Raw genomic sequence first — 144,179 nt, 5'->3', positions numbered from 1 at the left:
TTGCAACCTGATAGCAGACTGATTCTGTTTTATCTGCATTTTATCGTGATTTTTTTGCAGCAAAGTCACTTTCATTATGGCAACTGACTACAAGATCTTGTTCTCATGGAAGCAACCATTTAAAAAGCAATAAAATACTAATTCCTTGCACATGATTATTATAATTTTGATCTCGAACTGTTTCCCCTAGTATGACTGTAGCAAAACAGACACTGACTGTGATTATAACACTGACTGTTTTTACATTCATTGGGTTACAAGTGCACATCTTTTTCATTCGATTTAAAATCTTCTAATCGAAGTGAGAGGATTTGATACAATCTGGTGTTTGCATCCACATCCTTTGTGCTGCGTTTTCAAGTTCACTAAGTTAAATGACACAGTTAGGTAGTTCTTGTGTGTGTGCAGGCTCAGCAGGCATGTGTGGAGGAGTGGAGGGGTAAAGGTCAAGGTTGACCATTTCAGGTCAGGTGATCCAAGACAGATGGTGATTTCCTAGGGTTAGGTGGCACGTTCCTTCTGGGACATCACAGATGCCCTGGGGGGAAAAAAGTCTATATGTGTAAAGACAGAATGCTGAATGGCTGTATGAATGAGTTATTGTTAGATGGGTGACGGTTAACACAAACTTTAGATATTTATGCATTATTGTAAACAGCATAGAGTATAATGTCAAAGTAGACCTGGTTCATAAACTGGAAGATTTAATGTGTCCCAGAAAATGTGTTTTCTAACACAGATACACTACATATAAAGGGATACTGACTACACTCCAGCTCACTGGGATCAGCCTGAGTCATCTCTACCTAAAGGGTCTTAAGGTGACTGCTCGAGTCCACACCAAACTTCTAAAATGAGTCACACAGAAGAACAATACAAACTAATGCAGGTTTGAATGTGGCCTAAACCTATTAATGATTACCTTACATGTCACTGTTAAAATGAATGTTTGGTGTAATAGGGAGTTATAAGGTAATGGAAATGTTTTATTTAAAAGCTTTTCCTTCCTGGTGTTATGAAGAACAGGTGGGCACACAACCACAACTTGCTGTTTTTTTATGCCTCAGCTTCAGAGCGGATCACACAAACACGAAGTAATCTTTCAAACCGCTGGTTGGATGATTTCTCTTTTCCTGTGCTTGGTTATGCATTTCTCCATTTCCACTGTTTGGTTCAAGATCATTTAACCAGTGGCTGCTCCTCAGCTAGTTAAAAAACAAACAAACAAAAAAAAACATCACGACTATTCCTGTAAGTAAGAGACAATCAGACCTTTGATGATTCCTAAAGATTATTCCTGTTTTCGACTATTAAAAACAGCATTTCACATTTGAAGCGAACGGTAGTAAATCTATAACTAATTTGCTATAGGGGCTGCTGAAGTGAAGGATATCTGACAACAATGCAAATCTGTGCCAAAGGTTACTGAAAACTCATAAATAAGATCAATTTTCTTATTATTCTTTGCTCCCCTCCCTCTCCCATATATCTATCCCTTGACCAGCTCCACTTAACTCTTCTTTGCAGACAAACAGCTGCTGCTCGACACCTCCATCAGAGCGAAGAATCATCCCCAGAGAGGAAAAGAGGAGAGGGTGGAAGGATGAGCAGGATAGAGGGAGGGAATGGATGGGCGAGACTAGACGCTCTGGGTTATAGGTCAGGCCTGCATGTGTTTGTGTGCTGACACATGTCCTGATGACCCCCACACATCTCTGGAGGTCTGACAGACACACACACACACACACACACACACACACACACACACACACACACACACACACACACACACACACACACACACACACACACACACACACATTGGCTTCTAACGGCTTTAAGGGGATCCACATTCAACAGACCTCGCCACTTGCACACTTGGGGATTTTTAACCCTGGATGCAGGATATGGGGTTTAGCTTAACAGCAGATTGAGGGTCAAAGCCCAGGGGAGCCGGGGGAGAGTTCCTAACCCCATCCACCACCTTTAAGACAAATACACACACCCTGAAGAGATAAGTCATAATCACTCCAATCTCTCATCTCCCTCTTTCTCCAGTCATCTTCCACCTGGAATAGTGCTCATTCTCTGCCTTCACCATTACCTCTTTAAAAGTTTTGAAGAAAAGTGCTGCCTCAAACACCTTTTTCTTAATTAAAGAAAATCAGGTCACACAACTTCACTTGGTTTCTACTCGACAGCCAGGCGGCTGCCATTAGCAAACACTAAAAATGCAAAATGCTTGACACACTTTCTACAAATTTCCATAACACTGCAATAAACTTGTACTTATGGGAGAAGGGTAATGGAGCAAGATTGCTGTTTGGTGGGACAAAAAGAGGACTTAGGGTAGAAGTGTGAACGCTCTTTGAGGTTTGTGATTGCCTTTAAAAGAGGCCAAGTTTTTATTCTCAAGTGAACTTTGACTGGATGACAAATGTCTGATGATGGACCCATTGCAGGCAAACGAGAACAGGAAACCTCAGCCATCACCAGTGTGCCAGTCATGCTCCATCTGTTACTCCATCATTCCCATCCAAGATTAATACCTCATCATGTTTGTTTGCTAGATATGAAGCAAGCAGTGTATTTCTCAACAGTCGGACCTTTTCAAACAGGCTTGAGTACAAAAAAAAAAGAGTAAGCAGCACTGAGCATGGAAGTGCAGGTTACTCATTGTAATCTCTGGTGGCCAAAAATTAATCAGGAACACATGTACACCTGCATATTCATGAACTTATCCAATCATGCTGCAGCAGCACAGAAGAAGAAATACTGTGGCTACAGGTCAGCAGCATCGACGTTCCCATCAAGCATCGGAAACCAAACAAAATCCTGTTTACACCTGACATTAAGATGCTTCTGGGTGATCTCACCATAAGTGTGAATGAGTCCAAGTGTGTAGAAGATTTTCTGGCCTGACTGATCAGATGTCAGATGTCTGTTAGCAGTGTGTATGCAGATGTGTGTTTGGCCACACTGTAGCCAAACAGAAGCACACTCTTATTCTAACACATTTGGAAAACACAAATTTGGAAACACAGATAATGTGAGTTGTTTTGTTTTTTTTGTTCAAATCCAAATGAGCATTCGTTGTATTCATTGCGCCAGAGGCCGCACCTGCATCCCAAAGACCCAAAAGTATGTGCAGCCAATGTTCTGGAGTCAATAAACCATAGGACACCTGATGAAGACCTCTATTTGGGGGGCACAATGAAGACTTAAACAAATACTTTGGCTGACTGATATGGACACAGGATGTGAGAGCTAATGACAGATGTGAACTGATCTACTATGAATTGCTCATTTATGATCGGATTCCTCGAGAGACATGTAATGCTAGTCGTTAACAAGGCCTCTGGGATTTTGCCATGTTTGTCGGTTGGCAGACAGTTTGGCTTATTTCTGGAACTTATGATCTGCTGGATACGTCTTCACAACTCTTAAAAGCAGAAAAGTATGTCAGGATCGAGTAGAAATAGGCTTAAAGAGCAGAAAACCATGTACTCTCCTTCCTTGCTAACCGAGAACAGAAAACAGAGGCACTGACTTGCAGATTCACCAAAACTGGACAAATGTAGCCTTGTTTGATAAATCCCGACACAATATTAATATTGTGTTCCCATTGAGCTACTCTGGGCTTGTTTCTTCAGGCTCTCTTCTGCTAGTCTCTACCTTCCCCCATATCATCATCCATTCCACAGCCATAACCCTATCATAGTGCATTTTCTTCAATTGTAGACCCTCCACTCTGCCTCCCTGTTAATCTAGGACATACGATGTGGAGTGTGTGGCACGTGCTACACTGCAGCAGAAGCATGGAACCCCCCCTGCAGACTCTCAGCTGCGTGCATATAGAGCCACTTCAACAAGACATGAATTATGGATCATATGAAAATGAATAATGAAAAGAAAATGATATGCATAGCTGGTTGGAGAAGTTGTGCAACTATGAATAAAAAGCTTGCAAGGTCCCAGGGTTTGTGGTTCATATGGCAACATATTATTTTTCATTTACCACAGAGATTCAGCAGCTACTCAGAAGGGGGAAAAAACAATTAAAAAAAATTAAATGCTGCTCAAACGAAGGGAAAACTCCTCCAGTTTTCTGTATTTTGGATTTGTATTTTACCTTGCTACAGTGACTGCAGAGCAAACAAGCCACCATCGAAAATAACTGGGCAAGTGCAAAAAAAGGTAAAAAGAATGAGGGGAAAAAATGACAGAAAGCAGGAATGAATTTTTTTTAAAAAAGCACCAGGTCAGTGAAAGTTGAAACAGTGGGAAAAGCTGTACAGAAAAACTATTTTGGTTAACAGGGAGACAACAAATTATTTTTATAATCAAAAGTCCAGTTACATTCTCTGTTATACCTACTCTCATTTCCTTTAGTCTTAAAAGAAATTTTATAACACACAATGTTACAACACACTTCAGAGCTACACGGTATCTGGCACGCTATCTGTATGTATCCATAATGTATGATATATGTATCGTATATGAGTCAAAAACCCTGCAACGTGCTTGCTCAAACAACCTCAAGCCCAGTTCACATTAGCATCTCTCCAGGTCACCTGCTTGGCAGGTGATACAAAAGCATTTCTTTTTAGAGACTAACCCAGCCACGGGGGCTGCAAGCCAGTGTACTATTAGTGCCGGTCCTAAGCCCAAATAATGGGGAGTGTTGTTTCAGGAAGGGCATTCAGCATAAAATTTCTGCCAAATCAAACATTCAGCTCATTGAGAATGAGATTTTCATACTGGATTGGATGGACCAATGTTAATAAAACCACTTCCAGTGCTGTTGACCAACAGGGTGCAGCCAGCTACTGCTGGCTAAAGACAAAGGCAGAGGAAAGAGGGAGGAAGTGTTAGGAGGTGAGAACAGGGACTTTAAATGTAAGAACTATCACTGGTAAAGGGAGTGAGCTGGCTAATATGATGGAGAAAAGGAAGGTAGATATATTGTGTGTGAAGGAGACCAGAAGGAAGGGAAGCAAGGTCAGATGCACTGGAGATGGAAGGTGCAATATGAAAAAGACAGAGAGTGCGAAGTGGTGGCAGGGGAGAATGCACCTTGGCATAATCTGTAATGTGTCTGTGGAAATCAAGAAGAGGAATCAAGTGAAGGCAGAGGCAAGTATTAAATGGTGGAAATTAGAGAAGGACGAATGCTGCACAGAGGTCAGGGAGGAGTTGAGACAGGAAAAAGTTTCCAGATCAGTGGGAAAGTACAGCTGAAGTGGTAAGGGAAGGTGCTTGGTGTATATTCTGGACAGAAGAATTAGGAAGCACATAAAAGTATTCATAAAAGCAAAGAAAACGTTGGCTAGGCAGAGAAATTAAGAGAGTAAGCAGGAGTACTGGGAGGGTAGGTGTACAGCAAAGAGAGAGGTGGCAAAGGAAAGGAATCTGGACATTAAGGAAGGAGAAAAGGACTTCCTAGGATACTGTGGTTAAGGACTGAGATGGAAATGTGCTAATGAGTGAAGCGAGTGTGTTGAGAAGGTGGGCTGAGTTCATTGAGAAGCTGATGAATGAAGGAGAAGAGAGAGAGAGAGAGAGAGAGAGAGAGAGAGAGAGAGAGAGAGAATGACAGATGGAGGATAGTTAATGAGGATTAATAAGGAGGAAGTGAGAGCAGGTACGATGGAGAGTGGAAATCCAGTTGGTCCAGTTGGTTTTGAGAAACTGTGTTTATTCATGGGGATAAATGTGGAGTGCTACACATGACTGGCTGTGCTAAAAAAAAACTTGAACAGGAACTTTATCTTATTGAGTGTTCGTGGCATATTCAAATGATTGGACAGTGACTTGTAAACATGCAAAAACATGAAAGATGAAGTGATTGCATGCCATGCTGCTGTGATTGTGCTAGCTAATTGAAAGTGTATTCATGATGGAATGATTCAAACTGTGTTAACAAACAAATTCTTTAATGTTATTTGTTCCACAATCACGTCCCTGGAAGCATGTCAAGGTAGTCTTATAAAGTTACCATACAAGTCCTAAGAATAAGTCAACCACATTGTTCAGGCTGTAGCTTGTTGGTTGATAGTGATCACTGCACGCCTGAAATTCACTTTCGCTTTCACATAAATTAAATTCAGGTAAAAATATCTCCTCCCCAATGGAAAATTCAAAAACTGTTACACAACGCAAAGTTATGTAACACAATTCATGTAAAAGAAAAGTTGTTTAAGAGTCACTAAATAGTTTTCTTATTCCAATCATTCTTGCTGGCTGATAAAGCAGAAACTGTGTTTAACACCCCACAGATAAAATGTGAAACCTAACAAAATATTAGCAAAACAGTTCAGAGTAGAGGGTTCTTAACTTGCCATTCGTCACACTATGAAGCTGTTGAACACTGTGGGGTGGAAGCCAGTGTGGGTCTGGCAGTTTACAGTTGGACCTAATTAATGGAGCACTGTCCCCTACAAGAAACTCTGAGTGATGTGAACACCACCCTTAAAAAAGGAGTTAGTGCCCCACGTCCAAGAGAGAAACAGCAGGAGGATTTCTTACACATGGGACAACTCTTTCAATTCATTTCAATTTTATTTATATAGCACCAACAACAGTCGCCACAAGGCGCTTTATATTGTACAGTAGATCGCACAATAATAAATACAGAGAAAAACCCAACAATCATATGACCCCCTATGAGCAAGCACTTTGACGACAGTGGGAAGGAAAAACTCCCTTTTAACAGGAAGAACCCTCCAGCAGAACCAGGCTCAGGGAGGGGCGGGGCCATCTGCTGCAACCGGTTGGGGTGAGAGAAGGAAAACAGGATAAAGACATGCTGTGGAAGAGAGACAGAGATTAATAACATGTATGATTCAATGCAGGGAGGTCTATTAACACATAGTGATTGAAGAAGGTGACTGAAGAAGAAATACTCAATGCATCATGGGAATCCCCCAGCAGTCTACACCTATTGCAGCATAACTAAGGGAAGATTCAGGGTCACATGATCCAGCCTTAATTATACGCTTTAGCAAAAAGAAAACTTTTAAGCCTAATCTTAAAAGTAGAGATAATGCCTGTGTCCTGAATCCACACTGGAAGCTGGTCCAGAGGGGCCCGAAAGCTGAAGGCTCTCCCTCCCATTCTACTTTTAAATACTCTAGGAACAAAGTATTTAAAAGTAACTAACAGCAAACTAGTGAGTGTGATTATTTATTTATTTTTTTTTAATGAAATTCTTTACAGTTGTACCAACTCTTATGGCTAATGGCCTGCCTTTCCTCCTCTCCGAGCTCACTCCACACGACACACACACACACACACACACACACACACACGTTTTACTGACAAACACACACAAGGAAACCAGGAGCTGAGGGGATAAACTACGTTTTTTGTGATGATGATGGAGCAGTGAAGCTAAGGAGTCAAAAGTTACAGAGTGCACAGTTGTGAGCAGTGGCAGTGCATATGTGCATGAGCGTGCACGCCCACATCCCACTATTCTAAGTTCAAGTGAAACCATAAACGAGGAATCTTAAATTTTAATAAGTGATGATCACGCTATCCCCAAGATCATCATCCATCAGCACAACCCTAATAAAGTGTCAACAGTGGACTTGTTTCACTGCTGAAACTGTGATTTAACATCTGAGGTTGAAGACAAACGACATATTATGAAGCCAGTTCATTTAGTCTGGTTCTCATTTTGTTACTTGGCGACAGTGAGCGCGGCACATTACCGTAAATGCCACCCTCTCTTTCATTTGAGCAATATTTCATCACAAAAACAGCAGCAGGACAGATGAATAATTATCTTTTAAATAAACAGATGATCAGATAATTTTATTATTTATGTTAAATATCATCTCATATTCTTCCTTTATACTTTAACCTCATCTAGTAGCTCTGTATCAGTGAAACTAACAGGGGAAAGGGTGGCACAGTTTAGTCCCAAGCTCTTTTTCTGTCCGTCTGTAAAAGAAAATCCATTAGCACTAATTACATCAGCTAGGAGCCGTTTTATTCCTGTCACATTTACCTGAGATCCTGCGCATCCAGACCCTTTTACAAAATAGCCAGAGGTGACAGAAGACAGCAGAGTCTGTAGATTAATTGGTATTAAGTTACTTACTGCGTAGATAGGAACCCCATTGGGTCAGGACCCTGGTATTGTGTCCACAGGTGATCAATCATGGGAACTAAAGGTTTCCTGACACACAGAGGCTTTCAGCTTTCAGGACATAGACAAAAACCAGCCCACTACTGCCACGGTAACCGAGCCACACAACAACCCCACAAGCATATTAACAGAGTAAAGAGAAAACCAACTAGTTCAGAGTCTTAACAACATCTAACCAGACTCTGAATCTTCACAAGCTCCACTAGTCATTATTTTGTTTGTGTGACCCACTTACATCAAAAGGTTATGCACAAGTTTTACTTCTCCTTTACTTCTCCTTCATAGCCCATTAGTCAGCAGTAAATAAGAGTGATGCTGTTTAGATGTATTAATTGCGACAGGATTCAGATTTCTAAGGAGACATTATAGATACATTTCTATTTGATTACAATTCCTGATGTCATAATGGGAATTAGGTCAAATTTTCCAGTCATTCCATCAGCAAAGACTCCAACACAAAAAAGTAAATGACAAACTTATTTATAGCAAAGCTGTGAGCAAGGCCGGAGGCTGCAGTTTGGGGAAAGTCTCACTGAGGACCAGCAGCAGCTCCCAGGCCTGGCAGATCCAACGTTTTCGCCTCTCGTTGACATACATGTGTTGACAAACTGAATTATAGGTCAGTTGATGCACTGGTGTTGCTGCGGTAAAGAGTTAAGGGAAGTTCACATCATGGGTTTTTACCTCTCAGCCGTAAAAGGCTGATGAGGTATTGTTGTCACCCTACGAAACGGGTTACTTGAACATCCGAGTTTGTGAATGCGATAACTTGAGAATGAAGCGATGTAGGATTTTGACATTTATACCACAGGTGCATCTACTAGGAGGCTGAGGGGTACTCCTAGCCACCGCCAGTATTTTTAAAAACTGCTCAACACAGCGATAAACTATCAGATAGTAATATAGTAATATAAGTTAAAATAACACCAATTTGGATTACCCAATCACGTAAGGAAACAATTCAGCAACTTCAAGCAGCGACAGGAGAAAGAACAAGTGGCAACAAAGTTGTCAGGTCCCGAGTTAAACTTAATCAACTTTGAGCAAAGAAATTAAAGCAACTACTAATTTGAGACCAAAGGATAACAGTCACTGACTTATAGGATGGTGATAAATGTCTTGATGCATGCTCAGTCATCCAGGTAAGTAAATTAGCACCACTGACTGAACAATGGGCTGTGAGCTCAGTTCCTTGATCATTAATATGCAAATTCTCATGACCATTGATCAACAACTACCGATCATAGCCCAGTGCTGCTAGTTTCAGTCATTGCATAATGTACTGTTTATAAGGTTAGGGAAAACTGCAGTCAGCTGAGACTGAAGACGTCACTTGGATGAGTTATGAAACGTTTCTCCCACTGAAGACGCTACGTCCAGGTGAACAGAATCAGCCTTTTGGCATGGTGATAAATACTACATTGTAGGCAACTTCATCCCAAAATGTCTGCTAACGACCAACCATCAGAGATGCATGATGAATGAGTGTCTTGGAGTGTAGACAACCCTTTATGTATCACACACAAAGAAAGTCAAGCGAGCAAGGTTGCTTGTTTGGCCAGACTTAAACACCTGAATTCGGACAGGCAGTTCATACGATCATCCTTGCGCATACATGCTAACATGAGGTCATGACTGCTGAGCGAGGGAGACTGCTGCCTCAGTTGGTTTTGCAAAAAAATGTGAAAAACCTCAGCAATTGCTTTGTTTCCTGTTTTGGTTTGTATTCATGTTCCAAATGTGATTTTTTTTCTGAGCTGGAACTACCATAATTTAGAAAAGGACTACAGCATGTTGAGTGTGCCTCAGTACAAGTATAAATAGTTATGGGAAGATTTAACATTCTTCCATACCTGTACTTCTTATAAAAGTCTTCTAAGAAACTTTCTATAAAGAAGAATGAATCTGTGCTTATGAGTGTAAAGCATTGTACTGAATATTAGCATTAAATTAACCCTGTTGCTTTGGTTGCATTTGAACTAATCGCAATGAGCGTGTTTAATTAATTTAATTATCATCAGGCAGTAATGTATTTAGGGGGTTTTTCTTCTTCTCTGAACACCTCAGTTTGATCAGTTTTGTAGTAACTTAAATACATTTCAAGGCGGTCTTGAATGTCCTCCTGTAACTTGAATTCTCTCAGTGTGATTTCCTTTTGGACAAACAAACATAGCAACTCTGGATCAGCTTTCCTGGATGAGAGAAAATAGCCAAACCACAAAATGTGGTTGAGACATCTTGCCCAATGAAATCAAGACAGCACAAAGCCTGCAGAAACAATGTTATCACACTACACCAGAACTAACTTTAAAAATTTGGGAGCGAACTGAGAGGAGCACATTACTGAACAAGCTACTGATGAGTCTTATTTCTAAGTTAAAATGAATCAGATAATCTTTTTATTCCAAAATAAAACATGCTAGATGTTAAAATGAAACTCCTCGCTAGAACTGAGAGGGACAAGAAACTCTCTCAGAGGGTCAAATGTAGAATCTGTCCTGTATCATTGTGCTGTACGGGCTGGAAGACGACTCATGATCATGTCGCCAATGTATTTTAGGAGATAAAGTGTAAGCAGGGAATGTGGTGACATTGAGCTGGAAGTCAAGTCTGTTCTTCATGGACTGAAGAACACAGCAAAAGTATGAAATGTATATGTGAAGAGCAAAGTGACCTCAGGATTATTTTATTTTCAGATGTTGCTGCTGTTTCCAATGTGAAGCTTTGCAGTTCATTGGGAAGCAGAAGAAATGAGGTCAAGGGCCTCCGAATCTGTGACCCTGAAGAGGAATCTGACCCTGAAGCAAAGATATTTGTCAGTGTACATGTTCATCTATAATCAAACATTATGACAAGGCCGAGAGGATACAATACACACAGGAGTCTAGTTTCCCTGAGAGGATTTACAAAGTTTCAGGCAACAAAAGACCAAACTTTATAGGAGGCCCAGTTGTGTACAAGGTCAGTGAAAAGGCAGGTTTTATGTGAATCTGCCTTATAAAAGCACAGAGAGAGGTGTAGCAACTGAAAGACTAGAATTCTTATTGAGTTCTGAGCTCAGTGAGGCTAAACTAAATATATGAACTTTCCCTATAGCCAAAGTCTGTATCCATTGCTAGCTAATTAATGCATATATAGCTGACACATGACTGATGGGGACAAATAATCAATCAAGCAGTCAAATGTATTTTACAGAATTTTGCCTGCAATTATTCATACTGCTGCTAGAGCTGATTTAACTCCAAAATATAAATATAGGTCATAATAAGAGATTTCCATGATGCTGCATCCTATTTACCAGGAGAGATGTGAGTGTGAGGAGCTCATGTCATAAGGTAACCCAGAATAGGTCTGTTTCTTTGTGTTGAAAGGGGGTCAGCTGAGGTGGTTCGGGCATGCTGTCTGGGTGCCTAATGTTGATATATTCTAAGCATGTCCAACACCCAGAATGTGGAGGGATTATATATCCCATTTAGTCTGGAAACATCTGCATTCCCGCAGGGCTGAGCTGAGAGATCCGGCGAGAGAGAAGGAGGACTAAAGGGCCATTTTGCGTACTCCAACCCAATTAAAGAGTAGCAAATGAAGAGATGCAATATATAGAATTAAGCTCAGCACGTAGTGCAGTAAATGATCCAAAAATCAAATGTAGGTCGTATGTTTGGCTACTAATGTGGATTATGCATGCAGAACGAGCACTTGATCCCAGTCCCTTTCATCCTTAGTCATGCTTTGGTGTTCTCTTTGAGGGGATGCCAACGAGGGGGCGATGGCACACTGCTCACCGATACAACCCAAAGCAGCGAGGCTCAATATTACAGGAGGGACTGGGAAGAGGAAGCGAGCACGAGCAATATTGCTACTGTGGGGGCAATTGGGAGTATGCCCCAGTTATGTACAATGTTGCAAGGGCAGAAGTGGAGGGGACAGTCGTGTAGACTCACGTGCCAACACACGCTGTCATATTCTGCCAAGGTCCAGACAAGTTATACAGGAAGAACAAGGCCAAATAAAACACGTCGAGACACGCTGAGGATAAGCTGTGACAGACGGAGCCAGGCACGAGTCTGAGGCTCTCACACACACACAGAGCACGAGGGCAGGCAGCGGCAGAAAGATCTGAGGCCACACGGAATCAGAATGAGTTCTTGCTTTCTGTGACCTACATACACCGTGTTAAAGGAATTAAGAGTTTGTTGTAGACGCATTTGTGGCTCGTGACTGACGAGCAGACGCTCAGTCCTCGATCCTTCTGGGTCTCTGCCTGCGGCTCCCCTACAGCTGAGTAAGCTATACCACGATAACATATGATCAATAGCACATGAGGAAATGAAAGAAAAAAGTCAAAATAACAAAATAACTTACAGAGTGCAGGAATCACAGGGTGCGAGTGACTCTCAGAATCACTTTCCTGCAGGGCAAATTCAGTTGATTAAAAAGATGTGATGAAGCCCTCATCTTGACAAACAGAGATGATAACTGATGACAAAGCACTTGCCATCAATTCCACAGAGCATCCGTGCTACCGTCTGAGTGCAGTGTGCTGAATGTGGCTTTTGTCAGGACGTCAGATGGGAAACATGTTTGAGTAGGCAGCTGAGAGATCTGCCGTTAGGCCCGTTTTTAAGGAGGCGTGTTGATGTCTGTGTGTGTTAATGTGCCAGATTGACTCCAAGCTGATTCCCTCCCTTCAGCCCTCATTTCTGCTGCTTTATTGTTCTAAAAAGGCACGATGGCTTAGTAGTGGACAAAGGGGAGAGAATAAATGACGGATGGGAAATGCTTCTCATGAGAGATGGAGCGACATCTCCAATTCTAATGGGACAGCAGAGGGTGGCTGGGTGGGGTTGGGGGGGTCAAAACAGGGTGAAACCCCACAGGAAATAAAGCACAAGTGTTTGAGTAGGAACGAAGGGGTAGGCTTGGGGATATGTGACCCGTCACGGTCCTCATCTCATTTCCATAACTAAATCAGGGACGCGTGCCCTACTGTGTTTGTGTTGTACTGGCAGCTGCTGCCTTCGTTTGACAGACACAGCACCCTCGCTAAATGTCACTGAGAGAGCTGTTTTGTGTCTGCTGAGATAAATGCATCTCACAAGCTTGATTTTCAAGAGTTTTATCATCCGTGAGGTTGCTCTGGCTGAAAAATGGAAAATCTGCAGCACATCACTTATGTGTTTCTTTGATTCAAATACTTCTCGAGAACTGAAAGCTGAAACCTACTGGTCGGGCAGCATGTGGCTGCTTAATGACACTGACAGACAACATGAGAAGCTTGAATGCTCACAGGCGCATCTGTGTTAGCAATTACATTGATGTAGAAAAACAGGACAGGCAATGAGCTTCAGGGAAATAAGCAGTATTTTTAAGCTGCGTTGGAGTTCATGAATTATGAAACCATAAAATAAAGGTTTTGTCATGCATTCAAAACTTACTTTAAGAGAGCTTAACTGGTTACATATGTGGTGTTCTGAACGACTGTGCAGATGGTTTTTCTTGTAGTTATGCTACAGGCATAAATGTTTCAGTCAACATCTTTATCTCTGTCACCTCCAGGTCTAAAAATATTATTCCTGTTTTTATTCGGCTAAATCAGAAACTCTAAACGCTGTGACTGAATTCTCAAATGCTGAATGCTTTAAATGTTAGAGGTTGAAAAGGAGCTCAGATATTATACACCAGTGAAATACAGCCTGGATCAGTTCCAGCAAGATAAATACTTGGCTTTGTTTCAACTCTAACTGACAAACGTGCCTTTTTTAATGCTTTCATTTTCTAATTATGATGCAACCAGGGGCGACTGTGGGATCAACCATAATGTTGCACATACAGTGCTTTGAACTTAATATTAACAGACTATGTTTGCAAATCTCTTCAGATCTCAATTCAGTTGCATACAGATTACATTGTTGGCTTCAACTCCATCCAATTTTATTTATATAGATTCATATCACAACAACAGTTGCACTTTATATTTTAAGGTGAAGGCCCAAAATACAAAATTTAGAAGCAACCCAATTAGCTGGATGGTCTACTGTAGTGTCTTAGAATAATTCATAGTAAGTAATCAATATTATTCACTAGATTTAGGATAGGCCTTTTAGAATTTTCCTAAGTAAGTTAAAGAACAAGTTGTGGCAAAGCAGAAAAGAGGACAAACATACACAGCATTGTTTCAGTCTCTTAACCACATACAGCAGAGGCAGTCCAACAAATCATTAAGCACTTACAGCATCATCATTCAGTAAAGACAGTGGGAAATCACCCTGCCTCTCCACACAGCTGGACAAGGCGCAAACTGGTAACAGAGTTGGTTTTACACAAAAGTTTTGTAATTCATATAAACCTGTATTGTGCAGACTCAACACAGAGCATTGTGTATCAAAATTCCAAGAGTGGAGAATAGATTGTAGTCTGTCACATGAATGTGGACAAACATAATTTCTTGACTGTGACGACATGTCCATTCGTTTCTTTTTGCTCTCTCTCTATCCTCCTCTCAGTCTTGTGTTGCCACCCAAAAGTTAAATGTAACAGTGAAACAGAATGTGCTACTAATGTCTAGTAATCTAGCTTATATTGGCTAAAGTCTTTGACACTATTTACAGAACAAATATACATAAGTAGACACTTTATAAGTCACAGCAATACCTCCACGTTGTCAGAACAGTTTGGACTTTTGCTGTGTTTCAGTTGATGAAACAAAGCAAACAACAACAGCAACAAAATTCTTATTCAATAATGAATCCATCCTTCGGATGCACACAGCACCTAATGTGTGACTGCACGGTAACATCGTGACACTGGGGGGTCAAACCTGCTTTCATTCTATCCTCTACCATCTCCAGTAGACGTATTGTTAAAATATAACATTAAAAAACAATGGCAGAAAAGAACACTAAAGTGCATTATTATGAGAACCCATACTTGTTTTTAGTGGTGCTATGATGAAATTTAGGCGTGTTTGAGCACCCCTAAAAAGAGTCTAAACTCACCTATGGTTGCTTATAAAGAGATCTGTTTGCTAGTCCAAGGATGTTTGTGTGGTGCTGCTATCTAGTGGATGCATCTGGTATTACCCCTAATACGACTCTCTGCCGCTTATCCTTTTTCAGGGTCACGGGTGGGAGCCTATCCCAACTGTCTTGGGGCGAGAGGCAGGGTACACCCTGGACAGTATGTCTGTGAAGGTTCTCAGTCATCCAGGTCATTGTAGTCTAAGGAGTCTAAGTCTGAGGGGGTCCATTGTCCCTCTTGGGGGGACACTCCCACAGGGCTTAAATCTGGGACTCTCCACCATTTGACCTTAGAACTGAAGAAGCTTCTCGGATGAGAGGTGAAATGTCTTCAAGCAACTTAAAGAAGTCCAGACGCTTTTCTTTCCAAGCTCCTTAGACTACCTACATCCTGGACAGGTCGCCAGTCTGTCGCAGGGCTAACACATAGACAACCATTCACACCTAAGCGCAATTTAGATTTCCAGTAAACCTAACCCCACTAACTGCATATCTTTGAACTGTGGGAGGAAGCCAGAATACCCAACAGAACCCACACAAACATGGGGAGAACATGCAAACTCCACACAGAAAGCCCCCAGCCTGATGGTGGAACTGAACTCAGGACTTTCTTGCTGTGAGGGAACAGTGCTAACCACCATGCCACCCACTTTAATAATATATGATTTTTCTATTCATGTTTTAAGTTGTTTTGTTGATGAATGTTAGGAACCATACTGTATGGTGAAATTTGCTTGTGAAGGCAACTACTACTACTGAAAAGGTAGCAGCAGCACAGTTGACAGTAGCGGTGATTGAATGTCCAAAATAAATTCTTTTTTTTTTTTAATCATTAAAGATGTGCACTGTACAATCATTTACCATCGACAAAGTAAAGCTCAAAGAAATCACTAAAAGTCCCAGAGTACCGTGACATTCGTGCCAATGATGAAGCCTCTGACCACAGCTGCAGGTGATTTTGTGTACTCTGGTAGGGATTTATATATTTGTGTCCATCAACTTTGGTAAAGTATTGCCAGCAAAACAGTTTGGGAAGAGTCGCAAGGAGGAAGCTTCTTCTCTCTGAAAAAACATAAGGACAGGACTTAGGTTTGCAAAACTCCATCTGAACAAAATGTAAGACTCATCTAATCTGTTTAAGTGAAGATGTTCGGAGAAAACCAATCAATCATAACTATGAATTACTTAAGTATTCAAAGTATTCAAGAGTACTGTAGAGTCAAAAGTGAAGCCATCTGTCCAACAGTCCAACAAGTCTGGCCTAAATTGGGCCATGCAACATCTAAAGCACAGCAGAAAATCTACAGGTTCTTGCAGTGGCCAAGTGAAAGTCTAGACCGCAATTGATTGTGGCAAGGCTTTAAGAAAGCAGAGCATAACTTAGTTAACTCAACTGAGTGACTGATAGTGTCATACAAAAGACAATTACATCAAATTATTGTTGCTAAATAATGTTCTAAAAGTTATTGTACTAGGTGTGCTCAGTTTTTCCACAAACTGCTTCGTTATTTTGGCCCAGTTATTGTTAAGTAATCACACAGTGTAATGTGTCATGTGCTGTTGTTCATCTCATGTTGTATTTATCTAATTTTAAGACTAGCTAAAGACTAGATGTTTTTTATTGTGTCCAGATATCCAAAACTCTAGAACTGACAGTGAGTGTACTTTGATTATGACTACAGATGGCAGGGAAGGAAGCAGCATGGGCAGAAGTTCCCCCAACTCTGCGTTCCTGCCTCACACTACCACCTGGCTGAATTCCAAAACTAAGGAGAAAGATGCCACTTTTTTACTTTGTCTTTTTGATTTCTCTCTGGAAAATGCATTTAAAATTCTTTATCTGCTTAGATGGCACATAAAACATAGATGGGATAATAATTTATGACAAGTTTTCCTTTCTTACCAAATAACTCTAATTGTACTTTGACCCATGCTGGCTGGCTTACATTATCAGCCAGCTTTTCCTGCATTTCCCAGACTATAAACTCAGATAGTGTCAGTGAACCAAAGCGCATAATCTTAGGGTTATATAAAACAACATGACTAAAAGAAACATTCCCGACTAGCTCCCTTGCTTTGAAATAACAACATGTCTGCTTTATTTTCCCTTTTTAAGTCTGCGCAAGTTTAACTGAAAAGTGCTTTTTATGTCCCCACCTCCTCATGAAGAAATGTTTAAAAGGTTAATACCACCTTAACTGCATTTTGGGTTCTAGGTATTTTGGCAGACTCACACAACTGAGCAGTGTGAGGTTACTATGAAAAAGTCTGTCCTTATTTGACCCCTATCCTCCTGCCTGCACATAGGAGACTCTTGACCAGCTTGTGCACCACATATAACCCAGTAGCAGTTGGTCACTGGGTTCACTGCCAAACAGCTATGAGATTAATGAGGACCTGGTGCCAGCGTGCACTTGTGCATGCATTAGGGGTTAATCGTGGGAACTTTACCCTCTATTTCCCGAAATCTCTGTCTGACTCTGTTCATATACAAGCACTCATCTCTCATTTTGCACTGTAAAAGATAGCCCACTGTGTGTCCTAATGTAACCTCAACAAATGTGAGCCCAAAGTCTCCACTCTGGCTGAATGTAAGCAGTGAAGAAAGCACATAGAGATGGGTCAGTAACAGAGAAGCAATGTGCCCTTGTATTGCTTTTGTTCTGCAGACTAAACTCTGCCTCGCTCCCTTCTTTGCTAGTCCTATCACATGATTGCTCGATTGTTTACTTGCACTAGTTTGGTCACTCTCAGTCTAAGCTCCCTCCCTCTCTTTCTCTCTCCACTCTTCTTTCCATCCAGCCTCTCTCACCCGCCCACCAGTTGATTCCTGCTTAGTGTTATGTGGCGATAAGGGCAGAGACGAAACGGGAAAGAAAGCTCTAAAGAGACCTTTTCTCTCAAGATTTGGTTTTTTGCTGCTGCAGCTTTTAATTCCGCTACTGTGAGTATCTTTCTTTGCCCGATCCAATAAAAAGGCTGTAGTGTTGTTTGGCAAGGAAAACTTTAGGAAATAGATGAAATAATAGACCAGTCTCCCTCCTCACACAACCCCAAACAGCAAGGGAGAGGAGGCGGACGTGCAGAAAAGCAAGATAGATTGAGCTGAGAGATTTCTAGAAGTGTGTCAAAATGAGCAGCCTAAAAAAACACACTTTTAATGCAAATTAAAGTAAATCAGAGCTACTGGTTATTTTTGCAAAATAAAAACTGAACGTCAAGATTTCTTGATGCATTTCTGAATAATGTTTTGTCTGCCAGTGGGTCTTTGAGTCAGTTTTATTCTGCAGAAAGAAAAGGTGTTGTAAAGACACAAGTCAAGTCTCTCATTTCTTATCAAATGTGTGTTTGTAACACAGTTTAAATGTTTCCATTTACCTCTGCCCTTGCAGAAGGTCAGCTCAGACACTTCAATTGACTCATGGCCAATTTCCACCATTTTCACTTGCTGTATATGGGGGTGGGTGTTGAGTAGTGATTTGCCAATATTAGTGAGGACCAGTTTAAATTATATTCTATTAGAGTGAGGGCGTTTTTAGGAAAGTGAGGCACGACCTCACTTTGGCACAGACTTTCAATCCATTATTTGAGTGTTACAATTTGGTTTAGAGTTCAGTTTAGATATGAGAAAAGGCCGGGGGTAAGGGGTAGGGATGTAATTGTGATGGTTATGATAAGGAACTGAACTTCCTCTGTGAAAATCCTCACAAAGATAAATGTGCAAATTGAGGGTGTATGCTGTGCAGACACACTTGGTACATACTTTGCAGGGACTTTGCCACCTAACAGGGATTTTAGAAACATGTAATTCATTGGACAGGTACTTCTAAAAGGTAGTTATTATCTGAAATGAACTAGGCCACTGGTATGGACCCCTGCAAATAATACCAGGTAACTGTTTGTTTAGGTAAACTTTAACTATCAAGGATCAGACTTAATTTCTGTCTTAGTGCCTTTCTGTTAAAGCACTGTGCAGAAGTCTTGAGCCACCACTCATTTCTTTATATTTTGTTAGCAAAACAGGAAATAGATGTAACGATTTTTTGAAACATCCAAACACACTTGGAAACACAGTAAATAATATTTTTTAAAACTGCATTGGAAGTGTGTTTTTGATTTGTGCTGAAAAAATGAAACCGTTGCCAATCAGAAAGTTCCCAAATTACACTGAAAGTGGATCAAAGTCTGATGTTATATTTCTGTGTTCATAATTTCATCACTTTGACAGAATCCCCAACACCCCAAACTATAACAGAGCCTCCACTGTGTTTCTCAGATGGATGCAGACACTTACTGTTGCACCTCTGTACTGACTTTACCGGCATGATTTAAGCCAAAAATGTCAAATTTAGATTTATCACTCCATACCTCAGCCTCTTCTCCCCATTCCCCTTCCTTAACAATGGTTTCTTATCAAATACCCTTCTACTGTGACCATTTCTGGCGAGGCTTCAGTAAAAAGTCAGTGGTTCAGCTTAAGGGTAAAAGCTATATGTCGGGTCCTCTTTTCAGGGTTTTTTTTTTTTTTAATCTTTTTCATCTTTATTGTTTTTTTTTAAATTTTATCCTTTTTATCATTCCCATTTCTTAAGTAGGGGACTTCAGATACTGTTTATCAGATATTGTTTAACTGGGCTTAGGGCTGCTAATTCTACTTCTGTCCTCAACTTATCCAGTTTCCTCAAATCTTTTTAAGGACATGCTGCACACCATGCTGAGCTTCCAGCTAATAACTCTGGGAATCACTTCCCTGAGAATCCCTGTTTGGATTCAGCAGACAGGGATAAAATCCTATTTATCTATACCTAGGCCTGTCAGACTGTTAAAGGGTTAAGAAACATATATATTTTTGACATACTGCTAGTACCAAAATGCCTAAAGATACAATTTAAGTTGGCTCTTTGCCAAGTTATTTATGTGTAAAAGGAACACAGGTAGCTCTACTGAGCTACGTACTAGGGGCAATTCTAGGATCAAACCTTCAATGAGGCCTCAATCATAATGTCATGTGTACAGTGCCTTCTAATTAATATTCATTATCATTAATAATATTAATATGTGCAATGTTACCATCAAATCTAATTAGTTGGATGACCTATTGTAGTGTCTAAGAATAATTCAAAATAAATAATCACAGATTACAATATAATACAATGCTCTTATGGTGGACAACACAATAATATTGACCACAATTTTCCAAAGTAAGTTGAACTATTTAGCAGATGGAAAGCAGATAAATGGACAAACATGAACATGACTTCATTCTCTTAACCACATGCAGTAGATCAAGTCCACATAATCATCAAGCACCTAAAATAAGACACCTATATGTACTTGTTAAACTTATATCCATCCATTCATTTTTTCCTGCTTATCCAATTCATGGTAATGGGGGTAGAGAGGTGGGGTGCACCCTGGACAGGTTGCCAGTATTTCACAGGACTTGACCTTATAACATCTTAGTTTAATAAACAACCCAGATTTTCATGAACGCATACAGTTAACTTCTTTCAGATAATCTATTATAGCAGATCTACTGACAAATAATTTAGGATTACAACCTGTTCATGGGGGCATGAACAGCCCAATTTTAACCTATTTTATGCACACACTTTCATTACATTTAAGGAATCTCAAATATCTATCGATCAGACTACTGCCACATAATGTTTTATGTACAGATTGTTATTTAAAAGCTAGCTAGAAATACCGTCTCTGCTTTGTTATGCGCAACAGGGAATCAGACAAATAAGGTGAATCTCATTAAGTGCTTTATAAAGGTGGCTTGGAAGAGTGCCAAATCCTCTCTTTGGTAGTCTGGCCACCTCATTATCTTTTGCTTCAGAGCAGCCAGGTAATAAACCATAATAAAAGCACCTTCAATCATCCAGTTAAGTGAATCCCAAAAGGTTGATTCTGTTCATCTGGACGGAGCGTTTTCAGTGGGAGAAATGTTTCATCACTCATCCAAGTGACTTCTTCAGTCTCAGCTGACTGCAGGTTTCCCCAACCTGCAGGTGGACGAGTGATGAAACGTTTCTCCCACTGAAAACACTACATCTAGTTGAACAGAATCAATCTTTTGGGATATAGTAAATGTACTAACAAAAAGTGTTATTTTGATATTTTATGACATTTTGCATTCCTCTACAGGAGATGGTACAGGATAGAATGAAAACAGGTTTAACCCTCCTTTGTTCTTGTTGTCATGATATGACAGTACAGTCACACAGGCGTTGCTGCTTCAAAAGTGTGGCTTGTCGTTAATAAATAAGACTTTTGTTGCAGCAGCAAAAAGAAGATGGAGAGGTAATTTCATGACGCAAGTCACTGGTGCAGATTTAAAACACACTTTACATGAAATACAGCAAACATTTCAAAGTGTTCTAATAATGTGGGGACATTGCTGTGACTTCTAAAGTGTCTGCGTATTTTTGCTTTCTAAACAGTGTCAGAAACATTAGCTAATGTAGGCTAGATCACTAGAGATTATTAGCTAATTTTAACATCCTGAGCTACTAGTCTGCTGGTATATCACTTGTAGCCAGCCAAGAAGCTGGATGTACTTTATTATTTTAGTTAGTTAAAAGTTCTGTCCCTGTTCTGGAAAATTGGGCTTCATTATTTGTTTATGGTACAGCTCTAGTGCCAGGTGACAGCAAGTGAAAATAATGTTACCTATCAATGGGCAGCAGCAGTCTGTATTCAATTTAGATACTGATATAAATTCATATATCCAGGTGTATGGACTGTCAGGGTGTTTTTCACTGTCTTTACTGAATAATGGTCATGCAGAATCATGCATAAATACTTACAGAACAATAAAACTGATGTAAAATTGTTTGAAGCAGACAAGATAAAGGAATAAAACTGCATCTAATAATCTACAATACCACTGTTCATCAGGCATGTACAAAGATTTTACATGCTCTTGAAAAACTTAAACTCTCCTATCATACCTGCACATACAATGCACATAGGTCCAAGGGATCGTCCATGGATAGAGAAGTGATTAGTCAGAAGACAGTGATTTCTTACCTGCCAATCTCTGATCTAGAACTTAACATGCTCTGGAGCAGGTTAGGTTTGCACCCTAAAGTTACCATGGTGATGTTCCCAAGTGAACCACTCTGGTAGTACTGAAAATCCAGTTACCACAGTGATGTTCCCAGGTAAGAAGTGAGCCACCCTGGTAGTAGTGAAAACCCAAAGTTAACCCTGAAGTTACCTGAATTTAATGTGCAATATTCAATACCTGCTGCCACTGACATCCAACCACGGCACTGTGAAACATTCTGTTCTGCTCCTATTAGTATACTGTACTATTGTATCATATAAAAAAAACATTTATTTATATCTAAATTATCTAAATTATTTCTTCTGCCTTATATAGTGTATAATTTCTTCTGTTTTTGCATAGTATTGTTTTTCTTAGGTAAACGGCATCTATTTATTTATCCCTGCCCCGTCCACTACTGCTGCTGTAACAATGTAAATTTCCCATCTCTGGGACTAATAAAGGCTATCTTATCTTATCTTATAGGACCATTAATACTGCTTCTTACTAGTACCCTAGTACCAGTGGCCGATCTAGAAAATTTTACATGGGGCGGGGCTGCAAGTCAGTCAACTCAGTGAAGTATGTGAAAATTCCCTGTATGTAAATGGACTCAACAAAATATCAACAAAAGCTCTTCAAAATATTTAGTGTCATTATGTCTTCTAAGAAAAAAGTTTTTATGTGGGTAGATAGGTAAGTTTAGACAAGGTGGGCAGGGCTGACTAGTACCCTCGAATGTTAAAAATATTATGTCGGAAAGAGAGATGAAACTCTTTCTTTTCCAGGTTTCATAGCAGTGATGTTAATGCGACATTGCAGATTAAACATAATTAAGAACACTAATTATGGCCTTATTGTATTAGTGCTGTGCATCCTGGTTCACTGCAGTGACGGTGACGCTACACAGAGCAGCGCCTAATTGTGTTTATCAATTACACCTGTGTTCACCCTGCGAGCAGCGTTTGTACGGCTCCTGCTGCTGTTGAGTGTTTTCTTGCCTCAAAAGACTCCAGTGTTTAACCGTCACTGACCTGTAGCTCAAGTTATACCGCTGAGGTTTGTCTCTAAGGTGTCTATGACTATAGTCCAGTGAAGTCATAATGGTGATGATGATGATGATGATGATAATGTACATTTATCTGTTTCCAGATGCTGCGTTTGACTACTGGGCGCGTGGGAAGCCTCCTGACCAGGCGCGTGACAGCTGCCGTGACTACCAGCAGCACGAGGATGGCGAGCAAAGGTGAAAGATCGTGAGCTTTTTCAGAGGTTTTCAAAGGGGATTTATCCAGTGCCTGACATGGGATTTATAGGTCCACTATTTAGTCTTACTTAATAGCATGTGTAAAATGGCTTCTGTATAGTTTTTACTGTCTCACAAAAGGGTAAATAATGATAGGACCTTAAATTTTCAGAGCATAAACTTAAAAAGGACAATTTCAGACATATTTTAAGCTAACATGGGGATATGAAGTTTGTATGACAGCAGAGATGTGGTATTTGAAAATTAGGCAGACAAAGGTGTAAATTAAGGCTTAAAGTTATTAATAAAAACTGAAGTGTTTACCAACAATTTCATGCTAAAATGGCTGCAGGTTATAATGTTAATGTTAGTAATGGCCGAAACTGACGAAGATCGCCACCATAGAAAACACGCGATCAAAAGGAATTATGGATTTAAGTCAAGTAATGTGATTTGTGTGGGGGGGTTTCCCATCATGCAGTACACTGAGTCAAACAGCAGATGGCGCTTATGTGCTTTCATAACTACACACTCATAGAGACAAGATGGTTACCTGGGCTTATGAATGATGGAGTGGGTTGTGAGGGGGGGGGACATATGTACACTGCTGAATATCTTTGTATCTGTGCCTCCAGAGGTGTCCGAGTCAGTGGACATGTCTCAGCCAATGTACTGGGACCGTGTGGACATCCCACTGCCTGACAGACCCTACAAAGATGTCCTGACTGATGCTGACAAGAGCCTGAAGCAGAAGGAGAAAGGACCCTGGGGTCAGCTGACTAAAGAAGAAAAGATTGCGTGTAGGTTTTTTAGTTAGTTTAGCTCATTGTGCTCAATAGAAGAGGGGGAGGAGAGAGTTGGATACTGTGTTATTGATGCACTCATCTTACCCCCCTCCTCCCCTCCTGCAGTGTATCGGCTGACGTTCTGCAAGACCTACCCAGAGATGAAGCAGCAGACAGCAGAGTGGAAGACGGTCATGGGGGGCATTTTCTTCTTCCTGGGCTTCACAGGCCTAGTGATCTGGTGGCAGAGTGTCTATGGTAAAATCTGGCTTTTATGGTCTGAAAAAGTTAAACCAGTCTCTCTCACAACTTAACGCAGGCAATGACTGTGGCTGAGAACAGGAAACCTTTCTTGTCAGCAACACATACTTCAGTGCCCTTTTTTTTTTTTTTTCTCAGCAGACTTTCATTAAGGAAATAAGTAATAGCATTAAAGATGGCTCTGGCTCTTCTTTTTTTTTTTTTTTTTTTTTTAAATCTCCCAGTGAGTCAAACCAGCTGGGCCAGAAAGGACCTGAACAGAGCCTGGCACAGCTAGATGAACATCAGGCTTTAATAATGCAACTGTTTATTAGTGTTTGGAAAGTTAATTACAGGTGGTACTGGAGTGTGGAGCATCATGTGTGTTGCGTTCTTTTGTCCTTGTAGTCTACCCTCCACGTCCCAGGACCTTTGATGATGAATGGAAGTCCCAGCAGCTGAAGAGGATGTTGGACATGAGGATCAACCCCATCCAGGGCTTCTCTGCCAAGTGGGACTATGAAAAAGGCCAGTGGAAATAAAGAGGGCTGGGCAGGGGCTGAGGTAGCACAGTCTGGACCTTTTACCTAAGAGTGTGGCTCAGTTCGACTATAGGAAGCTGCTATTGTTTTTGAATGCTGTTATAACTGTCAAAACCACTAGAAAGATGGAGCCTCTCTAGGGAATTGTACTCTGTTACCTCTAGCTTTCCAAACAGTATCTTCCTGTAAAGCCACTTTAGCCTTCAGTCACAGGGATAACTCTGTCTGTCCTAATGTAACTATAAAATAAAATTTGGCTTTTGTCTGTCATGTGTCAGGTGTGTTTATTGTGGAGTCCTGTGTATAGTTAGTACTTAACTGTGCCATTAACGTTTATCAGAACTTTGAGAATATTTACTTCCACCATGGAGGTTACGGGATCGTTTCTTGAATAGTTTCTTAGAGGTACGGACTGATTTCCATTTTTGCCAGCAGTGGAAATCATTTCAAAAGGAAATGACTTTAAGTTAATCTGGGTCCAGTAATTGTTTTAAAGGATTTATTGTTGTAAGGTAAGACTACTGGCAGTCTCACTTATTTTCACAATTATGAAAACAAAAAGTAGGAGGTGGTTAATCCAGCTGTGCATTTCCCTCTGGATTTGGGGGATTTGATTCATGTAGAAAGGAGGGAATTTTCAGCCCTTGTGGGGACAATAATTCACAGCCTGCTCTTGTTTCATCTCTTTTGAGTGCGTGATGATGTAAATGTATTATTTTGAGTCTAAATTCTTAGGATTTGAGAGCATTCTGTCTAACTTGTAAAGATACAGGCAATCAGGCTTGCTAAGAAAATGCTCTAGAAGGCTGCGTTTGCAAATGTACTGCACATCAATATAAAATATAGGAAAAGTACTTGTAAGTTCTACTATGGAGATTCTGCATAACAAAAACAATACTTGAATCATGCATGAATATAGGGCATGATGCTACAGTTTAAGGAAATAACAATGTGCTTTTCTTGACAGCAGACTTGTCAGTCCTGGTTTTGTGTGGTTCATGTTTGAATTATTGGATAGTTGACTGTGTGTGTGTGCGTGCGCGCTCATTGCTGTTCTGCTGTTTGAAACTTGGTTTCTCGTGTTTGACTTTCAGATCATTTCCCTATGGTGAGTTTTAGTTCATGAATGAGACATGATGCCTGATATTGCTGTACGGTTATTCTAGTGATGAGTTCAGTTTTGCAATTCTATGTTTTGATTTTTAGTACTTTTAGTTCCTTCAGTTTATTCTGTCTCTTCCTCCCTCTGTCTGCTCTTTGTGATCGTGCCTGTTATGAAAGGTTACATTTTTTTTCTCGTCCGGTATTAGTTTTACTTCCTGTCTGTCTTCCCCTGATTCCCTGCTTGTTCTGACCTGTGTTAATCACGCTCTCTGTTCGTGTTTGTCCTTGTTCAAGTAGGCTCACTAAACTTTTATATTTTTCCCTTTTAACATTTGTAGTTTGTGATTTTGCTGAGCTATTTTGTTTTGTAATTTCTACTACAGATTGTCTTTATCCCGTTAGACCCAACCCATAAAAAAAATAGCCAGAAAATTCAAATTTTTTTGGAACTGAGATGTTTATTCACCCTTATAACAAAATCCTCTTTTTTTGCTATATCATGTTATGTACGATATATTTTTTTGTATCGCATTTGATACATTGTTTTTTGGCAACTTTTTGTTAACAACGGTGTTAATTTTAGACAAAAAGGTTTTTGAGGTTTTTAAGGCGAGTATTGATCATGTTGATAAGAAAGAGGTCTCAGAAACTCATGTAGCTAATATGATACACATGGCATTACAGGGTTAATGTTTTGGCACCTGTAACACAGGAGTTTCACAACTTTGGGGTTAACCGTATCTGAACTAACACACAGTAATATTCGTTTTATTAAAATAACCAACACCCTCCCCTGATTTGGCTGTCTATTTATGCAGCAGAATTTTGCATCTCTTATCTGAGATATTATCGCTGCCTGCTGTGTCAGCCCCTTCACCACCCCAGCATCCACCTGCAGGCTCTGAGAGAACAACGTGACTCATGTCAGTGTCCACAGACAAAATACCAAGTTTGACTATTTAACTCAACTGATGACTACACATATATATTATTATACTCTTCTACTGCAATGACTCATTTGAAACCATAGCTTTCTATTTAGCTAATGAATAAAGTTAATATTAGAAGTTTAGTACTGTTGATCTAAAAGCTTGACTGAAATCTCCATTTCCTCATTACATCATGGTTGACCTTTATTTTCGCGACTCCCATTTCCTCTCATCCACTAAGCAGTCTTTTGTGGCATAAAATTAACTTTCTTCTGGCTGATTTCAGCTTCTGTCAAATACCCTGAATATTTAACAGCATATGTTCATGGGCCAACTCTTCGTACATCTCTGCTCCAACACTCCCATCCACTATCCAAGACATCAGAAAAAGAGACTCGGCATATCTTCCAACAACGGGCTTTAATAGGTTCAGTGTCATTTCAAATTTTACATTGGCATTCTAAAGACATACAAAGTGACCATTGGACATGACAGCAAACTTTAATTTAGACCCAACAGGAACACACCAGAGAACTTTTTTTGAAAATATTTTCTTGATTTGTTTGCATTTCTTTTCATCTACTAGCAGCCCAACAGTCCTAAAGAAAAAAAAACACGACTGACAGTGCACATGGATGCAACGATGGAATTTAAGGCCATTTGAAGGGGCACAGTTATGCTTTTTTTTTCTTTTTCTATTTTTTTTTTTTTTGACACCAAATATAAATAAAGTTGAAAGCCATCAGGTCTGTTTTAAATATTTCGCTAAGCTAATACTATTCTAATCAGCTTAAATAACTAGCATATATATGTGGGGGGGTCGTGCCAATGCTGTCACACTTCCTTCATTTGTGCCTCCCTTCTGCCAGACAGAAATTCACACACATGCTCTCTCAAACACACACACACACACACACACACACACACACACACACACACACACACACACACACACACACACACACACACACACACACACACACACACACACACACACACGTGTCTATAAATGGGTAAGAAAAGAGCTCGTTAGAGTCAGGGGCCCGGACAGCAGGGACAAGCCTGTGAGGAGCTTCTTGATGGGGCTAAAAAAATAGATATATACTGTACTGGAATGTTTGAGAACATACCCTGGCTAACAAGACGGTGAGGAGAACACGAGCAAACCAAATGATACTGATTATTCAGGTTATGCAATTTATGTGATTTTGGTGAAATATTCATTACCAGGTCAAAAATCAGGCCATTAACAGGAAAAATATGTGGACGGTAACATAAGGGAGCCAATATCTGACATGAGTGATGAGTCCTTGTTTTGAACATGGAGGCACAGCTGGTAGCTGGACACCATGATGGATGTCTCAACCAGAAATGCTTTTTTTCTTTGTTTGCATTACACTGTGTTCCTTTAATGTTTACTAGGTGTGGCTGAGTGTAGTGCCTCGATGAGAAAACAGCACTTGCCTGTAAAGCTCCACATTGCTTTATTGTGCTGTAGGACATACTGTTCAGCAGAAAGAGAGAGACGCTGTTTGGAATGAGATCAAATTTGGAAGCAGTGGGAAGATTCTGGGAACGGGAATGAGTGTACTCCCTTCTCCACCCCACCCCCACCCCATCCTTCCTAGTAAATTAATCGAGCTGCCAGTTGTTGGTGCACAACACGCCAGGCGACAAACACTCTTCTAACTTCAGCTTCAGATTAAAGATGGATAGGTGTCTCCTTCCCTTCCTCCATCTCCCGTGGACCCGCTCTGATTGGCACGTGTGTGCATGAGTCTGCGAAGCAGCAGGTGGGCCAGCTGTGACTGACACACGTGACTAAGTGCAGTGACAGCTGGGGGACCGCGGGAGGAAGAGGTGGAGCTGGATGGCGAGGGGAAGAGAGGGAGAGACGGATGGAGGTTTGACAGCTTTGAAGCGTCTGGGGAGGACGAAGGAGGTGGAAAAAGAGGGGTGGGAGGGGTTTGTGGATAACTGGAATTGAGTGAGATAAGATATGAATGTTTAGATTTTGAGTTTCACGCTCCTACAGCCGCTGACAGCTGCCGATTTGCTCAAGATGGTACACAGACACGAGGTGACACATTTCTTTAGCTCGCAGACGACGCGAAGCAGAACCGCATCGTCTCCTGAAGGACAGCTGCTTCATCAGTTTGCTACATAAATCTGCTCGCTCCGGTGACAATAACACGAAGCATGAAGTGTGTCACTGATCAGTGTCAGATGTGACTAAAGGCTCAAAAATAAAAATTGATTAGGACACAGTGGGGAAAATAAACTATAGGGAGGAAAAAACAAACAGCTGTGTGTTTGAACAGTGCAGCTCATGATTAGGATTTTATTGCAAAATAATCTGTGAAAATGACTCAAATACTTTCATCCACACCCCCCCCCCCAAAAAAAAACTTAAACGAATGGTGTATTTAAGCAGTTATGGCTGCATCTAGGGGCTGTTTTCATTGTCAGTTAATTAAAAGCAGCATTATAGAAGTTGGACCCAATGACTTTTAGATCAGTAACAATCATCAAACCAGTTGCACCTTAATTGATTCATAATTGCAGCTTTATAGTAATATAAAGTAGCTGTAAATCCTGTGAAGCATCTGCACCTGGAGTATGAACAGGCAATAGACGACTGCTATTACAGCCAAGCTGATAACCGTGTCAACAATTCTGGTAGACCTCCAGCTGTGTTGTGCCGGTGTCATAAAGCCAAATACAGAGCGTTCGGTCTTTTATATCACCACTTTTGTTATTTAAGCTTTTACCACATGATTATTTTTGAACTGCCAAATCCATCTTTGCTCTATGTGATGAAGGCCATGAAGTGTAGTTGAAACCTTGTAAGTGGATCTTGAGCATGTATGAATGAGGCCAATCGCACTCATTCATACATGATTTGTTCATGTGAGCTGTTACATTGTCAGTTACTGATTAACTGTTCATACACCTGTTACTGATGCCTCATAGGAATTACACTGCAGCAGTGTTAGAATATATGACATTTTTTATACTGTTTATAGAGGAGGGGGTGTTCAAACAAAGTAGTACCAAACGTATCACCCAATGACAATCTTGAAGTGGACCTATTAAGGGCATGACTCACACTCCAAAATAATCCTTAGATTGTATACTGGGCTTTGATGCCGTTTTAGCCCCCTTACACTTCCTTTCAGGGAAGTTTTACGATTGGCTGCCTCTTGTAAACACAAGGTTTAAACAGCGAATGTGAGTGGCTGCTGTGCTAATAGCAGCAACATTATATGGAGGAGGAGATATGGCGCTCAAAGATTCCCAGATAAAAATCTGTGGGAGAATTCTGAGACGCCAATGTTGTTTCCCTGGCTCTCTCGCCAAAAAGCCAATCAGCAGATGAAATTGGAGAATTATTAGCCAATCATGTGGTTACATGCGTCAGAGAGAAAGAGTTTCGAAACATTTTCACTGTGCGGTGTCGGGCACTTCACTATCATAGCAAAGATGTTGGTGTTTTGATTTTTCTTGGTGGGAGGAGCACAGATGTTGATCGCGTCAGCTGATGACGAAATGTTCTGAAACTCTGCACACTTAAATTTGAAGCCCCATTTAATATGAGCACCACCACAGGAAATATGCATGATAGAAAGCATGATAGGTCCCCTTTAAGATTAAAGACACTTCTTTCAGTGTAGCCAAAGCATGCCTGGAAACAATGAAGCTCTAGCTATTGCATGAATTGCTACAGTAATGGCTGCATTCTTCAGCTACTGTATGGTGAACATCGAGCGTCTGAGCCATGGCACCCTGCTCCTATGAACTGTGGTTGAACTGATTCTGACAACCTGCCACACGTGATGGTCTGGCAATCGAACTGAGGCCAACTATGACCATAAAGCACAGACCAGTCGGGGTGGGATTTTAATAGTTGAGAAATAAAGAAAAAACAAAACAAACAAACAAACAAACAAAAACACGCATCAACAAACAAACTAGTGGACGCTAATCTGCATGAGTCAGTTTAATCTAGTGCTCATACACAAGCCAACCGGCATGAAAGACAGGGTGAGGGGGAAAAAACCAAAAAAAACCCCAATGTGTGAAGTGATGGGTTATTGTTGCTGTATGTGACGGTGATCGGGATGGCTGGCAGGAAACTACGAAAGACTTACAGTAAACTTTCCCCTGACTTTGCTCTCCATATGGCACACACAGAGCTTTACAGAGCTGTGATTGTGGCGTCTGTTGAAACGCATTAGAGGAAAAACAAGCTTCAACAACAACACATCTAGAGCCATTAGATAAGTCTGGATTAAACTGTAAGATTAGAATCGGTTTCAGCTTGTTCTGTTGATGAAAATGGGGAAACAAATTTGTTAAAACTATTACATATAAACAAGGTGTAGGAACGAGTGGAGAATGGAATGAAAGGAACAACTGGTTTTGGAGAATGTAAAACGAAACGTCTTTCAATATCTGTCTTCTTTCTTCTTCTCAACAGTTCAACATTTGAGGATTCTTAGTCCACTGTGGGAGTGGATGGGGGGGAGGGATGCAGGACAGTAGGGGTTAGGGGAGTAAACATCGTCAGCAGCTATGATGAGACGAACTGGACCTTCATCTAAATGTTGAGGGTTGTGAAGGAGGCGAGTGGAGAGCGAGAGGGCTCACAGGCGTTTCTGCGCGATAAGAGCACCAGCCACAACGCCCGTCACCACCGTCATCCCCACCAGCAGCCACTTCTTGAAACTCTCCTGAGACCTCCGGCTTTCGGCCGCCGCATCCTGCCCGAAGATTTCAGCGAAGCGCTCCTGGAAAGAGAGACAAAGACGGAGTGTAAAGGGTTAATGGCAGGGCATCTGATGCACTCTGTGACATGCATTCAAATGTGGAAAAACCCACAAGTATGCACACTTCCTAAAAATGCCCCATTTAAAAAAAAAAAAAAACCCTACAGTATCAGGTGAATTCCCTTTGATAAAAGGTCCCTCAGCCTCAAAAAAGCAAAAAGCTGCAGAGACATCCAATGCTGGCTATGACTATCACCACCCACACGCTCATATGTGGAAATTTCCATACAGGTAGGTAAACAGAAAAAAAACCCCTAAAAGACACCTGTAATGCCACACTCTCATTAAAAAAAGGGAAATAAACCACCCCCCCTCCCCCCAAAGACATCCACTCGTTTCTGGCATCCCCTCAGTGCTGCAGAACCACTGTTGTTGTTACTGACATTCTTTCCCACCGTTGTCCTCAGACTGCCATGCCTACATTGCCGCCCACTGAAATCATTTCCTGGAATTGAGCTGCTCTGGAGCATACAATTTCTGGTTTCTTGCCACAGGGAGGCGCCAGTCAGGCTCTAATCCAAACCATAACAGCCATCAGTATCCCTTGTCCCTCTCAGCTGACTCACTGGTGATGATGCTACATGTTGTTCACAGTTCAGAAGCATCAGTGTTTCACCTCAATAAGCGCGATATGAGAGGCCAAAGGCCAAAGACCAAATTGCGAGCACTCAATGAGAAACAAAGTGAACATGACTCATTCAGATGTCTGATTCTTAGTCAGAGGTAAATACGAAAGGCAGCACACGGGGTCTCTATTCAGCGAGTGGTTGGTTGGGTGGGTGGCGTGTGGGGTGCTGTTACTGGAAACTCTGTATGTTGTCAGTGACACAGAAAGACTGTTAAGGTGAAATAACAGAGGTTGTGTTGTTGCTGGGAATGGAGGGTGTTTTTGTACCATACTGAAGGAGCAACTCTCTGAATTTCTAAAAACGCCAGGCACACGGTGGCACGTGGAAAAATAATTTATAAATCTTTAAAACAAACTGAATCCTCAGAGGGAGTGACGAGATGAGTTTACACCTAAGAGGACCGGAATGCAGGATTTAAGAGGCTATGAAATATAGAGAGTTTCTCTCTTATTTATCAGTGCCTGACTTGATGTAACCTGCCACTGCTTCCAGGAGGGGGCAGTACTGCACCTATAAGGTATTTACATACTAGAACAAACAAATCCAAGAAGGATAAAAAGTGAAGCTTGCAGAGCCAGACTGCTCTAAAGCCAGTTTCCAGGCTGGTCGATGAGATGCCTGCCGTTGTCTGAACTGTACCAGAAGGCCACTCTGTGGTGGCCTCAGCCATCTTTTATGGTGTGGTCTGCTGGGGCGGCAACATCTCTGCTGGGGACAGGAAGAGACTGAACAGGCTGATCCGAAGGGCCAGCTCTGTTCTAGGATGCCCTCTGGACCCAGTGGAGGTGGTGAGTGACAGGAGAATGGCGGCTAAGCTGTCATCCCTGTTGGACAACATCTCCCACCCCATGCATGAGACTGTGACAGCACTGAGCAGCTCCTTCAGTGGGAGACTGCGGCACCCACGGTGTGGGACGGAGAGATTTCGCAGGTCTTTCCTCCCCACTGCTGTCAGACTCCACAACAAAGACTTTTGCAGCTGATCAAACCCTCACACATCCACACATGTGCAATAACACTAATGTGCAATAATCTTTTCTGGCATCGTTGTATTTTTACTCAGTTGTATATAGCATTTGTATTCTATTTTTATCTTATTGTATATTTTATTCTATTTTATTCTACTGTATATAGTAGGGCTGCCACGATTAGTCGACTAGTCACGATTACGTCGACTATCAAAATCGTCGACGACTGATTTAATAGTCGACGCGTCGTTTGAAGCTTTGTAAGATCACAAAAGACGCAGGAATAAGTAGTAGGATTTAAGAGTGTAATAACGGACTGAAACAGAAGATGGCAGCACTGCATGTACAAGGATGCCAGCTGCCGTTACACTCCGAAGAAGAAGAAGCAGCAGTGTCCCAGAATTCATAGCGCGGCCCTGCTCAGTTTTCAACAATGGCGGCAGCTAGTTAGTTTTAATATTACTCTTATTAATCTTTCTGGGTCACAAAATAAACGTTTAACATATTTTCAGGCGAGAATGTAGCTGTGTAAACCTCAAATATCTGCTCAGTTTATCAAGACACTGCATATTTTCAAAAGTGCTCCGGCGTTTTGGAGACGTCTGTTACCCACTAGCTCGATAGCGAGCCGGGGGCAAGGCTCACTAGAGCCCGTGAGAACACCGGACTCCCGGCAAATCGTTTTCAAACCCACCACTGTCTTTCGCTACTCAGGTTAAACATATATAAGTCAGTTAGATAACTTAAAAATGTTATTGTTTGGCCTTTTTTTTTTTTTTTTTTTTTTAGTATTTTATTTGTTCCTGAGTAAATCGGTTTGGCTGAGATTAAAGTTATAGTTTATACACGACTGAATAAACGTCAAGCAGACAACTGATTATCAGAAGTGTGAGATGTTCGAGAATATACTCCGGTGTCCCGTTATATTTTAGATAGCGAGGAGTTTATTAAACTTTACCGAAACAATCTGTAAATCTCATTAAATTGAATAAACTATCATCTTGTCTTTATTTTTAGTTAGCACATACCCTAAACACTTAAAACTGTAAGCTAATGTTATATAAGAGCAGATGCTGCTGGTGCAATAAGCTGTACGTTTTACGTCCAATGGATGCATGATCCGACTAGTCACCGATTATTTTTGCGATTAGTCGACTAATCGCAAAAATAATCGGTGACTAGTCGACTATCAAAATAATCGTTTGTGGCAGCCCTAGTATATAGTATTTTATTTTATTCTATTCTGTACAGTTGTGTACTGTATTTATTCTTATTTTATTCTAATTTTTGCTTCATAACTTTTGCACTGTCCACTTCCTGCTGTGACAAAACAAATTTCCCACGTGTGGGACTAATAAAGGTTATCTTATCTTATCTTATCTTATCTTAAGCCTGATTTGTTCCACACATACTTGGAAAGGACTTCTTCCTGTTCCTTTGTTTCATAATAAAAGTCACTGACTTATACACACATACTTGGAAAGGACTTCTTCCTATTCCTTCCTTTCATAATAAAAGTCCTTGACTTATAAATGGCCTAATTTATGTGCATAAAATGCACATATGCATGGAGAAATGCATCAAAGTAATTTAAAACTTACAAAAACAAAATTGTATCTTTGATTATATATGTATATGTTATTTATTCATTTATTTATTATCAGTACTGTACATGTCACCCTAAAAATATTTAGTGGAACTGATACAACAAAAAACTGCCAACACAAAAGTTCCCCTTTGTTGAACACACAGAGCAAAATACGCTGAACGGTGTTTCTCTAATTTTCAATTAAAACAACCATTTTTACATTGTATGTGCGCACGCACACGCACGCACATGCACACACACACACACACACACACACACACATACACACACACGCAATGTAAAGTGTGACTTTGAGATAAAAAAAAAAAAACCCTGCATAATTCACCAGATTTGATTCACTCTGTTTATATAAGAACTTTTAGCTGGACAGCATTTAATGGTCATATCTGATCATGCAGAAGTTCCAGAATGAGTGGCCCATTAAGCAGTTGGTAGACAGAAAAGAAAAAAATAATAGTAATTTTAGTTATTGCTGATAAATATCAAAGAAAAGCAGCAATCAAAGTAGTAGTAAACTGGATATTCATAGAGTCAGGCTGCTTGTTGGACAATTGTTTCTTTGCTATTTAGTGACATTTTGTCTGTAATTTAGACTAAGACTAATACTGTAAAAAGACTGCTCAATGCTCAAGCCAATATTAAAACCACCTGCTTTACATTTACTACAGCTTTTGTTTGTGCCTTCTGTTTTTAAGAGGCAACATAGTCACACTGGGTGTGCTCAAAGCAAAGGTATTTTCATTTAATCTCCACTATAATGCATCTATGACAGGACCATTATATCAGTGCACCGATTACACTATATGAGATCACTACACATTGATTAACAGTGCGGTTATGTGTATAAAGCTGAGGAATGAGCCATTTATTATTTATCTTCAGTAAACCTTTCAGTAAAATGGCATGTTCCGGTGTAGCACTGCTAAACCACCACAAAAAAACAAAAAATCAAAACAAAACAAAACAAAACAAAACAAACAAACAAAAAACAGAAACAACAAATCTACACAAGAACAGAAGAAGGTTATATGTTATGTTATATTTCAAAAGTTGTATTTTAATCTCAATTCGTGACGTTTGAATGTGAACAAACAGATCATTATTTGAAGAGGCGATTCACTGAACAGATAGTAGTAAAGACAATTCTCGGGCAGTGAGTTGATATCAGCTGGGATTTAAAGCTCTCTCTACCAAAGTTAATTCATTAAATCTGATATCAACTGGATCAATAAAGGTAATGAAGATGCATGTCTGAAAGCTCCTTAAGCCCTGAAGTCCTTTCACTTTCTGGATCAGAGATCATATGGATCAGAGTGAAACCAGGAAGGGATGGGCTGATGTAGAGAGGGATGCAGAGCAGTGGATCCTGAGTCATTCATTGAGTTTCTATTCTGTTTGATCGCGAGCCCCATGGACTGCTGACTGATGTATGACGCATCACCGATGAACCATTACAAACAAACAATTAAAAAAAGGAACTCAGAGGTCCAAAAGTTTTAAGGAACATTAACAAGGAAATCACAATATTGAAATAGCTCAAATGTTTCTACGATGAAGTCATTCACTGGGGCGGGGACTTTGTCCTGTCTGCTATAATATGTAAGGGAAGGGAAGGTTTCTAGGAGAAAAAAAATCTTTGGTTTGCAACCATTTCCAACAGTATGCAGTGTGACAATAGATAATCTTTATACTTTTTACTATCGATATGTATTAAGTGCTTTCTCCATTTTGGCTCCAAACCTTATGTAAACTTCATAATTGAGAAACTTCATTTTAACTACCCTACCTTAAAACATTCATTGAAAGGGATAGCATCACTTTCAATCAGCCAGTGATATAAATTCTATGAACAGTGGTCAAGTGTGTTGAAGTGGCAGTTGACCATAACTGAGTATCCTGAGGGTGGATGCTACAAAGTTAATGTTTTATTTGAGATGTTTGGTCTCACAGCCAAGATCTTTGGAAAGCTATTGTCCTGATATTGTTGGATTTGATGAAATCAAATCTGTTTAAAAATGTAAACGTTTGGCATCATCAGCATAGCAATCAAAGTGTATTCTCAAAAAAGATGGAGAATATGTCCAAGAGACAGGAGATGTAAAATAAACTAGTGGACCTGACACTGATCCCTTAGGAAAAGTGTGCTTAGCTGGTACATTTCTACAGGTTGTATATAACATCAAAAGCACATGTAAACAAGTGTGCAACAAATAACAATTTAAAAAAGCGAGTCCAATACAAAAAGATATGTTTCCCAATATTTGCTAAAAAAAAAAAAGAAAAAAACCCTGCAGGGCACAGTTTTCACGATAAATTACTCATCATTGTATATCTGGGTGTGAAGTACTTAAAGCCTATTCATTAAACAGGCTTGAAGGAGAACTCCGAAAGCATGACAAAGACTCAAAGCATTACCTACTAACACATTGTTTGTTTTGCTCTTTTAGATAGGATTTGTTAACAATAACTAAATGTGAAGTAAAGCCAGCCAGGTACCATAAAAAAGCTTTTCAGAGAGCAAGTCGAACTAGATTAAACTCCCAAAGTAGTCAGTGTACAACACTGTGCAGGCTAACTGCTTAAAGTGTTGTTGGCTTTAAATCTGACCAGGTAAACAACAAAATTATTCCACAAATTTAAACATTCTAAACAAACTTTTTTTTTTTGTTACAAATCTGAACAGTACAGAAAGTAACCAGTACTAACTCTATTTATTTACATGGGACCACTGCGGTTTGTGGTCTATGAGAGTGTCGATTCCCAGCTCACATTAGCTATTTTCATTGATACTTTTTGCTCTAAATAAACACACAGCATAGAACCACAGTTATGATGATCTATGATGTGTGGAATTTGAAAAATAAAATGTAACTATTTGTAATAGAAGCAGGTTTAAAAGGCTCACTGGAATCATACCTGCCTCATTCGTCACGTGTTACCAACTGAAACAGCAAGGCTCTGCATACCAACTGTATCACCCTCTCTACCAGTTTGTTTTACCTTCTTTAGGGACAGAAACATGCAAAGAAGAATGAAATACTTGTTTTTGACCTCACCCAGGACTTCCTACAGGCCTTGATATGACGCATTTTTAGGAAAGATAAAAAAAACAACAACAAAAAAACTGACATTCTGTTAGCAAGAACGCAAACCACAGATAACAGCATGGACAGATACAAGGGGCTGGGCTAAAATGTGCACTGGAGCAAAGTTGATCTTCAGCACTCTGCTTTACTTTTAATGTAGCTCAAAGTGGGCACGAGGGAGTGATATATGCTACTTGAGTCAATAATGACGTAGTGTAATTACAGTGGGATACATCATGTAATATGTGCAAGAGTTTTATTGGAGCCTTTTCATTCTTTCTTAAGAATGGGTCAGTCTGACCATTTCACATCCCTTACTGTCAAGCCTCCCAGAACAATGAGAAGAATGTGGGTGTAGAGAACAATGCTGCACCTTTTGATGACAGCTGACACCTGCGACACAGACTTGTCAAGACATGCCAGTCACGGTGCAGGGAGTGCCTGATGAAATAACCAGGACTGATTGTGTAGTTTCTCTCAACATTACTCAGCATTAGTTACATTTACAGTTATTTCTTCAGTTATGGTTGATTGTTCTACTGCTGCTGTTTCACTCCAGTCTGATATTGATATTCAGATATTTTAAAAAAAACTGTTTCACTGATCAATAATGGGTAGAACAAGTTGTAGATGGGCTAAATTCGACTTTTTTTTCCCATTGACAAAGGCTATGTAAAACATCTAAGTGGAAGATGGTAAATGGATAGATTCTTGTATAGTGCTTTTCTACTCTACTTGAGCACTTAAACATGTCTCATTGACACAATTATACAAACATTTTTTTCTACATGCAAGTGCTTTTTTATACAGCCAGCCAGGGATCAAACCAACAACCTTTCAGTACCAGACGGCATCCTGTATCCCCTGAACCACAGCCACCCCATGACAGACAACCGCATGGCCAACCCCAATCATATGTGCTGTGCCTCGGGGATCAGTCTTTGGACCACTTTTTAATAATACATCTCATATCACATTCGTCCCAATCATGAAGTACATTTTCTTTTCTATGCTGATGAAACCCATCTTCACATCTCTAGAAATTTAAACTCCTCCTTTTGTCTCTTTGTCTTCACTAACATAAGTTGCCAATATCTAGATGTCATACAAAACTCTTGGGTTAAAGACTAGACAATGCAATGAATTTAAAAATCCAAAATTCATGGGCATTGTTACTGCAAACATACAAACAGTACTAAAAGTAATTGGCTATTTTTAAAATAAAATAGCACAATTGTTGGGGACTATTTTCAGTTGAGAAGTTATGTGCTGCACATGTGAAACTCACCCAAAATAAAACACAATGTGTGTGTTCATAGTAATGAAGGAACATGTCAGCCAGTACAACCGTGTGTCATTGACTGATATGATTTTTATAGTTTTTGTACAACAATGGGCCCCTGTGGGACAGAGGAGCAAGATCATTTCATTGTCAGTTGTTCGCTTTTTATGGAAGTTGTTGACAATAAAAGAAATGTAGATTATAACCAGACGTAGCACAATAGCAGAGGAAAACAAGTGCGGGGGTGGCTCTAATTGAATCTACCATGTTCAGCATGCAGGGAGATGTGCTTACAGGCTTGGGAAAAAGAGTCAGATCAAATGGTACAGATGATCTTTAGCTGTAATTTGCATTTCCAGAAAAAACCTTTACATGTTCACTAAGTGTTGGTGACAGGTTGGTCGTCAGTGATTCAGAGGCGATAAACAATTACACGGACAGACACGCAAAAACTGAAAAAGACACAAACACCGAACCTTTTTATTTTTCTACTGTAGCAGTGTCAATTCAGAATTTGTGATCCTTGCTGTACCTGTAAAAACTGTTAAAAGCTGGCCCAAACATGCCTTTTTTATACATTGACACTGACCCAAAAAACAAGCTACTAGTGGTCTGACACTGGACCACTGGGTACGGGCCAACCACTGTAGACAGTGACTGTGATGATATAAATCACATGCAACAACACAGCCTTACTACGGGTGGCAGTGGTGTCAGAGGGACCTGGATGCTGCGGTCACACAATTCAAATATAAATCACCTGCAGCTGTAGCTGCTGCTCTACACCTTTGCATTCAAACACATAATTCAAAGCATGACTTTTCCGTTAGCTCCATCTACGAGCAGATCCTCATTTTACTTTTAAAACGCCATCAACTGAATGCCCGAGGGGGTCCAGATTTATTTCTATACCAGAATTATCATGCAATTTACTGTGCACATGTCAAGACAGGACTGCTGGTTTGATACGCTCAATCTCCCAAAGTCCCACCTGGCAGGTAAACCCTGTCTTTATCTGCTCTCCCCTTTTTCCTTTTCACACGGTCACGCCTTTATTTCTTTATCTCTGCGCGACTCCCGAAGGAAATCAGGTGCTAGGCAGCGGCCTGCAGAGTACTTTCAGGCCTCGTCTTGGTTTACCCCCCTTTCTTTTTCCTGTGCCTTTAACTTTGCCTTTCTTCGTTAGCTGGGAAGAAAGGATGGGGGGGGGTATTAGCTCATGAAAGCAAAAAAAGGTTGGATATAAGAGAGAGAAAGGGAGGGCAAAGTGAAGAATCACAGGGAGAGAGAGATTCTGCAGTTGGTTACCAAGGCTACTGGGAAGCAGCTGATTAGTGTGTGTGATATGTGAGTGTGTCTGGGCCTGCAGGTCCACTTCTGTGGTTGATAAATGGTCCAATACTGCATGTGGAGAAAGGAGCATTTTACCGATCATTAGCAGTAGCTTCCCATTCATCAGCTCTGACTTGTCGGTTGCTCTGATGTTGCACCATAACAAGTTGCAACGCTCAAATCCCCTGATGGCGAAACTCCCTGACCATGACACACATGCATAAACATACACACACCAGATGCACATTAACACCTCACACTCGCTTCCTTTTTATACAAAATAGGGCGGAAGACAGATGGAAATACAATAACTTGGGGGGACTGGGGAAAAAATTCAGTTTTAATATCAGCAGTCCTGTGTTTAATCATTCTGTCACACTGAATGCTGATAGCGTCACTGTGTGATACGTTCATATCCATATCCAAGTTATATTATCAGAAAGTGTTAAAACCTCAACTATTTACAGTAATAGATGGTATTTATAAATGCTTAAACAACAGGAAAGGATATCTTAATGATGTCATAAGAAGCAGATTCTCTTACATGTTAACTCAAGCACAGGGAAGAACTTGTTGCCTTCTGTTTGCAAGGGGTGACCAGTCATAAGAAAGCTGCCTGAAAGCAGCGGTTCTCAAACTTTTTCTGATATTTCCCAATACAGAGTGCAGTCCAATCACTGAAAGAAAATCTTGTGCTATTTAAAATATAATAAGAGATCTTCATTTATAGGTACAGTAAGTATTTTTTTAGATTATTTAATAGCAAAAAAGATTTTGTACTAATGAATATATACATCGATCAGTATGTAATTATGTCTTATGACAAACTAATTTGCTTAAACGTAGGATTAATGCATTCAAAATACACAGGAGTGGGCGCTGGTTTGTGGAAGCCCCCATGTCGCAGCAGCATCTTGATGCAGTGGCCAAGATGAACATTGCTGTTTTGCCCATCAGCGTTTTATATTTGTGGCTAGAAACCGACCACGTGCATAGTATGTCTGAGAAGTTACTTTTAACTTAAAGATCAGAAATAGCTCTTTCAAGCCATGTATGACCATCTAACATTAGCACATGTATATTTTTATCATCTCATTCTCATTTTATCTCCTCTCCTCCACCACTCTCTCTCCTCAGTGTCGCTATCATCAAATAGAAGTGAGCTTCACTGACTCAGTGATTCATATCGGACTCCTTTTGCAAAGTTTTACAGCCTCCTTCAGCCTAAATAGATGTGGACACATATTGACAGCTGGGGTAAAGAATGGACTGACAGCCTACACTCACTACAGATCAATGGCACCCAAAGTTGTTTGTTTTACAGGGGCCATGGTAGCTAGGATTACGCACTTTAATCAGGAGGAGTAAGAAAACAGAATTCGGTTAACTGCAATTTGCTTTTAAAGAACAGGGCTGTTAATGAATAGCGATACAGCCAAAAAGATTGGTTATTTCTGAGGGCTGTTACTTTATCAGGTTCAGGAAGTAAAAGAAGAGGAATCCCAGTGGAAAGTGTTGGGATATATGGAGCTTTAATGGTTTGGAAGTGGAAATGCAGAGAACCCATTGTGCAATGTTGCTATGTCATGGAAATGACTGCTGTGATGCTATTCTGAACCTTCTTTGACACTTTATAAATCACTATCCTAATTACTATATACTACTATTGGGATTACACTTTTATAAATATGAACCTGCAACTCCATGTGTTCAAGTCTCAATACAACAAGCAGGTCATCTGTGAGTGTGGATAAAACATCTGATCTCGACAGCTCACTCATTTGGCAAGGTCCACTTTCTAGTAACCTACAGAGCACATGATATCCACGCCACACTGACCACAAACTGGCTGACGCACGCACAGAAGGCCACTGTGACGAAAGTGTGCTGACGCTAGAAAAGACTGAAGGTGCAATTCACATGCATAGAGGAATCCACGGAGTGCACTTTGCCAAGCTGGAAAATTCTGTATTATGACAGAAAGCTGACAAAGACACAAACACAAATACGTGCTGTTGCAGTGTTTGTGAAAGCAATGAGTGGACAAAAACAGTTCAGATTAGCCAGCTTTGCAGCACCCAGAGAGAGGGAACAAACAAGCACATAAGCCAAAGTGGAAAGTTACAGGATGTGAAGAAGGTCACACTCTGTAGGGAACCAGGCATCATAGCAAAAGAGACAACGAAAAACCTGTCGTGGCAACATTTTTGAGACCTGAACATGTGGGTAGATTGTTAAGCTTTATAACCAAGTCTGCTTTTTGACTTTAGCTCTTAGAAGCAAAGTGTTAAACAATCAATAATCCAGTAGGGTTTTTTTATTTTTGTTTTTTAAGAATCCTGAAGTAAAATATTTGGATTCAAGTCTCATCTTCAAAACAAAACCCTGAGAAACATATCTGATATACATACACACATAACTATGCACTGCTCTGAGCATGTTTAGAATTCTTCAAGCATGTGTTATGAAGGGCTTGTCAGTGTGAGAATAAAAGTGAGGAGTGCTTCCTGGGCACATCAACAAAAGTCTTTACATGAATAGGCAGAATGAAAGTTAAGGAAACAGAGAGACCAGTTTTTTTTTTAAAGGCTGCATTAAATCAAAGACTGACACATCTTTAAGAGGCGTGTTTCCACGTGAAACATGGATCAGTGAATCACGTGATTCATAAAACAGAAAAGCTAAGAAATGTAAAAGTGACAAGTGACTGGCTCTGAATATGCTGGAAAAGGAAAAACAAAAGCTGGATTAGTGTTTAGAGTTTACAAGAGCAACAGACTGGTGATCTCTCTGAGTCACAGACAGGCAAAGCTGCCTCTTAATGCTCTTTAAGAAGTCATCTGGTCTTGGCTGTAGCTGAGCAACACATCCTGTAAGTTGCAAAAGTTGGAGTGTGGACACGCGAATGTGCGGCCTTGAGCGCACATGCGCACACACACAGTCTGGAAAGTCTCTGGGCTCAGAGTACAGCAACACATCGTTTCATGTGTTTTTGTTTATTGAGTAAAGTCACTGTTGGACAGATCTGACTGATGAAATGCTGTTTACAGGGCAACTAAAATGTGACATGCTGTTCCTACTGATGAAACAGAATGATGTCATTAACATTGTTTACATCAGATCCACATACAGGAAGTGAATGTGGACCTCTGCCTTAGTAACAAACAATCCCAGAGCAGATCAGAGAATCAATGTGACTCGGCAAGATCAAAAAGTGCACCAGATTAACTAAGAGCCAGATAAACCTCCTGAGCTCCACAGACAATGTGAAAACTGAAAATGTTATGCTGATACTTCCAATCTTAAAATAGAAACATTCTACAGAATATACTGATGTGTAAGAGTATTTAAAACCCTTGATATGCATATATCCTACAAATATCCACATTGAGTTAGTTTGGAGTCCACTTGTGGTAAATACTTTTTAGAAAAAAACATCTACCCCCTATTCTCTGTAGACCTCTCCATCAAAATGTACTTGAATAAATGTACTTCTAAGCTGTGAATATTTGCCAGAGCACAGTCCATTATTCTGGCAACCAAAGCCTTTAAAACATCTGTTTCATCACAGGGCAAAGGCTCAGAGAGCAGCTAGGAGGGGGCCTTTGCCAGGACATTCTCCTAGAAAAACCTATTTGCAAAAAGAGTTTTAACAGTCCTCTGCAGAGATGGAAGAACCTGACACAAGCAGTGCCCATTCCCAATATTCCTGATTAAAAGGTGTAAAGTAAGAGAAACCTACAGCTACTGCTCATCATCTACGTAGCACGGGCGAAAAACGCATGCTGAAGCATACAGGTAAGATAACACTGGAGTGACTTTGCTCTGAATGACTCTATTAAGGAAAGCCTAAAAAACATTTTGGAAGTGAGCTAACTTAAGAGAAAAAGTGCTGGACTACAGTGTGACACGCTGGCTATTTTAACCACTGAAAAGATGAACAATACAAATCCTCAGAAATGAAGTGTTCAAAGCTGCTCACCACAGCTTTTGCAGCAGTGACCAGACCAGGGGTTAAAGATATGGTATGAGGCTCGACCTCTGCCAGGTCCTCATTTCAAATGATTTTTTTTTAAAAAAGGGATGCACCAATCGGGTATATGGATTTAGCTAACTCAACTACAGGGACAACTAGCTTAACAATTCAATTCTCAGCTCTGTGCTGTGCTCGCTTTGCCGGGTGTCAGCACCAGTCCGTGGACTCTTACAACCACAGCTTACATGCAAAAGGCTAACAGGAAAGGGTCAGCAGTTTGGAGGGATTTCACAGCTGTGATGCTAACAGCTTTTCTTTGTATGTTTGCAAAAGTTAAGCATAATGATGCCAAGTGTGACATGACTGAAACGCTCCACTGCAGAAAGAGAGAATGGATTTGGCCCATATTGGCCTCTTTTCATTTGCTGCCTGTTGAACTCAGAATGAAACTTAAAATCCTTCTCCTCACATACAAGGTCTTGAATAACCAGGCCCCATCCTATCCTAAAGACCTTGTAGTACCATATAACGCCAATAGAGCCCTTGGCTCTCAGAATCTTACTTGCTGTTCTTGGAGTTTCTAAAAGTAGAATGGGAGGCAGAGTCTTCAGATTTCAGGATGCTGTTCTGTGGAACCCAGTTTGGATTCAGTAGAAAGACAATCTCTCTATTTTTAAGATTAGGTTTCAAACTTTCCTTTTTGATAAAGCATCTACTCAGAGCTGGATCAGGTGACCTGAACCTCCTCTTAGTTATGCTTCCTCACTCACCTCTGTTCACTCTCTGTGTGTATACACTCTAAGCATTTAATCAGTAGTTATTGATCATCTCTAGCTCTCTTCCACAGTGTGTCTTTTGTCCCATCTCCCTCCCCTCACCCCGTAATTAATCATGACAGATTGCTGCCCCTCCCTGAACCTGGTTCTGATGGAGGTTTCTTCCTGTTAAAAGGGAGGTTTTCCTTCCCACTGTCGCCAAGTGCCTGCTCATAGGGGGTCATCTGATTATTGGGGTTTTTCTCCCCATTATTGTAGGGTCTTTGCCTTACAATATAAAGCACCTTGAGGCAAATGTTGTGATTTGGAGTCATATGAACAAAACTGAACAGATTTGACTTTTTATTCCTCTGAGTTAAAAATACAAAATAACCCTGGTTATTGGATCAGTACTCTGTATTGGCAAATCTCTAAAGTTCAAGGCATGTGCACTTTGTGTGCTGACAATTTGAGCCTATCAGGAAGCGGACCCATAACACCGTGTCTTGCAAATGATTTCACCAGTGAAAGACTGAAGCACCGATATCCACGGCATGTTGGCTACAGTTTTGTACTGCGAAAGGAAGCGTAGTGCTCAAACAGAAAATCTCCCTCTTTCTGAAGTCCGTAGGCTGCTGCCTTTATGACCCCTCTTCATCAGCACAGTGGCTCATTGAAAAGAGTGAGGGTGCTGTCCTTTTTCACACAGTGCTTACGTCACTTTCAACAAATCTACAATTTGATTCAGTATCAGTATTATTAAAATAAAAAATTATCTCATAGTTAAAACTCAGCATAACCTCCCAACTTTGGTCCTAATCTGTCGTCATCATCATCATATGATTAGACTGTTCATTTATTATTGCAAATACTACTTTTATCCCGTCAGTTTGAATCTTTATACTCAGCAATGAGTGTCCAGTTAAGGAAAAAAAAAGTCAACAATGTGACTGCTTGTTTCTATCTCCTTATCAATGTCTTCATCATCTCACCATGCGTTCCTGCTCCTCCTCAAGGCCTTCCGTTCCCGTTTTCATCCTTATCACAATTGCTAAGGCATTTCAAGGAATAAGAGAGTCAGGTCAGCTGCCAAAAATTCCACATGACCAGGAAGCTTTATTGTAGAGCCAAACACATTTAGATCTTAGGAATTTAGTTCACGGATGGTGCCAGAAGCTCACAGTTTCTACTGAAGCTGGATAATACTAAAAAGTACAGGCATAATTCAAGGAAATAGGGAATCAATTTAAATCCAAAAAGACAGACCTCTCGCGCTAACAGTCAAGACCGTGAAAATTTACCCACTGTGAGAGGAAAATATGAAAAATATATGCTGCACTTGCTGATTCCTGAGGAATAGCGCATCCATTCGAATCGTGATGTTTCATATGGCTGGAGCTGTTCTTGATTTCTTAAGCAGCTCTGGATGTGGTTTCCCCTCTACTCTGTTTTCTGAGGCAATGAAACATTTTTAACAATGGGCTGACAGGAACTGACTGTCGAGGCTCTGAAGCAAGTCAGGTTTAACAGAGAAACTCTTTCTTCACTGCCTTACGGAAAAAAGATGCTCAGCTTACACAAAGCAGTCCCAGAGTGAGAGTAACCTGCACGGATGTTTAGCTTCCTGAAGTGATTCAGCGACTGAACTTCATGTTCTTGGCTGCACTGTGACATCAGTGGCAGTGTTTAAATTGGGGGGGGGTTAATGTACTGGATTATTTCCAAGCAGAAAAGGGAAGCAAGCAAGAAAAATGAGGAAATTAAATCATTAAAGCACCCTTTAGCCGTGACACTCGCTGGTGTTTGTGCCAGCTCTCTTGTATGTACTTTTCCTTCTCCTTTTGGTCCTTGGAGCTGACACTGTGTGTGCGTGTCTGTAAATGTGTGCACACGTGTTGAGCCGGCGGTGAGGCCATGAATTAAAGAAGAGATTAATGAGTCAGGACATGGAGGCTCAGACTCCAATCTGTTCCCTGCCCCACTCTGGGGGCCGTCTCTCTCCACAAAACCTCATTCTGTCAGCAGACGCATACACATACTGTACGTATACACTGCTGAGACCCAACAGGAAGGCCAAGGACTCAAGAACGTTTGAGTGTACGTCTGACAGAGAGAACGCAAGGTTGGCAGAGTGTAAAGGCAGAGAAGGAGGATGTAAGGGAAGCAAAGACGGCGTGGCAGGATGTCTTCGCTGATATAACCCACTGCCCTGTAGGCCATCACCCCACCCAGACAACACACCGTAACCCCGAGACCTGCCATCTGTCCGGAAGAGCTGGAAGAGACAGAAATCGAGGGAGGTAACAGACTGAGACGGAACGAAAAGACAAAAAAGGGAGTCAGGGGGTGGGAGAGAACTAAATAAGAGAAAAGGAAAGTAGAACACAAGAATAAGGGTGAAGCAGGCTGCAGGGGGGAAAAAAAGCTGATGAAAATGACTGGAAACAGAAAAATGGGAAACCCATGATGAGAAAATGTGGAGAGAGGAGAAAGTGGTGGCAGAGGCAGCTTTCCTTCAAACCGCACTTCCCATCACTTACTGTTCACTTTCAGAAAGTTTGCCTACATGAAAGAAACCTGGAGATGAATATCTCCAAGCCTCCAAGTTTTTGTTCCCTCTTATTTTTTTCCTCCTTTTTCTTTAATATTTCAGAGCCGATGCAGATATGGTTTTGTCTTTATTGCTTTAAGCCCCTGAGGCCATTCAAACAAACCTGTGATGAATACAATGACGATGGCCTTGATGCTCTTTATCATCATTTAGCCTTATATGAGATTGGGTGCCACATTACCATGAAATAGTCATCAACCCTCTCTATCTGTCCCTCAGCTCTCCCACTTTAATACATGCCACGAGTCTTGCTAATCCCATGATATGCCTCATAATCTCATCACAGATATGAGCGGAGAGAGGGAGAAATGGGAAAAAGGCAGTAAGAGAGGAGAGTGGTGAGGGTTGAAATGCAATCAGAGAAGAGAGGGATGCAGGCAGATACTAGATCTATGTAAAGACATAAGATACATCCATGCATCTCTCTCTGTCTCTCTCTCTCATATACATATGTTTGACATAAGATGAAGAGTGGCCTACAAATTGAGGGGGCAAGCAGACAGCAGGAGAGGGGAGACTGGAGAGAAAGATGTAGGGAGAAGGGGGGTTTGCTTGTGACCTGATTTCCCCACTAAGCCACTCAGAAGTGGAGCAGCACGTAGAGCAACTGAATGTAGCATTTCCACCGAGCGCTGCAAACATCCAGCTGTTCTGCTCGTATGCACTCAAAGTGCAAGTGTAGAAACATTACGGTGCACACAGACTGCACCACATAGCCTGTTTAACCTATTGACCTACATGCATCTCATGCGCATCCTTGTCTTGCTGAGTCACAAGCCTCATATTCCTCTCTCTGTCTGCATTTGCCTCTCTACAAGTCCATGCTTCTTCATTCTGCCACCGTTTCGGGTGGGTGGGGGATGCGTGGGTAGTTGGAGACACACTACAGTGGCAGTCTGATGTCTACCAGTCTGGCAAAACTGCTCTAACAGCGAGGCGCGCCGCAGAGTGCTGGCAGTATAGACACACGCACACACACATCTATTACACAGCTGGATATCCGTCCTGTGTACATAAACAGCGTCTGGATATGGAACGCACAGATGCCTCGCTGCTGTGACACCAGTCTGGGTTTTGAAATCAGAGAGAGAAGACGTTGATGAAGAGAATCAGATGCAGTCTAGATGCAGCACGTGTATTCATTAGGAGCCTGTATTGATATCTCACTGCTGTGTTTTCCTGTGTGTGTGATGCTTCAGGGCCACAGGTCTCATCTTTCACATGACCAACTGATGTTCACACACACACACACACACACACACACACACACAGCTGCTTAAAGACTAGCTCTTTCAGCTATTATAAAGCCATTTCATTAGGTATATCTGTTCAACTGCTTGTTAAGGCAAATACTTAAACCACCAATCACATAGCTTTTAAGAATCTAAACCAGAGTCCTTGATTGGTGGCTGTCGACTAGGTTTTCTGTTCTATTTTGATTTTTTCCCCAGCAAAATAAATGAATAAATCAATAAACAACCACTGCAGTGGTAGCAGATTGCTAATGTGACTCTGGAAATTTGAGGGCTGTGATGTAGATATGGTCCAGATGATCTACTGAAGTTCAAAGCAGGTTGCTCTGAGCTTTTTAGAAACTCCCGATCTACCAGGATTTTTCCACTCAACCATCTCTAGGCTTTACTGAGCACCTCTGGGATGTGATGGAATTGAAGACGTGCAGCTCACCTATCTGCAGGAACTCTGTGGCACTAGCATGTCAGCATTGAGCAAAATATCTGAGCAATGTTTTCAGCACCTTGTTGAATCTCTGCATGAAGAATTAAGACAGTTCTGAAGGCTTAGTACTAGCAAGGAGTAGCTAATGAAATAGCCACTGTGTGTGTATATAAAACTAATCAAAGAAGAATTTTCAAATACTTTCTTTTTCCTTAGTTAGACGATGACACAGTAGAAAGCCTGAAATTATCACTCTTCCACAAACTCGGGTAACTATCCATCAATACTCAGACACAATAGTTAACACAATAAGCCTTAGCAATGGTACAGCCCAGGTTTGGATTTAAACAATAACAAAGCAAGAAAACGTCCATAAAAGATGACTTTTTGAATGATTTGTTTCTCGTATGAAGTTCTTTTTGTGAATCTCACATTTTAAGCTGATGAAAAAGAGTCTTTGGTCAACAAGAAACTTCTAGAGGAAGTAAAAGTCTTTCCATAGTTGAACCCGGGGAGTGTTTATTACCAGCTGCCCGCCTGACTGGGGTGTTGGCTGATTGTTGGCTTTGGCTCCCCCATTGTGCTCTAAAATGTAAGATTAGATATAAAATCATCCAGATTTCAATTACTGACCAAAATCATTTTGCTTTTCGCCCCCCCTCCCAAACATGGCTACCACAACAACACAAGAATAGCTCCTCCATGTCCTTTTTCTTCAAGTAGAACCACCCCCCCCACCCCCCCACCCCCCACTTCACACACACACACAAACAAAAGCGCCAGACAACTTTAAAAAACACACAACTGGTCCCTGTCTGATGTTCCTGTCATGGAGCTGGTGGCGCCTGAATCATACAATCTGTTTGCTGCCATCCTCAAGCTGTGATTCTGACACCCACCATTGACTACGAGCACGCGGGCTAACACACACGTCCAGTGTCACAGATCATGAAAAACTAATGCGCGAGCTTTAACGTATGCACACAGAAACAATAGAGACATGTCCACGGGTGAGCAGCTACATTCAGAGATCAATCTGCATAGAGCCGCCCACTGCAAAAAGCCAGTTATTGATGCCGGTCGAACAAAAGTGCCCGCTATTGATCCAGGGCAAAAAAAAAAAACAAGGGGGTGGGGTGGGTGTCTGTGTGTGTCACAAGTCAAAGAATGTGACAATGACAAAGTTGCTTTCATATCAGCGCAGGCTTTGTCTGCGATGCCACGCCGCACCTGTGGGTGCAACTAAAAAGCCAGTAAAGCCCATTTTCCTCTGTGTTTGTGTCTATGTGGCCACAGGTCCTTTGTCTGAGGTAGTCACATGACCAGTCTGACTTGGCGCCGTCCCCTCCCCTCTGCAGTGCGCCACCATACAATAAAAACGATACGATATATGAGGCAACAACCACCCACGCTACACGTGTGCTTACAAACAAACACCCTATCAGTCCCTGGAAACTTTGCTTCGTGAGCAGAACGTCGTCCTTAATGCAAAAAACAAAGAAAGCGTCACAAAAATATTAAAACGTGTCTCTTAATTGGCCGCATGTGAGCCATAGTGATAAAGCGGAGAGGAGGAGGAGGATGATGTGGAGGGAGATGTTAAAGAAGAAGGAAGATGAAGGGATGGTGGCAGCTGCGTGGGAGGGGGTGGGAGTGAGTCGGGATCAAGTGGGAGGGAATCGATAGTGTTGATGATGATGTTACGGGTGATGTGGAGGAAGAGCACCGGAACACGGGTGCGCAGGGTTAATGGCGAGATTGACAAGGTTTGCGGCAACGTGCGAGCTGTAACATGTTTAGCTGCTGTGGTCTTTGGACTGGACGTAGCTGGGTGACGAGGAGGAGAGAAAGGAGTGAAAAGGAGGACAAAAAGGGGAGGAAGGGCACAGATTGAAAAATATGGCACAAAAAAAAAAATAAAATCAATTGTCGTAAGGAGCTGTGCATTTAAAGGAGAACGAAGGACACAGGAGGGAAACAGAGGGAGAGTATAGGTACTCAAGGTTGGAAGGGGGGGTGGTGGTGGGGGTGGATGAGAGGTTGGGGTGTTTTGAAGCAGCCAGCTTAGGTCCCAAGGGTGCGATTTCCTGCTCCACTACATTAGGACAGTCTGACAGACGACTCTGTGGATCTAACTGCATATCCTATGTGCATGTTAATTACAGAGAGAGAGACCGAGGGTTAAGTAAGTCTGCAGAGGAGAGAGCAGCACAAAGGCAACTCAGGTGTTTCCCTAGTCAAAACAAGTCAATGCGCTTACCTTCTGTGGACACTTAATTACAGCCTCGGTATCTAACCACTCTACAACAGCCTACATTCATAATCACATACATCAACACAGTGTGTGTGTGATTAACAATCTCTCATGAAGAGGTCGAAAAAAGAAAAAAAACACAACAACGTCTTGACTGTCTGTAGGTTTCGGGACAATCCCACCACGTACAGAGGAACTTCTGCACAGGAATATCCTTCTTGTAACTCCCAGCTATTTCTGCTTTTGTATTCAGAAGGCCACTTTTATAATAACAAACAAACTGTAAGAAAGTCAGTTTGTTTGTTTTAGTGCCAAAAATCTAATAGCATTGTTTAAAAAATTAAAAGAAAAAGAATTCTAACCCTACAACTAGAAATAATTACATAAACACTTCAGGACAAAGAAAAGCTGACTGAAATTACTTGAGGACCTTTTCTGAATATTTCGGGCAGCTCTGACAGAAAATTGAGAAAAGAGATAGTTCAGAATAGTTTTTTGTCATAAAGCATGCAGTTTATTATCTGTCGTTTGCTTCCAAAGGTCGACATTTTATTACATTTTCTTTTATGTTCTGTTTGTTTTTGTTTTTTCTGCTTTCTTTGTGCTGCTTAAAATAAGTGAATACGTAGCTGCCAGAAAATTTTTTAAAACAAATGGGTGCTGACGTTTCAAAAGTCACCTACCATCAGCTCATTGTGGAGGGAGTAATATACTGAATGTAATACTACACATTTGTGGCAAAAAACTTCTACAGTAACTGTAAGAATTGTAACAGTGTATAACTGTTTTTATCCAATTACAGAGGTTTACAACACTGAGGTTACACGTTACATCAGGCTGGAGATACAAACTAGGTTCTTGTTAGCAGGATCTGATGAGGTTTGTTCACAATAAGAAAAGCCACACTTTCATTTAAGTGCGAGTGAAAAACGTGGCATATAGTGTACACAGCCATACGTGGCTGATGTGATTAAAAAAAGCAAAAGCAAAGCTGAAGTAAGGATTTCACTGCTCATTTTTCTTATAGTTAACTTTTCCTTGACCTTAGCAAAAACGTCAAAAGTACAAAGCACAACAACTGGACTAATGGGCTCCTTTTTTTTTCTGTTTCCTTAGTTTCTCTGCATACACCCCCACCCGACCCATCCAGCTCCAGCCAAGCATCCCCAGACTGTGGCAGCATGGTTCTTCTAAATGAGTTTAGGCTTTATTAGTCTGTCAGAGAGGGAAAAAAAAGAAAGAAAAAAAAAAAAAAACATTGTTTCCCCCAGTAGCAGGTTGAGATATTATTCATCTATAATTGGTAATAACCCTGTACCCCCACCCTGAGGCGGCTCAATCTCCACTGAGTAATCACTGCCACTGCCTGCTCTGCTGGAAACAGCATTATTAGGTCGATAGCACTGTCTCTACTGCTGCTGTCTGCCAAGGAGGTTTATTATCAGACAATATATGGCTCTGCTCCTGTTGTTCTTTAAAAACCACAAGCTGTGGCTGAACGGATTTATCTCGCACGCCGAGCTACCATTAAATATCGCGGCGTCCTGGACAGAGGAGGCTCCAAAATAAGCTCCAGCGGGATCATTTAGGCTGAGGCTTTATCAGCTTTTATGACAGCGACACTTGATCAAAACACCATTCACTTTACAATATTTAAACTGGCACCTCGGCTGATTCCACCAGGTCAAAACAATGTCGCACGTTTTCTTTGCAATCAATGTTTTAAAAAGCAGCGATTCAGATTCTCACACTTCAGTCTATAAAATTACTACTTCTTATTTCTCAGAACCAAAGCTGAAGATATCATTATTTTATTTATTCACTTTTTTAAGCAAAAAGAACAATTCTTGCCAAGATTTCTCTCTAATGATGGTGGAGTGTTTAATTTTCACATGTGTGACATCTCATTTATTTCAAAATGTGTCAGGTTTATATATTAACTTGTGGTTTTACAATTTTCTGAGAGCTACCCTCCTTTGCACACCAACTTGGTTTGTCCTGCTCAAAATGGGCTTGACACGGTGTCTGTGGTCATAGCCATGATTAGTCTGCACATAACTTGTGTTACCTAACGTAGCACAAAACTGGACATTACATAGATGGATTGAAAAAAAGCATTAAAGCTTGAGTGACTAAAATCCAACTTGAAATTGACAATACTTTACTTTAAAACACTCCTGGGTTTGTTGTCACAAAATTTTTATATGCAGTAAAAACCCTGCTTAACAGCTCTCTGTCACCCGTCTGAATTAGCTGGCGTTTAATGTATTTTATGCAGAAGAGTCCAACGACTGATCAGAAATCCCCTTTCATGGGAGTGCATACGTAGCCTGATAAAGAAATCTTGGGTGATAAAAAAAAAACCCTTATCACTGATAAGAGACAGGCTATACTGAACTTTCTTTGTAGTAGCACTACTGATATTTAAGTCATGAGTATTTTTCTTGGAAAAAAACTGAAACAATCTAACTGTGTAAATCATAGACCATCCATAAAACTGTGCTGCATTTCTGCACAGTACTACTGGAAAACAAGCTGCTTTGATAATAAGTGTTTAGTCTTATGAATACGAGACTGTTTCTGAAGCTTTAAAACCTGCTGTAAATTCCCAACTTTTGGGAAACTACCCTGAGCCGTTCGGTTCTTCCCAAACAGTAAAAACTTGCAATAATAAGATGATGAGACAGACTGATTGCTGAGTGAAACAGAGACAGTGACCTTGCTGCTGCTTAGGGCGGACTAATATTTCATCAGCTAACACTAAAGGCACACCTGCCTCACAGCTATGCCCACATCTGCCAACGGTTTTGTGCTTCATCCCTGTGAGGAGGCGTCAGGGGAGGAAAGGAAGAAAAGAGGGAAATGAAAGACCGAAAAAAAAAAAGAACAACAACAAAGTCTCGTGTGGGTTTTACTCAGAGACTCTGGTGCGTTTCAGGGAAAGTGTAGGCTGTCTTTGAACAGACAAACCCACAAAAAGAAGGCAATGACACTGTGACAAAGGGAGGGGGGAGGCACAAAAGATAGAACTGCAGTGGTAAACCACCTCCTGAAGTTTGTTTTAGTATGAATACCTCGACTCAAAGTGTGTCAGCTCACGAGCAACTTACACAGGACACATGTCATAAGCAGCTCTTCTTCCCCTTAAACGAGCCAGTGGAGTTACCATTATTAAAGTGACTTATAGAAATGGAAGATTTGGGGGGGGGGCAGAGGGAAGGAAGTGGCATCATGTGCTCAACATCAGGCAGAAGTGAAACCGTGCTGGCAGACGATATCCATTGAACATTTCAGATGAAGTCATTCATATCTCCGAGTCTAGGTTACACTGACATGCAGGCCACTAACCGCAAGCTTCTATCTTCAGCATCTTAACTAATTAGTCTAACTTGTTGCTAAGCAAAATGCCTTTGTGTTTGAGAGTGTGAGCGTGGGGTGCCTGGATCATTTCGACTATGAGATCATGGAGATCATGACATATGTGTTGATAAGACTGTGATGACAACACTGAAAACATCCATTTGTGGTCAGAATGTGAAAATCAGATGAAGCATCAGATTAACCTGTAAGCTCTCAGCTCATCTATCGTCACCATAAACATCTAACAGGTACCGAGTAGCCACTAACACTTGTTTACATATTTGGAGAAAAGCAGTTATTAATAGTGATCACACTTAGAGGTTGTACAAGTTTAGGAGACAGTAGTCATTAACTAATGTCCAAGTGGTTACTGTGACATTTAGCTATAGATACAAGAACATTAATGTTTCCATGACTGAGTTTGGCTATAATAACTGTCAAACAAAATCGGATATTGCGACATTATAGCAGTTCAGTCTGACAGGGAACAAGAATTGAGTGTGGAAAACTTCATAGCACTCCATCTAGAAGCTAATGAGATATTGTGCCACACCACGTGGCTACAAACAAAAACAAAACAAAAAAAGGTGTCATTTTGAGCTCAGACCTACAGGTGCTTTGTCATTAGATATCTCAGCAGATAGTCAAGTAAATGCATTATTAGCATTTAAAAGTAGCAAAGCTTTGCTCTTACGAATCAGATCCTTGTCAGTTGCTTCCATAACCTGACACCACTTGGTAAGGTGGTGAAAGAAATGCATATTTTAACATCTACAGTATAAACAGCAGAGCAATGATCTTTCATGTTGTTTTTTTTGGAAGCTTTTCAGCCACAGGGATGTTGGTTTTTATAGAGTCGACCTTCGACCTGGTGTTATAGAGCGCTGGTATAAATATAACCAGCCCCTCTTCTCCTGCTCTATTACATACCATCAAATAGCTGGGACAAAGGGAAAGAGCTGACCTTATCTGTCCTCAAAGTGTGCACAAGCACACACAAACACACACTGGTACTGTCCGTACCAGTGTGGCTGACTTTAAAACTAACCCGAGGAGGAGGGGGAAAAAAAACCCTGAGCTTTCATCTGTATGCAGCTGCCTCGGTGAAAGACAACTGAAGAAAAAAAACTGCACAGATAAAATGATCAGAGTGGAAGAAGGAAAAAGAAAACAAAAAAACAAAGCACAGAGGCGATCAACTGACCAGAGCAAAACAAAGGGCTATCTGTAAAAGCCCTGGACTTTATCCTGCCCTGTGATGACAGAACTTCGATCCCCAGGCAGGCTGCAGGAGACTCCCAGAACCCTGATTTAGGTTGTTAAGCTCCCACTTCGATTCAGCTCATTGAACAGCGTGATGCTGATCAATTAGAGAACAGCTGAACTAGCTGCTGACCACACAGGCACTCTTGTTTTTACTGCTTTTAAAGACAAATGTTTCTTGAAGCCAGATGTGTTCCAATTTCCATCTTCATCACATCTAATCTCAAGTCTCTTCTTGGCGGGTTATGGAGCCAGCCTCTGTCTCATGTCGACTTGTTAGATTACCGAGACACAAAAAACGATCCTCTAGAGGTCAAGCCACGCAGGCAGGAAAGCCTCACAACTAACACAATGGAGCAAATCTGCTCTTGACAGGGAAACGGCACATATGATCAAAAACACCGCTATCACTATAGCAACAAAAGCAGGCGCACTTCCAGAAGTAGATGGGAAAAGTAAGGGCAGGTTTTAAACTTATTTTCCACCTGACTGCTGCCAGCTGTGGGTGCATAGTAAAAGTGGCAGCAAGGAAATTTTCCATGCTGGCGACCTGAGCTTACCTTGCCTGTGTAATTAGAGGCCGCAATGTTAAAGAGCCCTTTTATGAAAGAGGCTATACAAGCAAACGGCGTGTGCGCTTCTGTGTGTGTGACTCACCCATCCTCCTTGGCTCTGGATCCAGGGCTGAATGTGGTTGTCTAGGTAGACGGTCATCCACTCTACGATCCTGCCCACCAAGGGGCTCATCTCCTTCTCGACGCACTCGACACACAGTGCCCCGCCGAACGCAAAAAGCCCTACGATGCGGCCCCAGTTGACGCCGTCCCGGAACACCTCGTCCATCACGTTCTCAAAGCTTTGGTAGGCCGTGGCCGGCGTGATGTGCAGCTGGCTGTGAAGGTCGCTGAAGGCACGAGCGTATCGCAGCTCGAACTCATTGGCCGTGTCCCGGAGCGCCTCCTTCACTGCGTCGAGGTCCGTCGTTGATGGCGGCTGCTGCTGCCGCTGCGGGGATGCCGGAGGGGTCCCGGGACTCGTGCCATTAAAAGTCCCATTGGCGTGTGTGTCTATTCGCTGTTCCTCATCCAACCCCGCCGCCCCCCCATCAGTCCTGTTCAAAGGCTCGTTGAGTACTATGTGGTTGAGAGGATAGTTTCTCTGGGAGAGTTTATACCTTATGTAGAAAAGCACCAGTTCTCTGTTTTGAGACATTTTGTATTTAAATGTGCTTTTTTTGTTTTCCCCTCCTCTTTGCTCCGGCTCTTCTCTCTGCTCCGCTTGTGGTCAAGCTTCGCTGTGTTAGAGTGTACACACACTGCGCCAGGCTTTTTCTTTTCCTCCCGTTTTCTCTGTTCAGACCACCATGGTCAGCTGATATCCACGGGACACTTGGGGGGTGAAAACCAAACCTACACAAGGCTGCACGGCTCAGGCCCTGCAGAGACACAACGATGAAAGGTCAAAGTCTGGATTGCTTATATCCAGGATGTGTGTGTGTGTGTGTGTGTGTGTGTGTGTGTGTGTGTGTGTGTGTGTGTGTGTGTGTGAGAGAGAGACTGTATAAGGAGAGTGGAGAGCGTAGGGACGACTGTGAACCTTCAAATTAAATTTGGACAGGTAGGGTCAAAGTGCGTCTCTCTAATTGGGCTGTTACATATGAAGCAGATGGGATGATATTAATGAGACGACAGCAGAGAGAATGTGTGTGTACACACGCGCGTGTGTGTGTTTGTGTGTCAGAGAGAGAAAGAGAGAGACAAAGTGAAAGGAGGCGTGAGGAAGGTGAAGACAGCCTGGCTTGAAGCTCCACATAGACATCCTAATCAGTGACCTCTGACCTCTGAGGGAAGCTTTCACTCCGTTATTCTCTCGCTCACACACGTGCCCTTAAATCTCCACACAAAACTGACTCTGTCATATTTCCAGCCTCCTCCTCATTACTGGCGTTGGAGGTTGCAGAAGTATTAACGACGCATATATATGAGCTTGCATTATGGGCCCGTCTGACAGCTTTAGCATGAACGTGTGGTGACAGTGTTGAACTGCAAAATAAAAAGTGGTAATAAAAACTGTATAGGAGATGCTGTGCTGCCACTCTCAGCTAGCAGGTTTGTTCTCATCAAGTTAACTTAAGTTTATGTTTCAGCGGCTGACTAAAAACAGCCTGAGTGTTGTTAAATATACAAAATGTCACGAACTTCCTCTGAACTCAAATTCTGGAAATCTATTAGCAAACACATGCAGCAATAACCTGAGTAATTTGGTCCTTTTAACCAGTGATGTATCAGACTGCTGTTACTTCAAACATTCTGCTCAGATAGGTCACGCACAGGTCAAACACATGTTTGGTAACTTTGTCAGCGAAGAAATGTTTAAAACATGTGAACTACCACCGAGGAGAAAGGTCAGCATACCGAACAGGTACGCACCCACAGATCAGATTCATATTTGAATTGGCCTTGTTGACTCATATCAGTTCACAGATATCAATATCGATACTTATCTTTAGCTGACAAACCTTAAAATATGCGTTTTGTTGTTGTTGTTTTTTTTATGTTAACGTTAAGTTTAAAAATTAAGATAAATTAATTTGTGTTTCTGGAGCAAAATGCAAGAACAAAATTACAATAACAACAACAAAATATCTGTATTAGCTATCAGCCAAATTTTTATTTTAAACATTAGTATCAACCATAACAAAGAGTAACATCCCCCCCCCAAAAAAAAAACAATAAAGAAGAAGCAGCTTAATATGCTTAGAACGTCCATAGTTAGGATGAAATCAACATCTGGTTCTATCAAATCAAATGTTTTCCAGTTAACATTTTAGGCAAAACCGATTTTTTAATGTTTCCAGCAACAATAATGTGACTAATGGATGTTTTATTATTCACATGTATAACAGAAATTTGAATATATCTGGAGTTGTTCCAAATAAAAACATGTAATTTGGGTTGTGGGAAATACAGCCTGACAAGGATATATATCAGCTTTTTTGTCAGGTTATATTAACAGAAGTAAATAAATAAATCACAATTCATATGTGAACAAGAAAGTCTGTGGAGAAAAGCTCCTGCACCCTCAGTTATTATTTTCACATCCCTGACAGCAGCCTAATAACGTTAGCGATGTTCAGTAATACGAACTGCTTTATTAATCATTTCCGTTCCCTTCCTGAAGCCTCTAAATTGAGTTTAGGTCCCTGAAACAAAGACTCTGTGAGAGCAGTTGACTGCCCAGCCCCTTCTGTAATGTGCTGTCACCATACCATACTCACTGGTACACACAAAAAGACGTGGGAGGGATGTGACCCGCCGGTGATCCCAAACTGTCTGCTTATCGTGAGGGAGCCTGACCTTTCCTGTAGCAATACTGACATTTACGTTGATACGTGGCGGAACCTAATAATCAGGGTGCCCGACCGCTGGGAGGGAGTTCCATGCAAATAGCGCTGGTGACATTACATAATACAATATATTCCTAACAGCACAATAGAAGCACGATACAGTGTCAGCTGGCTCCGAGCTATGGCAGAAGCAAACTGCCCCCCCGACAAAAAAACTCACTCAAATACACCCAGCTGACTACTTAGTCCGCATTTGGGTGGTAAAAGTAACAGAAAGAGACCGTTACAGCACATAAAGACCCACAAGGCAGCAGTGTTTACAATGGCCACATGGTCCCCAGCTACCTACACGTGGCTCGGGTTTTAATGGGCCAGCACTGATGTAAACACCACACAGCTCCTGAAGGAATACCAGCGAATCGCGACCAAATGTAGCGCCTGAACGCGACATTAACTCAAACATTAACTTGGTTCACTTAAACTGGAGTCTCTGCTGATGTTTTTTACGGTGGAATTTAAACTGTCCTTTTACACATTAACCAGCCAGAGCAGTGTTGAAACATGCTACTCCCTCTGGTGGCGCACTTAAAGCTTGTGTCAGCTCCCCCACCGTCAGGATATTGATGTATATTTAATTTTTTATTATTAAGTGGCGTTTTAACACCGTCAAAGATATAAATATAAGGATTAAAGATCATTCCCGAGTGTCTTACCAGCAACTCTTGATATCAAACCCGGGGGGAGTGCTTTTCTCCGTACACGGATCCTCTCGGTGAAAACGTCCCGAATCTGTCAGACAACCCCGTCTGTCGCTTTACGTGTACAAAAGCTGTCAGAACACAAGATAGGTACTTTGTGCTCAGGACTGTATTTGCACGTATCCTCCTACGTCCCCCTCCTCTCTTTGCATGGACAGCCCTCCCCCCCGATTGCGTAACACCGACGCTTTTATGGATGCCTCGTTCACGATCGTGTCGAAAATTCTCGTACGTGCACGACTTAAAAACAGTACATATATGATATTACTCGCTCCAGTAACCTCTTAGAGATAATTCAAGCGTTAGATATTTTAAAATTTAACAGCTAACAACTCGTTAGAAAGATCGATGCAATTTATTACATTTTTCAATTCGATTCAATTGAAAGGGACGTTTCTTTGCACTGTCACCGGTTATTCACAATGTATCTGCCTTAACGCGTTTAGCACAATAAATTACATATACATAACAAACCTGAAGTACCGGTTTTCACCGTAGTTTAAATAAACTCCACTCTGTCTCTGTATTCCACACACATTTTGATATTTCTAATGAAAACTGTAGGGGATCCCTTGAACGCAACACAATTCCATTCCAAGACCTTTAATCGCATCTCGTTAGAAAAATGCCACTTTGCGACAACACCCTGCTTTATATAGAGATTGACAGACCACGTGACTTTCGCGCATTGCATGCCGGGAGGTGAAGGCAGGACATTTAAATTACCGCATCAAATGCAAGCATTTGCAGCACCGCAAAACGTTTTTTCTCACGTTCCAATACCGTCTTGCTTTTTCTTTTCTCACCAAAAAATAATGTACAAAACGAAGGAGAACAATGCCGGTCCGTACAAAGACAGACTCGAGGAAAAGGCAAAGAAAAGGTACTTGGAAAAAATCAAAGGAGTGAAAGGGTTAGACCCTTACGAGCACACAGACTGGACAAAAGACATCAGCGTGCTGCCCAACTTTAACCACGCTCAGATTTATAATTACATGGTTCTTGGAGTGAGTGCATACACTCATGAAGTTTTAGTAACTTCAGGTCACTGCAACAGGCCCAGGTGCAGTTCACGGACGGATGGGTACAGGACCTGAAATGCACCGTGTTGAGCACAAGACCATCGTGCGCACAACGGTAAGTTTACCCGTCTCACAAATCGTCTTCATAAATACACATTCGTGAACCGTTTATAAATAGGACCTTTTAGCTCACGGTAATTAATTAGTAGTGCAAAGAATATATGGTATGCATTACAGAAATGTAGCAGTGATAATAATATTGTATGCTGTAATCGTACTGGGCAATCACTGAGACAAAAATCTGTCATATATCCTGTGAATAAAAGTATATGTTGTTGTCTATGTACCATGGTAATAACAGAAGCGATCACGCAATATTCTGCCAGGACAATTTACCATTTATGCAAAGCTACACATTTACTGTACATTCTGTCCTCACAAACATGTTTTTCTGCATTGACTGTTTCAGGTAAATCACTCCATGCGCCTCAGCCAAAAGCCTCTTCAGCCCTGGGTTATTCTGCAATCTAATGGGGACGTTGAAAGTGCACATTGCACATGCATGGCTGGTGTGGCAGAGAAGTGTGTGCATGTAGCGGCTCTCCTTTACAAAGTTGACACTACTGTGCGTCTACGAGGTAATATCACGCCGACAGATGTCAAAGCTTACTGGATTATGCCCTCCAACATCAAGAGAGTGCAAGGAGTACCAGGCCACACAATTGACTACACCACCAGTGCAGCAAGAAAAAGGGCACTCGACCAATCATGTAGTGCTGGACAAAGTGACTGTTCTCCTAAACCCAAAATCCGGACTCGCACTGGTGGCAGCTCACTACAAGTGCGCACACTGGCCGATTTAAAGTCTCTCACAGATCTCATGCATGAAAACCGGTCAGGCCTATGCGCTGTTATGGAGGACTTCTGCCACCTATATGCTGACCCTGTCCAGCCTCGTGTCCTCCCCAAATCACTGCTACGCATCTTTGACCCACAGTTGAAGGGCTGTCAGCTATCTGTCCTTCTGCAGCACTGTGAACGTCTGAAGCACTGTGTCGTTGTCTCAAAGGCTGAGGCAGAGGCACTGGAGGAGAAAACCAGGGAGCAGCACAAATGTGACCTTTGGCACACAGCACGAGCAGGAAGAATCACTGCGTCAAACATACATGCGGTTGTGTCCACCTCCACTGCCAGTCCTGCGTTGTCAACTGTAAAGAAAGTGTGCTACCCACAAAAACTGTCACATCAGCTCTCCAACCAAGAACCGCAACAATTCAAGTGGGGAAGAGACAATGAAAACACAGCACGCGAGTGGTACACCTCACAGGGAAAGGTGCAGCATAGAGAACTTAAAGTTGATAAGTGTGGTTTCATAATCAACCCCGCATTCCCAGAATTAGGTGCCACCCCTGATGCGCTCGTAAAATGTGAATGTTGTGGTGAAGGATGTGTGGAAATTAAGTGCCCATATAAACACCGCAACAACAACCTCCTGCAGGCCTGTGAAGATGACAGGTTTTGTTTGGGGTTAAAAGATGGAAGGGTTGAGTTGAAAAAGACACACATTTACTACAAGCAGGTACAAACACAGATCTATGTTACAAAGTCACACTTTTGTGACATTGTTGTGTGGACAACAAAAGCTTGTGTTGTTACACGTGTGATGCCAGATATAGACTTGTGGACTAAAATGTTGCCTGTCGCTCAGGATTTTTCTACAAAGTTGTGATGCCTGAGCTCTTGGCCAATCACTACAGTGATCCAGAAACCAGTGTTTCACAAGGGCCACATTACATGGATGTCACCGTGACAAAAAAAAAAAGAAAGACAAAAGCTTGCATAGAAAACTAATCAAAGTATTTCAGTTACACACATTCTGAGACAACTCTTATATTGAAGGACTTTCTTGTGATTTCATGTTTAGTGTCACATTAAGGTGGACACATCTTCCTGTACTCTGCACTTTATGGTTTGTTATCTGTTGTTCTGTTACGCACAGTGAATTATTATAACGTGTTAAAATTGCAATAAATGTGTCTCACACCACTGCACTTTACAGCTGTGCTGTAAATTATTATCTCTTTATGTCCATACGCAATCTTTCTTTTCAGACTGTACTAATATACAGTGTCAGAACCAATACAAATAAAGTAAGTGTTGCACAAGTCATTCATCAGGACTGTCTTTATTTATAACTGACAAGTTTTACATGTTACTATCGAAGCTTACAGGACAAAGGCAAAATAATATACCGTTGTGCATTATTATTTCATTTTGTTAAAAACATAGCTGCACAACAAAACAAGACCAAATTGGAAAACAGTTATTCATCACTTGCTTGCTTTACAACAACACTTGGGCACATGTTTGTGAGCGCACATGATACAGCAACTATCTTATCCAGCAAAGTCATGTTCTCACCTTCGCATGGCACCACAAAACCTAGACGGATGGTGTCGTTTAGGATAGTGTACTTGGACCGTGAGACAGCCTATAACACGTTCAACATGGATCCTGACATGTGCCAGTTTTCGTGTGTCCTCCACATCTTTTGCTTGTAGCTGACTGCGACCCGTGTAAATGCTGGAATTTTTAAAGTGGCACCCATTAAGGCAACACTTTCCCTGATATCAAAACCCGGTCTGCGAGCACTATGTCCCCGGGTGAAAGCTTCTGTAAAAGCCAGAAGTTTCCGCTATTCGTTTATCACTTGTATGCCCTCCCATCCTTTAGAAATGAAAGAGATGGTCCCCTGTGGTGTGATCCCAATGAGATATTTCATTGTGTGTCTACTTTTGTATGTTGAATATGTCTCCGCCATGGCACGTAAATTTTGTGCCCTCTCTATGAACAGTTCAAAACAGTCAATAATAACTGTCACCCGTCACCAAACATCTCTACATACTGGTGTGGCATACTGGCCTGTATGCAATGTCTTCCAGGCCAGTGCACCAATGGACTCAGGTGAGCGTACAACACATTTACAGTAATGTTAAACACAGTGGAAGTGGTTGTCCGGCTAATATCAAAGAGGTGTGCAATATGTGCAATCGGAAGGTTGAGTCTTAAACGCATGAGAGTTAGCAAGAGCATCTGAAACTGGGAAATTTTCCTGTCAGTGTCTGGCAAGCTCGGGCTGATTTGTTGTAGCACCCCATTAGTAAAGCAAAAGAAGGCAGCCCTGTGTAGAATTTAACTTTAGAGTTCTCGTCTTTCAAGAATTCCATGTCTAATTTCTTTTGGACAGTTCTTTTTTTTTTAACACTAGGTTTTCTTCTTGAAGGTGTGCTATTTCTTGTAACCTTTGAGAACACATTTTACACTCCTGCAGATCTTCATCCTCGTGCTTTGGATTTATCTGCTGTGGTTGGCTCTCAGCTATAGTTTCCGTAGTGACTGGTGCTGAAAGACATACATGCACACAGACAAAGACAAGATCATTGAAAGTGCAAAAATAAGACAGTGCTTAATGTGGAAAAAGTGGTATTTATTTATGTACATTGACAATTTTACCTGGATGGATTTCACCTGCATGAGCTGTCTCTGCCCCAGAGGAACGCGCGGGCCTTTTCGTGGCTGTTTTGATTTCGATCTCTGTTTTAACCGATCAAATCTAGCAGTGGTAGAAGCTTTAACTTCTGTGTGGCCCAGTTTGAGAGAGGGTGCCCAGTCTGGATCGCATTCCAGCATTTCGTAGGCTGGTTTGCCTACAAAATACAGCAAACATTACACAGAGCCACAATAAACAAAGGAGCATAGCGTGATGATTTCTGTTCAGCGCCATATAAGACGTATTAAATACCACAAAACACTTACCGTTGTGGAAATGCTTGGAGCAGACTAACATGTGAGGTGGAGTGTTTTCGAACGTTATATTAGGTCTTCTGATAGCGGCAATCCAGGCCATCCGTCGCCTCTTCGTGACTTCGGAGACATGGCTTGGAGAATTTCTCTTCCACGCCGGAATCCGATAAAAACCAAACGCATTTCCCGTCGACTTCACGCGGCTGTCGTTCTCCCGGCTTGTGCAGTTAATAATACAACAGGTTCTTGGCATTTTTTGTTTCTTTTTATCGCTGTGTAACTTATTTCAATTGAAAGCCTGCGTGCGCTAGTACCTCTTGCCTTGGGTTCCCACAATCCTTTGCGGTTTTACCCCTCAATGACGTCACATTTTCAATCTCTATAGACGACACCACCCCCGCAATTAGCATTGCAACACTAAAATTCCTAAGTAAGCCATTATGACAGAGACTGCTCCGCCTGTACTAACGCGGCTGTAGTCAGCTTGTGAACATGGCTGTCACTGTCATATACATGTAGTCGCACATTCGCAGACTGCAAGATTGAAAAACATACATTTTCCGAGGCAAAACCTTTTACTACAATGAACACTTATAGTTTGCACAAAGCAGAATTACATTTTGACCCCGAAAGCTTTGGGGAGGGAACGAAAGTATCGCTGCGCGTTTTTTCCCTAATCTGTCGACCTCTTTCCTCTCGCAGGATTCAGATAGGAAAATCCACCCTCTGCCATTCCTCCTCACGTTATTTCACCGACGCCATCAGCACAGGGATCAGAATTACACTTGTACATCGAGCAGAAACTCTTACTTGTAGGGTGGTCTTCATATAATCATGTCTGGTGGCTCACAATCCAAACCCCGGCTGGATCAACCCTATCCGTCATTGCTGGCCCGTCTTGCGGAGGAGGTCTAGCTCAGCTACTGGTTACCGCAGATCCGCCCACAGCTACGCTTTCTACGTAACCAACCGGTGCCAGTCAAGCCTCACTGCAACTAGCGGGATCATTGCTTTTTTCTAACGTCAACACTCCGCCACAAATGCATTAACGGAGCTGTGCCAGTGTCGCTGAGATTTTCGGGTTGTTTCCCAGCGTGAACTACGGGCTAGCCAAAGCTAGCTTGTATGAAGCCCCAGCTAACGCTAGCCGGCTAATATTAGCGCTAACTTGCTAAAAGTGCGCTAGTTGTATTGCTGAAGCGTCACATCTGACACACAGACATAAATTATTTAAGTCGACCATTAATGGCAACTATGACACACACTTCATCGTTTACATATTAACTTTAAGGTTTATTTCTTTTTACTTTGTTTTTGTTTTTTTTTCATAAAAGGGCCCAAGTAGCAGCTGTTTGGCATCTTTACACTTTAGATAACAAAAGACGTGAGGTCTCCATAGTAACCTTTGTTACCCCAAACCCTAGCACGCTTCAAGGTGACTACCAGTTTGATTGCAGTGCCACCCTGTGGACATCTTGATATACCCACACGCTTCTACATTTTAAAACATTTAGAGTTTAAATTGGCTTTATTTGGTCATGTCATAAAAAGCACGTGCAATAACAGCAAATTTAATGACGGCTCCATTCCACACCGCATTACCAGCCTCCCTTACCATTAGAACTGGAGGTCGGCAAACTCAGCACTTAATGTTAGGTGGCACCACCTGTGTTGGTCACCCTCTAAACAGCTTTAAAACTGCACCAACAGACACTGAAGTAGATCAGAACTCAGGTTTATTGATTACGTCACCAAATGCTTAGAAGATTACATCACAATATTATGTATAGAACCGTAGAGCACTTTCATTTCTATGTATCTTACATTGAAAACTTTACAGTCTGTATTTTTTTTTCATTTACTGTATATATTTATATATATTTATATATTCCCTAGATTTAGGGAAGTAGACATCCATAGTTGCGAGGGAAGGAATGCTTTTCAAAAAATATTTAAATGCACTTTAAATAATTACATACATCCTTCTTTTTTTAAAATAAAAAAAAAGAAAGGCATGGAACAAACTCGAAATGATCCAGGATGCAGAGATGCTGGAGCCTCTGTGGATGCAAGTTTTGGTTTTGCTCTGTCAAACTAATGTGGAAGAGGGTCAACACTAAAGGGAGTTCTAGGCATCCAGTGTAAGTCGTTACACTGTGTCATGTTAATACCTGAACACACTGTAAAAAATAAAGATATGGACAACTGTAGTATTCTAGTCCAACTGATGGATGTGTGCAGGTTTTATCAGTCCACTGTAAAGCCAGGAGAAGTCGACCCCAGTGTAAGGCTGACTGGGTCAACACACGCGGGAATGCACAGCAGAGGGAAGCAGCCAGTATATCAACCATCCGTACACTGTAAACCAGCAATTATCCAAACAATAACTCTAGAAAGTGAGCCAAATAAATACGTAAAATCTCATCGATAGGCAAGAGGTGACAAACGTGACGGGATGGCAGTGTCACACAGATCTCCCAATTAAAGATCACTGATAGTGTTGTAAGAGGCGCAGATTGGTTTCTCCTGCAGCTGTGAGGTTCAGCCTTTTCAACAACCTCCTTGATATTAACACAGATATGAGAGTTCAATAATGCTTCAGGATTGACATTAACACAAGGAACTTATTTTGATTAGATCACCTTTTTTCTTTTTTTCCCCCAAACAGGCACAGGTGGCCAGAATTTATCTTTTACTAGAGCAAATGCAAGGAAATCAAATTCAATGAGATTTTTCATTTCCTTTCAGCATATAGACATTTTTCTTTTTGTTTTAAAGTATTTAAAAAATTAAGCAGGAAAAGAAAACGCTCAAAATCTGTGAAAGGGTTTGCAATAATATCAATAAATTATTTGTTTACAGTTTTTTCAAGATGACAGTCAGGGGGATGATAAATGACTACAGTCAGCAGAGAGTGCTGGTCACAGTGCTGTTCATCTCCGAGATAAAGAGGATGGCCAGGGATCCGGGCGAAGGTGTTTCTAGCTGCCGAGCGCAGCCGAAAACAGGAATACTCAACGCAGAGTCCCAGCGGGAAAGCTTGTCTTTATCAGCCATCTGTGATCCGATCCGGTCCAGTCAGAGGTATAGAGTCTCTCGGAAGTTGTGTCCATCTTCTCACCAGCGCTCGCCGTTTCCCTGTCCACCCACCTTCTTAGGATGCGGGAGTCCGGGCAGGCGCTCCCTCTGGATGAGCAGCAGCGATGTGGAAGACGGAGCCAATGCGCAGGAAGAAGCGCCTGAGGACGGCCCGCAGCTCAGGGATCAGGTCAAACTGCATCATCTCACACAGGTGGGGGTAGTAGCAGGACGCGTGAGGCTTGAACTGGAACAAACAGGAGAACATTTAGCTAAAGACTCAGACATTAAACCCCCCCCCCAAAAAAAACAGTGTATTTGGAAAAATATACAAAATGAGGGGTGGTTGCTGACCACTAGGTTCACAGCAGGGTGTTTAATTAATATGTCGACAGTGATGCATGTTTGTTGCTGTTTTTTTCCTGCTTTTAACAACAATTTCACGGAATTATGAAACGTTCCCAAAACTCAAAGTAGGGATTGCATAAGAAAGCGGTGCCGACCAGTCCACTGTAACAATACTGGTCTAGTTTTTGTTGATGCAGTGGTTTGTTGGCTGGCTGCACGGCGCCAACATTTCCTACTACTTGTGGCTGCACGGTTCTGGTCTAAAATGACCTGGAAAGGCACCTCAAGTCATGCGCTGCCATGAATCATCATGCACATTCTCTAAATACATAATTCATATGTACTCACAAAAATGACATCAATTCAAAAGGATTGAACTAATAACATATTTTTGCTTGGGAAGAACTGATCTTTTTTTTTTGTACTTTTATTTTATTGTTATTCAATTCAGTGGGGAGGAGGCAGCGTGAGTTGGAGAGTGTAGCACAGGTAAAGCTTTACTGAACAAATACTTTATGTAACACTACACTACTACTAATACTCTTTCCCCAAGTTGTTACTAATGTGTATTTGGAGGTGTACTCTGTGCGTTCCTGCCTTGTCATCGGGCAGCCGCAGCGTCCTGGTGAGCAGCAGCATCAGCAGGCTGTTCCAAGCCTCTCTGTGGCTCTCTGAGGTCAGACTGATGAAGTAGCCCAGAGCTTCATTACACACCCTGAGAGAGATGACACAACACAGACGCACATACACGATTATGACAAACACAAAGCTGTCGGTATCAGTGTTGCTGCACGAAACTGATTATCAATCCGCATCATCTTTATCATAGAGGCAGCTATTTCATGATGATAAACGTCTCACATGTGTGTTCTTGATGCAATACGTGAGTCATCGCTTACAGCGACAAACACGACGAGGTGATATGTGCCCGGCTTTAGCATGCCAATATATTACACGAAATGCGCACGCAGAGTACATTCATAAATTTATAATGAGGTATGAGCTGTGTGTCAAAACACAGGAACAAACAGCAGCGCTGCCCTTTCTGCCAGTGACACACTCGGTGCTTATTTATCTAAGGTTTAACATTTAACCGGTGATGACACACAGGAAACACTGTGAGAAAGTGCAGGAGAGCGTTTCACTCACAGCAGTAGGCGTGTCTGGATGTCGGGCCACGAGTCCTGCAGCTGAGGGTCCGAGTACATCCTGAACAAGATCCTGAGGCTGCAGGCTAGACTGCTGGTCTCCTGCTTCAGTAAGTTGGGCTTAGATTTCCCTTTAAACCCTGAAAGGTCACCAGAGAGATGACAGCTGTTAAATCAGTAACAGAGGCTTGTAGTTAAGACGTGTCCCATTTCGCTGCATATCACGGTGTTCTCCACGCTGCCTTTCCTTTCTGTATATCTATTGTTTATCAAAAAAACAAAACAAAGGAAGTGAAAATAACACTGGGCTGGATATACCATTACTCTTCCCACTATTTACTGATAGTTCTCCTCTGTTTAACGTAAAGCTATAAACAAAGAACCTTCTGAACTGTAACGTGCACAGGACAGAGAATCCTGGGGGCTTTCCCTTGGTTTTTACCTGCCCTCCAGAGTGCCGTCCTCTGTTCGTTATTGGAGTTGAAGTCTTTGGCAAAGGTGTGTGACTCCAGCAGGCAGTCCAGCAGCTTGAAGAGGTGTGCGGACGTCATGTGTCTGTACATGCCCTGATCTGGACCCGACTCACGCCCCTCAGCCTCCGACTCCTCCAGAGCATCCCGCTGGCACGAGGAAAAAACTTTAGCATATATGATTTTATAATAGTTATAAAAATAAGGCTGTACTAGCGGACACTGGACATTTCTGGTCCCTAGGCCACTGGTGGCCTACTGAAACCCACTGGGACTGTGCACACACTCATTTATTTGGATTAACTCAAGCTAACTACAAATTTTTAGCAGAACTATTTTTTCCTGAAACATTTGTCCGTGGCTGCTTCCACATTTTATCTGCACCACCTCATATTAAAATTGTAAAGGTGAAGAGCAGGAATACATTTTCACTCTCTTTTCTTTGGTTCGCCTCTTCAGCTCATTCGGGATTATGATTATGAATAAAAGTGACACACTGACATAGAGTGGGTGAGGTGCCAAGCTTTACCTGCGCAGCAGCCATATTATCAGCATCCTCCTTCTTGCTGGTGGCTGGGTAGAAGACAATGTTGTCGACGGTCTGTATTAATTCAAGCTGCACGACGCATTTGATCAGCAGGCCTGCAAACAGCCTCTGGTCTGAAACTCCTGCAGCAGGGAAAAGTATTTAGAAAGGTGTGGAGATATGAGCCCTGGAATTCATGCTGAGATTATTCATTTTACAGACTGAATAAAAACGCATGCGCCCGTTTGCTTACTGGCATTGCTTCTGCCTTTCCAGGTGTCGTCACTGGACATCTGGCTGTGTCCTCTCTCGGAGAGCGCTCGGTCGTAGCTGCTCTGTGACTGAGTGTCGAAATCAGCATCCTGGAAATGTACAGGAGCGACAAAATACACCATGAACACAGACACGGGTTAGTGTCTGACATAGTGGAAACAGTGTGAAAAGGAGAGTTCTTTTCATTGGTTAAAAGTAAACTATATGAAGCATGTGCAGAGCTGCTGCTGTGCATAGTCATCGTTTAGTCACAGGGAGAACTTGGTGAGGTTTTTTGTTTCCTCTTACAAAGTGTTTCGCGTCAGCTGCTTCCTCATCCTGTCCAGCCGGTCGCCAAGTCAACAAACTGGTTTGGAAAGCAAAAAAATCCACAATCATGTGACAGCACAAACGCAACAGTAACTTTTACACACACCAATTTTTGAACGCCCATTAACTTAGTGATGCCATCTTTTACACTTTAACTGAACTCGAGTATAGAAGATCAGCACTCACGCTTGAGGGCTGGTGTTTTGGAAGATCTCCAGCATACAGGAGCATGTTATGTCCCACACCTCGGGGCTGAACTTCTCCCCATTCAGGATCACCAGGTTCTCCAGGCAGTTTGTCCCGGACCGAGCCAGCTGCTCATTGTCTGCAGAAAAGACAGAACAAGTTCAGAACATATCTGCCTCACTGGGATAGACTCCAGCACTCCCGAGATCCAGAACTGGATAACGCACGCAGGTGCGCCGCCTGTCAAAACCTTAAAGCTGTGCATGAAGTAAAAACTGAGGAGAAAATTCTGCCCGCCCCAAGGTGATGGAGCGGGCACCTTGAAAGTACAGTTTCACATGACCACATAGAAGCATTCGTTACCTGTTTTTCTTCATGTCCCACCCACCATTTTTATGATTTTTCTAAACAAAATAAATAAAAAAAAATAAAACAAAATAAAAAAAAAATTGCCCCAAAATTCTAAAACAAATTGACTGACTTTTATTTTATTGCCCCTATTCACATTCATACACATATGTGAAATATCACCTGCTCTAACTCTGGGCTGTGAACATAAAGTTCTGAGTCTCTGTCCATTAGAAAAGAAGCCCTCAAAACTACTTTAATTAAAACCCATGTAATTTGCAGGCTCCTATGGCACCTATGAATGGCTTTCAGCAGACCTGCTAGTTTTTAACACGTTGTTCTGGAAGTCCCGCTCTGACCCTTTACACTTTATGCCTCTGTAAGGTCTACTGTATCACTGTTAAGTTGAAACCGCTATCCATCCTCTTCCACTTATCCAGTTCTGGATCTCGGGAGTGCTGGAGTCTATCCCAGCTGCTGTAGGGTGAGAAGCAGGCTACACCCTTGACAGTCTTGATAGTCCCCACTAACTGCATGTCACTGAACGCCCCACGCAGACACAGGGAGAACATGCAAACTCCACTGCCCTGATGGCAGATTTGAACCACTGACTTTGTTATGTGTCCACAGTGCTAACCACTGTCCCAACACCACTTCCCAAAAAGCAGCAATCCCTTCAAGGTAAATTTTAATCATAGGGAAGAGAACAAAGAGACAGGGAACCAAATCTGATGAACAAGTGGCACAAGTGGCCAAAATACACCTTATGCCTTTTCTACTGTTCAGCAGAACTCAGAACTTTAACAGTAGAATTCATTACTGGTTGTAGCTGGACCCAGCTCTCATCACAAGTAACCACTGTTGACATGAAGGTCAGGTCAGAAACAGAAGATGTTTGCTAACCATCAAGTGGACAGAGATGGTAGCTTATTGGAAACGTGTGCAGAGGTACATGAGTAGAAGAGCTTGAAGATTTTATATTTGTATGGGTGTAGTCCCAGAACTCTCAGTTGGAGTTTAGGGTGGGGATAATACTGACAAACCAAACAGGTTCAACTCATTAATGTTCCACCTGCTGCTCTATGACAGCTGGGATAAGCTGCAGCCCCCTTGTGAAATGATTGATAAAACGTGGAAGATGGATTGGTATTTGGATGCTTTAGGAGAGTTTTTTTTCCTCATCAATAAAATAATCCAAAGAATATAAATAATGTTGTTTGAGAGGGCAGAGATGTTCCGACCGCTTACTGTTCTTCCTACATATGAGATATATCATCAGGACACCAGCCTGCACACCTAAAATAGAACAGGTGTTAGCGCTCTGCCTCATGAGCTTTAAAGGTTGTTTGTCAGGACAGAGGAGTGTAATGAGCAATGACGATGATGAACACCTACCTTGCCTGACACACCACTGGAGCTGGGTGAAAATGTCAGCCAGTAGGATTTCACTGAGAGGCTCATAAAACTGTGTGAACACGTCACAGATGGCATACAGGGCATGGTTACACGTTGTCGTCATCCACTCAGTTTTCTGGAAGCAAACAAAAGAGGAGCAGGGGGGGTTTGTTTGTTTTTTTACTTTTTTATTACTTTAATTCCTCTGTACATAAATAATTGAACAGCTGAAATCACACACAGCACTGACCTCTGTCTGCTGTTCGGGAAGCTTCATGTTGTCGAAGATGCGAAAGACAATTCGGAAGAGGTCGTGCCACCAGTGCTTCTCGAAGGTGTGGCCGTAACTCTTCATAATCTCAAACATGACTGTGAGACCTCTGTCGGGAGAAACGGTAAACGTCAGTTTTCATGCATCATGGCGCAACCAGGACAAAACTGTTACTGTATATAAAGTGCAAAAGATGCATTAAAACAGCTGATCCAATCGTGAGTCTTTATGTAAAGGTCTGCAGTGTGACAGAAATAATAATACGTGGCTTGGTTTGTTCCATTTAGCGTGTATTTGTACATCTAAAGTACTTTGCAAATATATGACCTCCATCTGATGGACAGTCTGACAGTCACATGTGTTCCTTTATGTTTGATCACATTACTTGAAAACTGTGTGGGTATTGTTCACTAGTAGGCTCAAGTTATCCAAAGAATAAAAGTCACTGGTGGAATCAGGCTCTTTGTTTATTTGGTTATTTAAAAAAAAGAAAAGTACCTGACAGACTTCAAGGTTTGTCTGTATTCATGTGACAATCCTGGCAGTGTCTTGTGTGTTTTTGTAAGCCCAAACAGCGAGTATTCAGCTCTGACTCCTGGATGTTTGGGGTGGATCTGTTAGCTGTGCGTTACACCCTGAGCACTGTATTTTTAGTCTATATTTGTTTACCATTTGGAAAATGTATCACGGTGAAAAGCCTTGTTTCCTTAGCAACTAGCACACAGAGTATGCATTGTAACCACTGAAAAACAGCCAGCTATATTAAATTTTTTCTTTTTTTTTTTATGACTGGGCTCGGTGTCGAGTTAAACTGAGCATTTTATCCCCATGATCTCTGCACAATTTTATGGGTGTGTTTTGTAGTTAGGCCTAACTCTACGACCTGGTCCGGACATCCAACTTGCAGCGGTTGATGATACAAGAAAGTTCAAACAGGATAGGAAACCAGCCGCGAACCCAGACCCGGTCACCAGGGGCAACATTCATGTCGTCACTCGTGTATTCCCTCAGGGCCTGCACAGGGACACAGCGGGACATAAAGTCAAGAAATCAGAAAAAAAGGAAAAATAAACCAAAAAAAAAAAAAAAAAAAAAAAATTCAACAACCAAAACTGGTGCTTTCCCAGCTCAGCTGTGAGTACCTGTGGTCTGTCAGAAACGTATTTAGCACAGTGTCGGATGAGTCTGATGGCCTCCATGCTGGTGTCAGGAAAAGCCGCATTGCACACAAACTCTGACAGGCACTTCACTGCATCCTGGAAGGAGTCGATAGCAGCTGCAAAGTGCTCCCGGAAGGTGTTCACTAATAAAACACACAAAAGCATTCAAAGTAAAAATGAAAAGGTCTTGATCTGAAATCCCTGTTCTCAAACTAAAGTCAAAGCAGTACTTACAGCTCATGTCTCTGTCAGATGAGCACTTGGATGGTTAACATCCTCCTACCTTGTTATTATTATCATTATTATTATTATTGAGTAAACATACTCACAGACAATGTGCCCAGTGGTCTGGAAGGCCAACTCCACTATAGTCTCATCATGGTCCGACGCAGCCTGATGAAAAACTGAGAAGATGTTCTTCCAACCTGAACGGATGTTTGCCGCCTGGGAATTTACCATCTGAGCCACACACCTGATCACCATGTCTCTGATTGTGGGGGACCTGAGGGAGGTTAGAGCCGTTAGCCTAACAGCAAGTAAGCAAACTGCTACTGCTCTTTTATCCATAATATCTGATGAATATAAGAGGTTCATGTAAACCACTCTGAACCCTTCTTACTTCGATAACTTTGCATCAAAATGAGAAAGTACAGTTTCACATGACCACATAGAAGCATTCGTTACCTGTTTTTCTTCATGATGTGCTCAAAAGGCCTCAGGAAATCCTTCTGGAAGCGGAAGTTAGCCAGCTCTCCCTTCTCCAAGAACTTCATGGACAGCTGTCTTAGTGAGTCCACAGCAAAGATGGCAACATCCTCATTAGGGTTACAGCCCACCTACAAGGAGACACCATAGAAAGCTATCAGTTCAGCTCTGTTTTACAAAAATGCTCAAGATGGCAAACACGACAGGACTGGCACCTGCTGCTGAACCCACCCCTACTTCAAGGTCTCATGTGTTGAGCATTTAGAGATGCTCTGCTGCAAACCGGGGTTGTAACAAGTGGTTACGTTTGAGTTACTCTGGTCATTTTCTGACTGTTGACATCATCATCAAGGCATTGTTACCCAGAGAACTACCGCTCACTGGACATTTTCCTCTTTTTCAGTGTAAACCCTAGAGACCACGCTGTCTGGCACCATCAACAATGCCCTGCTGAAAGCCACTTAAAATAACCTTTCTTCCCATTCTGATGCTTTGAATGTCAGCAGGTCATCTAAATCCACTGAGTTGCTGCCATGAGATTGTTTAGATATTTGCATTAACAAGCAACTGAACAGGTGTAACCTAATAAAGTGGCTGTGAGTGCAACTCTGATCTTAATATAATGACTGAGATGAGGGGGTAATATCAGTGCATAGTGTGATTAATGACAAATGTCAGTCTTGAAACCCGACCTACCGAAGGACAACGTCACTGTCGGCACATTCTGTAGATACACAAAATATGCAGGCAAACAAAGAACTGTGGCGGTAATAAATTTGTGTCATCAAGGGTTCAATACAGGACGAAGGGCGGTGCACAGAAAGATGGCAGCGCCACCCAAAGGACACTTCAAGACAAGCCTTTAGGCTCTGTACTTGATAAACATTTTGAAATTCAGGCTCTGTGGATGCTTTGCGACACTGACCTTGTTGAAGTGGTCGCCTATGACCTGCCAAATTCTGGACCACTGCAGCCTGATGCGGTTCATGTTGTAGTAGGAGATTTCCACAATCTTCTGCAGACTGAACATCCTTGGCTGGTGTGCCGAGGCCAGCTCGTCCATGGACACCGCACACAGCCACCGCACAAAGTCCACTGGAAACATTTAAACGGGAAGGTGCTTTCAATTATTTTCTTTACGTCAAACATGAAAAACCAAACGGGGATCATTTACACAGCAAAGTAAGACACACTCACCGATGGCATTTCCATCTAATCTGGTGGAACCAGTAAAGATCCTGCAAACATCAAAGTAGTTTTAACATTCAATCGTTATGACGGACAAACGATGTGTGTGCAGTGTCTGAGCACTCTGACTCACCTGTCCACAGCTACCACCACACTCTGAGAGCTGGTCTCTCCTACTGACTCCTGAATATGAGCCATCTGTCTTTTATCTTGACTTCCTACCAGGTTACCTGCAACAACAAAGACATTTAACACACACTTCTATATACACACAGGCACCCCGGAGACACACAAAAATATGACCCAGTTTGAATGCAGAATATGTTCTACGTAATCCACTGTATCCTACCCAGGCCCAGGGGCATGAACTCCTCTGTGCCGGACGGTAAGCCTTTGATGCCACCTTCCCTGTCCCGGACCACCCCTGAGATGTAGCGCGTCTTCACCCCTGTCCCAATCAACTGGGCGAGCTCCAGCTGACTGATACACCTCAAAATCTACAAAACAGGCATTAAAACAATAAAAATACACCATTATAGAGACGTTTACAAAGAAATAGACTACGCCCAGACATTAAATTAAATCTATCGCTTGTTAAGAAATTCAAATTCTCACCTCATGCCAGGAGTTGCCCAGGTAGTTTCCATCAGTGTGGGCCACAGTGATCAGAGTCTTAATAGTGTCAATGTTCTTCTGCTTCATCTCTGTGATGCTGGAACTGGCTGTCAGCAGGGTGAATCTGGCCAAAGCCTGAACGTACGCATCTCGCTCCAACTGCAGACAGAAAGGGAGTGAACACATGCTCATGTTTTCACGCTGCCTGCCTGAACTGCCTGCATTGAATTGCTTGAAAAGGAAATATTAGAGATATGATCATACGTGAAATATAACCAGTTGGAACAGTTTCCTACAAACTGTGTGTAAACATGAGCAGACCTGCATACTGAAGATGCATGCGATCCTGATGGCACACCGAATGCCCTCCAGACACAGCGATGCTACCTCAGGGTCGTCGCAGTCCTGCAGTCCCACGCTGAACGCAGCCAGCAGTGGGGTCCATGCCAGCTGGAACACACACAAAGTATCATCTCATTTTACAAGTTACATCAGTTTCTTCCTTCTTATTAATTTCACAGTTCTCCTTCCTAGTTGCAATATTAGTGCCAATGCTCCAGGCATCGTCTGATATAATTTAAGGTGTTAAATATTAATCTGGCAAGAATCAGCACGGAAAGATGGTTGAAATCTGGTTTTCTGTTAAGTCACAGTAATGACAATTCAACGAACAATTTTTTGTGTCTTTATTGAATATTCTCAGTCCAGATGACTTATGTTTTCATTAAAGCTTCATTTTTGTTAGTTAGGCCTTTAACCTCACTGAGCATTTTGCATTGTACCACCGGTGCCACCTTCGCTGTGTGCACACTTTCAGGTAGTACAATCATGGAACTTCAGTCTTTATTGATTAGATTAGCTTTGGCTGATGTTATAAGTAAACTGTTCCACATTTCATTTCCTAACTCAGCATGCACCATGTGAATGTTTGAATGAATATTCCCACTGAGCAAAAACAATAAGGCAACCTTTTCTTGGTTATGCAAAGAGGACTCAATTAGAAATACCTTAAACATGGGCCTGACGTGCTCCAGGTGTGTAGCACTGAAGAAGGGCGCCTGAGCATGGCTGACCGCCTCCATGAGAGCTTTAGCAGTCTTCGCCATCTGTTCCATCTCCATGTTGTAGAGCAAACGACGCTGCTTCTCACTGGCCACACCTGATGGAAGGACGACTTTAATGTTTCTGACTGATTAAAAATACGCCACAATAAAGCGTTTCTACTGTTTCTGCTATTTTCGTGAGTAATCCTGGAGTACTTACTCTGCTTGGTGGACTTTGGAGTGATTGAAAACTCTTTGCTCTCCTTCATGGCTATCTTCTTGCCTGCAATTTCATCATATATGGAGGACAGATACTCCTCTGGCAGGTCCTTACTGTCATTAATACCTCGGTTCATCTTAATATACTGCTCTTTTGTCATTTTGTTCTTCACCTATATAAACAAAGAAGATCAGGGCAGACAGTAGGAAGGGATTCATTAAAAGGAACATCTAATTGCATATAAACAGAACTTAACAAGAACAGACTATTTTCTACACTTCAGGAAACATTTGCAAAGCCTGTCACCGGTTACTAAAATGTAACATCAAAAATAATTTTCATGTAAATGAACTCAACAAGTTTCATCATACACATGTCCGGAAGCAGTGGACCTTAGAGGAAGTGGTTTCTGAGGATTCAGTGTGAAAATTAGTGCAAAAGATACTGTAAGAATGGTCATCCAGTAAGAGAACATCTATAAGAAAACATTAAATAGTCAGAATGTCAGATCAACAGAGTGACTGAAAAACTTGAAACTCAAAATAATAGAACCTTATTGTACATTTCACATGATCACACCGTGGCGGTCTGGATTTTGCTGAAGTTAAAAAAATAAGGGCAATTAACAACGTCACTGTGGGGAACAAAAAGGGTATTAAAAAAAAAAAGAGTAAGTTATAGCAGACTCTGCAGGAAACACAATACATCTTTGTTTTCTTTGTCTGATCCTGTATTACAGTCTCTGGCTCTCAGTCTTCAGTCTGCATGCATCACTGCACACCATATTTCTCGCCTGTTCCTCTCAGACTTTAAATTTCAAACCTAGTTCTCTCTGTTACAGCGGTCTGTCAGCAGAGATAATTTGGGGCAGTAGCTATTTAATGAAGGCAGCATTAAGCCAGACACTGCCTGGCACAGCACCCACATTTATTTGAATGATGCTACTACAATGACACAACGGAGCTCTGCGAGCTAAAGGATTGGACTCTGCTTGATGGAACAGCTCACAGTGACAGGTTGCTTGAGCTGTAAACTCCGGCCATGATCCTGTGTGCTTTTAATCCTGATAACAATATGTTGAGTAATGTCAAAAATGTTGAGTAATGCTTCTTTTCTTCCATGTTCTCCAAAGATAACCTTGCTGTCCTTCAATAAACAACAACACAAAACTGTCTCCAACTCCTCAGTGCCTAAAGAAGGGATCCAAGTCCTTAATGAACATTACCACAAGCAGTTAAATTGACTGCGTGACAATGACTGGTGATGATATGAGTGGAAGGACACAAAAAGAATCAACAGTTCTCACCTGAGGACTATGCAGGTCTGTGGTGAGCATAATGATAGAGTATGCCAGCACGTATGCAGTGTCGGCACTGGCAAACAGAGTTTGTCTGCAAGGGAGGACACACAGCAACATTTAGTGGTTGCTCTGTTCTATTTAAATGCAAACTCCAGAAATAAACAGAAGTAAATCTGTCAAGCACAAATATATTGACAGCAACCCGTGACAGTAGTAGGAAACAGTGGCTCTTACCCCTGGTTACACTCCAGGTACCGAGCAGCAAACTTCTCCATCAGCCTGTCGATCTTCTGGGCCTCCCCTGGCAGCCTGAAGCCTTCCAAGAACATCCTAAGTGCGGAGACAAAGTCCCGGCCACAGAAATCCAGCTGGTCCACGTAGCAGTACATCACTTCTTTGTTGAACTTGATGTTCTCTCCCAGGAACTCGCCCACCTGCGTCTGTGGATGCACAGACGATGGGGACTCACTAACTTGAATTAAGAATGCAGCAATAAGTGTGCAAGTCTGTAAATCTGTGTAACCCTCACTGTGTCCAGTCTGTCTTCCTGGTGGAGGAACTGGGCGATGTCCTCAGCTTTAGGACCCAGCATGCCCTGATCCTGCAGGTACTGGATACCACGCTTTGGCTTCTTGTTGAAGCTGCGGGAAAATAAAATAAAAATCGACAAAACTTTTGAGTGGACAAGAACAAAGGGAAGTTCAAACATTGCACGCAGGTCCATTCACATGTTAAACCACAAGCAGGCTGAGAAAAAGAGCTCACAGTTCAATGCCGTGCTCAATGATGTCCTTCTGCTGTTTTATGACCTCATACTGCTCTGGGTGGTCTGCCTGCGATGCAGCGACGCTTGAAGAGATGGCAGAATCCAGCGAGCTGATGCTGTCCCGACGTCCTGCCAGCTGCTCTGGGAGCTTCAGCTCGGCCCCCTCGCTATCAGACGGATGCTCCTGACCTGCAAACCCAACGCACAAGAATAAATGCATCGAAACGACCTACTTTGATTTTCGTTGATACATTCATTTTTGAAAAAACACTTACCCAAGTTAGCTTGAAGGTTTGGATTGACATACATGTCTTTGCTCCACTCCACCATACATTTGAGGATGGAAACCAGACACTCCAAACCCTTTTTACGTAGGCTCAGCTCCTGTGGAACAATACAAGCTCATGTTTATGGTCACACGTTCATAAAATATGGCCTGCACTGCTATAGCTAAATCCTATAGACAGGACACACCCAAGTCCAGAGGATAAAGCCTCTGGGTCTGAAAGGGGAAGCTAAAACAAAGGTGACTTATACCTACAATTTTACTAATGGCCAGCAGGGGACAAATCAAGCTTTTCACTTGATCCATCACATCACCATGGGTGCCATCTATGGGCTACATCCTTCTTCTCTAATAATACTATGGCCCTGCCTCCTTACAACTAGGTGCTTACAATTTTTAATAACTAGGCTGTTAAACATAACTCTGAAACACTCAGGTGTTGCTAAGCAGAAAGACCCTACTTTGGCACAGATTATCCTAATGAAATGCATCACAGTGCACACATACCTGCAGGGGTGTCATCCCGAGCTCCTGACCACTCCTGCCCTGAGCGATCTTGGACAGATCATTGACAAGACGCTCAAAAATGTTGGCGGCATTCAGGTCACAGTCGTAGTTTACATATATGTCAACAACACACTGAGCATCTGGGAGAAAGGCAAAACGAATTAAGAAAAACATTTCAAAAAGGTTTTTATGTCATATGTCTTGAAAAATTCTGAACTGCCTTGAGCAACCCCTCGCTACAATAAAATGCTTAAACTAATGCTGTGCTAAATTCATTAGTGCCAACTGAAATAGCAGCTAAATTTCTGCATTTGATGAAAAGGTAACAAAAACCCAGAGAATGGCAAATCATCGTTTATCATCATTTACAAAGGCTATTTTGAGACTTGCATTTCTGCTACCACTTCCTACTGCTCTCTGCAGTTACAGAAATGTCAAGCCTGTGCTCTTGTTAATGAGTAACTTTCAACTACATCTTAGTCACAGAACTTAAGTATAATGAACTTGTATCAGTGGACCTGTACCTGCACAGATGCGTGTTAGCGTCTGGATAACCATCCACTTGTGCTCAAAGGAGCTGGTCGACGTCTCCAGGATGGTCAAAAAGATCTCTCGGAAAAACACCTGAAGCGAGGAGAATGAGATATTCAGGCTTTAAAGATATCGCACCTGCTGTGGACAATTGTCCTTCGAGGTGATTAAATTAACTTTTAAATGAAGATTTGTCGTGCCAATCGACTCAATGCAGGAGACAGTGCATATTACTATCCAAGTGTTTTACCTCAATCTGCATCTTCAAGTGCACTTTGAAGTGGGAAAGCAGGGTGAGGAAGATGGCCAATGAGAGCTCAAAGACCTCAGGTACAGAGGAGACGCCATTTTTGGACAGTGCCACACACAGATACTGCTTGATGGCATTCACAAACATCTCGTGGGTGCGAAACACTGGCCCGGCGCCCTGCAGCACGGAGAGCAGCAGCTGCAAGGAGACAATCTTGGACCGCAACTCATGAGACCTGCAGGTTAGAGGAAGGGTAAAGACACAAGTTCATTCTCACAGTCTGTACTGAGGACACCTAAACGATGTATAGTTTAGGGGTTCATTTCAATCTGGTATTTGATAAAGGCTAAGATGCCTTCTCTTTAATCTACCTGGGCTCATTTTACTCTGCCCTATTCACACTGACTGGCCCAGCAACTAATGTTACAGTAATTAGAGAAGACAGGGTCACAGCGGGATGGAAAAGGGTAAGTTCACTCTGCAGAAGCCAGAGGCGGTGATATTTTTCTGGGCAAACTACAGTTTGGCAAGTAGATGCGAAATAAAGTGTAAGGGCAGGGGATTTAATGATATCGTTATGGGGATTACATAAAGTTCAAATTCATAATCAAGCATCCAGGTTAAGTTACAATATAATGTGACAATGTCAGTCAAGTCATAAAAATGACTCACTTTGGGTCTGGAGGGCCATCAGCAAGGGGCTTCATGGAAAGCTTACACAGAGAGCGGAACACCAGAAATGCATCTTTTTGCAGGATGTGAGAGAACCGGGCAGCGTTGTGGGGTCCCTGCAGGGCCTCAGCATCCTGAGACAGATGAAGAGAGTTAATCACACTCTATACCATACCTAAAAAAGGCAACAAAATCTCTAATTGGTCTAGCCTCAAGCCTTTATATACTAAGCCTTTAATTAATGTTTTAAATGATAGCTTCATAAAGAGAACAACTTTAAAACAAAGCTCCAAAAGCAGAATCAAACTGAAACGTAATAAAATCCCAAACATAACAGTCGAGAAAAAGGACCAAGAAGCTTTAAGAAGATGTAAATGCACACATGGAGGTTCAGATTTAGTTAGTTTCAGTCACACTGCTCAATCTAGGTCCTTTTTTTCCTGAATTAAAAATTATGCTATTTACTCGGACTTTAAAGGAGACTGCACACTACTAATGAACATCCGAGGACACTGCTCACCAGCATGTCTGTGGAGGACAGTGAAGACCGGTCCTCGATGATACCATTCATCTGCTGACCTTCTGTTCTGACTCTGGGGGGAGCCACCTCTGTCTGCTCGGTGGCAGGGTGCGGTGGGTGCTCGCCTCCTGGAGAAGAAGCCAGAACAGATGTTTTCAGGTCGTTGCAACGACAACTGAGCAGACTGTAGAGAACAGAGGAGGCAGGATACACTAAAAAGAGAATAAGAGTATTAGAGGAATATCCCACCTGCTCCAACATGGGTCTGTGTTGGCTGTTGCTCTCCCTTCTCTGCTGGGTTTGAGTTGCTCTCTGGTTTGTCCCCTTCGTCTCCTTGCTGAGCTGCTGTGGGAGAAGTCTCAGCACCCTCCTCCTCAAACACTGAATCTGACATAAAGAAAAAACTAAATTTATAGATTCAAAGGTTCAAGAGGTTCATCTTTTTTAATCCTTGAGGATTTTCTTCAAGTGCTTCTTAGATTTCACTTTGACAACACAAACCTGTTGATGGTGTGACCTGCTCTGCTTCTCCATTAGGTGGAGTATTTTCACTCTCGACTTCCCCATTGACTGACGGTGTGTCTGGCTCTTGGTCCTGGTCCAGATCAGGGGCTGGAGATGGGTGTGTAGAGCTGCTGGTATTGGTGGTGAGATCTGGAGTACTTGCTGCCGGGGATGGGGAATTCTGTGGCTCAGGAGTTGACGTATGGTCAGACCGGGGGGAGCCAGACCTCCGGCTGCTTGGGACAGGGGACGGATTTTGTTGGGGCAAACGTAGGCGCTCCTTCTCCTGCTCCTGAGCCTCCAAAGCCTGTGGAGGCAGCAGAGGGAGAAGATGAAGGTACTCCCTATAGTGACACAAGCTTATCAATCCTCAGGTTGGATAAGCTAAGACATTTAGACATTTTGACCCCCCCCCACCAACATCAAATGGTAGTAGATGTGAAAGGGACCCATGATGAAGTTATGGAAGAGTAAACAGAAGACATAAAGGCGACTAGCTCTGACTCTCCAAGAGATCCACCTTAAGATCTGAAACCCACTGCTTCAGTTTTTTCCTTTATTGGATGTGTATGAAGTCAAAAAAGGTGGCATATCCCAAATATCACACACGGAATATGCATTAGTGTGTATGTATGAATATGAGCACTGATGTCCCGCCTACCTACTGTTCAAATCTTCTGTTTACAAGCGACAGCCAATCAGAACAAGAGTGACTTTAAAGGAACTAAAACAAGCTTGTTTCAGGTAGACGGTGAAGTGAGGGGCTTCAGCTCTGATTATGATAAGTAAGGATTATGTAACATTTAATAAATCAAAGCTGCTCTTGTAAAGTCCGAAAATAATACAGGGGGCCAGTTCTTTAGTACATTTCCATAATTAAACTTTAACACTTCTACATAATGAACAATGACAGTAACTGTTGCAACAGTCTCAGGTGGTCAAGTCTAAATGCATTGAATGTAGTGTTATCAAAGTAGATGTGACATATTATTTATTTATATATATATTTAATATTCATATTTATTGTTTATTTTGTCTGTCTGCCACAAGTAGGACAAATGAATGCTTGGGTAATGGTATTAGTCTTGGTCATGTTTTTCTGGCCAGTACAGTGGTGTAGCGGTTTGCGCCGTCACCTCACAGCTACCATGTTCGAATCATGTTCTCCCTGTGACTGCAGTTTAATGGATCTGAGGTAGTTAAAGTGGATAAATAAAATACTCTACACTGTGGCTTGTAGTGTGAGGTGCTTTGAGTGGTCAATAAGACCAGAAAAGTGCTATATAATTCCCTGTCCATTAAGCAGCTAATGGGAAGCTAATTATTACAGACTAATTACTGTGCCTGCCTGAGACAGGCCAAGGTTACAGCTGTTTACAGCTCATTAGGTACACATAGCTTAACTGTACGGACTCTGGTTACTGCTGCAGGTAAGGCTGGGGCTTCTATAATTAAAACTGTGATGATGACTTATTATTTTCAGTGAATCCAACACTAATCAGTGCAGTGATCCTTTAAGCGAGCATGCAGTGCCCTACACTGTTTAACAGAGACTTTACTTTTTGAACAATAAGATTAGAACTTCAGGCTGCAACTGTTTTATGGGCAGATGAGCAGCAGCAGTGCTTTGTAACAGTGTTAGACTGACAGCCTGGTTTTCCATGCGGGTGAAGATAACGTTGAGCATCTGGGTGAGGGTGGCCTTGGCCGTGGTCTGGTTGATGAGGTTGCGGCTGGCCAGGTAGATGTTGTAGCAGGTCCTGACGGTGAGGAGGACTGTGCCCTCGTGGATCTCGATGTGCGGGGAGGTGACTGTTGTCAGCAGGGCCTGCACAGAGAGAAGAGGAAGTTGAGACTTATCACACAGGATGTCTTATTCAGAGCATGCTGCTGAATCATCGCTGGACTTCTCTACTAGAGCTTTTCTACTCTTCTCCTCCATATTTGGTGCAGAATTAAAATCTTTAAAGGTAGTTTCACTTGGTCAGTGTAAATGGGCTGTAATGACAGTCAAGGCCCCTTCTACAGTTTATGCAATCAAACTGATGCTGATAATCTGTCCTATAAACCTTTTGTCAACAGTGATAAAACAGATTCCTTCTTACAGGAGACACTTTGTCCTTTATGACCAACCAGGATGTTTATTTCAGGAGCTAGGCGGAACCTCAACAAGCAGCAGGAATGATAACCTACCATCTAAAACGCAAATATTAAGAAAGATGAGAAAATATAAAATGATGTGTGACATATCATGGGTGAGCTGACATCATCTTTCCTATAACAACGGTCCTAATACATAAGTTTAAAAAAATATAATGACAGACATCTGACAGTGTTTAAATAAGCTAGGGGAAACTTGGAAAAGCAGGTATTCTTCTCATCTTTGCGTTTTCTTTGACCCTGAAATGATGAAGACACAAATGTTTCTGCAGTTTTACCTCAATAACCAATCCTCTCTTACTCCTAACTCACATTAGAGACACAGCATAGAGAAAGAAGCCTTTGAGCTTGGCGGTCTGGGCTCTGACATGTTAGTAAACAACAACAACGACAGCTGGATGATCTGAAGGCTGCCAGATGTGAGATGAAGCACTGGGTATACCTTGATGATCTGTAGCTGGACTCCCTCGTCGGTTTGTGGTCCCTGGAAGCAGTTGCAGATGGTTTCCACCAGTCGGTCAATCAGCCTCTTGCCAGGAGTTCTGCTGTCCGGAGCGTTGCCAGTGATGTGGCCATAAGCGATCAGCTTCTGCAGTGGCGAGAGAGAGTGTGTGGGTCAGGGCGGCAGGGTGTGGAATTCTAGAGGTAGTGTTATTCCGCTTTTGGATTCATGTATACAGTGTTGTCCAAAAGTCTTGAGCCACCCCTCATTGGGAAACGGGTGCAATGACTCATTGAAATAGTATGCAAATATAAATGAAAAGTTATATTTGGGACTTTTGACCAAAACTGAACATGTGACTGCAAAAGACAATAAAAAACAAAATTGTGGAATTTAAAAATATTCAGACTTGAGTTATCCTGAGAGCGGGGCACAAACGAATGTAGTTTTTCTTTTGCTAAATTAAGTGAAATTAATCAATTGATTAAAATATTCAAACTGATTGAATCATTTATTATGCAAGCAGCAAGTGCAGTTGTGCTAGAAATTATAATTATTTGTTTGCAAAATCTACTTTTTTTTCCTCCTCACTGTCTTTTTTTCTAAATACCCAAAACATCAAAACTACAACGTTACCCCATCAGTTGGGTTGCCAATAGGTAGATATAGCATGTGGCTCTGTAATGCAGAGATATCCATCTATCCATCTCTCATTTAACCATTAATTTATCATGAATTGAACAGTTCGATCCCGAGATTGATCTTTATGTAGCCACCTCTTTATACAAACCACTGGTATATGGATGGACAAACAGACATTAGCCCAGGTCTGTTTATCCTTTCCTAAGTAACGCTCCAAATACATTTGAAAATGACTGAAGTTATGAATGTTTACAACTGAAAGAGAGCTACACACACTTTGAGCTCTAAACTATATATAAATATAGATAAGAGATCCTGTGTCAAATGTGAGCTGTGGAGAATCTGGAATTTCCCCTGGGACCAATCTGGAATTGCTAGATACCAGTTTTGCTAGATACCAGTTTATCTAGCAAAATGCTTTTATCTCTCAAAATCTGTCTGTGTTCATTGCAGTTCTATATATTACTGTCCACAATTTAATTTGAATGTTGCAATTAAGAATCTGTGTAAGAAACAAACAGGTGTTCTTTACTGATCATTAAGCAGTAAACCTCAGTACGTACGAACAGTGTACGAGGGAAGGGAAATATTTTGGACACAGCCATGAGGCTAAATAACTCACATGATGTTAGCAGGTTATGTCCTCAATAACTCAGAGCACATAACAAATAAAAAAAAACCAACAAAAAAAACGAGGAAGTCTGTGTTTGTTTGCTTAGGCTGTTTTAAGTCAGTACTTTTGTTCCACAAAAGCAGAGTAAATGTACTTCACAGGTTACAGCTGGCGCAACAATACAAGTGTAGCTACTATGAAAATCTCCTAAAATCTCCTTACAGGATGGCATGTGCATGTGTGCATGGAATGCAGGGCCATTGTTCTGCGTAAATGTCAGACAGGTGTATCAAGATTTTACCTTGCAACCTCCAGTTGGGTTATATAACCATTAAAAAAAAAAAAAAAAAAAAAAAACTTGCTGTGTTTCACTTACTGCATGCATACATAAGCACAAGAAGAGTGAGAGTGACAGGTGTTTGTGTATGTGAGTGTGTGAGAGAGAGTGAACATTAACCTGCAGACAATCCAAAGAGGTGCTAACTATCCGGGGGGACTTAGACTGACACGCCAACTCAAAAGGCAGCACATATTTATCAGCCTCGATGTAGTTGGCTCTGGGCGGAACCACGGTACCATCCCTGGAGGGAGGAAAGAAAAGCAAACAGCTGAGTGAACTGGCAAAGCTGCATCGAGAGCAGATTTCTATACACAGAGTGTAAGCTGTGTAAGCTGGAGATCCTCAACTTCATGATAATGACACAGATTATGTAAATAAATCAAACGTTATGTCAAATCTCTTATTCTTATTCAGTACAACAACAATCAGTCGAACAGGCGGCTCGTCTACAGCAGAAGGCACATTGCATTGCAAACACTATCCCATAATCTAAATAAAAACAGAATGCAATGATTTCTAAGTCATTCAAACTCTACATTCAATAAAAAGCTGCAAAGAGACAACATATCAAACGCACAACAAGGATTTTATTTGTTGTTCTAACACATCCTTGCTCTGAATTTCATGTCAGCAACATGTTTCAATAAAGTGAGACGGTGCCAGTAAAAGACTGAACAAGTTCCACCGATCTTTAGAAAAAAACTTGCCTGATGGAGTAATTGTGTTAATTGCAATAAGTAAACTGATTAGGTATAACGACACGATCCCACAAAGGCTGATTCATTTAAAAGTAAATACAGGGAGAGATCCAACGCTCGCTGTATTTACTGCTAAATTTAAGTAAAGGTTTCTTTGTGGATTTCCTCGTCTACAGTGCAAAATATCAACAACAGATTCAAAGAATCCAAAAAAGTCTGTTAGCAACAATATTAAATTGCTGTGACCTTGGAGGCCAGAAATCCTGCAGTGGAAATCACAACATGGACTCAGCTGCAAGCTTTTCCAGAAAATCTGAAGTAAAACAGAAATGTTGGCTGAGCTACTTTGAGACAAACAGGACAAAGTAGTAAACCATCCTGTGATCTGACCAATCAAATGTGGAGGTTATTTTTCAAAATTATGGAGCACAATTGGTAACAGATTAATCCTTAACCACTGAGGAGCTGTAAGTCTATACCAAGCAAAAACTGGAAAACAAGTGGTCACTTCCCATATTTCTTTCAATAAAATTTCATCTTTTAACATTTGATATGTTGCCTTTTTACCATAAGGAATAGATAGTTTAAATGCATTGTTTACAAGCAGTCCTAATATTACAGCCAATGACAATGAAATTCACAAGCAATCCTTACTTCAAGTTCTTACCCAAAATACCAAGAAGGAAAAAACACTTTCAGAGAAAAAAAAAGAAAGCTTTGTATTTAGGAATACTCACTTTTGTTTCTCCAATTCTTCCTTGATTTCATCTGTTAGAGGAAAGCACAGGAGATTAAATGTTACTGAGGTCTGGACGCTCTGCAGCACACTGGCCACACTGCTGCGTGCCGCAGCACACAAGTGTGACTCTCGATCCAGGGGTTACTAAGTTGAGCATAAATTATAGTTGCAGTATAACGCGTTTCTTGCATTTAAGGGGATATTTCTGTTCTAGTTTAACCCTTTTTATTTCAGTATGTTAATGCCATAACAGTGATACACTGCTACAACCTCTGTGTTTGAACGACTGCATCACCGCTCCCAACTGTATTGCTGTCTAAGCTTCTCTAAGTCAATATGCATCTCATCATTTTTATTCCACATCGATGTGTCCAAAGCACCACACGCACCTAGTCACGCAGTCCTATACTATGAACGATGATGCACATCCAGCCATATGTGACCGATTAAATGCATTCGACTGACACAGAACAGCAAGAGCAAACATACTACTGTACTCTAATGAGCTGCTTGTATCACAGGGCCACGCACAGGAAATTAGTATGTGCAATACTCACCACAAATGTCATAATCACTGTTCTAGAGTAATATACTTTAAATGGTGACAAAAATGTATGATTCTCCTTCCTTTTCACACAGTAAGAATGTGATGTGAGGGCAGTTTATTCCTCCAACGTGTATAAATCAGAACTACACATAAATATATAAAAAGGTATGAATAATACTCACACCCTTTTTATTTAGTCACATGGCTGCTGCTGATGATGACAACGATCGCCTCTTTCAGCATACCTAGTTCATCATTAAATACAGTACTGTGCAAAAGTTTTGAGCCACCACTGAACCCTTTGTTTGTTCAGACACTGACCATTCAAGCATAAGAAGGCACCTAACTCAAGGAATGAACTAGTGTTGTGTCTACACATGACAACTTAGCAAAGAATCGGTTTTAAATTGGACCAAAAACACAATTTGTTTTCATTTCTTCAGGGGAATCTATGAAAAATGCCAATGATACCACAGTTTGACAGACATAACATGGGATTATTACACCAACAAGGGAATTCCCACAGAGCTATAACCCAAAAACTTGGCGTATCTCACCATGTTGTGCATTGTGTCCTTAAAAGATTTTAAGAAAGTGGACAAGTAGAGGACAAAAGAAGAAGTGGGAGGGCTAAAAAATAAACAGTATCTGACAATAATGTCCTTAAGAAAATGAGAAATTGCAGCACAGACCTGACACAAGACCTGAGAGATACACCTGACCCCAGCCCTTCAGTTAATCCACCTACTGTTTGCTGAAGGCTCATTAGAATCAGTTTAAGTGGAAAAGGCTGCAGTAGGCCAAATTACCCATATCGGGATAGAAAGACAAACAATGGAACACCATCAGTCATAGACCGGCCTCCACAAAGCCCCGACCTCAACATTATTGTCGGAGTGTGGGATGATCTTGACAGAGAAGAGATCAAAAGGCAGCCAACATCCAAAGAAGAGCTTAGGAATACGCTTCAAGAAGCCTGGACAACTATTCCCAAAGACTGCTTAAAGAAATGCCAAGAAAGCTTGTCTAAGAGAGTTCAGAGTGCGTGGAAAAATAAAGATGGTCACAGTAAATAGTGACTTTTAAGCTCATGAGAGTTGCACAAACTCTGTTTCCACCTTATATCCTGTAGTTTTCATTTATGTTTGTGTAAGTTTAAATAAATTGCTGCACCCACTTCCCATTTTCCTTGCAAAACATAAAGAAATGAGGGGTGGCTCGAGACTTTTGCACAGTACTGTATAAACTAAAGCAAGACAGCTTAGCTGTCTGAACAAGGGATTTGTGGCAGTGAGGGAAAAAAACTGAGGTATTCATGAGGCTTGCCCAAGGCCACATTGACTGAATATCGGGAACACACTAAACACTCACTGCCGTGAGGCGTTGAGGGGACACGTGTTGTGTTCAAGTATCACATATGAGAGTCAACACGGACAGAGAGCACACAAAGCAGCCCCGCCTCGCCCACCGCCACTCAAACACGTCCTTAAACTGCCTGCACCCTAATATTGTGGCACAAGTTGTTCCCCCAATTTCTCAATGACCTAACAAAAAAACCCGACAGAGACAAGCACCTTAGAAAGCAACACCACACTCCGGGCAGCTTTTAATGTCCTTAAGTCCAATAAGACACTGCTCGCTGACTGTCACAAAAATAGGCAGAGCAGTCTGAGCTGAAATACACACAGCAATGCCGTAATGAAGTAAACAGCTCGGCGTGTGTAACACTATCTGTGACTGGGTTGAATGGAAAAGAACGAACGTCAGAATATCCTGGAGTTAGGTAGCGTGTGTGCGTGTAGAGCCGGACCAGGCTGTCTGGCTAGTTGACAGCGCTACGTACAACACAGGGATTGGTCTGTTTAACTAGCTAACCTAGCCTAGCTACAACTAGCTAACGTCAGTTAGCTACGTTAGCATGTTACTCTGCCGATGTCCGTTTAGAATGCGGCTGTGGCCGGATATCAACATAACAAAAGTTATAATTGAGAGTGAGAGTGGTGTCAACACATATTTATCTGTCTATAAACATCAACGGGGAACCAAACAGGCGATAAAGGCCATTCAGTTGCTAACGCTAGCTAACTGGGTATCTCTACCATAAAAGACCTCAGAGCGAAATGTTTCAATGAAACGCGACAGAAAACATAGGGCTCGGCGAGCCAATGTTCATAACAAACCCGCTTACCGAGCGCCACCTGACAGGCTTTACGCAGCTGGCTGTGCTGGCTCCTCTTCACCTCCTTATCCGAGAGGATTTTCTCCAGCGCCCTGGACAGAAACATGCTCTTGGTTTTGCTGTTTTCTGCCTTCGACTGCGAGTACTGCTGCTGCTGCGGTGGCCGGTGTTGTTGCATCTCTCGATCTTGTTGCCGCTCCTCTCTCAGGCCGTCATCTTCGGCCTGGTCCTGCGAGTTAGCAGGTGACAAGGAAAAGCTAATGAAAACCAGGCTATAACAATCCGTCCAGTAGAGCTGCTACCTCAACTCAGCGCCGCCATGCTGGGTACACGTCACGTCACGTCACGTGATTCTCAGCTGTCTGGATTTTGACAACAGCACCTCTAGAAGCAGGTAATCACTCAAACCTGGTTAAATAGAGTTATACCTATGGAAGAAAAATGTATATTGTTCGAATCTGACATAATAAATGATAAACATTCCGTTTTCAAAGACTTCGAGTTCTGTAACTTAAGTTACAATACACATTTTCATGTTAATATTAAGCTCGCTCACGTCCTGGAATATCCTGCAGATGGCGCCAAAACTCCACAAAGTATTTATATGAATGCTACTCAGTTCATCTACCACACATACTACCTGAAAAGCAGGTCAGTGGCGTCTCCAGGATTTTTTTTAATTAGAGCGGCACAGGAGGGAACAAGAACCAAGCAGCAACTGAATTTTTAATAAGTCCTGCTTGGAAATTGGTTAAAAATTCAGCCAGTTGTAACAGTTTTTATTTGTAGACAGACCCCTGGCTTCCATGACCATGATTTAGGCCACAACAAAATCCAACCACTGACTATTGCTACATATTAGTTTATTTTATATTTTATCCAGTTCCTCCAATCAGCAGTTACAGGTGTACATCTATTCATACATCTTCAGTTCATTTTCATTTTCTGTGAAAAATGTACATTATATATATATATATATGTATATATATAAGCATCAATATGAAAATACTGACAGACAATCTTCATTACAAGTCGAAAACATAGAATTTATCTGGCAAGCAACAATCATTGCTCGATCACTTAAAAAAATTCTGACAGAGTAAAACATTTAGCCTGTTTCAAGGTTGCTTTAACACATGTTTTTCTTCCACAGAAATCATAATTCACAGTATGAAAAAAAAAAACAATAATGGTGTCATGTCTTGCACAGACTCTCCTGTTGCTTCAGCCAGAACCGTAAAATCACCTACTGAAATCATCTCTAATGGACAATAAAAATCTACTGTACCGCGAGATTTATGACCAAAAACAACAATCACAAATAAACAATATATCAGTTATAAAAATAAAGTCATAAAAATGTGTACAAAGAAAGAAAAATATGCTGACATCTGATTAGAGAATAAATAAAAATGTTGCTGTGGTTACAATCCCAGTGTCCTGTGGTAAAGGTAGAGGAAATAAATTAACAGTGACTTCTAAAAGCCTTCCATCCAAAGTACGACTCATCGCTGTGCTTTAAGATCGGGAATGAAAGAAGACAAGTCCCACCAGAATGTGTTGTACCATAAAAAGGCCCAAAGCACAGTACCTTACACATATAAGTTACAATAAACAACTGGGTAGTTATACAAAACCTGTGTGAAGGTTTCTAGTCAATGATTCACTGTGTAATAAACAATAAACAGAGCTACAAATGATAAACATTAGTGCAGTGGTGTTTTACTGGAAGTGCAGTGTGTGCCAGCCATGATATTATGGGTGAGATAAAATCCATGCTAAAGTCAGGTTTAAAACTTTTAAGAGGAAAAAAAAAATCAATGAAAGAAATAATAGACCATCTGCTCTCACTTCAGGGAGGCAGCAGCTTGTAATGGTAATGGTGGATCTATAGTGTGCTTTCAATAAATGTTGTGGATCTGCTTTATGAACAGGAACTGTGAGAGAATTACTTCTTCACTCAGACATTGTGAAATGTCTGAGTGAATTCAAACTGAAAGGTAGAAAAAAAATCAAAGTAAAGGTGAGTGAATCAAATAGCTCCAATCACAAATGTCTGTTTAAAAGCTTTCAAATAAAATGTGAGGCAGGATGAATATTTGGAGGACTTTCTCAAAGGACGTTCATTACAGGCAAGAAAAGCAATCATCCTACTGAAACCACAAAAATGCAGGTCAGGGCCAAGATATTCTGTACACAAGCCAGCCCTGCCTCACCTTTATCAAATACAGAGAGTGAATCAGCTTTTGCCCTGCGTGTGTGTTTGTTTCACCGTGACTCAGTCCGACCAGGGCGTACTTTGGAACCAGGAAGTTTTTCACTTCTGACTATGTGGGCCATTCCTGTTAACCCACTCCTTCATGTTAAAGTCGACATATTCTGGTCTCATTTAGGCCAAAAGTCTATATTTAGTAGCCACTGTAAATAGAGTTGTTAAGTTACATTATCTGAAGTGATTAACTGAATTCAATAACAATGAAGATACAATGAAAAGCAAGACATGTTGCAATGAGACGGCACTGAGATTAGATGTACTGAGTTATGGTCCAAAAAGAAAGAAGAGGGGAACACTATTGCAAACTAAATTAAAAATCCCATTCACATTGTTTCTTCTGTATACATGCAGCAGGGGAAATAGCCCGTGTCGTGATAAGGAAAAGTTCAGTATGAATTAAATACAACAGGGAAATTAACTAGAAGATTTCCTAGTCCAACAACTTCCAACTGGTCAAATAAAAAACAGCACTGTCACTTGTGGGATCCAAGTATTACTACTAATAATATAATAATAAAGACAGGATAGGAAAAGCCCAAGGACAAGCTGTGCAAATATTTATCAAAATTGCCGATCTTTCATTATCAGTCATTGTCACATCAAGTATAGAGAGCAGTGTTTAACACCATCTGAGCCAGGACAAAGAAAAAAAAGACTTCTTCTATATGGGATTGTCCTCAAAAATATCTATATATAGATGTGTGTGTGTATATATATATATATATATATATATATATATATATATATATATATATATATATATATATATATATATATATATATATATATATATATATATATATATATATATATATATATATATATATATTTTTTTTCAGAGCCCAGCATCTAGTTGTTTGCTGTGCTACTGCCTTGTGAGGAAAAATTCTGCACTCATGCTGTGAGTAGAGTGACAAGACAAAAAGAAAAAACAAAAACAGAGTGTTTTTGCTTTACGAGTGATATTAACTTGTTAGCGCAACTTAAAAGAGGAAATATGTGAGGATGGGCTTCCTATCTCTGCCTGCTAAAGGAAGTTCGGCGCAATAACAGTTATGGGATAAAAAAAAAAGGTGCGTTTAGAAAAAACAGAGACAGTGGACACTTTCAGTTTTTTGTTGTTGTTGTTTTTATGCCTGCAGAACCAGAAATGGGGGCTGTCATTGCTATGGCACAAATATGTGGTCATTGGCATTCAGAAGAGCAAAGTATGGGGGTGTAGTGTTTGATGTGAAAGGACAAATCTTTAGTAGGTCGAGATGTAATACGCAGACGTATGTTTGTGCTTCTCAGGTTTAGTCACTGTGAGATGGAACTGTACGTTCCTGGGTTTTATTTGATTTCTCCACCAACCCTCCAAATGTGTGTTAAAGTACAAGAGTGTTTATTTCTCTGTTCTCCAGTGTGTAGTGTGTGAAATGTCCAGAATGTCCAGTCTACAGCGTTATAACAGTACCGTCCTCCTCCAAACTCCCCCTCTCCATGGCTCTGTCTGGGGACGGCGTGGTAGCCTTGATGTTGCTTAGGGAACTGCTGCTGCCGCTGGTGGGCAGGGTTCCATTGGTGTTAATGGAGAAGGTGGAAGTGGTAGCGGTGCGGAGGTTGAGGTGTGGTTCGTAACGAGGCAATGAGCTCATGCTGTGGTTGGAGGCCATATGTCTGATTGGCTCAGCCTCGCCTCCTGCCTCGATTACCAAGTCCTCTTCATCTTCATCGCTCTCCAACTCCCCGACGGGGAAGTTCTGGATGATGTGTGGTGGTATAGAGGCTGCAGCACTGTGTGACGAGTAGCCGTAGTAGCTGGCGCTGCTGTCTGATGAGCGTCCTGAACTACCAGATGCTGCGCCTCCTCCTCCGCCTACTCCACTACGAACGATATTGTTCCGCTGGTTGGCAGGCTTTACAGTGATGATGAGGTTGTGGCTGTTGGCGATCATCATGTCCGTCACCTGATCCAGCGACTTCCCACCAACCTCGATACCGTTCACTTCCAGCACTTCGTCGTTAACCGCCAGTAGGCCGGTGCTTTCCGCAAGCCCGCCTGGCACCAAGCGAGAGATGAATATTCCTGGGACTTTCTCCAAGCCCTGTGGGGTGACCCGTACACTGGAGCCATCGCGGATGTAGAAACCCAGTGGTTTTTCCTGGCCGTGCTTGTACAGACGAACACGTCGGTGCGTCTCCGGGAGGATGTCGACGTCGATGATGGACGATACAGGCCGGAAGTCTTTAGGGAGGCTGATGATGACTGGAGGTTTTTTCTTGTTGTGATCAGGCCGCAAAAGAACCGCAGAAAGCACAGTGTTCTTCTTCCTGGTCAGGGAATCGGTACCAAATGTTCCATGATCAGCTTCCTCTGTTAAGTAGAAGACAGGAAGTAGAGAAATAGAAGAGGAACAGAGAAACAAAGAGTATGTTAATAAAAGCTGGTTAATTTTTTCAGTAATACCACACTAGGCTCATTACACATCAAATTGTTATTCAAGCTGACACAGAGTTGCATCATGCAGTTTAGAAGAATGAATAATGCCTTGCTCTCAGCCTGAGGCATACCTGCAGGGCGTCTGTGCTAAACATACACAAGATACTGATCCCTATAGCTCCCCTCAGGTTGTACTGATGCAAAATGGCACACCAGCTACCTCAAGTCAACTCCCATCAGCTCTCTCTGACACACAGCCACCCACAAATGTGCTTACTTATGCTGCATACAACCTCATAAACTGAGTAGATAAAATATATTATACACAAGAGTTTAATCGGCATATTCTTGGTATCAGGTCGTCAATTTTCTCAGCCTTAGATATGCATCTTTATTGAAAATAAATAATGAAATAGAGTGCCCTTATTAAAATGAGCAAAGAAGAGTACAGGCATACAACAAAGCATTATATTCAGTTATGCTGTTATCACCATTGGAGGGAAGAAATTTAATTTTCATAGTAATGTAATAATTATTGTATTGTATTAATTTGCAAAGACAATATTCAATTCTAAATTATAATTATAATATTAATGGATGCATTAATTTCATTATGCACACACCCCTGCTATGATAAAGATGCTTTAGGAGGCAAAGCAGCCATGACCCTGTCAGTGCACTGCAGTAGACTATGGCCTAAATGATCCACAGTGAGTTTAGAACAAAGGCTGGGTACAAAGCAATAATTTAATTTCTTGAAGAGAAACTGATTTTTGCCATTTTAAATCAACTATCAGAAGATGCCGTATACACCAAAGTTTTTAACTAATTATCTGGGGACTTAAAGTTGTAGTACACATTTGTATGGGGTGCTACACTATGGATTACTTGCTGTGGTGACTTCCTGGACTCCATCCAATCCATACCAAAGTTCAAAAAATAAATTAAAAAGATATTACATCTTAATTAGCAAACTTTAAAAGTGCTAGTAGGCAAATTTTTGTTAGGTTGCATTATTTAACTATTAAGCTAAGCAAGGCTGAGCTAAGACGAGCTAAGCATCTCCTGGCTTAAATGATATCACTGTTATCATGTCACTTACAAAAAAGCAAATGCTGACCTTCTAACTTTTTCATGACACAAAGGTCACATTTGAAACAAAAGTACTGTTGTATTTTGGCTTTCACCATCATACAATGCAGGACAATTCCACCAAGGCAAGCAAGACAGGTACTGCTTGCCTCATGAAATCTAAAAACAGAGCTCAATTAAAACCAAAGTGAAAGCAATCACTGTCCTTGCATTGCAAACAACATTACATCCCATATGCTTCCCTTTCTGCCTGTTTGTGCCATCCATTAAACTGCTGCCACTCTGTAACTGTAGTCAGCTATTATCTTTGGAAGAAGGCTTAACTTTGCTTTGAGGCCAGCAGCTTTTTCTGGTTGTCTGCAAATGCTTGTGATCTTTGAAAGGACACTGATGGGAGACTAGCATGTTAGACAAGCTCTAGATTAAATATTTTTTTCTTTTGATACAATTTGGTAAGTTATCACTTTTACATTTCACAACCAGGAATAAGTAGGGCAGGGATGCTAAATACAAGACCCAGGGGCCAGAATCACCAAAGTAATTAAAAAGTAAATTAAAAAGTAAATAAAGGGTTATATGACAGAAAAGAACTACGAAATAGAAATTTCAGGGTTGGTTTTTTTGTTGTTGTTTGTTTTTTTACAATGGGTAGTTAAATGCATGGTTAAACCTTGTGACAGACTGAAAGGAGAGTTTTTTTGGTGTGGCCCACTTAAGATCAAAGTGGGTTGTATGTGACCCTCTATGTAAAATGAGTTTGGCATCTGTGGAGAAGGGTTTTTTAATAATATTATAATTTCAACCTTGATACCCAGGAAAATACTCAGTACCATTTTGAATGCCATGGGGGGCAAAAGATGGCAAAAAATATTTTAGGCTTTATTTTTTAAATAAAAACAATACAAACAGTAACATTAATGCTTGCCTTTTTGTAAAAGTCCCAACGTGGGTGGCACTACAACAAGGCCCAAGGCTGGCCAAGGTAATGGAGGGAAAAATATAACCCTTGGCTCTCTAATAGTTAACCAGTATACAAGAAGCTAAACATTAACATCTTTCATACTCTTCTTTCGCCTCTTCTCCAGTCCCTATTTTTGTCTGTTTCTGGTGATATTTTTATCATCTCTGTTTTGAATGAGTCTTTAACTTGTCCACCTTTTCCAAATTAATAATTTTTTTTCCTGTTTTGACAGCACTTTGTAAACTCTGCTTTTAGATTAAAGAGTGCTATTAATAAAAGAAAAGGGAAAAAAAGGAAAAAAAACTGTCAGTCTTACACTGAATACCTCTCCCCTCACAGTTTGTTTCTCCCTCTGAGCATATATTTGAGTAATCTGGGAAAAAATCCACTCGGGTGTCTGATAAGGATTCAGGTTCTCAGGTTCTGACAGGTACACACCCCACCACTCCCCTCTCCATCCCAAAAGCCAAAACAAAGGATCGATTGTCCCGAGAAAGAGTGGCTGTCTTATGTTTCAGTTCCCATGAGGCAACAGTTAGTGTATACACTTTTACTATATCTTTGCCAGGCTTGATCTTATGGCTCATTTCCACATGAAGAAGAAATACAGCCATGACAACTTTCTAAGAAGTAGGTAAATGCTAAAACACAAGTTTCATCATGCGTGCTAGGTTCTTGTTCCAAAGAGCAATATGCAAATAGTGTACAGATGATGTTTTGAAACACTTGCACATGCGCATACATGCACCTCCCTGCACAGCCGACACAGAGGTTGTTCTTGCAGTGCAGTCATGCGTAGCTCCACATCTCATTTCACTCTTTCTAGACTTCTTTTCATCTAAACCATCTCTCCATCTGCACCATATGAAAGGACCAGACCTGACAATAGAGTTATATTTGAGCAAAAAGAATATGGCGGTCCCTCGGGGCCACTCACAGGCCCTCAGAACAGCTAAGAAACACTATTTTGGTATCAAATGGTGAACACTCATACCGCTTTCTGAGATCACCAGTATGCAACATATGCAAGAATCTACAAAAACACACAAGAAGGCATTCATTTTGAAACAGAGAACAGATGGATTTATTAGGCTTATCTCTGGCTAGTGATGATACCTGAGCCCCGATGAACAGTAGCACAGTGAAACACCATACCCTGAAAACCCATACTTACATTACAGCTCATCAGGGCACACAAAGCTCCCAGTCTAAACTATCTACCAGACCACAGGCAAGACAATATACTACACAGCGTTTGAAGTTTACGGAAACGATCTTCTATTGTTCTTTTTATTTTAGAGTAAAACTCCCAGATTAGTCTAATTTAATACTGAAAAGAACAAACTTCCTGATGCCACATGGATGGTATCAAAACATATTTTAATAGAGTATTGCTAAACCAATAATGTAAAGGTAATGGGGGGTAAAGGAGGTCCTATTCTGTTTTTATCCAAACCTACATGGCCCCCTGTGAAAGAAGTAATTTCCCCCTTTTATTAAATGATGAATTACCTGTCATTAACTATATTTTTGGAAAGCTTATCCACCAATTTCACTAGTCAGACCCAGGCCTGATTACTGCCAGACCTGCTGAATCAAGAAATCACTTAAACAGAACCTGTCGACTTAAATGAAAATGAAATCATCATTTTAAAAAAATATTTTATATTATTTAGCTTCTCTATCTAATATAAAATTTTAAAGTTTTATCATCAGAAACTTGTGACAAATATGAAAAAAAAATAAGAAATCAGGATTGGGTAAAACATGTTTTAGACTGTTCAATAGAGCAATTAGGTGGATGTTTATAATAAACATGGCCAAGTTTTAAAATTATCAGGTCACCAGAGGTGGCAAAAGTACAGAGATTCTGTTCTTAAGTAGAAGTACAGATATTAGTATTAAAAAATACTATTAAATAGTATTTAAAAAACACTGTGTATGATTTCCTGTATTACTGTTTAGGCTCAGATGGGTTTGATGTTTTAAGGCTCGCACTGACATGAAATAATAACTCCCCTCATATAAGAAATATAAGAATAGTTTTGAACTGTGAGTCATGCTGAGTTCAAGAAAAAAAGCTGGTAATGAACATTCTTTGGAAATATGCTCACCGATACCGATATAACTTCAACAATAATTTTTTACAAAATGTCCACACTTTAAAAAAAAAATTATGTTATGTATCTACATTTATTATGTGGGTTATATGGTGTATTTTAAAACTCAACATCTAATGATTTATCATATTTATGTCTATTGAAATCATTTAAATAATAATAATTAGCTTGAGTGACAATTACAACTGGCTAGCCCAGAACAACTCACCACAGAGCTTGGGGAATAGTGTAGGGTTAAATATTTAGTTCAGTAATGACTTTATTGCCAGACAACCTGGACCTGAGCATACCAAAAGAATGACAACATCTAGAACAGCTGCTTTAAAGGGTTTGGGTCTATTTTGGGTCTGTCGCCCATATCCCAAAATTCTCCATTCCTTCCTTTGTTTAAGAAATTCAAAAGGGTAGTTCTGTGTTTGCTGTTGAGTGTGTTTGCATATGTTGAGCATACATCACTTTTATTCCCTCAGTCCCTCGGTAAACACTTTGAGCTTGACAGTGGTCCAGTGCGTAGAGGTATGTGACTGATTTGGCTAATGATTAAACCATTGGAGGCGGACTATAAGGGCAGGAAACAGAAATATTTTATAATGTTCAGATTTCTGAGGATATTTATCACAAGGCTGCTCTTTAAACTGTTTAAAATTTATGGACACATTGGCAATAAATCAGTGCAGCCAGTAATGAGAAACACATGCTAGTGTATTCATTGCCAAGTTTATCAAGTTTTCAGTCTTCACATACCACATGTATGCATTTTTAAAATGATGAGAATAGTCAAAACTTTGAATATTTGGAACAATGGGTTCTTGATTTGAGCCTTAGATTTCAGATTTCACCTATTCACATGCAACACTAAGCACCTTTAACTTAACGTTCAGACGCTCTGATGGATGCATCAGGGCCAACTCAGGGTTCAGTACTTTGCCAAAAGACATTCAAACATGGAGGTTGGAGGAGCGACGGATAAGTAGACCTGCCCCACCTTCTGAGCCACCCTCTATTGCAACTCGTCATATTATCTTAATAATGGCTTAAAAAAAGCAAACACAAAAAATGTTAGTGAAATTTGTTTTTGGATTTTGTGGCATGTTTGAAGAAGAAGGAGAAAAAAAACACTGGCTGACATATTGGATTTTGGTGATTTTTAAATTGGCAGATATCAGTATGGAGCTTAAAAAGCTTTTATATCAGTCATGGTCAAGGAATATTAGCTTTCTACTGAATGATGTTCACTACACTTTTACACTTTTGCATCAAGTTGAGGTCCTTGCATCATAGTCCAACACAAAGCCATCAACATACGCAGCTGTGTGCTGTCATCTGTGGCCGTGTGAGAAATACGTTGAACAACCAGTAACGTGAGCTACTTTCATGTTTGTGATTTAGTAGTGGTCCTGTAGGCAGAGAGGACACAAGTCAGTGAACTCTTCATTTTTGTGGTCGGCTCCACCTTCTTCAGGCTTCTGTAGCCTCTGCACTGGTTGGTTTCCCACAATCCTCTATTCTCAGCCAAAGAACTACACAAACAGACACCAACACCAACCATACTGGGAAAATGTTTGGAAGATGTCAGTTTTTAACACAAACTGATGGCTTAACAAAGAGCTGCTTATGGTTCCATTATGAAAAATATCAGATGAAAGCTTTGTGAAGCTTGTCGACTTCCAGTTAAGCCATCACTGAGTCCCTAATGCAAAGCTATCAAAATGTTTCTTTTGTCCTTTTTGCTTCTCTCCATAACATAAGGTAACGGTTGGGTAGTGTTCTATTTGTCACAGATGAGTCATTTAAAAAAAACAATAAATAGACGAGTTCACAGACTTTAAAACAGCTCTTTATTAGCTTCTTTCCTTCCTCTGGCTTGAAACTAGAAATGTATGACAAGTTTCGGTCCAGAATTTCAAAACCGGTGCTATCCTAGTTTTACTCCTCGCTCAATAATCATGCTGTTTAACTGGTATCAGCGCTCATATTTGAGGTATGATTCACAAACTCTGAATAGAAAACATAATCACTATCCCCACACTTGGCATGGCTCTGAACAGGTTAGGCATTTCAAATATGCAGTGGCTGCTTTGATTTCCCACACTCTGAATGGAGTTAGTGAGGAGCAAAGGAAGCGAAGCAGTGGAGGAGAAAATGACAACCCAGCAGCACATAGCCACAAGTGAGGACACATGCAGTGATGCTCAGTCACTCCTCTCAGTAGCATGTAAGTAACGCACACGAGCACGCACAGGGTGAACAACGAATGCATCTTCATCCTGACACTGAAAGAACTATGATCACTCATTTCAAATGGCACGCACGGGTCAAATGCATCACTGCCTTCAGCACTCTACTTTTAAATGCTCTGGATCGATCATGCTCCACCTTTGTACTCTCAAAGTGACTGTATTACTCGCACAGAAGAAGTGATATGTGTGGGCAATCACAACATGCCGTAACCGCTCACACCAGAATTTCCAGCTTTATTATTATTATTATAGACTCTAACAGATGAAAAACAATAGGCTATATTACACAATTATGCATCGGTGCATCATTGAGCTGCACCTTTTTCTATGGACATTAATATACTTCTTTCTTTAGTAAAGCATTAATGCATGTATTCTAATGATGCTGACCTCTTCAGTAGTGACTATACTTATGATTATCCAGCATTATTGGAGAACCAGAGGCTTCTCCTGCTACAATAGTGACATTAAATCCATTACTTCCTTGTATTAATTGTCCCAGGTGCGGCGTCAGGGAAACCTGATACCATGTCCTGGTGGAAGAACAAGATCAGGAAGGAGCTACGAGAGCTGCCATCATCAGTCCAGCTACTGTAGCCAACACTTTTGGTTCTATGTTTATATTCTTTTAAAAGGATAGTTGTACACTCATCAGTGGTTCGGATGAGAGTAAAACTGTTTAACAAGTGCTGTCCATCAAGCCAGCCCTCCATATAAAACTTATGGCATGTCTCAAGGATATGAGTAAGAACAGCACAAAGAAAAAGACGGGCAGATGAAGGTTGTGGTGTTCTGGAAACAGTCAGGTTTGTTGATGACAAGCCTGGATGTTCACCACACAGCTGGTGCTGCGTTGTTCCTGACACAGAATGATACAGGAGAGGGGGAGGAAAGGGGAGTATGTGATGTGTGTGTCAGTGTGAACTTGGATAGATGAGAAAAAACAGGGGTGGTGCCAAAAACAAAAAAAAGAAGCAGGAAGGAGAGACACAAAATGCAGAGAAAGAGAAGAAAAAACACAAAGAGGAAAGGAGGTGATAAAAAAAATACTTTCAAAGGAGTAAATTCCCAGAGGGTTGCTATTCCTGGTGTGGTGAGCATACCTTCCTGGCACAGCCCAGATAAAAAGTGCCTTAATTCTGCTGATAGGGAAGGAGAAAGAAATGGAAGGAGGGAGGTCAAAGCCAGAGGTGTTGAGAAGACAGTATGGAATAGGGCCAGTCTGTAGCAGGCTACTGTGTTCTGATATGAGTGAGGTGTTTGGGACACGAGGAGGCTGTGCAGACTTGTAGAGGTATGAGGCGCGCTTGAGCAAAGGAAGTCTTCATGTAGAATTGAGCTGTCAATTTGAGTAATTGCTTATTAGATCCATTATTTAAAAGACTCCGGTCATGAACATTAGCCTGCTCCTAGGCCTTTTCATACAATCTGTCATGAATTCTCCATTACACATATCAGCCCTGCTTTATTACCCTGTCTTGACAGCAGCCATTCATCAAAAAGACCAAAACTAAAATCTGCACTGGAGGGGGAAATCAGCTGTAATGAAGCAATGTACAACAACTACAGCTTGCTAATAGGTTTAATGCAGAATTAACACCGTTTATTTGCCAGCTCACACACTCTCAGTATGCATGTATGCGCGCTTCAGTCTTGTCCCTGCAGCATGAAGCAATTCCATCAATTTATTTTGTGCTGACACAGATGCCTCCCTCTTTCCTGTAATACCTCCTTGTTCTCCAGATGTTATTCCTGTTACCCTCATAATATCTCGAAGTCACTGCGGTCCATCTCTCAGCTTGAGTCCTTCTTTGTCTCTGTGGCGAGGCGGGGTCTGCGGTGCCGCTACAGGGGCGATGGACACACCTGCACAGCATCTTGTTGTTTGAGTGTGTGACTGTGAGCTAAAAAGCTACAGCTAGTGTGTAATTAAGCAACCATGAATAAGTGAAAATAAAAGCAAGACACTGAAAAGCATGAAACTATGGATGAGTCTGCCATGTGATTGTTACAGTGGTGCCGAAACCCAGGAAGGGGGCACAGCAGACCCATGACTGGGCCAGTCTGGCCCGAATGGTGGCCGAACTCGCGGCCACACAACAGGAGCAGGCGGCGGTGTCACGTCGCTGGCAGGAAGAGCTGCAGGACCGGACTGAGCGTCATATCGAGAAGCTGGCAGCTGGGATCTGGTCCTGGTCGACACCGCCGCCTCCCCCATCGACGTTCCCGAATGGCGTGGAGGTGGAGGAGGTCCGGACTGTTCCGGATATATACAGGCTATATAAACAGGATATATTCTTCGAATCAAATTAGATCAGGGCCTCAAACAGGACTTTTTTCTACAGATGACTGTTTTAGATCTCACTGTAGGAAAAATACGAGTGAGGAATTCAGCTGATTCACTTTCAGAGTCTGGGGACTGTTTATGCTGGCTCAAATGAAAATAAGGGACCAATCACAAATATTATTAGTCATGATTTGACTTTCTCTACTATGACAAGCCAAAAGTCTATGCTGTGACAAAGTACAAACCATTTCAAGGACAAAACGTGGAGATTTGGAATTCGCTTGTCAGAGACTCACTGGAGAAGCAGATGATTGCATTGCTCAGTTTTGTCACAAAGTGGTATCTGGCGACTATTTACAGGAGAGAAACTTAAAAATGGAATGATTTCATAACTCATTTAAAAAAGTGAGTCCACCTCCTTTCAAAGCCAATCTGTAGGAAATATTGTTTGTGCTGGAATCATGTTACAAAGGGATCTCATTACAGTCAGCATGTGCAGGAAAAAAATTACATGTAATCTTCCAGTATATATATATGTTATGGTTATTCAAGTGTTATTTTAGGATAGACTTATACCTATCCTATAATGTCATCACTTCTATATAACTCTGTTAAAAAAAGAAAGAAAGGTAAGACTTAAGAACAAAATACAAACAGTGAAGGTGGTTAGGCAACAGCTTTTGGGAGCTGCATGTCAGAACATAGCCAGGATAAATATGCTACAATGGTGAGATTTTAAATAATAATAATAATCACAGATAAGCATATTGGTTATCATGCTTCAGATCAATAACTCTGTTGTTTCAAGCCCAGGGGGACACATGGCTTAATTAAAAATCGGGAAAGCACATCTTTCTGCTTGCAAGTGAAACTAAAAGTCTAAAGATCATAAATTATCTGGCAAATTATCTTGACACTGAGTGGAAAAAAAACACATTTCATAGTACATCCATGATATTCACATTACAACAAAAATAACTGCTCTCTCTTTGTGTCAATTATTTTAAAACCAGAAACAAACATGCATGTCCGAAGCTTCTGTTTCAACTCATGAAAACAACTACAACATATCAACGCGCACCTATAATGTGTGGCAAGCCGACAAAGTTCAATCACATCTCATAAAACAGTGTGCGTGTCCCCCTGATCTTTTCTCCGACTAGTATAGTTCAGTTAAAACCTCTCCATCCCACTATCAGTTTACTCTCCATGGTTTGTAACAGTAAACAGTCCACTTTCGTTCTCTTTTCCCTACTGCCCAACCCTCACCCTCCCCGTCATCCAACTCCTTCTCCTAATCGAGTGTGTGGTTTCTCCCTTCTTCATATTTCTCATGCAGTCAACACATTTCCTTCCCTCCTTCTACCCATTCATTTATTCATTCATCTTCCTTAACCAACCCTAAGCTGAGAAATTCTGACAGCCTCTATATAACAGAGGCTGGCCTCCTGCTGTCTCACCACTGCTCTTCCTCCATCTGCTTGCAGCCTGCATAGAGTCTCATTCAGACAGGTTTCAAAGGAGAGACCGAGCAGGGATCTGGCTCACCTCTCTCATTTCTGTCCTCCATGTCCCTGCTTACTTTTATTTGATCTCCTTATCCTTTCTCTGCTCTTCCTCTGTCTACCTTGTTGACTGAGCTGAGCTGTGGAGCTGAGGGTCCAGCCTGGCCTGCTGTCCTGTCTAATCTAGCCAGCAGACGTGATCAGAAGCTGGCCACATTCCACCAAACCCCCCTCCGTTCAATCTTCCTCCCTTCTTCTTCTCCATTTCTTTCTCTCTCGCCCACCCTCCCCAGCGTGGGCCTCACTCTACATTCCTCCCTCACTAATACTATTCCCGCTATCCTCCTCCCTCACTCATTCCCTCTCTTGCTACCTCTTGTTGCATTCCGATCGCACTAACACTACTCCCTCTCGTCTCCCCACATCTCTAATTACATGCATTGCCCAAACAATGCCTTATACATTACTCCCTCTTTAGTACTGTTTACTGTCCCTCTCTCTTTCATCCTTCAATCTCTTATTAAGCTCAAGTTCTGCTCCTCCTCCACACATTCTTCCTTAAGATTTACAAATTCATCATCCCCTCACTCATCACAAACAGCATCCTAGGGAATACATCATGCTCTGTAGAAAACCTCACATCCAAATCAAGGGTGGCTGATTTCTGTTATTTTTACAGACAGAGCTCCTCAGGGAAATGGCATCCTTCACACCTGCCACCATATCTCTCTTCAGCATATCCTTTTAATTTAAACCCACAGTAAAAGTGCATGTCTTTAGTTGTGGTGTCCTTACTTAATCTGAAATCCTATGCTTAGTCAATCTCATCCTTCTTCTTCTGTGAATGTCACATTCCCACTCCATGTCCGTCTCAGTGCACTTTCATTATCACTCCCTGTCAGTGCCAAGCAGATTCAGGTTCAAGTTCTTATCATATTCAGACACTTTGCATGTTTTGCAGGCTAGGTGTACTTTCACACTGAACATATTCCATCTCTGGCTGGATGACTCATTCACTGGTTACTAATTAAAAGGCAATCCCTGCTGGGAAACACAAATACAATCGTTTCTGTCCCTCCCTATACCTTTCCCCTTTACGTTAATGGATAAGAGTTAGGAGCTGAAACTGTGAGAGCAGTGAGCAACATCACTGAACAAACACACACCCTGGGATTGCCTGAAAGCTGCTACTGCTACATGGATGACGACCTGGACACTCTGAAAGTTGCGTGCATACAAGCACAAAGGGCGTTCTGGATGACTGATACAGACAAACATGTTGTCAAACTGAGGGAAAACTTCTTCTGCCAGCCATGTTTAAAGACAATTAAACACAAGGCTGAGTGTGTATCTCATTTTTCCTGTTTCCCTTAAAAGAAGTATTTAATATTAATGCTAACTCAATATACATAGGCCAACAAAACCACTGAAACAGCACATCATTTTGTTGAGCAAGTTGCAACCCAACTATAAAGTGGAGCAGTTCAAGACTGAAACATCCTGGGGCTTCTGAAAATGTAAAGCAGAGCTACAATGAGGCATCCAGGCAGATGTACTGGCTAAAACGGTCTTACTGCGAATATACCTACATCAGTGCACATTTTTTTTTACTACTTTATAAGAGTGGTGGTATTAGGTTAATAATGTAGTACAGGCTAGGCTACACACTGAATTAAAACCACTAAGAGGTGACATGAAACAGGCTGATTATCTTGTTGATTATCTGGTTGGAGTGTAATGTTTCTGCTGGGAAATCTGGCATTCACATAACTGTTAATTTGGCACATACAACCAACCTAATCATTGTGCATACCAGGCACACCTGTTTATGGCAGCGACACTCCTTGATGGCAGCTGTCTCCTCCAGCAGAACAGTGCACCATCCTACATGGCTGCACATGTTACAAAAAGCCTAAATGAAACCAAAAGCTGGACTTCGTCAGCAACCAAGACAGAAATTGCTTACATGAGAACAACTAATAGCATTAATCACTAACTCACTCACTTTAACCCGACTATACCCATTATTATTCATACATAGTCTCTGAGAGAGACACACACGCCTCTAAGTAGTTACAACTGCATGACACAGTGAGACATATTAATAACAAGTGAAGTTGTCAAAAGACCTCAACAAAGACAGTCTTTGCAAATGCTAGCAATCATGCTCCCAGCATGCTTTGCAGCATTAATCCACCTATGAGCAGGCCTCTTTAGGGGTGCCATGACAACCAGTAAACAGTGGACAACTCACTGCCAGCCCAACAGTCATCAACACATTGTTCACAGATGGAGGGGTGGGGGTGGAGGGTGTCAGGGAATACCCAGTGCTGCTGGGTTGTATTTGTTGTGCGTTGAAGAGATTTCAAAAATGACCAGTAGTCAAAAACAGAGGCACAAACACTTCACCCATTTCTCAGCAGTGAACAATAAGACATTAATGGCTGAATAGCACATAGGCAGAAAAACAACAATGTAGGCATTATTTAACAACCAGACACCAACATACAGTTGCAGCCTAGTATCCATCGAACCATCTGCACGTCGACGAGTGGATGAAACCTAAAGCGCCCAGGCTGAGTATACACAGCCTAGATTTAGTCTCTGAGACAAATAAAATTCAGTGCCAAAAATAACCCTCATTATACGCATGAACTGTACAGTGCACAGACTAGACACCCTTTTAAAATAAACACACAAATCATCCAAATCACTGAATGTGGAGATTGTGGGCAGTTTTTTGGGGGTTTTTTAGCTCTGAGTTTTCTTTCCCAGTCCAAGTTCAGCAGGTTTTCACTGCACTATTCCACACCGGCCTAGTTGGAACATAATTTGGCCCCCACTGCTGCTTTATCTGAAGCCTTGCTCTTATGCAATAATGACCAATCACATCTGACTGAGACATTTACATAATTACTCAGTTGCAGTCTTAAAGGACATAGAAGTCTAATAGCATTCGAACTGATGACTGGACTGCTGAAATTCTGAACTGATGCAGTGCAGTACACTAAACACAAACACAATTAAACACTGTGGTAGGGATCATGACCTCATGATCCTCATGCTATTTATAACTACCTGTACATATGAAGATTTTTCATTTGGATGTTGGGTCACATGCAGATATCGTAACAAGATCATTAGTTTAAGATCAGTAATACTATTTATGTTTATGTTCCAAAACGGAACACAAGACATCTTATTTCAAAAAGATCGGGGTTCTAAAAGATGTAAGAAGCTTTCCAGATAAACAAGCACTGAGTGTTAAAAAGCTTCCGCATTGGCCCCAACATGGACAAGCCATTAACCTGTTATAGAGCCATCATCAGAGATGAGATCCAGTGCCTGCAGATATATGATTTAATAAATTATCTATAAGCTGCGAATTTGCTGCTTCCGTACAATGCACGGCTTTTTATGTTCAGACTAACTTGGACCTAACGGTAAAGTAAGGGGGTTTCCCTGCTGACAAATCAGGAGGGAAACCAGGGTTTCAGGTCAGGGGGTCTGCAGGGGGTTATGGCTGCATTAGTGCATCTGTGTGTGTCTTCTGTTTTTGTTCTGGCTGGGATGCCTGCCGAGGCGGTGTTTTCATGCGTTTTTCATGTGAGCAGCAGTGAGCCCAGCGTGGGGCTAGTGTCTGGAGCATGTAATTGAAACACAGTCCCATGCAGCGATACACACTGACCCCACTAATCTTCTTCTGACAAAGTGGCTTAGCTTCTATAGGGTCATATGGCACAGGCTTAAACACAACAGGCCCAGGCAGACCCCGGGGTCCTCCCCACATTCAACAGGTCACATTTAGCAACTTAGTGATTAGGAATACACTCCAAAATCAAAGGAGAGGTTAAACCTTTGTACGTATACTCTGACAGAAACATGTTTATGTAATCACTATGGATACACTGATTGTGAAAATTATAGGCCAACAGCAGCATTTTGTTTCCAAATCTACTTCTTTCCCTTTTGTTGTGCTTATACCTCATTTACTCCATGATAACAAAAAAAAAAAAAAGAAAGAAACAACTGACCCCATTTAAAGTCTTTCAGCTTTTTGTAACACAATCTTTGAACACTCAGCTCGTGTGAAATCTTGAAGACAGAACATATTAATGTTGACCACTGACATCAGTAAATGCCATGTTAATTGGCAATATGCCAATATCAGACACCAAGGCTGGTATAGTAAGACCTGCAGTAATCATACACATGAAATAAAGGTAAGCCATACTTGTGAGCATGAATTTAGAGCAGCCACAACTTATTCCTTTATTAGCTAAAGATTAAAAACTTATCTACAAGGGGAACTGCAAAAGCACAGCAATTATGGCAGGAACATTGGTAATGATTACACCAGAGCCAGCAAAGGAAGTTAGAAACTGCAGCAGCAGTGTTTACAGAAACACTGTTCGACAGCAGCACTGTCAAACTTGAAACCCGTATTTCCAAAACAGTCAGACACGTAAAAAAACAACTCCCATGCAGCTACCGAGCTGCAATACAAAACAGCCTACTGGACAAACTCAAAGTGAACTCCATTAGTCTACTCTTGTTGTTTTGCTCAGCTCTTATAGTGAACTCCTCATTTCAAGTGCATTCTTCCTCTCAACAAGCCCCCTAACCTTAGCTTAGTTAACTAGAAATCAATAAGGAAAAAAATAGAGGCCAGTGGTTTAGCATTTACCATTTAGTTTGTTTCGCTGAACATGGCAACATACAACAAGTAGCCTAAAAACTTACAATGTAAAGTGACACTTAAGTATTTATAACTCTGTCACAGCTATAGTCAATAGCCTATCACATATTTCTAAGCTGTGCTTTTCAATGCTAATGACTGTATTTGCATTTCCAATGCAAAGCAGATGTAACCAAGCAAACAAATGAAAACTTGGGACTCTTTGTCCAAACACTTCCTCTGTGCATACCTTTCCTCTGGAGGAACAGCCTGAGTAGAGGGTTAGCTGTGGAGATGGCCTTGTGGTAATTGTCGTCATTGTTGATGGGCAGCAGGTCACCGTGCACGTCAGCATAGCCCACCAACAGCTCCACGTTGGGGATGCGATGCACATGCTGCAGGAGACCGTAGAACTCGTCGAAGCGGCCTGGCTTGGACCGATCCAGAGAGAACCGACGAAACTCTGCACCAAACTGGGATGGGGCAGAAAGGCGTTCACATGTGATTGCAAATGAACACACAAATACACACAGAGGTGTGACGTATGGCCGAAACCAGGGTATGAAACAGTGCTTGATAAGCCTACTTTGTACTGATGCGTAAGCCAAAGCACACCACGTGTGGTAAATTATTCACGTGTTTTGTGTATCTCTAGGCTTGCAGATTAAAGCTTTTATCAAGCTACCACACAGCGTATTTATCATGCAGCTATTAGAAAGACAGTGTGCTTTCAGCATATGTACAATCACCACAAACGTGTTGCTGGTTTACCCGTTTAAGCCCGTGGGCTGACTGGATCAATGGCTGCAGATGCCTAATCTTTAGGCAGCTCTGTAGCTGAGACAGAGCACAATGCCTCATTGGTAGTGCTAGTGAGAGGTACCGGCTGTTGTGGTTACTGTTGCTCAGCACTGACAAAAGATGATCTCCCAGCTTAATCAGTTATTTTATGCATCAATGCAAAGCAGAGTTAATTTAATAAGTGGTTGGGGACATAAGGAAGATAATCTTAACTCAGAAGAGTCAAAAAACTTAAAAATCCCGGGATAGCTGATTAAATAATAATAATAGCTATAGTAACTAATCTAGGTAAAGTATGAGGAAGGCAAAAAATGAGTGTTGCAGCTGAAAATATTTGACAGCTTGTGTCAACGCGTCCAAAAACGTCTAGAACAATATAGTCATTATTCATTACACTTATGTGTGGTCATGCCTCAGCAGGGCGCGGATGGAGCCACGAGCCTGACGCAGGCCGTGTGACACCTGTAACCGCAGGCAAATAACACGACAGGCAACGACTGACACCTTTAACCGACGTAATTTGACATAAACTTTTGTTAATTTGAGCAAACTTTCCACGCAGATTAAATTAAGTTAAAGAGTTGACTCAAACTTGAAGTCAGTACTCGGTAAACGAGTAGGAGAGTACGGCGGAGAAGGCTGTGACAGGTGACACTGGCTCACTGCGCAGTCAGCTGACAAAAACCCTCCACCTTGCCACAAACTAGCTAGCCTTTAGACGTAAAACGACCAAAAAACTACGCCACGGTTACCAATAAAGTTTTAAGAATTGTAACCAAACACCCGGGTGGTCACAGTGAAAAACAAAACAAAAAACCGTTAGCTCCTCTTAAAGTTTATAAGCCTTGCTTCATAATAACCCGCTATCAAGCCACTTTAGCAGGCTAAATTAGCAAGAGTGGATTTAATGAGGACGAAGGTTGTCGGGAGTACAAACACTGGAAGGATACCTGACAAATAAGTGTCCGTACCCACCTTGCTCTTCACCTCCACTGCATTCAGAGAACGGCTGCTCGGCACTCGGTGGTTTTTGTTCATGTTTCTCTAGCAGCGGGACCGCCGCCAAAGCACTCACACTCTCTCCCTGCTCCTGCCGCCGCTGCCAATGTCTATCCACAAACCCCGTGTGTCCACCAGTTGTTTTTAATGTTTTAGTTGTGGGGTGTTTCAGTCGCACAGACTACACCGCGACTTCTTGACGTCCGCCGGTATGAGTGGTCCCTCCACAGAATGCGACAGAGGCTGTCAATCAGCCAGCTTCAGCTCGTAAACTTGTCTCCTCTCATACTTGCCGCTGACACCGTAGCTACAGCCCCACAGCGTACCGTCTCTGGCTTACCTCTGCCTGCGACTCTCTCTCCCTGCCCGTGCCCGGAGAGCCGGAGATACGGGACTTCAAAATAAAAGGCGTGGCATTTATAATACTCTGTGGCTTCAAAATAAGAGCCAGCTTCCACCTCACCAGCATTATCCCACTCTGTCCTGGCACGGTGTGGCAACCATGCTCCAAATAGCTCGAACAATAATGAACAGTAATGCCTCATTTTTTGTTTTTAATGTCATTCATAAATAAAAAAAACTATTTTAAGTGGGGGGGGGGGGTGTTTGCCATCATGTTAACTGAAGCACTGATGCACTTAGAGTTGTACTTTCTCACTCTAATAACATAATGATGACCATATCTCTAAAAACCCTAAATTAAAATCGTTTGCATTAACCATTTAAACAGTTATACTGTACCCAGTAAAAACTAATAGTGTAACAGAGATTTTACGATAGTTGAATGAAGTGTTACCTGCGTATGTAGAATTCATATGGGTACAAAAAATAAACTGTAGTTCCTGCTCTGGCTACATCTTGTGAGTGTTTTAATTTTATAGTGACATCTTATGGCCAAAACCAATATATACCTGCTGCAGCTGCTGGCTACCTGCCCGGTAAATGCAGATACTTAACCCTTTCAAACTCGATGCCTTCATGGTATGTTTCGGGTCCGTTTTAACCCAGACCAAGAATTCCATCATAATAAATGTCTACAAGGTTTTGTTGTTGTAGACATATTAATTTACAATGTATAAACATCCCATCTGACGTTATTAAATGGCTTATTGATGCGTAATTATTGTTTCCAAGACAAGGCATCGCGTAGTTTTTACATTTTACAACATTCATCTTTGGAGAAGGGCATCTCTCACACAATGCCATGTCCTTTTTTTACATAAGACATAAAAACATGTTAGAAATAATTATTTAATTATATTTAATTGAAAGTGAAACTGGCATTCTGGAACTTTTGGAATTTATTGTATAAACAGATAAAGAACTTTTTTAGCTGAATACAGCAAAAGGAATCTTAGCAGGGTTATTATCAGTGAGTGAAAACGACTAAAATATTCCTTTAAAGTTACTTTACAGAGTAACATTTTGACTATGAATAAAATCCTAAAATCCTTCTCTCTTTAAAAAAAAACCAAACAAACAAAAAAGCAACAACAACTTTAGAAGTCAGATTTAGTTGGTCAAATAAGAAAAATGCATCCCTCTGCACCGTCACTTTGACATTTTATATGAAAATCGAGATGTATTTGTTGAGTAAATAAAACATAACGCTAAAATTCCATTGATCAAAATTTCAGCTAAAAGCACTCACTTTAGTTCAGAAAATGAAAAAAATTGATAAGTTGCACAGTTGTACTAAGCATGTAACAAACTCACAGCTCGACGTTTGTTCACATATTACTTGTAGACACTAGAGGGAGACAGAGACTGCGAAGGGAGATGCATGTCCTTGTTTTAAAAACTACAAATGTTTCGATTTGAAGATGAAATATACACATATTTGACTGAGCGCAGAAAACAGCAATGATTTATCTTCCTCTGAAAGACACAAAACACAACAGTTTTGGGGGTTTTTTTCAAAGCTTATACGTGTGTAGGAAATAGTTGGAGTTCCTCCTTCTGTATAATATCCTGCTTCATGCAGGCAAAGGATTCTTCACATGACTGGAAAACAGAAGGCAGACACAGGGGTAGCTTATGTTGATACAGTCATGTGCTTTTCATTACAGATGGTGTTCCACTAAAACAACAAAAAAATCAAAATCAAAATTATTGAAACATGGGTTTTCTTCTTTTGCACATTTGTAACCTCATTAGACCCATCATAGGTTTAACCATATACATATTCCCACACAACTGAGAGCAGCTACCTAAGTTTTACTCTTACACTGTCTGTATATCTTGTTAGTAGTGCTGCAGCCTCATTTTGCCTTAATTCTTTGTGTCTTTGTTTCAAAAAGGTCCAGAAACATTCCTCAGAGATGTTGGTCCACATTGAACTGAGCACATCCCAAAGGTGCTCTATTGGAACTGGTGACAGGCGAGGCCATTTGAGTACAGTGACCTCACTGCCAGGTTCAACAAGCCAGTTTGATATAATTGAAACTTTGTAATGTGGAGCATTATCCTTTTGGAACCAGTCATCAGAAGATGGGTACACTGTGGCCATGAAGGGATGGTCATCAAAAACATTCAGGGAGGCTGTGGTATTTAAATAATGCTCAGCTGGAGCTAAGGGGCCTAAAGTGCACCAAGAAAACCCCCCACACACGATTACACCACTACAGTCAGCAGACTGAACCACTGATCCACAGCAGAATGGATCCATGCTTTCATGTCATTTACACAACATTTGTGATCCTACCATCTGAACTTTTCACCAGAAATCATGGTTCATAGACCAGATAATGTTTTTTTTTTTGTTTTTTTGTTTGTTTTTTTTACAATGAAAACGTGCAAACTGTATCCTCCATTACCTGTTCTTAGCTGACATGAGTTTGTGGTCTTCTGCTGCAATAGTCCATCCAGGTCCAATGTGTTGTGCATTCATAGATGCTCTTCTGCAAACCTTGGTTGTAGCAAGTGGTTATATTTAAGTTCCTATCTCCTTCCTACCACCTTGAAACAGTGCTGTGCTGTGTCTTGGGTCTCAAAGAGACCATTTAGGTTATTTAAATGTATTCTTAGCCACTGAGTCACACTGCATTACTGAAATACTGTGTGACTACATGTGTTCTGATGACCTGGTTTGACCTCTGATGTTTTAGCACACAAAAGATTGAAAACAGGATGAAGCCATAAGCAGGTTACGAGGCTAATAACAGTCCTGTGTGCTTCCTTCTTGTAGAGGGTCTGTCTGTGTAACAAGAAGATGTGATAGAGGATGATGGAAGTGAAAAGAGAGAGAGGAGATAATGGAGGTTACCCTGAGGGTGGTGAGAAGAATGAGGAGAGTAAAGTAATTGTAGACTTCAATTTGATGACAAATGTGGAGAGAAGTCTGCTCACTTCTGAGCATATTGTAGATGTCACAGTCCCTGGGTTTCTTGGACTTTGAGAATCAAACATTGAACATCTAAAATAAGGGATTTTTTTTTAAACTGTTTATTCCTTGATTTTTATTTATGCAGAGCTTTTATGTGTTAGTTCCAGTTTGCATTTTCCCCTCATTGTTCCCTGACTCACCCTCCTGTCAGTTCCCCCTAAGTTTTGTCATGTATCCGTATAACCCTGTTTTATTTGATAGTTGCTTGACTTTAGTGTTTTGTGTTTAATTTGACTTCCTGCCTCCTGTCTTATTGTCTATGATTATTTTCACCTGTGTCCTGCTACCCTCCAGCTCCAGTTCCTCAGGCCTTGTGTGTCTGTTCACCTCCCATCTATGTTTTGTGTTAGATTACTTTCCTGGTGGAATTTTACCAGCCATAACACAGGCTTACTTTAATTATTACAGTCTGCCTCTATATGTCTGTATGTGGGTTGTCAGTCCTGCAGTTCATGACTGTAAAAAGTTCACTACTGGCTATGCTAAGGACCATTACAGATTGTTGTACATGCTCAATTATTTGTTTAATAATGCATGACTCAATATGAATAAAAATAGAGGGCCTATGAAGACCAGAGCCCAGGGTTGTGCTACACTCCTGATTATCATGACTGTTTTGCAAGTTACAAGATCCTGCATAAATACAACTACTACAGATAAATATGATGTCAAGTACTTTTTTTTCTTTCCTTCTTTTTTTGTTGTTGTTGTTATTGGTAAGAACAAGATTACTGACAAGAAGTAGAAAGCATTCTTTCCTGTTATATCTTATTAGCTGCTATTAGCTTAGGTATTAGGTCAAAATATCTTGTTTTTTAGCCAATAAACAGTAAATGGTGTAACACTTTGATGGGTCCAACAGGGTGCAGGAAGTTACTATTCTGCTATATTTGAAGATACAGGTGGAATACTAAATATTAAATTTATTAGATAATATTTCTCTGTTTTTTGGAAAGTAGCCTCAACAGTGACATCTGCAGGCTAGAAGAGACAGGACAACCCGTGTGCGTGTTGGGACAGAGAACAGGACAGCAGGAGTTTCACCGCCTGACCCATCGTACAAGTGCTGATACCAGTTCAACATTGACTTTATTGTTGGAGATCAGGAGGAACGAGCAACCAGGGAATTACTCCCTGTTATGGTTTTAGCTCTGACCTGCTAAAAAGGTCAAACTAAAAAGAGATCAGTTAAATTACTGCTAAACAAAGAGAAAAGCAATTCAGAATTTCCTGTTAACTGTAAATAATAATAATAATAATAATAATAATAATAATAATAACAACAATAATAATAATAATCACAATAATAATAATAATAAATAAACGTGTATTGCAGCCACTGTTTATTTCTGCAAACTGGACAGGTATGGTGCAGAGGCAGTCAGCAAACAAACTGTCCATACTGGACAATCCTGTCCACCCTCTGCACCAATTACTGGACAGTTAGTGCTGCACTTTCTCTAACTGACTGACTGCCACAAGGACAGATACAGGAAAACTTACATACCTTGTGCAATAGCTCTCTACTTTGCAACCCATAACAGAGAATCTGTTATTTCATCTCTTAACCCCTTTGACACCTAGAGTATCATATTTGACATATACAGTTATTTGTGAGGTTTTGACACCTCAGTAGAGTCAATACTGCTATTTCTGGCTTTCCAAACAAGTGGAGAAATGAGAGGTGGCTCAGAACTTTTGCACAGTACTCGGCTTATTTTATTTTATTGTATTTGTTTTGGTTTAGATTAGTTTTTACCTTAGTGAGCTATTTATTTGGTTAACATTTAATTAAAATTAATAGTTAAAAATGTAAATAAAACAGAACACACTGATTTACAGTAATAATTTCACATTTAATTCACAATAGAACGGAAAACACATCACATGTTTGAGCTAACAAGATGTGCCATTATTAGCTTATCATTAACATTATCATTAACATCAATGAAAAGAACATCTCAAAGTAAAGCTGGGCACAGGTTCATCAAACAAACAAAGAAAAACTGTACAAACTGTGAAACAGTTTCAGAATAATGCTCCTCAGTGTAAAGTTGTGAAGACTTTTAATATGTTATCATCTACAGTACATAATATCATCAACAAAAAAAGATCTGACTCTTCAAAGGCACCACAAGATCGCTCTTAAGGATGCAAACAACGGATTACAGCCTGCTGCTAGGAACAAGCTCTTCACCTGCTGTGGCAGTATGTTAACTGTGGTATATCTCTGCGGTCAAGCCCAAACCCTTGGCAAACTTTCCATTTAATTTAAACTTCAATTTTAAATTGCCTTTCTTAATGTAATTTAATGATTAACCTTTTTTCTTTAGTTTTTAGTTCCACGGGTTCATAAATACAAAGACAAAATACCAAGCGATTGGCCTACTACTGAGTATTAGTAGAAAAAAGATGTTAAAAAACATTCATACAGCTAATAGTAACATTGACAGGCTTCTTCTTTTTCTTCTTCGATCAGATGATCCCTTTAGGGTTTGCCACAGCAGATTATTTGTCTCCATCTCACCCTAACCCCTAGCGTCATCCTCTGTCACACTAACTCTCTCCATATCCTCCTTTACTGCATCCATCAATGTTCTCTGAGCTCTTCCTCTGTTCCTCATGCCTGGCAGCTCCATGTTCTGCTTTTATTGTTTCATATATCCACTGTCCATCCTCTGCTCACGCTCCTATCTTAACTTTTTCTCCAAACCTGAGCTGACCTACTGATTTCTAATGCTGTCCCTTTTTTGTACTCTGCTGCTGCTTGCTATAAGGACTGGAATCTGTGACCTCTGACCTTTTTACTGCTGGTTACCAAACAAAGAAATCAGTGTCATCTTTACAATTAAAAAAAGGAGCCATTTTCTTGCACATTTGCTAAGAAAATTCAGTCCCTAGACACTCGGCAGTAGTCTGTTGCCCTATTTATCACCCCTCTCCTTTTGGACCTCCCTCTCCCCTGCCAGCTGTGTACAGATCTTTGTGTCAGACCTCCCAGAAGACCATCTCCCTCCCGTGCACCTACATGTGCCATGCGATGCAGCCAACATCCTTTTTACACCTCCGAGCAGCGCCAGCAGCTGCCTCATTGTCGCTGACGGCTCCACTTAAGTCTTACTGTGCAGGAGGCCCACAGACGAGCAATGGCATTCTCAATCTCTTCAGTGCACACGCCACCGCAGAGCAGGAGGCCCTCAGCCTGCTGGGTTTCTCTGAGTCTCTCTCCCTCTCTCAGGGGAGATGATGATGTCATCCGCTGAGTTTCTGCAGCCGCATTCATGCAACATCCTGCAAAGTTTCATTTATGTTTTGACAGGCAAATTGGAGGCTGTTTGCAACACACTGCAATAATCTGCCAAATTATCCAGGAAAATTCCTCCTTCCTTAATATAGGAACAGTTTGGATTCATTTACTCTAAGTGATTGCTTCGTGTCTATGAGTCATGTAAAATCCTGATATGACCACTGTGGACTGTTGTTAACTATTATTATTGGGCAGAGGTGAAATCATGAGGAAAAAACAATAGCTGTTTTGCACATTTTTCTTCACTCTCTTTATACAAACGACTGTGATGTCATAGAGCATCAACTTCAGTTTGTTACAGCGATTAAAGGTATGAGGAAAAAAGATTTCTGTTCTCTAATTTTTATGTGATATAGATTTTTCACCTCTTCAGCCTTCTATAAATCCTTAAAGTAATACATAACTAATGATTAAATATCCTTGGGCCTTCGGTGGTGCAAGCTTTGTAAAGTACTATTCATAAGATTAAAAGAGAATCCAAATGATGACAGACAAACTCCATGGGAACAAAAACGATGGTGAACTTTTATTATTAAAAGGTTTGTTTGAAGCAGGGGTGTCAAACATGATGCCCACGGGCCAGAATCAGCCTGGGAAGGACCCCATTATGTCCCACCTGACGGATTTGGAATATGTGAAAGACTGCATAGATTTCAGACTTTTAGCTGTAGTTCCATAAGTTTTACAGCTTTTCTACTGGTAAGGACCTCCCCACAGCCATTCATACGACACCGTGATGGACTATTTAAATTTCAGTTTTTTGTCCACAGTAGAAAAACAAAGAGACTGTGAATTAACAAAAAAGTTCACTTCTGTTATTCCAGGAGTTTGAGCAATGAGAAACGTAATTTTAAATGTTTATTTGTGCTGAAATATTTCTTTCATTTACTACAGCAACATTTCTTTACTGTTGTACTGAGAAGTACTGTTGGATTTTTACTTTATTAATTGGAGTTAAATGCATAGTTAAAAGTAACTAACAGAAAGGGAAGTGTCTCTGGTTCAGTCCATTTAAGATCAAAGTGGGCTTTACGTGAAATGATTTTGACATATCTGATTTAACAGGACAAGGGGAAAGTACCATAGCTGTGACAGGGATGAAACACACTGGCAAACAGAAAAACACCGCAAAAGTATGCAAAACACAACGGAAGTGATTTTAACATGATGGAAAAGGATTTCAGAAGAAGAAGTGTTGGGAGGGAGAAGACGACGCAAAATAATCTGTTTTAATTGCATCATTGATATTTTACTGTAGATGCACGCTATTAGCTGTTTACCACAGCTGTCTCCCCAAAATCACTTCCACTGTGTTTTGCGTCCCTTTTTTCAGTGTTTTTCTGTTTGCTGGGTTTTTTTTTAAAGTTAGAGTACCTTTGACCTTTCAGGGCCACCGTAGAAAATGGTAAATGGCCTGTATTTGTATAGAGCTTTACTTAGTCCCTAGGACCCCAAAGCGCTTGACACTACATTTAGTCATCCACCCATTCACACACACATTCACACACTGGAAAAGAGAAAAGAAAAGAGACAATCCAACAGAAAGAGTGGAAGACAAGATGAGATATATGCTGACTCGCTGTTCTTTTGCCATCTGTATCCGTGTCACTCCGGATCTCAGCCTCAGCATAGATGACCTCTCTCCCTCATTAACAGCGAGCTTTCGTCTGATTTGTTTTCTCATTACTTACTCAATAACTTCACTGTATTCTTTCCCTGAATCTCTCACAGTGCATGTGTGTGTGCGTGTGTGTGTGTGTAGCACGATTGTTCTGACTGCAGGAGGCGCTAGTAGTGGGCCAAGTCTGCAAGCATCTCTCTGTGTCTCTCACACCCCACAGTCCTCCCCCCAGCCCCCACCCACATCCCTGCCTCCATCACCCAGCACTGCAGAAGAGGCCTCTTGTCTCCCCCGCAGTCTGCAAGGCCTTTCTTGAGCCTGCCCCCCCTCCCATCCACACACCTCCACCACCTCCTCTCTCTCTCTTTCTCTTTCTGTATCTGCTGGTGTTATTGTCCCAGTTTGTGTAGCACCCTGCTCCAGATGACCTCTAGCGACATACAATATTCAGAGGATGAACGAGATGAAACCTTGTACCCACGACATCACGAGCATCACTTCCACTGACATATTCACATATTTTGCTATTATTCAGCAGCCCACCTCTTTTTCTTTTTCTATTTTTTTTTTTCATTGTAGGGAATCTCATGCTGACTCCTGCAGGTTTCCCACAGGGTGCGCCATTAACAACTTCATCGCAGTTATTGTTACAGTCCAGCCTGCCCACGTGTTCCTTCTCCTCTGCTCCTCACCTCACCACCTCTAACCTGTCCCACCTTTCCCTCCTCCTCTCTCCCGTCTCTCATGCTCTCACCGCTCAGGTGGATGTGGGCAGCAGGTCAGGTAGGAGCAAAATGTTCCACTGACCTGTGGCCAGTTCAACCAATTAGCCTCCCTCCTGTTAAGTAGATGGGCTCTTTTTGTCTCAGAAGCCAGTACCTCTTTGTGTCTGACAGCTGGAGGAGAGAGACAGGGTCTCCCTCTCTTTCTCTTCCAGCTGTAGGGGGCGCCAATCACTACACCACCACCAGCATAACCTTGCCTTGCTACCCCCCCACCCCGTAGTACTTCCTCCCCTGTTTCTACCTCCCACTTCTCCACCACCCTTGCCCTTCTTCTCCTCCCTCTGTGACTCCCTTTTTCTTCTTCCCTTCCCCTCCCCCCAGCTTCTTCACCCACCCCTTCCATTCCCTTCCCCTCCCCTTCCCCCCTCTGAAAGGCTGTTAAACGCTCCTTCTGCACACAGCACTGCAGATGAGGCCTCCGCCTCCCCCACAGTCTGCCAGGCCTCTCTCTCTACTCTCTCCTTCAGACCCCCCCAACCCACCACCACCTCTCCTTCCCTCCCTCTCCCTCACTCCTTACAACAGCATAGCAACACTGACTAGCCAGCCAAGGAGAGTCTTGTCTCTCTCTCCCTCTTGCACTGGGGTAATTTCCCTCCATTTTAGATTCCTCATCCCAGGGCAGCAAAGGACATGATTTTAATGAAATACTTGGGATGGAGAATATATGCATCTGATCTCCCTCAGTTTGCCTGCACTGGTAGAGCACTGTGACCCACTACATTTAACTCAGTCCCATCTGATTGATCCCTACTTTGGCAGAGGAAGAGGAATCCAGTGTGCAGAGGGTTAAAAATGCAATGTTCCCAGTGCTTTTCCACAACACGTTAATGGTAACATGCAGACTGGATCTACTTGGTACGGCCTGAGCACACACGTATATTGTAGCTCTCTGTCAAACACCTCACATGGAGCGCTGTGTTTCATCTTTTTCTTCCAGTGGTGAACATTCAAAACCCTTAAGTTGTGTAAGCACAAGGCGTCACCCCGGGTCACCCTACCATCAAAACACAGTTAAATCCTTTGATATGACACCACTAACTGCTCCAGTTTTGTTTTTATAATCAACAACATACTGATGACATCATTGTTTGACTGCACCGACGACGCCAGAGAAAAAGCTCTGGTTCAGTCAGGCGAAATTGGTGATTTTTTTTCTTGTATTATTATTTTATGGTTACCAAGCAATGCTGGATGTTCCTGGAACTATTTCTGGCAACACACCAGAAAAAAAGCCAGTTTTAACTTCAAGGTGCTCATCCTTTATGCTAAGCAGAGGATAAATATGTTTCTTACACAAGATTTAATTTTAGGATGACATTCCCCCACTGTTTTCTCAAATTACAGCAGAATGCAAACCTCATTAAGATAATGGGTATACCAAGATATTTCAGATCTGACTGAAGAAATATTTACTGGATAAATGTAACTCTTTTTGAAATAAGATCCAGTTTATGTGGACGGAAGTCTCACTGTCATCACTGGAGCTTGCACACTTAATTTTTTTTTAGAAAAACTTAATGTAGAGGATGTCAGCACATGACAGTAACCCACAAATTTAGAAATGGATAAAAACATGGCAGTCATATTTCGTGCTAGTGCAATAAAGATTTTTTTTCTTTCGCTGCTGGCCTGAATATATTGTCTGCTGTTACCTTACTTTATCAGGAAACTCACAACCATAGATGATATGTACGTGTGCTTCTACAAAATCATCCAGAAACTGGTTTATTTATTGAGCATGTTCTCACCAAAGCTGTGAACATGCTCTGGCCCACTGAGGCATAGACACAGAGCCTCTGGGGGGGGGGTCCAATAGGTATGCTTTGTCTGCAAGCATGTTTAACCCTTGTATGGTGTTCGGGTCTGTGAGACCCATGCCATTTAGAGGGCGTTGCCCCTTTAGGCAGTATATACCATCAAAACCTGCAAAATATGGTATAAAGATATTTACGCTTGATTATAACTTTTATAACATTTTATTTAAAAAAAAAACGAGAAGCACATTAATTCATAAATGTGATCGAACAAAGGTAAAGGGAAAAAATTAACCATGTTTGCTGTTCACATGGCTCGTAATTGGGATGAAGTAAACATCTGTTGAGTAATTTAACATAAAATTGTTTGATAGTGTTAATTGGAAAGCCAAAACTCTAGCGGGTCCACCAGGCCCATGAACACTAGCTGAGTAACAAAAATACAAACACCACACAAGGGTTAAGTAGGTGGTCATGACCCGGAGTTTCCTCGAAGAACACTGAATTATAACAACATAATCAAATCAACTGAAAATTTGATTAAGTTAGAGTGACCCAAAGTGAATGTGCTATAGAGCAATGTACATAAATGTTGGTGCGTTATAAATGTACCACAAGTTTACATTTCTTAATAAGATCTAAATCCTGGTCTAGTGTGGTCAATATATTTCAGTAGTGGGTAATATGTGGCTTGTGGCCTGTAGAAGTGAATGGAGCGATACTTATGCCAGCTTACAGTTTTACTGCAGGAACTGGCAGTGATTTTTTTTTCCAGACTGTATTTATGGACAGGCTGAAGTGGTAAAAGAAAACAGAATGAGCAACTTTCTATATCTCCAATGATCTGGTGGCCATTCAGATTGATTTCAGCTGAACCTGCTGGGTTCTGCTCCCAGCTGGAAAACCACAGCAGCTTTTCTAAACAGCCATCAATGCACCATTAACAGTATTTTATCCATCATTAACCATCCGACCTTTACCTAGTATTGAGAAGGGTCCACTTACAGCACCTTTTTAAATCAAAGATTTGACCGCTACATGAGTTAAATACCAACTACTTGTCAAAGGAAGTTCAGACACTTGTGTAAAATAAGATGTCTCCAGTTCTTCCCTCTAACTCACGAAACATTGCAGAGTACAGCACAAGGGAAGAAGCACCTGTGTCAGTTTTAAGAAATCAGACAGGAAGTGAAGCGTCATACTTTCATTCATGGAGTAGTTTCCGTTTCAAACAAGCCTTATTTATGTTATAGCAGGCACTGATACAAGCTCTTAGGATCTCCTCCCTTTAAGCCCCCTATAAAACAAAAGCTTTGAAGAGCAGGTAGATTCCCTCTGACATCATAAAAAGCCAAGAGCAGAAAAAACTACTGAAACACTGGGATCACTTGTGCCTCACTGACTCCATTATTTCAAAATTTAACGATGTTAAATATGAGGCTCCACCACTGTAACAGTATATTTTAGAGCCTGACTGAAACATCGGCCGTGCCGATATTAGCCATGTGCCAGTGTGTCATTACTGGAATTTTTAAATCGACCAATAAATAACAATTAAAAAATAAAGATGGGAGAAACACCCTTCACCCATGTTTTTAGTGACTGCATAATTTGTCCAGCAGAGGACATTCTGCAAATTCTCCATTGGTAACACATATTTGGAACACAGATATCAATCCTTCTTGCCACAAGATTATTTAGTACCTTGGTAAGGACTCCTAAATAACATATAAAAGCAATGCACTAAGACTTGTTACATTATTTGTGTTAAAGAAAAATGATACATCCACTGGTAACAAATACTGGTATCGGTCTTAAAAATGCTACATCTGTCAGATTATATGGCAGAAAATAACAAGGCTTAATAAATCCCTTTTAAAAAGAAATGCATTCAAAGCTTCAAAGTCTCGAGTACGTGAAAAAAGAAACCAGTGTCACTTTGACTGTCTGAGAAGCACAATTACAGCACTTTATTGTTCATAAATGCTAAAGTGGAAAATGAAAACAAATACACACAATTCAAAGAACACATATAAAACACAATATCTTTTTTGAAAAAAAAAAAAAAAAAAAAAAAAAAAATGCTTTCACTATTGTGTATGTCAGTTGCTGATTACTGTCCAGTCTTGAAGGGGGAACAAAACATTGAGTGAAAATTGTGAAAATAGAAGGCAAGTACAGTACAGTCAGGGATAAGGAGCAAAAGGCTGCAAAAAGTGGCTGAAATGCGGCTTTCCACTATCATTCCACCAAAGAATTCATTAAAAGAATTAAAATAATATCTAAAATCCAAACAAAAAACTGTTCGTTTATTTATAGATATATTATTTTGCAAAGAAACTAGTTTTGGTTAAAAAATAAACATACCAGAAAATACCAGCCACCAAAGCGACACCTATTGTATGTTAAGCATACCAATGTAGAACATATGAGGCTACCTTACACACAGGTAATAGCAAATATTTAAGAGTACATGTACAGCATCATGTGTCCAAACATGTCTAAAAGACTGTACAAATTTACACTACCTATCTGAGGAGAACTACATGAAAAATGATGGATTAATTGGTCAGCTTAAAAGCCTGACCTCAAAACATCTCAGTATTTTAAGCCAAGCTCAATGGCTACATGACCGTTAGGACTCCACCCCAATGTACTAAAGTATATAGAAGGCAAAAAACTTTGTTTGGTGTAACGTCAGTATCTTTACACCTTCCCTCCCCCGCTCTGGGGGAAAAAACCAAAACAAACAAACAAACAAACAACATTTAAACTTTGTTCACAAATCTTTACATGAGTCCTAGCTGCTGCCCTTAGAAGTCATTGGATGGCTTGTTTTCGAGTTCCCTCGTTGCTCCCTCCTTCACAGATGAATAGTGTTGCTGTGCAGTGTCCTTCAGTTCAGGCGAGGTGATCAAATCTTAAGTGCCTCTCTTGAGTGCTAGTCTTTTGATTTTTATCAGTCACACCTGCTGCTTGCCCAGCTGGGCTGCGTCTCTCCTGCTTCTTGCTGATGATGGGACAAACTTGGGAATGATGATGGGTAGAGTGTCTCTTGCTTTAGCACTCTGTCTTCCTGAGCCCTCTGTGGGTCCAAAACCATTCTCGACGTGCGCCCCTTCATCTTCATCGTCGTCATCATCTTCGTCATCTTCGTCATCGTCATCATCGTCGTCATCGTCTGACAGATCATCTAGATCTGAAACAATCTTGGCCCTTGTCCTTGGCTCCATTCTTTCCTTAGCTCCAGTAAGCTGCTGGTTACCATGGAGATGTACCTCTCCCTCTGCTTCCTTGTTATCCTCCTGCTGCTCTTCCTCATCACTGTCAGAGTCGATAGCTATAGGTTCGGAGAGGTCTAGAGGCATTTTCTGTGGTAAGGTGCTGTTGATTGTCTTGGTTTGGTCTTTGCTGGCACTGTTGGGATTGGGGGCAGATGGCTTTGCTTTAGTATCTTGCACATTCGTAGCTGGCTTTCTTTTTGGTAGTGGAGCTATGCCACCATTAGCAGCTATAAGCTCCCTGTGTCTCTGCAGAGCCTGCTCCGATAGCCCCATATGCATCCTAGATGTCCGCCGTTTGCCACGTCTGCCCTCGTACACGCCATCCTGACCTAACGCCAGCTCGTGGCTAACTTTGCTGAGCTCATGCATACTGAACCCAAGCAACACGCTGGCGCCGTGGGTTTCACATTCCTGTACACACTTCCTCCTTGTGTTGACAAAGTGGCTGGCGATGTCAGACTTCCACAGCCACAGGCTGGCTGCCAGCTTCTCCACCTCCCTTTGTGTAGGATATGGTGCTCGACTGAAATACTGCGTTAGAAATGCCTTCTTGGATTCGTATGACAGGTTTTCGTGTCCTTTGGGGTCAAGTGCCAGGACTACAGGTTCATCTGGGTTTTCTACAAATCCAGACGGACCATTAATATCCCTGGGGTGGGCCCTTTCCCCGGGCGGTCCTGGCCTCCTTCGTTTTGGTGCACTAGCCTCAGAGCTATCGAAGCTGGCCCGTTTGAGGGCACTGCTCTGAGCCGCACTGACCCGAGAAGAATGGGCTGCCCGGCTATCTTGCCCATTCTGGGATTTCCCTACACCTCGACAGTGCACCAAATGTAGTGTGATGGTGGAGGCAGTCATGTTACTTGTATAAACTCCCAAGCAGTGAATACACTTGTAAGTCAGTTTCTTTTCTACTGGGTGAACTGTCTGTATGACCTGATGCCTCTCTCTCAGGTGGTGGGCCAGTGAGTCTGAGATTGGGCCCTTAAGGATAGAGAAGCAAAGAGGACACAAAGTCTTGCCCACATCCCTCTTGTATGGTACAGATGCCTGTGGGGCAATCTTTGCTGTTACACTGTCAGCAGCTCCTGAAGGTGTTTTGGGTGGGTGCTGAGGCATTAACCTCTTACCTGATATTAGCGAGGCAGACAAGGCTGATGATACAGAGGAGCTATTTTGAGCATGAAATGCCACGGACTCCTCAGGGGCATCTCTCATGTTGTATGTAGTAACAATCAACTGAACGTTTTTGGGATTACCCTGCTGCAAAGTGAGGTCAAAAGTCAGAGGAGAGTCTGTGCGTGGGCCAACTCTCTCATCTGGGTGTGACAGCCGCATGTGGGCCACCATCTTCTCAACGTCATTGAAGGTTGCACGGCAGTGTGGACAAGACAGACCGTGGATCAACATGTGGTTTAACAATGTGTCACTGGGGAGATAGCGGTTACAGTAGAGACACTTGCTGGTGAAGTTGTGAATTTTCATGATGTAGTTGGCCACAGCAGGCACCTTCTCTGCTTTGTGCTCCTTCTCAAAATGAGAACTGTACACATTCTCTGGGAAGAGCTCATTGCAGATGGTGCAGATTTTCCACTTCTGGGTGTAGGATGTGCCAAGGACAGATGAGCCACCTTTCTTAGCCGTAACAGAGGCTACAGTAGTAGCTGCTGCTTGAACACGTGAACCGAGAGGGTTTGATTTGAGTGAGGAAGAAGCACCGAGCATGACTGGGCTCCGTAGGCTGCCGCCAGAAATAAGCTGCTTTGCGGCGTGTGACTGCTGTGGCACAGAAACCTGGGCGTTACCGGGCAAAGTAACTCGAACTTGCTGGCTGCCAATAGAGAACGGCTGCGTGGTCCCAGCCTTTAATCCTATAGCATCGTGTTTCAATCCCGACAGAAGACTCTGAGAGTTGAAGCCAGTCTTTGATGCCATGACAAGTCGACCCAGCTGCTGTGAGCCAGGAGACCTGGTAGAAGCCATTACTGCACCTTTAGGGCCCATCCCAATGATGGTTTTGTCTCCTAGGGTTTTTGGGGGCATCATGATGATGGGTTTCGGACGGGGGACTATCACGCTGGTGTGTCCAATCATTGCAGTGACCTGGTAACCAATCCTCTCGTGGTCCTCAATGACATGTTGGACTAGTGCCTCATAGGTCCGTGGAACAAACAGACACTTCTTGCAGTGAATCTGGTTGCTGCTCACGTTGTTCGTGTTAGTACCGTCGGTGCCACCGTTGTGAGCATTAGCCTTGTCTCCTGGTTTCACAATGTAGGGCTGGGCCACCTGCTGAAAGTGTTCCCGATAGATGTGCTTTCGCACTACATTGTACAAAGGGTCCCTGTAGGTGCACTTTTTGCAGTAGTACACCGCCTGTTCCACACTGTCCCCGCTTCTCTTCAGCAGCCCATCCTTCATCATGATCCCACCAGCTCCCGCCATACCACCGGGGCCTTGCCGCACAGTGTTATTGGGCATGTGGAAAAGTTTAATGTGTGTTTCCAGAGTCTTTTTGTTGCCATTGTAAGTGCAGTATGGGCAGTTGAGCAGAATGTTGTTTTCAAAGTCCTCGCTGTGTACATTGCGGAAATGGCTTTTGTATGCAGAGAAGTACTTGGATGAGAAGAGGCAGCCAGAACAGCAGAAAGGTTTTGAGCGGTAGTCCTGGAGAGAGAGAGAGAGGGTAGGAGACAAAAAAACAAACAAAAAAAAGAAGTTGTTTTTGTGATTTAAAAAAAAAAAAAAAAATCATAATTATATAACACGTGTTTAAAATGAAAAAGAAATCACAGTAATATATTACAATATGCGCAAAAGAAGTTGCGATTATATGTCACACACCTGGGCTTTGGTATGCGATGGTTCCCACATACAGACATCCTCCCAGCTAGTGTGCTTTATATACACCTCAGGAGGAGTGAAGTCTTTATAGTCCTAGCAAACAAAGAATGTAACATAAATAAGTGAATATATTCAATCACTCAGCAGAACAATACTTGAAACTGTCACAAGACAAAGAATGAAACAGATACGTATATATGGAGAAATTATTTCTGCCTTCTTGCATGTCAATCAGACACTGACTAGATGAAGAATTTGAGTTTTCCATTTTTCAATTAACTCATACCTGTGACTGTACCCTTCTACAGTTATCTGAAAAACACTTACTTTAAGGTCTCTCATCATCATCTACCAATCAGATATTTGGACCCAATATTGGTCCAGTTCAGAGTGAAGAAAGCTTGCTCAGCATTGCATCAGTAGCTAGAGGGGGAACTAACAAACAAAGTAAACCAAAAATCAAGGGTCAACAGTTTGCAGGTTTTTCATGCTTCCTACACCTAAACCTGCAAACTGTGTTTTAAAAACTCAGTTGGTGATGCTTTTGATATCGTTTGCACACACTTATTTATCGTTTTCTTTATCACTTTTTCAGTTCTTTACATATTTGTAGAAGAATTTTGGCCCACCCTTCTTTACACTGTTGCTTCAATTCACTGAAGTTAGTGTTATGCATTTATGCACAGCTCTCTTAAAAGTCATACTCTGTTCAAAAGTCATGCTCGGTTGTTTGTTAATTGCCCCTCGGGGATAAATAAAGTCCTCTGATACTGCAGCATTTCAACTGGGTTAAGCTCGAGACTTTGACTGGTTAGGAATCATGACACAGTTTTGGCCAAGCTTTAACTGTTGGACAGAAGGCCTCAGATTTGACTCTAGAATACGTTGGTGTATATTGAGGAGTTGAAGGCTGACTAAGGGACTGAAAGATGCCCACTTCCTGTTGTTGCAAAAAAGCCAAAATCATCAACCCTCCACCACCGTGCTAGACAGCTGTTGTGAGGCATTTGTTTTAGAGAGAAGAAGCTTTCTCATGGCAAGTCTTAAAAAAAAGATATCAAAACAAAAACAAACTTTCTCAACCTTTTCCTAGTTGTAGTGTTATGAACTTTAACATGCTGACTGAGGCATGTGGAGTTGTTTTAAGATGTTTTTCTGACCACTGGACTGCTTTTTTTTTTAATGAAGAGGATCATCTTTCCTCTAAATGAAATGACATGTCAAAAAAATGAGCATACTAATCTTACCATCATAATATTTCAAATACTATTTTAAGAATCCAGTTAATACTTGAAGAAATTATCTACATAGATGCTGCATGTGTAACTGTAAAAAACACCAAAGCCTGCACACTCACCTCTAGGTGATCTCTACAGAACTCCAGGCCAATGTCTCCGAGGACCTTTTTGACATTTTTCCTTGCTTTCCGCAGACTGCCCAGGTTATTGACGGGGAGCTGGAACATTCTGCCTGCCTGAACAGAAAACACAAAGACATCCATGCTATCAACAGGTGCAGGGCAGATTTTGGACAGGTGTCTGGTAACTGAAGCCAAAGGTCAAGGAATAAACAGTTAGCTGAAATCCACAGTTTACATGATGTAACCTGCCTTTCATAAATCCTAAACAAGATTGTGGATTCAAAAGTTCTTTTCAGATATGAAGAACACAGCTTTCAACTTTTAAAGTAATGTCTTCTTTGTATTTTGACTTTATTATCATTTTACTGAGACATGGAAACAAGTTGTGACTGCAAAGTTTTGTGCAGATGTTCATATGATTTATTGTGACTGTATGGACTCATCTGCAAGACACTACAATTCAATGACCCAACTAAACCTGCGTCCTTTTCCTGTGGAATTTCTGCATGTTCGTCACTCAGTTAAGACTAACCCCTGTCTTAATTACAAAGGCAGCTTCCACAAAGGACACTCAACTTGACAGGGCAGAAAACACATGAGGTGTTAGCAACACTCTGAGCAATAGCTGTGCTTTATTAAAGTGCCCCAGTAGGCCAGGGCAAGCAATACAAGAGCCACACAACTGGAGCAGGTAAATGGAATTCGGCTGTAATGATTTTTTTTCATAACTCACACACTTGGGCTTTCTCTACGTTGACACATGCCACCATGTTCTGTCAGAAATAGCTAGCAGCAAAGCTTTTATTCTCTCACAGAGGTTAATAGGGTGATGCAAACATGTTTCCAGAAAACCTTTTGAGACCTCAGAATAACAAAACTTAAATGTTACCCTGCAGAGCTTATGACATCGAGTTGTGGTATTTTTCATAACAGGGTTTCTGCTTTATCTCATTCATTTGCACAAGAATGCACATGGATGCCAGGATACAGCTTCCACCAGGCAAGCCAGAGCTTAACGAGTTAGAAGTGTCATTGCTAACGCAAAGACAGAAACACACAGATCCTCCCAGCTGTTATTATCAATATCACTTATCAATAAAGTGAGTCAGACAGAGGACACAAGTGTTGTTAATGTATTTACCAAACAGTCTGGTGCATCTATTCAAATCAAAGCTCCAAACTACTGAGGTCAAAGGTCACTGATGTACAATGGCATGAAGGCAGCTCAGCAACAATAAACAGTACATTCCCAAACAATTCCTGTGAACACCTCAGCTTATTTCCCCTTCTAGAAAACGCAAGTTGAGTGGGGCTGTGGATTCTACCATCTGTTGGTCCAGTGAGGAGACCTTTCTGTCAGTCCGCCCAGCCGCCCCACAGTTCTACTTGCCTCACATTGGTCTTACAGCGGGAACTGAGCAAAAGGGAGTGCAAGCCTCACACACCCCTGCCCACTTCCCCTCTGTGTCTCTATCCTTCTTCCGCCCATTACTTGTAGATGGCGCTAGAGAGGACATTATGTAAGCCTCCCTATATTCTGCCTGCCCCCTTTTTTCTCCTCCCTGCCTCGCAATACCATCACAGAATGGCGCCTCCTATTGAGTCAGCAGCAGCCTCTACAATATGTCTGCAGTGGGAGAAGGGGAGTGGGGGTGGGGGTGGGGGGGTAGGAAGGGAGGAAGGGGAGGGACAGAAGGAGCGAGAGAAATCAGGGAAGGGGGAGGGCGAGTGTGAGAGGATGAGGTGGTGGTGGGTGAGGGAGCAGGGAGAAGGAGGAGGGAGAGTGAGAGGGAGGGTGGGAGAGTGAGTGAGGGTAGAAGGAGTGTGAGGAGAGAGATGAGAGGAAAGCAGAGAGGACAGAGTGAGCGACGGAAATGGAGGGGGGGGAAGGGATGGGGAGGCAGGGAGGTTGGACAGACAGGCTCAGAGGGGAGGGTGAGGAAAGGCGGGGAAGAGGCTGAAGGGGGAGAGAGAAAATGGAAGAGGGTGAGAGAGTGGGCAATGGATAGGAGTGAAGGGGGGTAAGAAAAGGAGCAAGAGGAAAAAAGAAACAGGAGAGGCTGAGTAGGAGGGAAGGGAGGGAGAGAAGGAAGAGGAAAGGAAGGAAAGGCAGTAGGAGGCAGCTCTCTGCTCTTCTCAGATCAGGGAGAAGAAAAAGCCCCCCCCCAAAATCATGGTGGTGTAAAAAAAGAAGAAAACAGGAGGCCTTTAAGCCTTTAAACCTTCAACCACAGAATTCCTCACTCAGTCCATCACCAGGACACAAAAACCTGTCTCCCAGCTGCTGTTTACACTTCTACATTCAATGTAGGGATGAAGGCAGAAGCTTCTGGTGACATCCATGTCCACTCTGACACCAGAAAAAGTTTGAGATGCTTTCAAGCTTTCAATGCACAGTTGTATCACTGAACTTGATGCTTGCCTGCAGCACTTGCTATTACAGATGTATATGAGGCTGATATTTCCTGATCATAACCTGACTCTTGTCCCAGTCAAGTGACAGCCATCCTCTCAGCGTTACTAGTGCATCACAACCCTCTTCTCACCTGGCTGACCTCTGATCTTCAAATGCAGAAGATCAGAGCTCTGAGGCTTCAAATGCAAACCTGCATGATCTCAGGTACGGCTGTAGACATGTAAAATGCACAACCTATACCGGGTCGAAGACAACACTGTGTCCAGTAATACAGCTACACTTTCGACACCAGGAGCCTTCTTCGCATGAAAGACCAGCAAGCCCGGCGGCATGAGCGACGGAGACAAATAAATCGTGCCCTGGGTCCACGCTGGTGTCAGTCATAAACATCTGGCAAAATCCAAATCGATAGATTTGGCAGGGAGATGCTGTCACTGACAAAGAATGGGGACACACCGCGCTAAGTTAGCATGCTAGGCTAGCCAAACTCGCACTAACAACACTGGCTGAAATAATAATAATAATAGTTCCGCCTTTTGTGCCCTTATTTAAACACAAACAACACCTGTCTGCATTTAGTTTTTGTTGGCTGCTATAAACAAACCTACCTACTGGACAAGTAATTCAACTTGAGCTTGCGCCCCTTACAGGGAGTAACAGAACATCGACAGCCAAGTTACCTTAGCTGTAGTTCATCGCCACCCACCGCATCAGCGCAGGTAGCTACGGCTAACAGCAAACTCTCTCTCCCTCAGGGTAACGCCGAACATTAAGAGAGACAAGTTTACCTGCGTTCACATCCAGCGCTCCCGTCTCAGTGAAATGTGTCACCTCAGGATGGCTGAGACACTTTGACTTGCTCGGATATCTCCGCCAATATCCTTTAAGGTGACAGCTTGCTTCGGCAGAAGAACTAGTCGCCCGAACGCGAGTCTATCCTCCAAACCCGACTGTCCCTCGCCGACAAGGGCTATCCTCTTCCCTCCGGTCGGCCAACGGGAGCGAAAAGCCTTGCAGCTTCATTAGACAATTAAAAGCTCCATTCCCTGGAGTGGTGAGGGTGGGCACATGTCTTGTTTTTGAGGAACAACTACCGGCGCAGCTCCTCGTTCAAATAAATCGCATTTAACTCTACCTACGAGTGCCTATTAGCCGATAACGCTTTGCCCATTCTCTTCTCTGACAGACAATACACATCCAGCCTAGAAACTGCCCTATCCAAAATGGCGCAAATAAAAGGGGCGGAAGTGACATCGACTTGATTAGCATAAATTGTGAGAACCTCGCGAGGCCGGCTCATTAGAAACTCTTGATTGGTCTGTCAATCAATTTAACCAATTAAGCAAATGTCTGTTCAAAGGAAAACCCGTGTCGTCTATCAGACCCTGCGGCAGGATTTTGGTGTCGGTGTCTGACTCTGTGGGGTAAACAACCCAACACAGTATTTGCGGGAACTCACCGATAGCGGGCGTCCTACCGGAGTAGGTTTCCACCGGAGTAGTGCGCACGCGCGTTCTGGCTACATCTGGCGTCCCCCACCCCCCACCCCATCCCCTCCCTTGTGGAGGGACGGATGAACACAGTGCCTCAGCACTCAGCTGGAGTGCCATGAACGATTGAGGCAACGTTAGGTGGCGCTGTACTATAGCTGCCCGAGCCTACCGAAGTGGCCGGGACTACTTTCCTGTACAGTGCCAAGAGAAGGGCTGCCCCAAAGAATAGTTCTGTTATCAGCACTGAGTCCAGAGTGTCACTGCATTCACATGGTTAAAGTGAGAGAAAAGTTCTCCATCAGGTCGGGTGGATTTTTGCCCATCCTTCCTTTTCACCCCATCATCGCTGTCACTCACACTCCTGCCACTCTATTGTATTCAGGTTTGCTGTGAAGGGCTATGCAATACAGCAGCTGTTTGCCAGCCTTGCATGTGATATTTAATGTCAAGTGTTGATGTTCAGTCTCCTGACTGGCTGAGGCTGTGAAATGGGTTGTTCATTATGGGCTAGTTTTCAAGGGGCAGAGGCAATATTTTAAGGTGGTTTTCCAGTTAAAGCACATTTATACCATGTAGCATATCAGAGCTGTAGAGGCTTGACCATTAAAGCCTCAGGAGTAGTATGTAACAGCGTAGTGGGGAGAACTATGAGATATTGAATGCCCCAAACTCCTGTTTCAAGGCCAGTAATGAACCTTACCATATTACCTTATTACTTACCATATTTCTGGGTAAGCCTCTGGTGAGCCACAACATCTGGCTTCTGTTTTCAGTTTAAATAAGTCGTATTAGAGCTGGGGTTCAGACGTCAGTGAGGTCCAGAATTACTTCTCTTAATATATCGGATTCAAGATAAAGCCCCATGTGCGATCGTCAGTATTGAACCACTCACAGAGTTGTGATCAGTGTACACAGTTATCGATTTTATGCGTGTGAAACCCAAGCAAAGTTTTTAACTAATAAAAAAAGCCTACACTTTCGAAGAGACTTGGTAAAGGTTTTTTTCCCCTCTTTAACAGGAACAATTGTATACGGAAATATGGATGATGAGTGTTATGTTTGTAAAACAAAGAAATCAATCCAAAATAATAAAACACAGAATTATTCCTTTACTTGAAATTTAAATAACACAAGGGGAAAAGTTACTCAGTGGCCAAACACCATCTTTGATTAACTCCTCACAAGTTATACATCAGCCTAACCCTCTGAACAGAACACGGTCAGTTACTGTAGGGTGGTCCAGAGTCCAGAACTTAAAGTTTGGATGCAATTACTCCACCTCCCGTTAACTCCGTTGTTCAGGAATTGGTCGCAATTCAGCGGGGGCCCTGCAGAGGGCACTGGCGACATACTCCATAATGAAACAACACTTATGTCCTTGACTTTTTCTTACACTGAAGCTGATTTTGTCCTTATGGTAGCATTCTGCTAATACACGCAGACTTGTCAGCAGACTCCCGTGATAACAGTGGATTCCAAAAGGTTAATGGTGTTGTGATCAAATGCATTTTACAGGAATCTGAAAACCAGTAAAGAATCTATAAATGGAACTTTATCTATTGACTTTTTTTTTTTTCAAATATGCAATGAAGAAACGGGAAGAAAAATATTTATTTGTTGAGAATGACAGAGTTAAACTTCCATAAGGGCTGTATGGAGTCACTACTACAACAATCATCAGGAAAAAGCCAATTTACTGAAAGACCTTGGAGGTCAACGTTCTGAGTCCAAAATATCAATAACTAATCATGTTTAATTCAGGCTTTAAACTCCTTAAAGAAAATCAGTAAGAGAAGCTGCCTGCATCCCCAAGGGAAAAAAAATCTCAAGGCCAGTGATAAAAAACAGTTTAATTCTATACAATCAATCATAGGTGGAGCACTTCAGTGTGCACTTTAAGTCATGTGACAGCTTGTTAATGCAGAGTTCAGTCAGCTGTCTGGGCCGGGAATGATGAGACGCTTTGCCAGAAACTGATTAAAGAGGATGATGGGAATGTAAAGCACTATGTTTCTTTTGTATTCTTGAAGGTCTACTGACAGGGACTTCTTTTATATTTACACCTAACAGGGAGAGATGTCTCCCTTGGTATTTGCTGTCATGCTGCTGTCTGACCACAGGCAAGTGGAGTTTTTTCCCCCCCTCCTCATTACAATTCTGATAGAACCGTATTAAACACAGTAAGAGGAAGACTATAGGCCTGTGGGTTTTACAAACTGAGTAAATCACTGATCATGTTGTGGCAAAAAGCATGAGCAGTCCCTTGGCGTACGATACAATCTCATTCCCTCCCAGTTTGGACTCTCCATAAACCCGGTCCACAAAGGAAATGGGTACCTGTTGGAAGAACCACAGATTTGTTTTACATGCAAAAATCCATGATTTACTAGTTATGAGAAGAGTTAACATGATTTTAATGTCATAAATAAAAATCAAAGGTAACAGTAAAAGGGTCATTTACTGGATTTTAAAAAAAAATAAAACCAGAAAACATTATGCTGCAGGTTCTGTTCAAACACCACAAGAAAATGACCCTCCTGTGCGCCATTTCCTGCCAGGTCTATCCAGGCAGCTGAATCAGAGTATTTGCAGTAGTGTGAACATGTCTGAAGAAGACTCTTCTCTTTTGTTTGCCATTTACAATTAAGGATCTAGTAGCCTAAAGTCCATGGAAAGAGCTCAGACAGCCTCAAATACACCAATTAGCAGTCTACTTTTTAAATGTGGCACTTCAGATTTAAGTATACACTGAATACTTCCTTTAGTTTAAAAGTAGACTTTATTCATATCTAGAAAACTGTCTGTAGGTGGGTTTGACCAGACCCGTTTTACATGTTTAATATAACAAAATAATAACTTCACAAATGTGAAACTGTGTCAAACTGGTAAATATGGATGGCTGAAACTGAACTAAAAGTATTTAAAAAAAATCTTAACTGAAATAACAATGAAGCTTTCAGAAAAGAAATTACATGAACACTGAGATAATATTTAACTTAACCTAAACTACAGGAAGTGGCTCCATGGTGTAGACATCATGGGTTTGATACCAGAAGGAGGCACAAAGTCAACCTCAAGGAGTGTACAAGTTACTGCACTCCTGAGGGGTGTAATATGAGGCATAAATCAAGTGCTTAGCGAGCTATCTGGAGCTTAAAGCCTGAGGTTTCTGTGTGGCGGAAGTGGATCTCTTTTTACCTAGCTAAATCACCATGGTAACTTATGCTGAACACACAACCTGCTTGGGAGCGGGTTGCGTTCAGGGTTTCGGTTTAAAACTGCCGGAAGTTTTCACAGATTCTATTATTTACGGCATGTTTTAAGTGCAATATAGATCCTGTGCTTGGGTGGCTTCACAGTGTAGCGGTTAACACATTTGTTCAACAGGTGAAAGGTTGAACAAAAGACTCAAATCCCTCTCTCGTTGTGTTAGGAAATAAAACTGCCGAATCACAACGTGCGGCGCTACAAGCTGCAGTGGCTCTTTGTGACAATGGAGGTAGTTATTATGGATATAGAACACATTTCATGTGTGCATGTCATGGGAATGAATTAATGCATGTATTAATCTGGAGTTAAATGTTTTTATATTTGATTCTGATCTACTGCTAACTATTTTACACTAGAATTGCAGCTACAAGAAAACAGAAGTAAACAGCAGCACCGAAGGCTCACTCATCATTAAAATAATTCCCTTAAATTAAAATGTTTATTTTACTGCTCTGTGCACTAAATCCCAAGATTAATGACTTCTACAGCATTAATTATCTGCAACAGTGCTGTAGTTCACTGTTTTATGTTCTTTATAGATTTTAAATTACCAATTTATCATCATCGTCTAATAATGTCTCTCACTGGAGTAGATGTTATTCAAAGGGATCTTTGTAAGCAGAAGAGTCACATGATGTGTCAAACACCTCGTTTTATGTGAGCGTGCTGAAAGCAGTTTTAGATTTTATTTTTTTTCCACACTAGTTAACACAATGAAAACTGGCTGTGTTGAACTTGTTTCATAGTACGCCCCTCTGCTGTAGAACTCTGTGCATGCACTTCTATCCACTGTGGAAATCCCTTGGGAAATAATAAATAGCCAAAAGTAATTAACAACAAAAGCACATATAAAATAAAATAAAATAAATAAAGAGGCTTTCTATCACACTTAAAGCATACAAGTAACACAAATCAGTGAGAACACGGTGCTTCCAGCATGTTCAGCATGAGTACCACAGTCATCTAGCCAGAGAAAAAGAGAGACTGTCATCTGGCTAACCCGTAAATGTCGCTGTATACCTTCTAGCAAATGTTTGGCTTTTAAGCTACACCTGCTCTAATAGGATATTTAATGCAGATTTTTTGGGGGGGAAATTGCTCCTTTATCCTATATTAAAGTCTCAAACATTCTAAGAAATCTATTTCTGTGTGTATATGACCCATATACGCATATTGGTTTTGAAGCTATGTGGTCTGGACACAAACAAAGCTGTGAAATTGCTCTAAAAACTGGTTTTAAATGTGTTAAAGCTTTTTCTGGGAGTTCTTCACTCCTAAAAGTGCTGTAATGAAGCAGAATGCAGTTTGAAAGCTCCTAATAGCAAGCCAAAAACTGTAAAGCATTAAAAAAAAAAATTAGATACTTATTACCCCTTTTTTTAAAACAAGTCAGCAGCTTCCTGCTCACACAAATCAGACTGATTAAATATGAGAATCAAATGGTTTTCTTGGCCTGCTTTTTCATTTTTCAATTAGCATGAAATCAAGATGAAAAAAAGCACTCAAAAGAGATGAATGACAAAAATAACACATTTTCTTTTTTCCTCGATTTTAATCCTCAACTAAAAAAAATGAAGAGAACGAATGACACACGAATGATTTTTCTCACACTGAACTACCTGAAAATTAAACACATTTAAAAAAAAAAAAAATAATTATTAAAGCGAGAGAGAGAGAACCTCACCTCTCCGATTGTGTAGTTGAGTTGTCTGGCTCGGACGATCATTTCCATCTGAAAGACGTAGCCTTTGGACACACACTGCTCAACAAGACTCTCCAGCACCTTTTTCTTGTATAGTCTGAAGTCAGTCAGTGGAGGAAAAAAAATAAAATAAACACAGCAGTAGTGAAAGAAAATACAGCTCTAATTGTAACAGTCAGTAGCACTTAATTCACAACATCACAACAGTAACACCATTTACCTGAAGCTGCCTGTGAGATCTGAAGCACCAGGTCTCAACAACACCTGAGCCAAAAAGTTGGCCCCCCGACTGTGAACAAGAGGAGGAAGGGGAGGAGAGGAAAAAAAAGAAGAAAAAAAATGAAGAAATATAAAACTTCAGCCTCTTGCCTATTAGGTGAGTGGAAACTGATTACAAAGAAGTGTTAACCAGTAGTGACCTGATGAGTTTCCTGCGAAGGTCCCAGCCGTAAACCCCTCCGTTCCCTCGGTATCGAGTACCAGAAACCAAGTCGTAATCGCCTTCCTTCTGCTTCCTGACATAACAAAAAACAAAAGGTATTTGAAATAAAAGGAAAGACACAACTGTCATCCAAGGCAGAGATGCTGAATAAATATTAATCTCCTGGAGCTGATTTAGTATTTGTTAGCTGAAATTTTTGGCTGATACTGAGCTATGACAGACAAACAGTGCTGTGCAGGGTATTTTTTTTTTCTCTACATGCATCAGGTCATCAAACACATTTTTGTATTTACTCAGTTTATGTCTACAGTTACCACAGACTCCCATGTTACTTCAGCTTTGTGATGAAATTCAAAATGCTGCAGCACACAGCTCATTACTACGTCACACCTACATGGATGTCAGTTATTCAGCTGAACCTCTCCATCATGTTTATTGGTGCCTATTGAAGTTGTGCATGCACAATAAAAAAAAATCCATGTTTCCTCAAATTTCATCACAGTGTTGTCAGTTCTGTTGCCACAGATTTTCAGTCCACCATACCTCAGCCTTTTTTCCCCTCTTTGCCAATTGCAGATTCTTTCTTTACTCCCTATAAATCACCACTGGCATTGGTCCCTAAAATCCAGCCAAGTAAGTCTGGCTTTACAGAAATAAAAATATAGGAAATGTGAATTCAGAGACACTTACTGAATAAATTCTGGGATAAACTTGGGCTGAAATGGAAAAGAAAAACATTAAGATTATTGCTGACAAGAAATAGCAGACAGAGAATCGGTTATACTTAACATTTTAGGCACATTAGAAATGGCAGAATGTATACCAGTAACCTGGTTGTAGCTAAGAACAATTGACGATTTAGGCTTTAGGGCAGCGGTCTCTAACTTAAATGAGCTGTGGGCCACTGCTGGTACTGTCATCTCATTGGAGGGCCACTTTAGTGTTCAAGTAGTATAATAACAAACAAACAAACAAAGTAGGGGTGATGTGGGCCGCAAGTGGCTCCCGGGCCGCGAGTGGCTCCTGGGCCACGAGTTTGAGACCCCTGCTTTAGGGAATATTAACGAATTGTCAGCTGATCTAAAAGAAGGAACTGTTGATATATGATTAACCACTTAATCAGAAAGATAACCTGAAGAGTGGATACTGAGACTGTAAGTTACACATGTAAAATTTTACCACTTACTGTTGTCAAGCCATTAAAAGACGAACACAGACAGAATGACTGAAACATGCTCCACTCACATGATGGGAAAGATCTGCATCCATTATGATGATGAAGTTCCCAGAAGCATGCTTCATGCCGTGGATATAGGCAGTGCCTTTGAAAGGAAACAGCAGGACAAACACTCTGATGAGCAGATGACAAAATTTACTAGAGCTTACACACTCATTCTGGCACAGTTTAATACTTACCTAAGCCTAATTTTTTCGCTCTTGGTCGTAGCAGCTGAAACACACACAAAATAGTTTAAGTAAATCCTTTGGCATGGACAGTAAATACTATGGCAAATAGTTCCCAAGCAAAACAACGTTATGACACATTAAATGCGCTCTTATTTCATAAATACTTTCGTGATGTACTGTTGGTACTTCTTAAAGTAACATATCTATCTTTACTGCTTTAAAACTTACGATCTTGTCCTCCCCATAGACTTTCTGAAGCTGCTCTGCCACCTCCAGTGTTCCATCTGGGCTTCCGTCATCAATAACAATTATCTCGTAGTTAAAACCACTGTAAATAAGGCAAATGAAATATAAGAATACGGCAGCAATAAGTAAGCTTAACATTACCCTTACAGCTCTTATATTCTTGAAATCCTACATTGACCCCTTGAAGTCGAGCTACTGACACTTGTTTAGTGACAGCTCATCATTGACTTCCACCGTTAGCTAGCACGAGCGGAGAGCCTTTGCTAACTCCCAGTAACTCACCTTTCCCCGAAATACTTGACAAGCAGCCACACTATTAAAGGCAGGTTTTCTCTTTCGTTGTAGGTGGGTAATAGTACTGAGTATTTGTCCCCGCTGTCTCGGTTTGGCCGCGACGTTTTCCTGCTTGCCATGGCGACGTTGAGCTTCTGCTCCGTCTTCCTTATATTATTTATAGGTGGTTAGCAAACAGCAAAATGGTGCATTACCGCCACCAACTGGTGTGGAGTGTGGACCTAAATGTCAAAAAACGCGACGTTAATCTACTGCAGGTTTTTTTTTAAGATCTTTATTTAAAGATTAGTACAATACAAAGTAAAATTAAACAGTATTACATTAAAGGTTTTGTACGTCCAGAAATTGTGTACCAGAAACAAACAAACAAACAAGCATTAGCCAGAACATACAATACATATACGCCAGGGGGAGAAGTTTATCTAATTAAGCCAGAGAATAAAGTGATTGAAGGATCTTCATTTTTTTCACATACAACCATAGTTTTTTTTATAGCTTTAGTGAACAGGGTCAGTACATTTCTGCAGGTACGCTGCTTAAAAAGCAGCACGCGACATCATGCGTCGTCTTCT

The 144,179-nt window shown here is 41.5% G+C and overlaps 6 protein-coding genes across 9 annotated transcripts; 1 reads left to right on the top strand and 5 right to left on the bottom strand.

Moving 5' to 3' along the window:
* The first annotated feature begins 17,964 nt into the window (after positions 1 to 17,964).
* Positions 17,965 to 25,314, top strand: LOC116311628. 2 transcript variants are annotated; one of them, XM_031728799.2, is made up of 5 exons: positions 17,965 to 18,118; positions 23,384 to 23,477; positions 24,113 to 24,277; positions 24,389 to 24,520; positions 24,911 to 25,314. In XM_031728799.2, exons 2-5 carry the CDS (start codon positions 23,384 to 23,386, stop codon positions 25,042 to 25,044), a joined length of 525 nt encoding a protein of 174 aa, XP_031584659.1. In that variant the 5' UTR covers positions 17,965 to 18,118; the 3' UTR covers positions 25,045 to 25,314. The 2 variants fall into 2 exon arrangements, with proteins under 2 accessions (XP_031584659.1, XP_031584660.1); XM_031728800.2 differs by lacking the exon at positions 17,965 to 18,118 and adding an exon at positions 23,146 to 23,290.
* Positions 25,315 to 27,478: 2,164 nt separating this feature from the next.
* Positions 27,479 to 66,735, bottom strand: bcl2l1 (BCL2 like 1). Of its 3 annotated transcripts, none has more exons than XM_031728775.2 (3): positions 66,449 to 66,735; positions 57,366 to 58,143; positions 27,479 to 31,867 (listed from the first exon to the last, which is right to left on the bottom strand). In XM_031728775.2, the coding sequence occupies exons 2-3, from the start codon at positions 57,918 to 57,920 to the stop codon at positions 31,724 to 31,726; spliced, it is 699 nt and encodes a 232-aa protein (XP_031584635.1). In that variant the 5' UTR covers positions 57,921 to 58,143; positions 66,449 to 66,735; the 3' UTR covers positions 27,479 to 31,723. The 3 variants fall into 3 exon arrangements, with proteins under 3 accessions (XP_031584635.1, XP_031584638.1, XP_031584636.1); XM_031728778.2 differs by lacking the exon at positions 66,449 to 66,735 and adding an exon at positions 61,287 to 61,438; XM_031728776.2 differs by lacking the exon at positions 66,449 to 66,735 and adding an exon at positions 60,768 to 61,231.
* A 622-nt stretch (positions 66,736 to 67,357) lies between these two features.
* arfgef2 (ADP-ribosylation factor guanine nucleotide-exchange factor 2 (brefeldin A-inhibited)) lies at positions 67,358 to 92,992 on the bottom strand. Its single transcript, XM_031728779.2, has 39 exons — positions 92,627 to 92,992; positions 89,890 to 89,920; positions 88,572 to 88,695; positions 86,860 to 87,006; positions 85,906 to 86,085; positions 84,255 to 84,564; positions 84,003 to 84,140; positions 83,754 to 83,881; positions 83,234 to 83,367; positions 82,562 to 82,796; positions 82,305 to 82,404; positions 81,781 to 81,920; positions 81,263 to 81,371; positions 80,987 to 81,176; positions 80,751 to 80,862; positions 80,456 to 80,661; positions 80,228 to 80,312; positions 78,922 to 79,093; positions 78,666 to 78,817; positions 77,980 to 78,108; positions 77,659 to 77,817; positions 77,393 to 77,540; positions 77,177 to 77,273; positions 77,053 to 77,093; positions 76,781 to 76,950; positions 75,835 to 75,986; positions 75,480 to 75,652; positions 75,133 to 75,293; positions 74,874 to 75,004; positions 73,970 to 74,099; positions 73,720 to 73,855; positions 71,977 to 72,115; positions 71,770 to 71,827; positions 71,462 to 71,570; positions 71,212 to 71,351; positions 70,655 to 70,832; positions 70,214 to 70,352; positions 69,662 to 69,779; positions 67,358 to 68,963 (listed from the first exon to the last, which is right to left on the bottom strand). The coding sequence occupies exons 1-39, from the start codon at positions 92,793 to 92,795 to the stop codon at positions 68,793 to 68,795; spliced, it is 5,541 nt and encodes a 1,846-aa protein (XP_031584639.1). The 5' UTR covers positions 92,796 to 92,992; the 3' UTR covers positions 67,358 to 68,792.
* A 2,712-nt stretch (positions 92,993 to 95,704) lies between these two features.
* pard6b (par-6 partitioning defective 6 homolog beta (C. elegans)) lies at positions 95,705 to 114,383 on the bottom strand. The gene is made up of 3 exons (XM_031728780.2): positions 113,974 to 114,383; positions 112,448 to 112,670; positions 95,705 to 97,248 (listed from the first exon to the last, which is right to left on the bottom strand). The coding sequence occupies exons 1-3, from the start codon at positions 114,034 to 114,036 to the stop codon at positions 96,329 to 96,331; spliced, it is 1,206 nt and encodes a 401-aa protein (XP_031584640.1). The 5' UTR covers positions 114,037 to 114,383; the 3' UTR covers positions 95,705 to 96,328.
* Positions 114,384 to 126,796: 12,413 nt separating this feature from the next.
* On the bottom strand, positions 126,797 to 136,007 carry adnpb (activity-dependent neuroprotector homeobox b). Its single transcript, XM_031728781.2, has 4 exons — positions 135,542 to 136,007; positions 132,335 to 132,451; positions 130,978 to 131,070; positions 126,797 to 130,800 (listed from the first exon to the last, which is right to left on the bottom strand). The coding sequence occupies exons 2-4, from the start codon at positions 132,440 to 132,442 to the stop codon at positions 127,816 to 127,818; spliced, it is 3,186 nt and encodes a 1,061-aa protein (XP_031584641.1). The 5' UTR covers positions 132,443 to 132,451; positions 135,542 to 136,007; the 3' UTR covers positions 126,797 to 127,815.
* Positions 136,008 to 137,839: 1,832 nt separating this feature from the next.
* On the bottom strand, positions 137,840 to 143,775 carry dpm1 (dolichyl-phosphate mannosyltransferase subunit 1, catalytic). Its single transcript, XM_031728782.2, has 9 exons — positions 143,596 to 143,775; positions 143,296 to 143,395; positions 143,077 to 143,110; positions 142,906 to 142,982; positions 142,351 to 142,376; positions 141,638 to 141,733; positions 141,439 to 141,507; positions 141,201 to 141,315; positions 137,840 to 138,583 (listed from the first exon to the last, which is right to left on the bottom strand). Exons 1-9 carry the CDS (start codon positions 143,724 to 143,726, stop codon positions 138,479 to 138,481), a joined length of 753 nt encoding a protein of 250 aa, XP_031584642.1. The 5' UTR covers positions 143,727 to 143,775; the 3' UTR covers positions 137,840 to 138,478.
* Positions 143,776 to 144,179: the final 404 nt, after the last annotated feature.

The sequence above is a fragment of the Oreochromis aureus genome, linkage group 20, assembly GCF_013358895.1.
Source record: "Oreochromis aureus strain Israel breed Guangdong linkage group 20, ZZ_aureus, whole genome shotgun sequence".
Classification (NCBI taxonomy): domain Eukaryota; kingdom Metazoa; phylum Chordata; class Actinopteri; order Cichliformes; family Cichlidae; genus Oreochromis; species Oreochromis aureus.
The sequence above is the reverse complement of the archived record's forward strand: the minus strand, read 5'-3'. Positions and strand labels throughout refer to the sequence as shown.

What these genes read in the sequence shown, in the direction of transcription:
- LOC116311628 (XM_031728799.2), top strand. Translation starts at nt 23,384, where the DNA reads ATGCTGCGTTTGACTACTGGGCGCGTGGGAAGCCTCCTGACCAGGCGC. An exon ending in CACGAGGATGGCGAGCAAAG is followed by an intron (nt 23,478 to 24,112) that starts GTGAAAGATCGT and finishes CTGTGCCTCCAG; the next exon opens with AGGTGTCCGAGTCAGTGGAC. An exon ending in TAAAGAAGAAAAGATTGCGT is followed by an intron (nt 24,278 to 24,388) that starts GTAGGTTTTTTA and finishes CCCCTCCTGCAG; the next exon opens with TGTATCGGCTGACGTTCTGC.
- bcl2l1 (XM_031728775.2), bottom strand. Translation starts at nt 57,920, where the DNA reads ATGTCTCAAAACAGAGAACTGGTGCTTTTCTACATAAGGTATAAACTC. An exon ending in TCCAGAGCCAAGGAGGATGG is followed by an intron (nt 31,868 to 57,365) that starts GTGAGTCACACA and finishes CTCTCTTTCCAG; the next exon opens with GAGCGCTTCGCTGAAATCTT.
- arfgef2 (XM_031728779.2), bottom strand. Translation starts at nt 92,795, where the DNA reads ATGCAACAACACCGGCCACCGCAGCAGCAGCAGTACTCGCAGTCGAAG. An exon ending in CAGCTGACGCGAAACACTTT is followed by an intron (nt 71,571 to 71,769) that starts GTAAGAGGAAAC and finishes GTACATTTCCAG; the next exon opens with GATGCTGATTTCGACACTCA. An exon ending in ATCCAGACACGCCTACTGCT is followed by an intron (nt 69,780 to 70,213) that starts GTGAGTGAAACG and finishes CATCTCTCTCAG; the next exon opens with GGTGTGTAATGAAGCTCTGG.
- pard6b (XM_031728780.2), bottom strand. Translation starts at nt 114,036, where the DNA reads ATGAACAAAAACCACCGAGTGCCGAGCAGCCGTTCTCTGAATGCAGTG. An exon ending in CAGTGGAGGTGAAGAGCAAG is followed by an intron (nt 112,671 to 113,973) that starts GTGGGTACGGAC and finishes GCCCCATCCCAG; the next exon opens with TTTGGTGCAGAGTTTCGTCG. An exon ending in GCTGTTCCTCCAGAGGAAAG is followed by an intron (nt 97,249 to 112,447) that starts GTATGCACAGAG and finishes TCTACTTAACAG; the next exon opens with AGGAAGCTGATCATGGAACA.
- adnpb (XM_031728781.2), bottom strand. Translation starts at nt 132,442, where the DNA reads ATGTTCCAGCTCCCCGTCAATAACCTGGGCAGTCTGCGGAAAGCAAGG. An exon ending in TCTGTAGAGATCACCTAGAG is followed by an intron (nt 131,071 to 132,334) that starts GTGAGTGTGCAG and finishes TTTGTTTGCTAG; the next exon opens with GACTATAAAGACTTCACTCC. An exon ending in CATCGCATACCAAAGCCCAG is followed by an intron (nt 130,801 to 130,977) that starts GTGTGTGACATA and finishes CTCTCTCTCCAG; the next exon opens with GACTACCGCTCAAAACCTTT.
- dpm1 (XM_031728782.2), bottom strand. Translation starts at nt 143,726, where the DNA reads ATGGCAAGCAGGAAAACGTCGCGGCCAAACCGAGACAGCGGGGACAAA. An exon ending in GTCAAGTATTTCGGGGAAAG is followed by an intron (nt 143,396 to 143,595) that starts GTGAGTTACTGG and finishes CCTTATTTACAG; the next exon opens with TGGTTTTAACTACGAGATAA. An exon ending in TTTATCCCAGAATTTATTCA is followed by an intron (nt 141,734 to 142,350) that starts GTAAGTGTCTCT and finishes TTGTTATGTCAG; the next exon opens with GAAGCAGAAGGAAGGCGATT.